We start from the raw sequence: 121,786 nt of genomic DNA on the forward strand, positions 1-121,786 counted from the left end.
ATTCTGAATCTGATAGACAAAGCCAGACAGAGGATGATGACAGGTGGGTGCCCTGTCTCCCTAACATAAATCCTGGCTATTGCCCATGGCTGTGCTCTTTAACCTGAATGGCAATTGAACCTGCTCTGCTTTATTTATAAAACTGCTTTTCAACAAAAATGGTGGCAGGGTTTAACAACAAAAAATTAAAAGGTAATGTAAATCATAATACAAAATAAGGAAAATGTTTTTTTAAAAAATTCTAGTAAAGTACATAAGTAACAGCAAAAATGACTTAATCCTTCAGACTCAAAGCTTGACAACAAAATGTGAGTTTTTACCTGACACCAAAGAGAATAAAAAGTTAGGTCAAAGACATTCTACAGATGACAGTCACCACCACAAATGCTCTTCCACAGGCCCGCACAGAACTCATCTCATTTAACACAGGGACCACCCAGAGACTGTCTTTCAGTGATCTTAACACACCAGGTTGATATGGGAAGTGTTAACACGACCCCAGGCTATTCAGGGCTTTAAATGCCAACATAAGCCCCATGAACTGAGTGTGGAACGTTGGATTATTGATCATTATGAAGTGGTCCAGCACTAAATGAGAGTGTAGTGAATTAGCAAAGAAGAGCCTTTCAAAAAGGTCTCAAGACCCCTTCCCATGCTGAGTGGCGCATCCTTCTTTCAGGGGACCCACTGTGCATGTGGTAAAGAGTGACATCATAAGTGCTCACAAGTAGGGCTTTTAAGTCATGTGCATCAACCTACCTCCCCATAGTATGGGCATCCTGAACCTGCCGTCAAGTCTTCCTGTAATGTTTTGGCCGTGCATTGCTTGCAATAGAACACTGTGGCTGTGGAGATTCCTAAAAGTAAAGGTGAGGAAAGCTCTTTTAATTATGCCGAATGTATATGAAGGTAAAGATGCATACTTTATAAGGCAACAGAAAAGTAGCTAACTTCCTGCTATAAAGCACGTCGCCAGCACTGGTGCAATGGTACCTTTGAGGTCTTTTTTTTTTTTTAAACAAAAAGCTTTTGTACTGCTGAATTGATTATAATTGTTTCATCGTAGATGTTTTAGTTGTATTTTTTTATTTGTTATTATTTGATTGCTATATGCATACCTTCTGGGCTATACAACATCTCTAAATAAATAAATAACATTAAAAGGTTACAAGTTCATAATCTTGCAGATTAAAAACCGTTACCTGTTCCAGATGTTTATTTTCCTTACGTTATTGAGCTTCACTTCACATAAGGGGGCTTCTTAACGCATCGACATGGCCATGAAGAGGAAATGCATCACCAAAAGGTGCTGATTTGTATAACATTTGCATATGCTAATTTATATTCATAGATTTACATTTTAAAATAATTCATTTTGTTTAAATATAAACTTCTCCAACTTCGACTATGTAATAGCAAGGAGACAACACAAATCAGGAGTTGGGGGCTTCGTTTATGTAGCCAGTTTCACAAAAGATTTTCTCCCAAAGAATCCTGGGAATTGTAGTTTACCCCCTCAAAGAGCTATAATTCCCAGCACCGTTAACTACAGTTCCCAGGATCCTTTGTGGGGCAGTCATGAACTTTAAATGTTTGGCATGTGCGCAGCCTGTGTAATTTTATGCTTGACTATTTAAGAAGGAAGTCCTTACTGTGTCCTGTGTAGACTTACCCATGGGAAAGCATGCATAGGATCATAGCCTTACAGTGCAATCCTATTCCAGCCTATTCAAAAGTAAGTCCCTTTGGCTGCTGCCTAAATTAGATAAACATCAGGAGGCTTAGTTTGGTCAGTATTGAGTATACACTTCCAGAGCTAAAGCAAAATACATTACTTCTGGTGAATGAGTCACCATAGCTGCTAGTGGGCCGTGAAAATTTGTGCCCTGGTTTTTATTTTTGTTTTATATCTACCCATGTACTACCTGAAACCAGAGGGGCACATTGGTTGCCAGATGTGACATTTTTTCAGCTCCCCACCCCCACTATAAAGATTTTACCTGAAGGACATGAAGTTAATGAAGGCTGGCAGACAGGGGTCCTCTTCATCAGATGCACCGTTGTTATTGAATTACCAGTTTATCTGGGAAGGGCAGGGGATAAATGAAGAGGCCAGAAGGAAAGGATATAGAAAAGTACAGTCAGTGATAATTATTAAGAGCAGCCATTCAGGGAAAGCACACAAAACAATTGTGTTGAAACAGACATCCTGGTAACAGCAAGGCAATTAACAAATGTAGTGTGATAAAAATCCACAAGTGAAAGCATTGAACCTTAAGATTAATTTATGTATCAGATTGATATATAAAAACACAACCAAAACACTCAACATCTCTCCCTCTATATTATATATTATAGCAAAAAAGGACAAAAATTGACAGTTCAATTTCAGCCTGAGAAGTTTACAAAATAATCACAGTGACTCTTCACAAGGGCTGTGGTAGGTGAAAACCATGCAAAATACTGCTCTGGAATTTGTCTTCACATATTTCCTTGACAAAGAGAAATTAATGGTTGTTATCTTATGATAAATCTTTAATAAAAGTAAAGAGAAATTATCTAAACATGTTGGGAATCCACAGTGAACTTTGTTTCTATAACAACCCAAAGTTGAGCGGCACCATAAGCATTAGCGTTTGTGGACTTCATCAAAGCATGAATTGTTATCCTTAAGATTATCCGTGCAAATTGTTGCCAGCATAGGAGCCAACTCCTAGGGGCCAAGGTCTCTTTAGCCCTCCCAATAAAATATTTGATGGGACCGCACCCCCCCCCCCGCAAAAAAGTTGATGGGCATTGCCATTCAAACTGTGTGCATGCAACGTGTCTTCTGATTATGTGGGGCAAGGTTTACCTGCCCTCCCCCCAATAATTTATTCAAGATGCTGCTTTTTAAAGGGCTGTAAAGAGCTGTGTTATAATATGCATCATTCCTGGGGCATTTTAATGTTAGCTGTTATTAATAAGTGCAATAAATAGATCATCTGCTAATTAACACGTGATGTCATTGAAAAAAACTTTACCCATATTATTTATTTATATTTGTGTACGGCCCTCGGTAGATCTCAGGCAGTTCACACAACATAAAAATACAAGATAAAAACCACACAAAATACGTATTTATCTATGTATTCTGCATCATTATTGCATTCCGCACACGCCGCCCTTTACAACAACTGCAACGTTGTTGTTTTTAAGTAAGGGGGGGGAGTCTGTAACTCGTGATTGACAAGTTGCGGCGGCAAAATTTCACGTCTATAATTTATACAGTACTGTATTTATATATTCATTTAACGGCTACAAACTCCCGCCTTTCCCAGAGGCGCATGCGCCTTGCCTCAAAGTCCGCGCGCGGGCCAAGCGTCGCCGTACTGCCCCTCCCCCCCCCCCGGCCCACAGCGCTTATTAACGGCAGCGCGCAAGCCTCGCGCGCCTTAGTTGCGCGCGTGCGCCTCGCCTCGAGAGTCCGCGCGTGAGGGACAGAAAGCGCGAAAAGGGGGCGGAGTCGTTGGGGTTTTTTTTTAAAAAGAAAACCTCACACAACCCAAAAGAGCGTGTGCGAAGCGGAGGAGGGGGGTTTTAAAAAGCACGAATCCACGTTTTTTAACGGCGGCTCAGGAGCCTCAACTGCGCGCGCACCGAGTGTGGGCGGAGTTAGAGATGGGGAAGGGGGGGCGGAGAGGGCAAGGCAAATCACGAGTCTTTCGCGTCGAAGCGCGCGCGCTCGAGGGGGGGAGGAGCCAAAACGCGAGAGTTCTCTCCCCCCACCCCACTCCCGCTTCTAATAAATTAACGACACCGCGCGTGCGCCTTGGGCTGAAGTGCGCGCGAGCAGAGGGGGCGGAGAGAGAGGGGAAGAAAAAGCAGAAGAGTCCAAGCAAAACAAAAGCCAGGCGAGGGGGCGGGGCGGCGTTAAACCTGAGGGGGGTCGTGAAGGAGGAGAGAGCGGCGGCGGCGGCAACGGCGACCACGACGACCGAAGGACGAGCAGGATGACTTCTCGGTCGCTTCTGGGCCCTGAGGAGAGCGGGGGGGCCCGGCTCGGGAGCAGCAGCGGCGGCGGTTGGCGCTTTCTATGACCCCCCCTCTCCTCCCTCACAGGACACACAAGCCCACCCACCCCGCTGCCCGCCTCGCGTTGGGTCATGGTCGGCGGCGCTCGCTGAGGAGGCGGCGGTGGCGGCGCGACCCTGGCCCCCCACAGCAGGTAGCCACTCTCCACCTCCACGGCCGCTTGGTGTTCCCCTGCCCTTTTTCCCCGGCTGGGACGAGGAAAGAAAGAAAGAAGAAAGGGCGACTGGGCTGTGTGTGTGTGTGAGTTGGTGTTTGGCGGGGGGGGGGGGGACACATCTCGATAGGGTGGGGGATACGCTCCCCACACATTCCAGTCTCTTGTCTCCCTACCTCCCCCTTCTCTTTCATTCCCCCCCCCAAAAAAAAACCACCTGAGGATTGTGAGGAGTTCAGGTAGTCCTTCCTGGAAGGGTTGTCATTGATGGGGGGCAGGATCAGTTTATATTTGGGGTGGACTTATCCTTTTCTCCGCCCCAACATTTGTGATCCAAGAGGTATTTTTTTGGGGGGGTGAACTTTGGGGCTGATGACGATCCCTTTATCTGTATGGTTGCCTCTGTTGAAGGGAGGTAGGGTATTTATATTTTGTGTGTCCCCGGTCAACTTTTTTATTGACTATGTTTTCATATTTCCTGGAGGTTCAGAGGCGCTTAAAGCAGCTTCCCAAAATGATGTTTGTTGTTTGGGCGATGATATCCTGCCTCTACGTAAACCAGCCAAGGCTGCTTAAAAAAAAAAAAAGAGGATTTCGAAAATATGAACAGGCTACAATTCTACAGCTTATGTACTCAAAATCCACACTCAAGTTCAGTGGGACTTATTCCCAAGGTGTAAGTATGTAGGATTGCAGCCTAGGAAGACAGCAACAGTCATACAAAAGGACAGGGAAGCAAATTGCATTTAGATAATGAGCAGCTGACAAACAAAAGTGTTAGAAAAGTAATTCAGAAAAATATAAAAAAATTACTCTGGGACAGTGATGGCCTTGACTAATACTTATTAATTTGCTAATAACTGCAATGTTTATATTCAATTGCATCCTCTTGGCCGAGGCAACTTACAGCAATTTCAACATCATCTGATCTCTTGGAGCCTCTTAAGATGAGAACCTTAAGTAATATGGTCTGTTTGGCCTGAGGAGAAAGAATTATTTTATTTTTTAAAATTTCCTCAACTTAGTAAGTGATATTATGAGCCTCATTATGAGTCCTTGAGTGCTAGATTTATTTACTTGGGTTTTTTTGGTGTCCTGTTGTGACACTGAAAGTTTAGAATGGCTAAAACTAATTTTAGTGGCGTCTGTGGGCCCCATGTCTCTTCCAAGGGCTCACTGTTAAAAGATAAATAAATCCTGAGCAAAAGAAGAGAAACCTCCAACACATGGAGGAAAAGAATAGTTGTTTTTCTATTTGCTGTAGAAGGAAAAGAATTGTGCATCCTTGAGAAAGGTCTGATCAGAGCTGCTAGCCAGGGACTCCTGTTACCAGTTTGTCTCAAATGGAAGTCCAGTTTCTTAATAGAATTACTATAGGTGAGTGTGTATTGGAATGTACTCTGCACAGGCTCAGAAACCCAATAGCATGCAACTTAATGCTTTGTATGTTCTAGAGTTTTTTTCAGATTCAAATTTAAGCATCAGTTTGCATATACACAAAAGGCTCCCCTCTTCCTTCTCCCTTGTTTGAGCAGTCTGAGAAAGGAGTGCAGGGGGATTTGGCTTTTGCAGCCTGTGGAGGCAATAGGGGACACAATAGGATTTTTTGAGGGTTTTTTGTTTACTTGAAGGTTTAGAAAGAAATTGTTTTGCGAGGTGGGTGTTGTTGTTTTTAATTAGCGTGTTACCGAGAGGGGGACAAGAGCTTATCCTAGCCAATTCAGTTCTGTAATCTTCTGTATGCGTCGGTGATTTAATTTCCTTCTCACGCTCCGCACTCCCTTTGCCCCTCCATCTTTCAGGGCTGCGCACCACAAGGGCGGTATGTTTACCCCTGATCATAGCATCCGCAGAAATTCCCTGCAAGATGCAGGCGGTCCTTGAGCCTGTTATCTGGGGCAGTAGAACAGTAAACATCTCTGGGTCGGTTTTGTGTCACTCTGCCTCCGCAAGCTCTTTGTCGGTTTGGAGCTGGGATGCGGGGGGGGGGGGCGCGTTTTGTTTGCTGCTCGGATTCGCACATTTTTCTATGACGATCGTGCTGAGCAGCTGGGGGGGGGGGTCGTCTATACGTGCCGCCCCTTCTGCAGTTTCTTGTGGTTTCGGAGCCTGCTAGGCTGCTATTCAATGGCTCGAACCAGTAAGCCCCAGAGGTAAGGGGATTTTCGTTCAGCTTCAGCTGCAGAACCGGATCTGTTTTGCTTTGCTTTGTTTGTGACTGCATGCTGGCTTGCTCTTTTCCGTCAGCCCTCGAGGCTTTTTCCTCGCCAGATCTTTCGCTTTCATTGATTTAACCGCAGAAAAGAGAACTTGCCCTTTCTCCCCCTTCCCTTTCGGTTTCGTGGTGGTTGGAATTCGGGGCAGAGAGGAACTGGAATTCTGCCTCGAGCTGATCGCCCTGCGGCTGGACAAGAAAATGAAGCTGGAAAAACACCTTTCCTCCCCGACCTTGTGCCAGAACTGGACACCCCCCAGCCGGGGCAAGTCGAAGCCAGCGTGCTCCGCTGCGCTCTAGGTCGACCCCACCGGGGGCGCTCAGACACTGTTTGTAAACAGTGCCAGAAAGTGAGCCGTTTGCAGCCGCCGTTGGCCTTTTGTTTTGATCCACCGGGCGCTGTGGCAGGGGCTGGCTGCTGCTGTTGTTGTGGGTAGGCTGGCTGGGACTTTGCTGCTGCACGTCCGTTCATCTCCCCTCCCCTCCTCCGTGCTGTAATGTCCAAAGCAGACTGGAGGTGCATGTTTATTTTTAGAATGTTGCTTCTCGCAGTGCCCTTGCCTTTCTCCATGAAAAGTTGCCTTTTCCACAAGGCTCTGAACCCTTTGTTTCTACACTTCAGAGGAAGAACAGGCAAAAGAAAGGGTGGGAGGAGATAGATGTTTTGGTTAAAATCAGAGCAGGCAGTGATGTTTTGCTTTGTGGTCTGAGTGTGTAGTGAGGAGTTTTCAACTCCACTAACAACAGCCCTTGAAAGTGAAGATCAAATCTGCACAAGTCTTTTCTCTCTCTTTATTTTAGCATTGTTTGAAGTTTAGTAAGGGTGAGGTCTATTAAATGGTCTTATGGAAATGTGTTTTCACAGAAGGCACTTTAGCACTGTCTACAATGCAGCAACATCTATTTCTGTTGTATACATTTGATGCAGTCTGGATTGCTGGTGGATCAAAAAGGTTCTTCAGCGTTAACAGACTTCATGGGAAAGTCCAAGACAGGAAAACAAGGTTGATCTTTCTGAGTTCTTGGTTACTGTTAATGGGGGTGGGAAGCAACTTAGCTTCAGTTAAATGAACAATTATCCAGCCACATTTTATGTGTCTTACATAACAAATCTTAGGGGTTTTAAACTTAGCAAAAACCAACTGTGCATGTTTCTTCAGAAATAAATACTTCTCTGCTTATTGCAGCTTACTCTCAGATAAGTATGGATAAGGGTATAACCCCGATTTTTGTAGTTCATATTTAATAGAAGCCCTTTTAGTAGCTTGGTAAAAACATGAATGAAATTAAGGCTTTTTATAGTACAAAACCTCTATAAATATAATGTATGAAATAGCAGTGGGACATGCTGTATAATAGAATCAAATGACCTGTTGCTTGTGTTCCTGATAAAAGCTATTTAATGGTTTGAGAATATCTTAATATTCTGTAGATCTGTTGTATGCTGATAACGTTCTGTTGCAGCTAACATGCTTAAATATTTGTTTATACATCCGGGTGCAGAATTAGGACAGCCCACTATGCTTAAGATTGGCTGCTGCTTGCCTACTAAGATTACGCTTTCCTTCAAATGACATCATGCTGGTAGACAGAAGAGCTAACATTGTATTCATTCAGTGTATGAATTGTAATATCACATGAAAATAACACTTATCCATCTAATAAAATGGGTAGCATGTTCAATTGGGAGTAGCAAGGGCATGATGAAAATGAAAATTGTGTCTTAATTGCGTCTAGAATGAATGTTTGAAAAAACATATGTTTTTGAGAAAACATATGAAAAAACATATGTTCCAATGCTTGAACCTGTTTTCACATGGGGCTTGGCAGAGAATATCAGATTTGTACAGCATGCCCTTGTGTATAGTTAGTATTTTAGGAGACAAACATTTTGATGGATTCTAAAACTCCTTTAGTGTTGTGAAATGGAATGGGGGGGGGCTTGGGTAGTTGTTATTACAATCTCAGTCAGTTTTGCTGACACATTTAAAAGGGTAGTCTTTTCATAGTTCAGTAAATTTGAGCTCTACTGTATTTTCATCTCTCTCTTTTTGGTACTTCTGTAAACCTCAGGATTCACCCACACCTGTAGTGTGTGGATGGTGCTGTTTTGGTTGCAGTAGGTATGACAATTCATGTAGGTCTGTTTCAAGGAAACTACTGTTGTTTGTTTGTTCCTTTCTATACCACAAAACTGAAAGCTATGCAGTGTACAATATGACTTCGGTTTAAAACCAAAGCAACATAACAAATACAATTGAACCAAACTACTTTAAAAGAACAAACAAACAGAAGCACAGAATGGGTCATCTAACAAGAAGGTTCTAAAAAACAAGTTAATCCTTTTCATCAGAATGCTCCCTGAAATAATTAAGTATTGGTGCCTAAAACTCATTATAGTTGGTGCCAGCTTGATTTAATTAGGTAGACTGCCTATAAACCGGGTGCCACCACACTAAATGCACAATCTGTCACTGCCAGGCAGATTGCAGATATCAGGGAAAGGTATATGAATAGTACTTAATCAAGGGTTCAGAAATCCTTGGCTTAACTTGTTAGGCAGTTATTATCCTAGAGCCCTCCGTTCCCCTATATCTTCTGTCTGTGCCTGTGGCGGTGGAGTTTGGGAGGAAAAAACTTTGTCTTGAAGATTTGACAGATGGTTCAGTCTTATGCAACAGCCCAGTCAAAAATACAGAAAGACCCAACCCTTGATTCCAGTGCTTTATAAATGCTTCCAGAGACTGTGGGAAAGCACTGAGAAGGTCCCATTGCTTTTTCTGAATATCTGTAAAGGATGAAACAAGACCTCCCCCCCCCCCCGCCCCGAAGTTATCTGTGCATGCCAAAGAATATGGGAGGGGTCTATTCATGTTTCGTTTCTCACAGGATTTTTGCAGAACGCAAAACTTCTCCACAAAGGAAGTGCAAAGGGAAGCATGTTCCTCCATGTTATCTGCAGTTCCTCAAGAACTCAGGGAAAGGACTAGTCAGCAGAGGGAGGATAGGGGTTATTGCACTTCCTTGCACCACTGGGGGGATCTGTGCATCCCTGGTCTTAATTAACAAGAAACATAATTGTGAAGTTCATGAGCACACTCTGCACATAAACTTTAAAGTAGAATAGTTGAAAACTGATGAGTTTACAAATTTAAACCAACTTTAAACAAAAGTTAAAATGAAGCCAGATTAAAATATCTGAATGTAAAACAAAAAACATTATGTCCACACAAATAATCCTTTAAAACTGAATCTGTGACATCATCACATGCATTGATGCATGTAAACCATATTTATTGATTTTCAACTTACAAAACACAATTAATAAACTTTAAATGTGCTGCTATTGGCAATACAGTATTAAAATTCCTTTACTTTAGAATTCCCTTGTCTCTCTCAAGAACTGGATTAATTACTGCCATTGATTTTAATAAATTTAATTTTGAGATTTGATTTTAGGTGACTCCCTTGCCTCATGTTGCCTACCTTAGTTCTGCAAGGCACAGGCTCATTAATTTTAAGAAGGTTTGTGAATCCAACATTATATCTAATTATACATTTATATTGTCCAAAGACTGAATTACTGCTTTCTCCTCTTGCCCACTCCCCCATTTATCTTGTTACAGGAATTATTCAGCCACCACTATGACTGAATAATTAACCAGAGGCTCAGATCAGTCACTGTAACTAACCATAGTTTAGGACCTAAACTATGATTTGAGCTTCCAAATATTAAACAAGCACTTTTATGGTTTAGAACTGTTTGCTATGGCCCTCCTTTCTCCCAGCATACAAGTTAACAATTTCATTTCCCATCTCTTTGTTGAAGCAGCCTCTGTAGTGACACCCATATAACACCAGTTTTTAGAATTCAGACATTGCACCAAACCATGGTTTGCAAACCCCATATTACCTTAATGGTTGTCTCCTGTTCTTATTTGCTGTTTCTGGCTGCATAATATATGGTACTGTATTGCCAACAGTCCTTTTGGGGGGGGCATTATTGTTTACACTTGTTATTGCTACCACACCATAATCTTTGTGCCTTTCTAATTTTTACTACCAATGGAAAATCCCAGGTTTCTTGACTGTCCTTGATGAAATTGATAAAGAAATGGTTAAAATGTTGATAGTGTTTTCCCACCTCTATGTTCACTCAGATTGATTTATTATGGGATACAGCATTGGCACTCTAGATGTCTGTGGTCTCCAGACCCTAAGTTCATTATTACATATTAGAATCAAATGAGACCACTCTGAAGCTCGAGGATCTGAAGAGAATGTGTCTCTTAATTCAACTGGCTGATAATGAACAGAGGTTTATGAGTGTCCGGCATTCATGGAGTGATACCATCTGCCAAGCTTCTGGAAATTATCTTTTTTTGAGCAGAAGTATTTCTTATAGAAAGCTGTTTGAAGAGGCTACACTACGAAGTTTTTGAATCCACATAGTTCAGTATTTATTTGGGCTTTGGCTGTGTTTAAACATCCTTATAAACTATGGCTTATTGTGGTGGAAATGAGCCAAGGTGAGCCTTGGACTCATATGCTCCCTGTCTTTCCCCTCCTTCTCCCGTGTGGCTGCAAGTTGCTTGTTTCATTCAAACCTGACAACCTGTGGTTAACTGTGATTTGATTTAAACAAACAGACTTCAGAATGCACTTACTTTGTGGGGAACCTATGGGCAGAAAGTTTCATAGCTGGCCTACCCAGCAACTATTTTGTGTTGGCTGAGTGGAATGTTAGTTACGCTTGCCTTTTTTTTCACCCAGCTGTTTTACCACCCTTGAGTTTCCAGTGCTTGTGTTTGCATACTGCCCTCTGTTGCAGTGTTCCCATCTCCCTTTTGGATGGGAGGTTGGGAGCACCTCAGTATTACAGTTCAAGAGTAGGGCCCCTCCTCTCCTCTCTCATGTAGGACTCTGTGGCATATACATGCAGGCATGATATTTTAACAGGGAGCAACACTGCATGTAACTTAAGGTACCCATTTTATTTTAAACTTACACTAATGATGAAATGGAGAAGTTAAATGTTTAATTAGAAATATGTAGTATTAAAAGACTTGAAGTGGCTTATATGCTTCTTTCTTCCGTTGCAGGTTTTGATTGTTTCTTCTGTGGCGTTTGTGTGGAAGCTGCCACACACACTTCAGAACAACAACGGCTTTTGCTTGCATTTTCCAGTGTTTCTTTTGTCAGCAAGTTCAGCAAAGTTGTAATTCTTCAAGTGCCAGCCCTGATCAGAGTGAAGAACTGGCAACGGAGATGGTAAAAATGACAAAATCCAAAACGTTCCAGGCTTACCTACCAAACTGTCATCGGACCTACAGTTGTATCCACTGCAGAGCCCATCTAGCCAATCATGATGAACTAATTTCCAAGGCAAGTGGCCTGTCTCTAGACCTCATGAATGCATGATCTGGTGCCTGTTTGTAACTGCCATAATGAGACAAAAAGATACACCAAAAGCTGTGTTTCAGGGTCTATAGAAATACACTGCATAAGAATTTACATAATGTATTTCCTGATTACATTCTGTTTGTGTTCAGGTGCTACTTCTTGAGGTGTGTTTGGTCTCTTCTCAGGCCGGAATGATGTGTAATTGATATTTTAAAAGAAGTGCTCTTAATGTGAAGCACATTGATCAGGGTTGTGGTCACTTGAGGTAATGTGACTAACCTGCTTGTTTTAGTTTGGTAGCATGATTCTTCTAAAGAGAATCAGTGTGTTCAAATGTTAATGGGTTCTTAATATTCAAGTACAGAAGATCTAGTATGCAGACATGAAATCTAAACCAACTAGCCATCCATGTGAAGAAAATAGTCAATGGATTGAAGTATGCAGAGATGTATATCTGGTCAGCTGGAAAAGAAGGGTGGGTGGGTTTCTTATTCTGTGTATGTTCTGCAGCTAGACCTGTCCAGTGAGAGCATTCCTGAAGTGAGGAAGTATGCTTTTCAAAACTACAGTGGTACCTCGGGTTATATACGCTTCAGGTTACATACGCTTCAGGTTACAGACTCCGCTAACCCAGAAATAGTGCTTCAGGTTAAGAACTTTGCTTCAGGGTGAGAACAGAAATTGTGCTCCGGTGGCACGGTGGCAGCAGGAGGCCCCATTAGCTAAAGTGGTGCTTCAGGTTAAGAACAGTTTCAGGTTAAGAACGGACCTCCAGAATGAATTAAGTACTTAACCCGAGGTACCACTGTACTTTCTTTTGTTCCTTGTTTCCCCCCCTTTATGCATTCTTTTGAAGGACTTTTGGTAACAACTGTGAATCAAGGCTGCTCTTTGAGATCTGTATATATGAAGAAACCTCTCACCAGGCAGTTTTCCCAAGTCCTATGCAAAGATTTGGGAGTTTCTATGTTTCTAAAATGAGAGACTGTATTCTTCCAAGCATATATTCATATTCACCTGCTCTGTATCCACTCTTCATGTGCATTGGGGAGGAATTTGGACCCCAGGAAGACCATCTAATATTCAGATTTTCCTTCACAGCAATGAGGTCTCTCATGATTGCTATATGCTGTGATCTACATGCATATATTCTGAAGACTATGCATTTGTTAGCAGTTGCTACAGCACTGGTTTGTGCTGCAGATTTAAGCTTACCACACAGAAACACAATAAAGGAAAAATGACAAGAGAAATGCTCCCTCCACTGATGTTTGTTTCTCCCCCTCACCCCCAGCCAATATTGCACCAAAATTAAGGGAATAATTTTTTTAAACTAAGTATATTCTGTAAAGAAACCTCACATAATTTTGTACTTCCTGTGTGTTAAAAATAGTATTGTATTCTCAGGTAAAAGCATAATAAACAATCTACCAAACATTAAAAATGGTTTCAGACTGACAATTTGTCTAACACCCATCTTCTTTAATTGTTACAAGTTTAGTATACTGTGACTAATAAGTTGGTGGGACAGGGTCATGTAACTGTAAAATATGCCTGGTAATTAAACGTTGTACTTAATTAGGTTAATTGGTATAGTTTTTAGATGACAAGAGAGAGGTGAGGGTTTCCGCTACAGTTATGGATTTTTTCAGTGCCTGGTTTTCCTAATTAGGTATGTTCACAAGACTGTGATGGGATGAAAATTAAATACATAGCAGTAATTTAAAGGTGTAAATGACTGCGTATGCTTGTTTTAAAAACAAACACTACAGTGCAATTAGTTGACTCACTGTTGACCTTAAAATAAATCCAAACACTCCCTGGTTTGCAAACTACGTGGCGTGGTGATATGTGAATCACTCACACTGCTGAAAAAATGGGAGGAAGATTGCTTTCCAGTGTATCTTGCAACCCATCAATTCTGGTGCTCATCTGGAATTCCTTTTTTTTTTTTTTTAAATAATTTTTATTAATTTTCCAAGCATATAATAAAAACAAACAATCAAACAAAACATACAAACATATAAACATGTATACTTTCGTAATCTTATCTTCCTACACCTTGCTTCCCGGACTTCCCCATACCTCCCCTTTTCTGCATCCTTGTTTTTGCCTTTCTTCAGCAACCCTCCAACTGATTAATTAATTCACTTTCATTCTAATTTCCTTAACTTATTGTTTACAGCTGCAATTCTCTATTTCTTAACACCTTAACATCTCATTACACTTCAATTTTACAAAAAATTTTAAGGTAAATTTTAAATTTCTTCCAGTCTTCTTCCACTGTCTCTTTCCCCTGGTCACGGATTCTGCCGGTCATCTCTGCCAATCCCATGTAGTCGATCACCTTCGCTTGCCATTTTTCCAGAGTGGGTAACTCTTGTGTCTTCCAATACTTTGCCAAAAGAATTCTTGCTGCTGCAGTGGCATACATAAAAAACGTCCTAGCCTTCCTTGTCACCAATTGGCCAACCATGCCCAGGAGAAAAGCCTCAGGCTTTTTAGAGAAGGTCCATTTAAGAACCTTCTTAATTTCATTATAGATCATTTCCCAAAAGGCTTTAATCTTCGGGCATGTCCACCAAAGGTGATAAAAGGTACCTTCAGTCTCATTACATTTCCAGCATTTGTTGTTGGGCAAATGATAAATTTTTGCAAGCTTGACTGGGGTCATGTACCACCTGTAAATCATTTTCATAATGTTTTCTCTTAATGCATTACATGCCGTAAACTTAACACCAGTATTCCATAACTGTTCCCAGTCAGCAAACATAATATCATGACCAATGTCTTGTGCCCATTTAATCATAGCTGATTTGACCGTTTCATCCTGTGTATTCCATTTCAACAGCAAATTATACATTCTTGACAAGTTCTTAGTATTGGATTCTAACAGTTCTGTTTCTAATTTTGACCTCTCCATCTGGAAACCTATTTTCCTGTCCTGTTTAAATACCTCGTTTATCTGGAGGTAATGCAACCAGTCTCTTACCTTAGATTTTAATTTCTCATAACTCTGTAGTTTAACTCTTTCTCCGTCTTGTTCTAAGATTTCACAGTATTTTGGCCATTTCGACTCCATATTAAGTTTTTTAGTCTCTTTAGCTTCCATTGGTGATAACCACCTGGGAGTTTTACTTTCCAATAGGTCTTTGTATCTTATCCAAACATTGTATAGTGCTTTCCTAACAATATGGTTTTTAAAGCCTTTATGCGATTTTACCTTGTCATACCATATATATGCATGCCAACCAAATCTATTGTCATACCCTTCCAGATCCAAAATGTCTGTATTCTCAAGAAGCAGCCATTGTTTCAACCAGCAGAAAGCTGCCGATTCATAGTAGAGTCTTAGGTCCGGCAGGGCAAACCCCCCTCTATCTTTTGCGTCAGTTAAAATCTTAAATTTTATTCTGGGCTTTTTGCCCTGCCAGACAAATTTGGATATGTCTTTCTGCCATTTCTTGAAACAGTCCATCTTATCCATGATCTGGAGTGTCTGAAATAAAAACAGCATTCTAGGCAATACATTCATCTTAATGACAGCAATTCGGCCTAACAAGGAAAGTCTCAATCTTGACCATATTTCTAGATCTTTCTTTACTTCTGTCCAACATTTGTCATAGTTGTCCTTAAATAAGTTTACATTCTTAGAAGTCAGATTTACCCCCAGGTACTTCACTTTTTTTGTGATCTCTAAACCTGTTTCACTCTGAAACTTCTCTTTTTCAGCCATTGTTAGATTTTTCTCCAACACTTTTGTTTTCTGTTTGTTCAGTTTAAATCCTGCTACTTGACCAAATATCTCAATTAGTTCTAATACTCTTTTGGTACTAGTATCTGGCTGTTGCAAAGTCAATACTAGGTCATCTGCAAATGCCCTTAGTTTGTAATGTCTGGCTCCGACCTGAACTCCTTTAACCAACTGGTCCTTTCTAATCATATTTAACAAGACCTCCAGGACTGATATAAAAAGTAAAGGGGATATTGGGCATCCCTGTCGTGTACCTTTTTCTATAGGTATTTCTTCCGTAACCACATTATTTACAATTAACTTTGCTTTTTGTTTAGAATATATAGCACCTATACCATTTTCAAAACCTTGGCCTACCCCCATCCCTTGGAGATTCTTCTTCATAAAACTCCAGCAAATGTTATCAAAGGCTTTCTCCGCATCCACAAAAATTAAAACAGCTTTCCTATTAATGTCCACTTCTAACAATTCCAAAATGTCTATAATGTTCCTCACATTATCTGACATATGTCTCCCTGGAAGAAAGCCAGTTTGGTCCTTGTGAATCTCCCCTACCAACACTCTCTTCAGTCTTTTTGCCAAAATATCTGCAAAAATTTTGTAGCTCATCTGGAATTCCTGTTTCTTCCAGCAATGAATATTGGAGGGCAGATTTCCTAGGAATTCCCACTATTGCAGTAACATACTGGGTAACCTTCCAAAGAGAGCTGTTAGCAGCTTAGCTTCAATCATCCTCATGCACTAACATTGAAACAAATATTACTAATTGCCGAGGTGAGTGTGTACACTTTGTACACAAATGGCAATGGCTAGTGGATGGTACAGATATGTGTGATACAGTGATTGTGTTGCATACAAATTCTGTAAAGAAGGGGTGTAGCACCTTGTGAATCTGATCTTACTGGCCTAGCTTCATTTCCCTCCCTCTAGCCCTCCCACAGGCTATTTATTTGCCTGAATAGCGGTTCCTCAGGTTACAAACACTTCGGGTCACAAACTCCGCTAACCTGGAAGTAGTACCTCGGGTTAAGAACTTTGCCCCAGAATGAGCACAGAAAACGCGCACAGGCCCCATTAGCTAAAGTGGTACCTCGGGTTAAGAATGGTTTCAGGTTAAGGATGGAGGTCCGGAACGAATTAAGTTCGTAACCTGAGGTACCACTGCAATTTTTAATCTTATTTTTTTTATTCAACTGCAAGACCATTTTACCCTGCTTGATGTATATTGGACATGGGACTTGTTAATAGCTCTTGAAGAATTAAATAATATGAATCACAGGAGCCAATACTTGGAAAGGCAACTAAGTTGTAATAAAAGAGGCACTAATAAAATTCTTAACCCTGAGTATTGTAAGTAACAATAACAACTTGTGGCTATAAGCCATAAATTTGTGACTCACAATTTTGCTGTTTGCTGCACATCAGTATTTTGGCACATGTTTTCTCAGGCACACCATATGTGAAAATATATGGTGTAACTTTCTCTGATCTCTTCTGACAGGGTGGTAATGAAAACCAAATGAAGTAATCTTGGAAATTTTGCTGGTTTATGGAATAGACATCATTTTACAGCCATTTTTATGTATTCAAATTCCTGTTTGAGATCTGTATTCCCCTTTGACCTATTAGGTAGCAATGATGATGAATTCAAGAGGTTCATTTCAAGTACTGTATATATCTAGGGAGCCTAGGAAGGTGCTTTGATACAATTGCATTCCATATGAAAACAATGTGGTTTCTAGGTGGTGCACAATCCCATCTCCTGTACAAATTTGCATATTTGCATGTAGTGCGAAAGGGGCTGTCACCTCCTGTTTTTTTCTGCTCAGCATCTGGTACTCTGAGGAGAACTATTAATACAGTGGTACCTCTGGATGCGAACGGGATCCATTCCAGAGCCCCGTTCGCATCCTGAAGTGAACGCAACCCGCGTCTGCGCGAGCGGTGAAACCCGCAAGTAACGCGTTCCATTACTTCTGGGTCACCGCGGAGTGCAACCCGAAAATGCTCAACCCGTACCACTGTGTAGCTGGAGGTTCCTAAGGGTTGGTGGCATCTGTTTCAGTGAAACTTGTGAATGCTCTAGCTCATGATAATGTTAGCATGTTTATGTGTTACTCTATCCTTTATCAATTCTCCCATTTAACTGTAAATGGAGACAGACATTCCTTCAGGAATTCTGAAGCTTCCCTATGTGATACTTTTTAGCATCATGGACTCTAAGAGTCTTTGTGTCTCTGCCATCTACACACTGCAACATTTTCTGCCACTTAGTTAACAATGTTTCAAGGACTGACAGTGTTTGAAATAAAAAGAATTATTTAGGAATGATATACATCTTGTATTAAATTTCTGACCTATGTGAACTTTTACGTGCTCTGTAATGACAATCCTGCTGAATCTGGGCATTCACTAGGTCATAAGTAACTGCATAGAGCTCATTTGTAAGAGGTTGCTAGATAACTGATAGGAGCAGTTGTACTGAATACAATGGAACCTCTGGTTGTGAATGTGATCCGTGCAGGAGGCATGTTTGCAACCTGCAGCGTTCGCAGCCTGCAGCGCTGCATCTGCGAACACGTAGATCGCAATTTGGTGCTTCTGTGCATGCGCAAAGCGCCAAAACCTATAATCAACCCATTCCGGTACTTTCGGGTTTGGCGCGGTGTGCAACCTGAAAATGCGTAACCTGAAACGTCTCAAACCCGAGGTACCGCTGTATTACCATTTTGTCTCAGATTGGTTCCTTCTGACTTTGTTCACTAAGAACATTCTCAGATTCATATTATCTCCTTGATGGCCTGATAGCTTAGCACAAGAATTAAAGTCTAGCTTTAGTTGGTTATTTGTGGGGAGGGGGTTCTGTTTTTTTAACCAAAAAAGGGAGCCCACCAGATTGGTAAAAGGGGGAGATGGGGACCTAAGACTTGCTGCTTGTTCTGCTGGGTTGATTCTAATTTGTTTCCTTCATCATCTCCCCTTCAGACAGTGCTTGACCCAGGGGTGCCAACTTGAATAATATATGGGGGGGCAGGTGAGCACCCCCCCACACACACATAATCGATCACATGACATGGTGCGCACACACCATTTGAATGGCAATTCCTACCAACTTTTTGGGGGGCGGCCCCCTCAAGTATTTTATTGGGGGCCAAAGACCCTAGGAGTTGGCTCGCCAGACTCATTTTTTAAAGCTCCAGTTATAACTAAGTCTCCAGTTTTAATTGTGTCCCTTCTCCTAACACATTACAACCCTTTGGTGGGGTGGGGAGCCCTTCAACAGCTTCACACACACCCCCAACTTGAAACTCTGATAACTCAAGAACTGAATGGCGAATGCCCAGTGAACTCATATGTTTTCTAGTTATCCAATTTTAATTTTCTGTAATCCTATACAATTACACCTGTATCATTTTTTGGCTTAGTTTAGGAAATAATGACCAAAGTTAATTAAAAGCAAAATTTATTTAAAACTTATTTAGCTTACTAAATAAGCAACACAGAAAAGTAGAGGGCAAATTGAGTGCAATAAATTATTGAGAGGCAAATCCATGTATTTTTCACATGTTTTATTTCAATAATGTTTCAATAATATAAGGTAGACTGTTACTGCCCCCATATTACTGATGGGGAAGGAAGAGAGAGTGGATTGCCTTAAAACAGTGTGTGTTAATGGTAGAGTGGAGCTACAGACTTCTATAGCTAAGGTTTTGAACTGTGCCAGATCTTTCTTTGCTGTACTACATTATGTTAATTACCATCCCTTTTCTTGTGTCTATTGCAGCAGTGTCAGACACTGTTGGCTTAAAGAAAGCACTATACCTAGCAGTAGTTGCACAAACACTTGGGGAAAGATTTGGTTTTGAGATTAAAGCTTAGACAATGAGTTTCCAGACCCATGTGGCAGATCTGAAGAATAATTACTTGGAACAATACATGCAGCTGAATTTGCACTTAACATACAATGTACTAGTTTCAAAGTTCAGGTAGAATGCTTTGATTTGCCTCTTCATTGAGACAATGTTTTAGTGTTTTTTAAAAAAATATTTTTATATATATGTATATATCTTCTTTTTCTTTTGCAGTCCTTTCAGGGAAGCCAGGGGCGAGCCTACCTCTTTAATTCAGTGTAAGTGCAATTATTATTTTCTATGGAATTCAGAGGACTATTTTACAACAATAGCGTGTGAGTGGATTGGCTTTTTGTCATGGTTTATGCAAGGACCCAAGTTGATCCCTGTGGGATCAACCCAGCGGTCCATCTAGTCTAGCAGTCTGCTTCCCACAGTGGCTAGCAGACGTCTTGGAAGCCATAAACATGGCTGAAATATGGTAGCCTTTCTTTGCTGTTGCTCCCTAGCATCTGGTATTTTGTGGTTTTCAAATACTTTGAATGGAGTGAGAGAAGGGTTTTGCTCTGCCTTCAGTCAGGCACATGTGGAAGGCTTCTGAGGGCTGAATGACTATGACTCAGTAATAGAGTGCATGCTTTGCATGCAAAAGAGCCACAGTTCAATCAAGTCTAGGTTCCTGGAGAGATGCTGCCAACCAGTGTAAACAAAACTGAGCTAGGTGAACTAGTGGGCTGACTTGATATAAGACAGCTTTCTATGTTCCTCTTAATTAGCATTGCCAAAAAAGTTATGTTTGGAACCAGCCCATATGGAAATATAATTCTAACTAACTATAGACTTTACAGTGCAACTTTTTTCTTCTTTAGAGTATCTATTAAAATCCTTTCAAGGTAGGTAATAACTTCTGTTGGTGGCATAGTTAAAAGAAACATGGGATGCTGATAGTGCTGTGGTCCAAACTGAGCCTCTTGGGCTTCCTGATCAGAAGGTTGGTGGTTCGAATTCCTGCGACGGGGTGAGCTCCCATTGCTCTGTCCCAGCTCCTGCCAACTTAGCAGTTCAAAAGCACGCCAGTGCAAGTAGATAAATAGGTACTGCTGCGGCGGGAAGGTAAATGGCGTTTCTGTGCTCTCTGGTTTCCGTCACGGTGTTCCGTTGTGCCAGAAGCGGTTTAGTCCTGCTGGCCACATGCCCCAGAAAGCTGTCTGTGGACAAACGCCGGCTCCCTCAGCCTGAAAGCGATATGAGCGCCGTAACTCCATAGTCGCCTTTGACTGGACTTCATTGTCCAAGGGTCCTTTACCTTTAAAAGAAACACAGAAACAAAGCCATAGTTAAAACCAGGGCTTTTCCCCCCAGCTGGAGCTCACAAGAGCTCAGCTCCAGCACCTCTCAGGTGGGCACCATTGCCATTCTAAGAGAACAAGGGAGAACTTCATAATGAGGTCCGGCAGCTCTTTTTCTAGAAAAATGGCACTGGTTAAAACAATTTCTGGTAATTAATACTAGGTCGGAAATCACACAGATGTTTAATTTGGTTTGTGTTCAAAAGCTTGGTTTATGTAAGGAGGAACAAGCAAAGCATCTTGGCTTTAAAATAGCTTCTTTGTGTGACGTTGGAAATATTTGTCAAAAATCCTGGTGTGAATGATCTTGAGATTTTGCATCTAGCATTTGCATATATCTTTATATTAATGGGAGGGGAAGGAAGATTCTTATAAAATGACTTATGCTTTTCCCACTCTCTCTCTTGCAGGGTGAATGTGGGCTGTGGTCCTGCAGAAGAGAGAGTTCTTCTGACAGGCTTGCATGCAGTAGCAGATATTTATTGTGAAAACTGCAAAACCACTCTTGGATGGAAATACGTAAGCATTTGCCCATTTTTGGACATGCAACTGCTTGGTTTTGTCTGGTCATTGAAAATAGACTATGTGCAAATGTGGGAGTATCTGGGTTGTCGCCAACTAAGTACTACTCTGAGCAGACTCACTAAAGTTGAGTCTACTCTACACTAAAGTTCAGTGGGTCTAGTCTGAGTACCCCAACATTGATACCCTCTGGATCTTGTCAGTCCCTTTTTGATGCCTTGTCAGACTGGTGGCATTATAAGAAGCCTGAGGATAAATTGACCAATTCTGGCTACAATTCAGATCCATGGGTAAAAGTTATCCACATCTTAAAGAGGCAACCCGATCTTCCATCACCAGTTGGCCTTCCTGTAGTAGTAGTAGTAGTAGTAGTAGTAGTAGTAGTTGTTGTTATTACCACCCACCCACCCTGAGAAAGGCACAGGGCAGGCTACAGCAACGTAAAAAGCAACAGTTTAAAGCAAATTGCATTCAGACCTGGAGTGGACCCTAGAAATATGAATTTCAGTTCATATTTGCTGCTTTGAAGTGTGGCAGGAGCCTGACACAGACCCTGCTTTCATGTGGTGAGGGGCTCATAACAAGCAGTTTTCAGAGCCACTGAATTTGCAAGGGAATCTTTTATTCCACCTGCCAGGGAGTCTGCTTTTGTTACTGATGCATGAGGACCTGTCCTTCTGCCATCCCTCTTCCTTATTTGAGTGCAGGACTACTGCCACTGCGGATGGGGGTGCTCTTAGGGAGAGCCTGGGTTCCTTCCTAGAATTTTCAGTTTTCATAGTACGTAGTCTTTTCTTTGCAAAATGTAATGAAAAGTATACTGGTAAAAGTCTTCCCAAGTAAGAAGTAAATCTCCCATTTCCCAGGAGCATAAAGGCACTTGAATGAAAATTTATTTTATTAACATTACCTGTATTTTAAATTCAAAGGGTTGTATCCAACTAAGGTTCCGTTCACACTATACAATTAAAACACCATGCTGCCACTTTAAACAGCCAAGGCTCCCCCCCCCAAGAATTCTGGGGGCTGTAGATTGCTAGGAGGCCCCTATTCTCCTTCCAGCACTATAATTCCCAGAGCAGTTTAACAGTTGTTCTCTCTTCCCAGGGTGATGTGGCCAAAGCCCTGCTTTCAGTGGACGCATTGAAATTAATGGTCCACCATTAGTCACATCCATTACTTTCAATGGGTCTACTAATTTTAGTATGACTGACTTTGCGTTGCTCTGCCCTGATACTTCCCCCACCCCTTTCTCTGCAGTATGCTTAGGCTTCCATCATTGCCATATGTCTGGCCCCACACCTCAAACTGCATCAACGGATGACATTGTTAGGGCTCCCCCATACATTTACTCCTTTTTCACTGGGGCAGGATTGCCTGGGTAGAGCTTACCTGCCAGCACCCCGGGGACTTTGTGATGCACCCAGTATTTTATAAAGCATAGGGTATTGGTTCTGACACTGGGCGGGAACCAGCCTCAAGGTCATCTCTGCTGTGACTGTACCTAAAGGAAGTTAATTACAGTGGTGCCTTGCAAGACAAAATTAATTCGTTCTGCGAGTTTTGTCGCCTTGCGATTTTTTTCGTCTTGCGAAGCACGGTGTCGGGAAAGTTTTGGAAAAGCTTCAAAAACCACCAAAGTCTTTAAAAACCTCAAAAAAGGCTACCACACTGCGTTCTATGAGTTGCCCCTCGAAGTCAAGTTGCAACTGTATTAACGGTGTTAAGAAAAAGGAAACAAACTTGCAAGACGTTTCTGTCTTGCGAAGCAAGCCCATAGGGAAAATCGTCTTGCGAAGCAGCTCAAAAAACAAAAAGCCCTTTCGTCTAGCGAGTTTTTTGTCTTGCGAGGCATTCGTCTTGCGAGGTACCACTGTATCATAGGATTTGCATTCTTCAAAGTCTGATACTGTAGATGATAGGAATAAAACAAACCCAAAAGTAATCTTCATTAAATTCTGGTTGTTGGTATTTAATAGTTTCTCAGTGGCAAAGAAGCATGGGATAGCTTTAAACCAGGCATGCCCAACTCCCAAGAGACTGTGATCTACTCCCATTATAAAAAAACTGGCAGTGATCTATCCATTGTCATTGGAGGAAGGAGGAGCGTGCATGGGGTGGGTGGATTGCCCAGAGTTGTTGAGCTGTTTGGGTGGAGGATTGCACAGAGTTTTTTTAGCTTTCCCCCCATAACTTTTTTTGTACATGATAAGGATCCCATGATCTACCAGGATCAGCTGGGGATCTACCGGTAGATCGCAAACTACTGGTTGGACACCCCTGCTTTAAACCAACTGGGAGGGACCTCTGGCCCTTGAGCCTAACTAGACCTTTTAGGCTTTCCAGTGAGGCTGTTCTGGGCTGGCCACGCCCATCTACCATTTACCTGACACCAGGAGCTGGTTAGATAAAGCTGTGGCTGCAAAGGAGCAATCAGGAGCCTTTGAGTTCTCCTGCTTTTGGCGCTGCTTAAATATGGCGCCAAATACAAGCCCTGTGGCTTTTGCTCAGGTCACTCTACTGATCATATGGAATCAGGTGACTGGTAGGTGAGCAGCTGTGCCCACCTGACAAATATGCCCATGGAGGGTTGGCCACTGATTGATCTAGTCCTCTGGTTGAAAGTGGTTTCCACTCTTGCTTTAAATCAACACTCATCTGCTAATAATTGAATCCATTGCTCACCTGTGCAAAGTATTGACCTGTTGAGGTTTGAACCAGGTCATCCCTCTTTCGTTCATACAGTGCTGCCAAAGTGCATAAAGTACAACAGTTAAGCTGAGCAATACTCTTGCCTTGCCCCTAACGGATACGTTAAGAAGCGTTCATATTTGAAGCGGCGGATAACGGAATCTAATATTTTATTTTCTTGCCTAGGAACATGCGTTTGAAAGCAGTCAGAAATACAAAGAAGGAAAATTCATCATTGAACTTGCCCACATGATCAAAGACAATGGCTGGGAGTAAATGGGAACACTTCTCTCTCTCTCTCTCTCTCTCTCTTTGGACAATTAACCTGGGGAACATGCTTTATAAAGACTAATGCAAAAAGGATTTTGGTTCGGCTGGCTGAGAAAATCGCTGCGTTTTTGAAACCTCCAAACTGAGTAGTGTAATTTTGTGCCCCCCCCTTTCCCCAAAAGGCCATCTTTTGCCTTTTCCTCTTTGTGTAAGTTTCCCTCTTTTTGTATATGTATTCCTGTGTGAACAGTTGTTTTGGATCGACTTTTTCTACAAACTCTAGAGGAATAATTCCCTAATTTCACATTACTTTTAATAGCTAGCGCTCTCTTTTGAACTGTGCTTTTTAAATGCTCCTTCCTTCTGTGCATGCTTTTTGCCCATCACCTGCCCCGAAATTTTGTTGAAGGCCTGCGTGAACAGTCCTAGAGAGAATGTAAGGCATGTTCCTTCCCCATGACCCCGGACATAGCAATTTCTGTGCTCTCTTTGCAGTGAGAAGGACATAACATTGTAGTAACCATTAGTTCTTTTCTTTTTCTTTTTTAAAGTACTGCAGCTTGTGTGTATCTTTGGGCAGGTTGGTTAAAGGTTTAGTCATTTGTACTCGCTGAGGTTTATAAATCCTTGCTTTTATTTAAAGAAAATGAGAAGCGAGGGTGGAATAATAATTTACAAGGTCAACTAACTTATAAGGTCTGACCGAAATCAAAACATTCCTAATAAAGTCAAACTTTGCTCTTTTAAGAAAGAATGTCTTAGCAAAGTTTTCAAGATCAAAGGATGCAACTATATGCAGCTCTTATTTTTAATGTCATGTAAAATGTCTCGGTACTGTACCTTTAACAGGGACTTGTACATCCACTGAAGTTTTTATGGCTGGTTCCATGTAGCTACGTAGTTTTTAATGCACTGGATAAAGAGGTTGATATCGGTGAAGTGATTTGCTCTTGCAGTCCTTAAACACACAGGATTATTTTTGTGTGTGAAAGTGGCCAGAGCCTCTAGCTGTTACCTGTGGGAGGTTGGAAGTTGGGGAGCAGGTAAAAAGAAAAAAGCAAATTGACTTCTTCATGCTAGGTTTTTTAAGGGGCGTTTGATTTGCTGGCTGAATCATCCCTGAGCACATTTTGTAATAAACAGTTATGTGAAATAAGCATCAACTTGTAATTTCCCCCAGCTGCTGCTTTTTGTGGGGTGACTCAGTCAGACACTTCCACTATGTGTGTGTGTATGTGTGTGTATGTAAAGTTCACTGATGGGAACTTTTCTGCACACTGTTTCAAGAGATTTGAATAATTTTTATGTCATGATTTTTGCATTAATATTCTAAAATTTATGAGAGGAGGAACGGATTGGAGGATATTTTACACTAACACCACATAGCTGCTGATAGCATGAATAATATGGAAAGCCTTACATTGGGAAATCTGCTCCTTTCTGATACAATGTCTTTCACATGGCGTAAGAAAAACTTTGCATTGTTCCTCTCTGCTGGCTGCTGCTATCCTCGTCTGATGGGCTTTCTAGTCTCTACTGCACTTTAGCTATATCTTTCATGTTAAAAGTAAGAGTAATCTTTCCCTAAAGAGGAATTGTCCCTTCCCTCTTCTGTTTGAAGAATTATTTCCCAAGCAAACCATCTGGGAAGTAGTATGGTTACACTGTGATGCAAAAAAAGGATATTGAATATATCTGTTTAAATGTGTGTGTACATAGTTACCTCTTAGGCATTCAAATCCAAAGAGCTGTACTAGTGACAGCTAGATTCAAATTTTGTTTTGCTGAATGACCTTTTATTCTGGTGCTTAATTTAATATGAATGAGGGTTTGTGTGTTTTTTTTATCCATTAATCTTCAGTACAGTACTTGATCTAAATGTACACTAGAACCAGGAGTTATCTTGACTCATGCCTAGACAGCAGCAGCTTCAGCCGCCCTCATCGACCACAAGCCGCTGAAGTTTCTCTTAAGAGGAGCTATTTCCTCGTGAGAAGACTTGGCTCTCTGGTATCCTCCTTAGTGCTGCCATCACAGATCCTTCCAGTCCCCTTGGACTAGGAGTAATCAGCATGGGAACCTAGAATAGGCAGGCACTGTGTGTCTTGTGGGTTAGTGACTTGTGCAAACATCTGTCTGGTGTGCCTCGCTAAATATCAGTAAACTGACTTTATTTATTTTGTATCGCTTTCAAATCGCTTTATCCGAAAGGTCTGGTTTTCCTATCTTCCCTCCACTGCTTATGGCTGAAACAGTAAATAACTTGAACTATATTCTAACTGGTACAGTATCCACTGCCAACCATGTAAGTACTGAAATCGTAAGCAGATGGGCACTGTTGTTGGCTCACGATGCTGGCTGTAAGCCGTACCAGCTATGAAACTGTCGCTAGAAGCATATCTTTTTCAATAGCATGGTTCCTCCTTGGTTTAAATGTCTCTCACCTAGTACTTACAGGAATTAGAGGACAAATTTCAGCCAGGTCTTTTGGGCAGGAGTTTGAGGCTCAAAAGAGTTTGAGAGACAAAATCCAGCCTCTTTTTATCAGTGCATTATTCATATTCTAAACCTAAATCACTTAGGTCTAAACTACATGTTGGAGGCAAGCATGTAACTGTAGCCTTCCTCAAAAGTTGAAAATTCACTTTGGGATGAAAAGAGTAGAGACGGGAGATGCTTAGACTTTTCCCTGCTCCAAATCATTTCCCCAAGTATTCTCCCTCTGCCCCCAAGGTTCCAATTGTATGTTTGTATTTTGGGGGCAAGCCGTGGGTAGGGCATGAAGAGGGGCTGGAGTGGAGCTCCTCTTCACTCTCTTGCTTTTCCATTCTTACTAATTCTCCCAAATGTTTTATGGTAAAAAAAAAAGAGGGGCTTTTAAGAAAACACACTTGCACATATTGTGTAGTTTGGCCTTCTGGGTACAAGGTTTCACCTAAACCGTTTGTTAAACCTGGATGCCAAAAACTTGAGATTTTTATTTTTTAGTTGGCACCTGGAGTCTCAAATTGCGGGTAAAAATCTAATGCAAGTCATTTGTAGTGATAAGGCATTTAAGAATACCAAATAGAGCAATATTTTTATGGATTTTGAAAAGGGGATGGGAAGGGTGGTAGAGAACTCTAAATCTAAAAATGATACTGTAGGTATCAAGTAGCATTGCATATTAGATCCTTTGGGGGAAATGAATGATTTTACTTGGCATTGTAGGAAGGTCTTTAAAACTGGGTGCTTCAATTTTACAGGTTGGGTGTCAGTAGGATCCAGATACTGCTGGATGTTGGTTGATGTATAAAAGGTCAGTCTGGTTACTGAACTTTCCAGCATTACATAAGCGTAATACTTGAATATTTTTCAAAACATTTACCCTCTTAACCATTTTGAGTGTGTGTAATGTATTCTATTTAAGGTTTTGTGTGTTCTTTCTGGGTAAGTTTACGCTATCCCTTCAACTTGAGCACTTTTGTTACCTGTTATTTTTATTACTGTTGGTCTTAACATTTATTATACATATATATATATATTTTATAAATTGTAACAAGGATTTTTTGTGAACTTCTGTGTGCTACCTACTAGCTCCCCCCCCCCCTTCTTTGGACTAGATGAACTGACTACAAGCTGGTTCTTGGGAAGAATGTTCATTCGCACATACAGAAAATGTGCTCGCAAAGTGTACATGTATTGAGGTGTTTTTCCCTTCGAACTCAATAGCCACGGTTAGCATAAACTAACCAAACAGTATGGCATGACTGAGGGCCAGATCAGGCAATTTAAAAATCTCCTTGTGGAAGAAGGAATGTCTAATCTTGCAGAACCACATTGGCAGGCTCCCAGCAAAGTAAACGCTAGGAAACATTGCCATGACGTGGTCATGCTAGATCAGATGCTAACTTCCTCCATGCAGATGTATCTATAAGGATGCTGATGTGAAGCTTTTTTTGTGCATCTGAACACTGTGCAACTCCCCCCCCCCTCTTCCATTTTTTCTAGCTCCTTTGCTGTGAGCGTTACGGTAGTATGAACCAATTTCATGTGGCAGTTATTTCTCTTAACAGCTGTGGACGGCTTTTAACCACTGGAAGAAAACACCAGGCTTCCAGATTATTAAGTTGCATTATTTCACCACTTGTCCCAATAAAAGCTTGCTTCTCGGCCTAATCAGTCTTGTTATACATATGGATTTGACTTGCTGTGCTATTGCCATGAATCCTATTATGTAACAACCCAGAACAACTTGAACTCGCCTCGGCCCGTTTGTTAAACAAGGCTAGAGAGCATTGCTTTACTCATGGCCCAAGTTTAACTATATTATGTTGTGAAGTTGAAATTACCAATGTCTCTCTAAATTGCTTTATTACCTGTATGATGAACCTTATGTCACAGGACTGTGTTATGCATAACCGTTACTGAAAGCTCCCTTGGTGTCGGGTGAAATTAAGACTTCAGAGAAGCAGTGTTTCCCTTTTGAGGGAAAGGGACAATGCACTTTGGTCATTAATATGAATGTCAGCATTAATTGGGCTGTACCATTTTGATTTCTAATAAATCTGAAATGTGAGATTTACAAAAATATGCTGTTTTTTTCAGAGAAGATTATGGTCTGCTATGATAACCTGTTTTATGACAACTCAACCCAGATAGCCACAGTTTATTATCCAGCTTTGTATAATGGTGAAAGGAATGACAGCAAATGTTCAAGTTAATGGTACACCATTTGTGTAGAGGCAACCACCAGTAATCTTATGCTACCATGAACAGGGATTTCACAGAAGCAAGGTAGGGTCAAAAACACAGGAGTCATAGCAGGTGCCCATTGACTTGTGCCTCATTGCTGGAACGCTTTTGGAAAAACGCTTACTTTTTGCGCAGCTGATGTGGCTTCTTTCTGGTTTTTGTCTTGGCAATACTGTACACAAGCTGTTGTTTCCCTTTATTGTATCTACTTGAGGTATCACAATAAACGTTTTCAGTTTTGTTGAATTTTGTGCTTCCCCCGCATCTCCCCCTTTAAGAGGATGGAGAAGAGTCACATTTTAACGAGAAAGCAATTCTTACACAAAACCTGAAATTTTTCTTGCAAACCTTTAAAGCTACACTTTATGAAAGATTCTAGTTCCACTTTCCCTGGACCGCTATTAGGGTGTAAAGGGCAATTGGTGCTGGCTGCTACTGATGTGGGAGAATGATTTGCTGGTCACGGTATAAAATCCAAAAATGAAAAAGAAGCAGTAGGGCCAGCACATGAATGTTCACGCTTCTAGTCAGCCATGCCTTCCCCCACAATTGTCTCTTCTATCCTTTCCAGCAGTCAATTCTTAGTCCATGGCAACTGAGCATGCTTGGCGTTCGCTGAGCTATTTCCCTGTAAATAATTATGTTTGTCCTACTTCCTTGCAAGCTTGGGATTCCCTTGAGTTTGCTGGTATGGTTTTGGCTGCATAAGGCTCAAAAACCTGGAAAGCTGAAATCCTCATCAGTATATCCTGTTCTCAATCAGTCTGTAAATTCATTGCCCACCACTGATACCTTATGTATTCCATATGCCAATAAAAAAAAGAAACAAGTTGAATAAGAAAATTTACCATACTTTAAGTATAGAGGTAGGAAGGAGATAGTGGCGGACCAGCTACCCCAGACTAATATTGAAATGCTAAGAAGTGTTGGATTAAAGCAGAAACGCAAATTCGTAGGCAAAAGGAAATTAGGAGTCTTAATTTTCCTCCATTCTTGGATTGACCAATCATGATTCCAGAATTAGGTATCACTGCCTGCCTGCAGATGGTCCTTTCACAGGGAAGGAGGCAAAAGTTAAAGAGAGCCTATTTTTTCCACCCCATATAAGGCAGAGGATCGCATGTCTGAAGACTGCCCATGGGTTTGCAGAAGGAGGGAAGGAATCCAACCAGAGTCAATAGAGGATAAATTTTCAAGATGCATAAAATGATGTCAAGCCCACGGTGTTCAAAATAAAACCTTCCCCAGGGGCTCCGTAAAAACGAGTGTTTGCTTCTCAAATACTAGAAAAACTGGAGCATAGGCAGGGCAGAGAGAAAGGGGTGCCCTGACCCCACCAGTTTTGGCTCCATTCACTACCAGCATGCAGCCCTTTGACATATTAAGCAGCCTTCAACTGCTGGAAAAAGTCCCTCCACTTCTTCTATAGAGGCTTCTGTTGGGGAAATAACACCAGAAGGAGCAAAGGTGTTCACTCAGAGCCATATCCTCGGAGGCCTTGGGAAAGGGTTCACCAGTACAACCTCCTTCCAAGGACAGCTGCAGCATTGCTTGCTGTCAGGAAAACCAGTGGCGTAGCGTGGGGGGGTGCAGGGGGGCCGGCTGCACCATCTGGGGGGGGGGGCACGCTCGCGCTCGCAGCTCTCTGCCCCTACCTGGCTCACTCTAGGGGGTGCAAATTACTTTCCTTGCCCCGGGTGCTGACAACCCACAATACGCCACTGAGGAAAACACATGACTCATAAATTTTACGGCTAAGCAGGAGACCAGTATTGGTCACTGTAATTTTCCACCCACACTCCTCAAGTTTGTATTGTCTTTCTTTCTTTCTTTCTTTCTTTCTTTCTTTCTTTCTTTCTTTCTTTCTTTCTTTCTTTCTTTCTTTCTTTCTTTCTTTCTTCCCTCTCTTCTCTTCTCTTCTCTTCTCTTCTCTTCTCTTCTCTTCTCTTCTCTTCTCTTCTCTTCTCTTCTCTTCTCTCTCTACACTAAAGCCAAAACATAATTACAAAAGATAATGGCAATTGGACACTTTTGGACCTTGACACAACATGGATGCTGTGTAAAAGCTGTTAGCAGCTCAACGTTTAAGTTACCTAGAGAGATTAGACAAATGCAAGGAGGATGAAGCTGTGTTCCATTTCCACTGTTGGGAGGGAGGCAACATGCGTCTGAATGCCAGATGCTGGGAAATCACAAGGGGGACAAACAAAGTTGCGCTCAATTCGTGCTTGCACACTGGCCACACTGAGGACAGAATGCTGGACTGGATGGGCTATTGGCCTGATCCCAGGTGCCCCAATGGGAAACCTGCAAGCAGGACTTGAGCTCAATAGTGCTCTCCCCTATTGTGGTTTCCAGCAACTGGCTTTCAGAAACATTACTGCCTCCCCAAAGGCCAAATGTGGAGAAAGAGAATACCTCCATAATGGCTAGTAACCATTGATTGCCTGATCCTCCAGGAACTTGTCCAATCTTCTTTTAAAGCCATCCAGGTTGGTGGCCATCACTGCCACCTGTGTGAGAGAGAGTTCCTTACTTTATGTGCTGTGTACTTACTTAATTTTAGGGACGCGGGTTGGCGCTGTGGTCTAAACCACAGAGCCTAGGGCTTGCCAATTGGAAGGTCGGCAGTTTGAATCCCCGCGACGGGGTGAGCTCCCATTGTTTGGTCTCAGCTCCTGCCAACCTAGCAGTTCAAAAGCACATCGAAGTACAAGTAGATAAATGGGTACCACTCCGGCAGGAAGGTAAATGGTGTTGCTCTGGTTTCGCCAGAAGTGGCTTAGTCATGCTGGCCACATGACCCGGAAAAACTGACTGTGGACAAACGTTGGCTCCTTCGGCCCGTAAAGTGAGATAAGCGCCGCAACCCCAGAGCCGTTCGCATCTGGACTTAACTGTCAGGGGTCCTCTCTCTCTCTACTTGATTTTATCCTGAACCTTCAAACAACCAGCTTCATTGAACCTCCATGAGTTCTAGTAGGATGGGAGTTCATGAATTGTTGGCAGCGACAACTGGAAGATTGAGCCAGTGTCTACTCAAGGGCTTCCCAGAGGCATCAGTCGGCTACTGTGGAAGCCAGATGCCGCACTAGATTCCAAAAGAGCTCTTCAACATTGCTCTGATCCTATAGGGTTCTTCCTACATTTTTAGGATTTAAACTGCTGTGACCCTCTTGAGTAACCCGTTCATGTTAAGTATCTCTTGCTGTGATTTGGTTGGCTCTTGATCACATAAACTATTGCCTTTTGGGACAAGGAGGTCTTTGGCATGATTAAAATTTGCCGGAACTGAGCTCTCACAAAAATAGCTAAAAGCATTAGGGAAGAGATTTTAAAATAAAGCCGCTGATATGTTTATAACACCCTTATACAAATCTACGATGCAGCTATACTTAGAATATTATAAACGGCTCTGGGTTGCACCATTTAAAAATAAAATAAATCTGTTTCACTGGAAAAGGGAGCAGAAACGATCAAGGAATCAGAGTGCCTGCCCTATCAGAAAAGGCAACAATATTTGGGGCTTTATTTGCTTAGAAAGAAAGATAGCCGCAATAGGAAGTTTATAAAACATGCAGCGGATGGAGAAATGGCCTTCTGGACAACAGCTTCCATCACCCCCCTGGTCATTTTCCATGTTTGTTGAAGCTAATAGGAGTTGTAAGTCACCAACATCTGGAGGGCCAGAGGTTCCCCACCTCCACCAACCTATCCTTATTTTGAAAGAGGAGCCAAGAAATTAATGGAGAAAAAGCTGCTGGCGATTAGCCAGGTTTGCCAAAGGGCACTTCCAGATTCAACAGCCTCATGCTCCTGAATGCCAATGGCTGGGGAGGCGGCAAGAGATGGAAAGAGCTGTCCTCTTGGCTGCCCTGCTGATGTGCTCACCAAAGCCATCCGACTGGCCCCTGTGGGAAGCAGGAAGCTAAATTAGGAGGCCTCTTGGGTCTGATTCAGCCGAGTAGCTCTTATCTTAGTTCTGTATCCCTGTGGTTGGAATGTACGTAGGTGGCCACCCAGACAGCTGGCTGTGGACAGAAGCAGCACAGATTGCCCTGTATGGAACCTTGGCCTCCGTAACAATTTGTGGTGTGGGAGGTGCGCATGTTGGTGTGAAAACAGCTTAGGCTCTTGTGAAATCCAAGGCACCTCTCTGCTTGTTTGCTTTTTCTTCTGTAATCTTAGTGGATGCTATCGGCTTTCAGGAGGCATCTCTTCCCCCTTGGGGAAAAAATTCACCTGGAGTCCCATCTGCTGCATCCATCACATTGTCAATATAGCGGCCAGCTTGCTTTGCACTTCAGTCTTTTATCAATAATTCCAATGGATTTTTATGCAAACCCCTTTGAGGTTTCGACAATTGTAAAAGGTAAAGGGTCCCCTGACCTTTAGGTCCAGTCGTGGCCAACTCTGGGGTTGCGGCGCTCATCTCGCTTTACTAGCCGAGGGAGCCGGCGTACGCTTCCGGGTCATGTGGCCAGCATGACTAAGCTGCTTCTGGCGAACCAGAGCAGCGCACGGAAATGCCATTTACCTTCCCGCTGGAGGGGTACCTATTCATCTACTTGCACTTTAACGTACTTTCGAACTGCTAGGTTGGCAGGAGCAGGGACCGTGCAACGGGAGATCACCCTGTCATGGGGATTCAAACCGCCGACCTTCTGATCGACAAGCCCTAGGCTCTGTGGTTTAACCCACAGCGCCATCCGCGTCCCTTTTCGACAATTGAGCACCCTACAAAATTCTGTAAAATAAATGAAATGAAGAGACAGCACCACCCCTGTGTGCAAACGCTCATGTACGAACGAATTTGCTGTTATCAAAGCTCTCTTTGTATTTATCGAAGAGATGATTGAATTGGGTGTCCAGTTCTAGGCTCAGGAAGCATGGTGGCGAAGGCCTTGGCCAGCAAACCCATCTCAGTAGATGCATGACATAAAATTATTTTTTTGCCGTCTTTCTTGTTATTTAACGTGAGCATGCACTGGAGAATGAGAGAGGGAGTGCACATCATTTTAAAACCACATCTTATGTTTCAGCCAATTTAGGCTTTTATGTTTGAATGGCGTATACACTGGGTCATAATGTCTCAGAGAAATCACCCTGATCTCCCTCCCTCTTTGTTTTCTATTTCCAGCAGAGTTGTTATCATCCTCATCTTTGGGGAGGGGGAATATTTGGGGGGGGGGGGGAGCGCAGCAAAACAATACTTCCTTTGGCGCCTGTTCCCAGAGGAGTGAGGTCATCCTCAAAGGCAGCAGTTTTTCAGCTTGGTGGAAGATGACAGAGATTGGATTGATTCATGCCACATGCTAGGCTGAAACAGTGAGCAAGACATATACACTGGACTGCAACAGTGGCTTATTATGACCTGATGAACCAGAGGCTATAAGCAAATAGCCTGGGCAGAAACCAAACGAGGCCTTTGCGGACAAAAGCTTTTGGTCCTTGCACATGGCAGATGATGGCCATTGACCATCAAGTGAAGCCAAAGAGGCCAAAAAAACCACACTATTGCATTTGCTCCTTTTTCTGTAATCGCTTGTCCCAATCTCCTCAAAGGCTTCCCTCGCAGCTTCAGGAAGACAGGGGGTTGCAGCACGGCCCTTAGTCCTGTGAAGTGCCAGTTGTGAGGAACAAGCAAAGTAAGCAGTGGCGCAGTTTGATTAATTTGGGACCATAGATTTTGAATGGTCTTGTGTGGGACCAGGGTGGGTTGTGGGAGAGTCTTTAGGTAGTCAGGCAGGAACAGTCCTGGTTGAAGAGGGGAGCAGAAGTTCTTCTAAGTAAATACCATATTTTTCACTCCATAAGGTGCACCAGACCATAAGGTGCACCTAGTTTTTAGAGGGGGAAATAATAATAATAAAAATTCCCTCTCCCCCCCAGCCGGCAATTCCCCCACCTCCCGCAAAAGCCCACAGGAGCCGCGCACCCTTTAAGGAGAGCGCGGCTCCTGCGGGCTTTTCTACGAGGAGGGAGAAGGGACTGTCTGGCCGCGTCAGTCCCTTCTCCCTCCTGGGGAAAGGCCGGCAAGAGCCATGCGGAGCTTGTGTGCGGCTCTTGGGGGCTTTCCCTGCCTGCCTCCCCCCTGCACTTACTCCATAAGACGCACACACATTTCCCCTTACTTTTTAGGAGGGAAAAAGTGTGTCTTATGGAGTGAAAAATACAGTAATTTTAAAATGTGGTCATCTATTGCGCCTATCTTTGAGGACCCCGTTCATTATCGGTTCTTTGTCCCTTCCCCCCATCCCCACAGCACAACTGAAAACAAACCATTGGCATCTTCATCATCCAGATTCAGTTTGATAAACCAGACCTTAGTACTTTCCACTCTACAGTCAGTGAGTGAGTGAGTGTTGAGAAAGTTAGAAAGTTTCATAGCTCAGTGGAAGAGCATTTGCCCTCATGCAGAGGGTCCCTGGTTCAATCCCCAGCATCTCTAGGCAGGGCAAGAAGAGACCTTGCCTGAGAACCTGAAAAGCCGCTACCAGACTGTGCAGATAATACAGTGGTACCTTGGAAGTTGGACAGAATCCGTTCCGGAAGTCCGTTTGAATTCCAAAACGTTCGGAAACCAAAGTGCAGCTCCGATAGGCTGCAGGAAGCTTCTGCAGCCAATTGGAAGCACCGTCAGATGTTCAGCTTCCAAAAATAGTTCACAAACCAGAACACTCACTTCCGGGTTTGCGGTGTTCAGGAGCCAAAACGTTCAAGAACTAAGCTGTTCTTAGAAAACCAAGATGTGACTTTACTGTTAGAAAGGCCAATGCTCTGACTCAGTGCAAGGCAGCTTCCTATGTTATAGGGATATTTAAGTAATTGGTTTCCCCATGACATCTATGATTTGATCAACGGGGGGAGGGAAAGCACAGCAAAGTTTCAAGAGTGCCATAGTTGGGTATATAATTCTGTAAGGGAAACAGGAATATTTGCCTTTTCTTTCTTTTTACTTTGCCCTACTTCCATAACCCAGTAACATTACTGTCTGTACTTCACTTCCCTCTGATCTCAGAGTTTGCAGAACCCTGTACTGTATATACATAACCTGCAAACTGAGGATGACGCTCCATGCATCTGATTCTAGTCCACGGAAACCTATGCTACAATAAACTTATTATTCAGAGTTTTATGTTGTGAACCGCCTTAAGATCTACGGGTATAAGGCAGTATACAAATTTTCTAATAACGATGATGATGATGATGATGATGATAGCAGCCACTATTAGGAGTCTTATGGGGAAGAATACAGCTTTTATGAAACTATGGTTGGTCATCTTGAGCCCCCCCCCAAAACTATCAGACATAAATGACTATGCTGAACAGATAATTAAGATCTTTTCAGAAGCCTTTTCAGTGGTGGTACCCAAATTCCTTCCTATACATATTTTGTTCTCTTCTGACAAATGGCATGGAGCAGCTTAAGGTGTCAAGAGCCATAACCAATGTTCTGTCTGCTAGCGCAAGAGTCCTAGTGTCAGGGGAAGACAAGGTTTAAAGGTGGCCCACTAAAGGAATCCAACTCAGCTTTTGAACTACAGTGGTGCCTCGCAAGACGAAAATAATCCGTTCCGCGAGTCTCTTCGTCTAGCGGTTTTTTTTTGTCTTGCGAAGCAACCCTATTAGCGGCTTAGCGGATTAGCGCTATTAGCGGTTTAGCGGCTATTAAAGGCTTAGCGGTTTAGCGGCTATTAGCGGCTTAGAAAAGGGGGGGGGGAGCGAAAAAAAATCGCACGACTCGCAAGACGTTTCCGTCTTGCGAAGCAAGCCCATAGGGAAAATCGTCTTGCGAAGCGCATCGAAAAACAGAAAATCCTTTCGTCTAGCGGGTTTTTCGTCTTGCGAGGTATTCGTCTTGCGGGGCACCACTGTACCCAAAGTTTGCAACAGCGGATTCTTGTGCAATCTGTTGCACACTATTTTGATGGTGTACCTGCTTTTTCCCTTGCATAACAACATTCCACCAGAGCAACAACTATACCAACAGGCGACTTTAACATAATGCTGCACTGGATACAACGCACAGGGATAGTTGGCCCAGTGGCAGGGCTAACTTCAGCTACTTTTCTTTCCACAGATTGAGGAGGAGGGCCCAACAAGCAATGAAGCAAGCATGTAAAGGCACCATGCATATTGATGGTGCTTATATAAACAAAGGGAACAGTGTTCTCCTGTGATCTGTGAACAGGGCATAAGATAGACATGACCTGCTGAATAATGATCCCCTGTAGCGTTACTCCACTGCTCACTTGAATGTTGTTGCTTTAAAATATAGAGCCAATTTTGGAGACTACAGTGCCAGCGACTGTATCTCACTGGAGCCCCAGCCCCACCCTCCAGCCATGTTTTGTTGAAGTACTTTTAAACAGGAACTTCTGATGCACAAGTTAAGCAGGCAAATTTTTCCCTGGCACAGCGGTAGTAATAAACACCTGCTATGCCAGCATTTCCCAAACTCGGGTCACCAGCTGTTGTTGGACTACAATACCCATCATCCTTGACCACTGGTCCTGTTACCTATGGATGATGGGAGTTGTAGTCCAAAATCAGCTGGAGACCCAAGTTTGGGGAACCCTGAGCTAAGCTCAGGCTGCAGTTAAGCCCTGGAATATGAGGCCATCTGAAGTAGAATTTATGGCTTTCAAAAGAAAGACAGTCACATGTGTTGTCACGTAAGCAAGTGACTCATGAACAAGTCCTCAGTTACATAGTGCCTGAAAGTGTCACCAATTAGGGTAAGAAATGGTTTCTCTGCCAGCTTTCATCCCTTCCCAACCCTCTTTTGTTTAGCTGATCAATGATTTTGAGCGAGAGATTCTAAAGTCACAGGGAAAGAGGCACTGCCTGTCTTCTTCAAGATAACTATTTCCTCTTGCATGTCCAGCCACAAATTGAAAACCAATCTGCAGCAAACAGAATTAATTGCTTTTCTTTATAAACACACTCTCTCTCGTCTTTTGCTTCATACATCTGGGTGATTCTGTATTCAGTTCCAGGCAGCAAGCCCCTTGTCTCAGAAGCACTTTTGATGTAGACAGTTTTGATTTCCTTTTGCTCATCAGACTTTTGCTCCTGCTAAAACCTGCTTTTTCCTTTGTAATAGTTCTGTCCGTTTTTAAAGCACCGGTTTGGCTTATATACTGTAATTACTGCATCTTCTGTTCAACCCTGATATATTCTACCCCCTGCTCCCAGGAAGCCACCTTCTGTGAGGACAAAGGAGAACAGAAAAAAAGTGTGCTGGTTACAGCTTTTGGGAGGTATTTGATGTGAGGCTCTCCAAAGCAGTAACTTTCACAAACAACGACACACATCTCTAGAGTGATGACAGATGACCAAGCAGTGATTCCTTCTCTTTGGGGTTGGGATCAGTCTGGACAGAGGACAGGTGAGCAACTAGGCATCTTGGGTCCAGGATACCTCTAACCTCTTATATCCCTGAGGTCTACAGGGGAGTCACTGTTTGTGGTCCCTCATAGCTCCGATGAATGACTCGTACGTACCAGGAGCCATACTTTTAGAAATGTAGGCTCCATTTTATGGAACTCCCCACCGGCTGAAGTCAAGCAGGCTCCCACTCTGTTGTTATTTCCAGGCATTTAATCAGAATTCATTTTAAACCATCTTTTCCCTTTTCCAAGTACTGCATCCCCTGCACACAATTTGGATGCAGTACAGGCAATTCCCAATTTAAGCGGGGGTTACGTTCCAAGGCACCACACGTTTAGGTGAAATTGCGTATATTTGAAAAGATTCCATCAACAGTATCTCCGAAAAATTTTACACGTCACTTGGGAAGACAGGTAAACTAATGCCAGTGCCGAAGCAATGATTCTTCAACATCAACTTCGTTGGACTGGTGATGTTGTGTGGATGCCTGATTATTGTATTCCAAAGCAACTACTCTACAGCGGAACCTTGTGTTACGGATGGGATCCGTTCCGGAGGCCCATCCATAACCCAGAACTGACCAAGCTGAACCAAGTCTGTGCGCTGTGCGAGCGGCAAAACCTGGAAGTAACCCATTCCGGTACTTCCGGGATGCCGCGGGACACAACACGAAAACATGTAACCTGAAGCAGACGCAACATGAAGTATGACTGTATTCCAAACTTAAAAATGCAAAGTGTAATGCTGGTGGTCAACAAAAGAGGTTTAAAGACTCTCTCAAGGCAAATCTTACAAAATCTAGTATAGACACCAACAACTGGGAAACACTGGCCTGCGAGCACTCCAATTGGAGAACAGCCTTGACCAAAGGTGCCATGGGCTTTGAAGATGCTTGAACTCAGGACAAAAGGGAGAAATGTGCTAAGAGGAAGGTACGCTTGGCAAACTCTCACCGTGATCAATTCCCGCCCGGAAACCTATGTCCCCACTGTGGAAGGATGTGTGGATCCAGAATTGGCCTCCACAGTCCCTCACGGTTTCACTGTTAAAACTGTGTTCATGGAAGACAATCTTACTTGGCTACGAGTGATCACTAAAGAAGAAGATAGCTTTTAAGTAAACAGTAGCAACAAGCTTGGACTAAAGGCAGTGGACTTTTCTGGTGTACTAGGCTCCTCACACCAGCCACCCAGAAGGCCAGCTGTTGACACTTCTTGTCTCTGCTTTGAACACACACACAGCAAATAAACTGAAGGCTCCATGTTCATCTTTTCAAACAAGGCTGAATTCCTTATAGAGCTGCAAACCATTTCCTCAAAAGAAATCAAGGCTCCAGTAAGAATCTTAGAAAATATAGGTGACTCATTTCCTGGCAAGCCAAACAAAAGAGTTTTGGCAGGGTTCCGGAAAAACTGAACGGGAAAGCAGGAAGCAAATGAAAATTTAAATCTTTAATGGGGAAAAAAACCCGTATCACAGAAATTGTCCTGCTACAATTTTGTGTCAAGGGGACTTGAGGTTTTCTTTCTTCATAAACAAGGTGGTACTGCGATATAAAAAGTTATTTTCTCAAGCAAGAGGTCCTCACTTCTTGCCAAGGGATGTCAGCTGATCAGTCCAAGCGGCAGAAGTAAATACTCCAATGTGTCTGGCCAGGGTGCTGCTATTATGATGGTCTGTAGGTGGGTGGAATTTGGAGCCAGTCTTTTAGCAGCAATCCGTTGCTCAGTCTGCAAAGATCATTTAAATATTCTAGGCTGGCTCCCAGGGAGGGTGTGGTCTGTACATCGGAAGTGGAGGACTGGCCACTTTATTTGGGCAACTTTTGCCAAGAGCTGGTTTCACTGCTTTTGGATACCGGCCCAGGTAGCACATAACAGTAACCCATCATTAGTAACTTCTGGTGCCCAAAAACCAGTTCATTCCTTTTGCTCCACCCTGCCAGTCTGGGGGAGAAACGAACCACAAAGATTGATTCAGTATTATGTTAGAATCAGCACTCAGTTTGTTTCTCCCAGAGGGACAAGGCAGAACAGAGAGAAAGTGACTAAGCAGCGCACTGCTTGTTCAGAGTAAGCCATGGTTTATTACTGACTACGGTTTACTGTTACATGTGAACAAGACCAATGAGTAAAAACAAATGTAATCAATGACTCTCTAGCTAGCATCTTTCTTTTATTACAACTTCCTGCTAACAGCGAGCCCTTTTGATTGATTTCCTGCAATACCGACAGCTAGAAAAGTCGCACATATTTGTGCCAGTGGTGGTGGGGATACTTCTTTTATTTACCTATAAATATAATTTTTGAATTATATGAAAATAGAAATACATATATACATAAGCAAACTTGTCTCCATTGGACTATAAACTGGCATTTGGCGTTCACTCAGCCAACGCTTCTAAGCAATGTGGGGCTCCAGACACACCTCAACTCTGCCCATATTTAGCAGAAAGGGCAGAATGCGCATTGCACAGAAATGCACACGGTGACTGGTGGGCAGCCATTTTTGTTCATGGGGATAGTAGGTTTAGGAGGGGCTAGCTTCAAGCAGAGAGAAGGCTCAAACTGCTCCTTGCTGACCGATTCCTCTCCAAATGGCATCTTCTAGCTGATTCTCCTCCTAAGGGTCACCCCAAAGGGTCAAAAGCACTTGGAGGGAACTTGCAAATGATTAAAATTGTGGGCAAAGGAGTGAGCAAACCCTCGAGTCTGGTCCCTGTGCTTCTTAAAGTGAGAGGTCGTTTTTCTGTGTCCTAACTGGGCTGCAACCTCTTCATGCTGCACATCAAAAACGAGGGGGGGCATTGGAGCTTCGATTTGTGCCTGCAAGCAGAAGTTCTGAACCGAACTGATGAAGATCCCTCCCTCAAACCTGGTAGCTCGGAACTGTATTCCTAAGAGAGAGGACGCTGGACAGCTGCAGCTCTGTTACGATCCCAGAGCCCACAGAGAGAAGGGGTGGATGCTTCTAAGCAGCAGTAAGGTTGCTCTCATACAGTGCAGTGGGTGGTGTGAAATGGAGGGCGGGTGCTCAGGCGGTGTTTACAAATTAAAACTGGGAAGGCGTAAAGGGTTATGTGTCTCCTGCAACAAGGGTACAGCTCTAATGCTCTCGCCGCCTCCTCTGAAATCTGGCAATTACCCATTTAAGCCGGGAATAGAACCTCACTCATTCATCTGTTTTTAGCATCCTCTCGTGTTCTGCTGATAAATCTGCTGAGAAACAATGCATTAAGAGTCCTCCTTGAATTAGGGAGCACAGCAGCTCACGGAAAAAGCAAAGCGGTTCTTCCTGAGAAGGGCGAGAGAGAGAGAGAGAAAGGCCAACGAAATCTGACTTAAACCATGTTAGGGAATTGTCTTGAAGTGGTTGGGTTCCTTTGCCTGCTGCAGGGAAGATGTACAACTTGGGCTTTCTCTGTCCAGAGTCCAGGCTTGGTTACGGTTGGGTTTTTGGTCCCTACCAGGAGCTGAAGTCCCCAAAGCCTGCGCTCTTCTTCTCTTTCTTGGCAGCTGTGCTGGTGGACGGCCCATCATCTTCAGCCACTCGCTTCCTGTAACAGAAACCACACTGGTCAGGGCTCAGGCTGTGAGCCTAGCCCCACCCGCCTGGGGAAATGAACCCCAATGAGTTCAACTTCCTTCTGAGTGCATGCAACCAGGATGGAGGGCAGCCCTTTTTATTTACATCTTCTGCCCCACCCATGAATCCAAAGAGCAGCACCCCTCCCTCCTCTTGACCCGCACAACCATCTTGTGAAGCAGGTTAGGCTGAAAAAGGGTGGCTGGTCACTCGGTACTGTTCTGTTACTGAATAGGGTGTGTGAATCTGGGCCTCCCCAATGAAACCACGGTGTGGGTGTGGCTTTACACATAAAGCTTCTGTATAGTAAGACAACTTGTTCACCCAGTCTCGTACTGTCCAGTGGAGCATCTGAACACCTGTGAGTCCTCCAGACATTTTGGGCTACACCTCCCATCAGCCACAGCAGTTGTGCTGTGTGGCTGATGAGAGTGGAAGCCTAAAACATCTGGAGGGCACCAAGTTGGCAAACGCTGGTCTACTCCGATCAGCAGCACACTCTCTGGAGTCCCCCACAAAAAGTCCACCTGAGATTCATTTTTTAGTGAGATGCTGAGGATTGAACCTGCCGCCTTCAACACAGAAAGCTTGGGCTCTAACCCTGAGTCTCAGTCCCCATTGCCATCTGCTCAACAGCAGAGTACTGAGCTCTTCTCTTGCTCAAAAACATGAAGAACCTGAGGTACTGTTTGCTTTTTTAAAATTATTCATTTTGTAGATTTATATCCTGCTTTTCGACTAATAGTAACAATAAATTTTTTTATTATTTGTACCTATCTGACTGGGTTGCTTCAGCCGCTCTGGGAGGCTTCCAACAAATATAAAAGCATCCAATATTAAAAACTTCCTGATACAGGGCTGCCTTCAGTTGCCTTCTACAAGTTGTACAGTCATTTATCTCCTTGACATCTGATGGGAGGGTATTCCACAGGGATGCGACTCCTGCGAAGGCCCTCGGAGCTGGACCTCAGTGTGGCTAGCAAGTCTGGGTGGGTGTTGGCCTTGAGCTGACCAAGACCCCCCCCCCCGTCAAGGAACACCAACTGGCCTTGGAAGCCCCAATGTATTGCAAAGCTGAGGCTGCTCCGTCCTGCTCTTAGTGCCTTTGCTCAGGGAGCAAGCAGTTCTGGGTTACCCAATGGGCAGACAAGGTAGATGCTTAGGGCACCAGCGAAGCAGGAACACACATACACAAATTGAGAAGTTTTTGAAAGGATTTAGTATATATATTTTTTAAAAAGCAGCAATGTGGATATCATGGGGAAAACCAGAACTTTGTTAGACTTCCTTATACTCCATTGCGCCGTCTTTCCCCATTTCCCCCTGTTCTCTTTTTATCATTATGTATCCCCACCGATACCAAACCAAAAGGGAAACCAAGGGGCCACCCTACCAACGTAGATTTAAAGACCGTGAGGAAATTGGTACAGCACAAGACTCTTAATCTCAGGGTCATGGGTTCGAGCCCCACCACACTGGGCAAAATATTCCTGCATTGCAGGGGTTGGACTAGATGACCCTCAGGACCCTTCCAATTCTACAAACTATTCTATGAATAATAATAATAAAATAATAAAATTTTATTTATATCCCGCCCTCCCCAGCCGAAGCCGGGCTCAGAGCGGCTAACAACAGTAAAAGTAACACGGTTTACATAAAATCACAATCAATTAATTAAAATACATTCTAAAATCAGTTCATTCTAAAGTCAATTCTGAATCAACTTAATGGCAACCATTGTGCTAGAGTTCTGTGAGGATTGCCGAAGGAGGAGGTCAGACTGTGCCCTGGCCAAAGGCCTGGCGGAACAGCTCCGTCTTGCAGGCCCTGCAGAAAGATGTCAAGTCCCGCAGAGCCTTAGTCTCTTGTGACAAGAGGGTTCCACCAGATCGGGGCCACGGCTGAAAAAGCCCTGGCTCTGGTTGAGGCCAGCCTAACCTCCCTGTGGCCTGGGATCTCCAATATGTTTTTCTTTGAAGACTGTAAGGTCCTCCGTGGGGCATACCAGGAAAGGCGGTCCCATAGGTACGAGGGTCCTAGGCCGTATAGGGCTTTAAAGGTTAAAACCAGCACCTTGAAATCAGATCCCACCACGGGTTGCGTATAACACAAATGCATGTGCATTTTGGCACACGCGTCAAGTCTCGTGTCGTTTCAAAAAAGCATAAAGTTGTCTTTCCGTTTCTCATTGGGTTCACTTTGAATTACAAATGGGGTATCGTAATCTTTTCAGTGCTTAGGAACTCTTTATCTGTGTGCAACGCTGACTTTCCTAGAAAAGGCAGCGGCTAAACCCTTCAGCTCCCACCACCACCCACCCCTGCTATTCCTGACTCCTCCTGCTCACACTCACAGTCGTCTAATGACTAAGTGCTCAAAGGAGTCCATGGACTCCGAATGATCCTCTTCCCTTTTAAAAAACGGAACTTAAGACTGGAAGGCAGGAGTGAAAGAGAAGAACGCCAGAGGAGCCAGACTCCCTGCGAACAGGCATCAATTATTTTCCCTCCGCATCTTCATGGCAAACCAAGACTGGAGGAGAAAAAGCAATTTTAAACTCAATGGGCTCCTGGCATGGCTTCGTATCAGAGGCAAGAAGCAACATCGGTCAGCGAAACATCACACCTTCGCCTCAGGCTGTTTGTCTTCAACTGGTGGGCCCTAGTCTAATCTAAAGTGGATCACATCAGGGTAACTGCCATCAATTCTCTCTCGTTCACTCGCTCAAGTTTTCCCCCTCTCTCATCGCTTTTTATTTTCTAAGGGAAGGAGAAAGAGACAGGAGGAACTTTGGTGAAAATGGGCTCTCTTCTGCAAACCTCCCCAAGCGTTCCAGGCATTTTAATACTTTGTAGTGATTTACTGGGATGAACCCTTGAGCCAACACTATCATGAGGAAAAGGGGAGACAGGGAGGCCCAGCCCTTCAGCTCCACTCAGCTGCCATTCGCCTCCTTCCATCCAGAGATGGGCATCTACAGCGATGGAGGAACCATAAGTCCTAGATTCCCAGCTTGCCTTCTTTTAAAAGTATGTTTCTAGGACCCTTGTACCTACGGGACCGCCTCTCCTGGTATGCCCCACGGAGGACCTTAAAGTCCATAAATAGCAACACCCTAGAGGTCCTGGGCCCTAAGGAAGTCAGATTCTGCTCTGGTCAGACCTCACCTGGAGTACTGTGTCCAGTTCTGGGCACCACAGTTCAAGAAGGACACTGACAAACTGGAACGTGTCCAGAGGAGGGCAACCAAAATGGTCAAAGGCCTGGAAACGATGCCTTATGAGGAACGGCTAAGGGAGCTGGGCATGTTTAGCCTGGATCCAAACTACAAGAAAGAAGATTCCACCTAAACATTAGGAAGAACTTCCTGACAGTAAGAGCTGTTCGACAGTGGAATTTGCTGCCAAGGTGTGTGGTGGAGTCTCCTTCTTTGGAGGTCTTTAAGCAGAGGCTTGACAACCATATGTCAGGAGTGCTCTGATGGTGTTTCCTGCTTGGCAGGGGGTTGGACTCGATGGCCCTTGTGGTCTATTCCAACTCTATGATTCTAGCCTCAACCAGAGCCAGGGCCTTTTCAACACTGGCTCCGGTCTGGTGGAACGCTCTGCCTCATGAGACCAGGGCCCTGCAGGATCTGATTTCTTTCCGCAGGGCCTGTAAGACAGAGTTGTTCCGCCTGGCTTGGAGCCAATGTGATTCCCTCCCCCTCTTTCTTTTTCCTTTCTCCTCCTGTGATGAGGCTGCATTTTAATGTTTTAATGTTGTATTTTAATCTTGTTTTTAAATTGTATTCATTCAACTTGTTTTTATTATTGCTTGTTAGCCACCCTGAGCTGGCCTTGGCTGGGGAGGGCGGAGTATAAGTAAAATGTATTATTATTATTATTATTATTATTATTAGTAGTAGTAGTAGTAGTAGTAAAGCTTGTGATACGAGACAGGCAATGTTCTTATTTTGTGTGCTTGAGAGAGAGAAAATAACCTGCTGATGTCAGGGACTGTGCTGAGGAGGGCGGCAATGAGGAGGAACGGTGGGAGCCTCCCTCTGCTCCTGATCAGGATCCTGAATCTTCCCAGAAACAGTGGGACAGTACAGATTTGGAACAGTGGTTTGCAGAGGGTCATAGTTCAGAAGACCAAAGAACTGGGTGGTGAACAGCTAGGATATGAGTAGGCAACCTAAGGCCTGTGGACCGGATGCGGCCCAATTGCCTTTTCAATCCGGCCCGCAGAAGGTCCGGGAATCAGCGTGTTCTTACATGAGTAGAATGTGTGCTTTTATTTAAAATGCATCTCTGGGTTATTTGCGGGGCATAGGAATTCGTTCATTTCCCCCCCTTCAAAATATAGTCCGGCCCAACAAATGGTCTGAGGGACGGTGGATCAGCCCATGGCTAAAAAGGGCTGCTGACCCCTAAGCTAGGAGAAGAACTGGACAAGAGAGTGAGTTAACAGATTCACTTTTGCTGGAAAGCGTCCATCCGCTCAGCCCAAGGTCAAGGAGAGCAGATAAGGCGGCAGCTCAGAAAAAGCACAGTGCTTTTGAGATCAGGTTGCAAGATGCAGAAGTGACAGGGGTGACTAGGGGGGAAGTGGGTGGCACCCTTAATTGGGAGCCCCTTCATCCTAGGAATGGATTCTCTGTTCTCTCGCTGTGCTCGGTAAACTTTCTAACTGGTAAGAGACTCCTATCACTTTGTTCTGCTTATCTACTGCCGGGGTGGGGTGGGGGAGCCGCGTCCCTGAAGCCTGACAGCTACTCACTTTCACTGTTTTACTCAAACACTACTGATATAAATCTAATAATAATAATAATAATAATAATAATAATAATAATAACTCTTGTCCCACCCACCGCCTCCTGAAAACATTCCCATCTCCAACACCTTCAGCTTTTGAAGGTTGCACATGACATCCTGATATCCTGGAGAGTGTGCTGCCAAAGTTGACAATAGTAAAGGTAAAGGGACCCCTGACCATTAGGTCCAGTCGTGGCTTGACTCTGGCATTGTGGCGCTCATCTCGCTCTATAGGCCGAGGGAACCGGCGTACAGCTTCCGGGTCATGTGGCCAGCAGGACTAAGCCGCTTCTGGCAAACCAGAGCAGCGCACGGAAACGCCGTTTACCTTCCCGCTGGAGGGGTACCTACAGTGGTGCCTCGCAAGACGAAATTAATTCGTTCCGCAAGTTTTTTCTTCTTGCGAGTTTTTCGTCTTGCGAAGCACGGTTTCCCATAGGAATGCATTGAAAATCAATTAATGCGTTCCTAGGGAAACCGCTTGCCAGGCTGGCGGTGCGGAGAAGGGCTTTTCTCCCCACCGCAAGCCTTCAGGACAGGTATGGGAACAGAGGGGAAGGCGCGCAGCGCTTTCCCTCTGTTCCCGGGGCTTGCGTGGGAGGAGGGTATTTCCTCCCCACCGCCAACATTCAGAACAGCATTCTGAATGTTGGCGGTGGGAAGGAAAACCCTCCTCCCACCCCAAGTCTTCAGGAAAGCCATCCGAAGCCGGGCGGCGGGAGGAGGAGTTCGTGCCCCGCCGCCCGGCTTCGGAGCTTCGTTCCGAAGCCGGGCATCGGGAGGAGGCGTTCCCGCCCCGCCGCCCGGCTTCGGAGCTTCGTTCCGAAGCCGGGCGGCGGGAGGAGGCGGGTTTTCCGTCTTGCGAGGCGTTCGTCTTGCGGGGTACCACTGCATTTATCTACTTGCACTGGCCTGCTTTCGAACTGCTAGGTTGGCAGGAGCAGGGACCGAGCAACGGGAGCTCACCCCGTCACGGGGATTCGAACCTCCGACCTTCTGATCGGCAAGTCCTAGGCTCTGTGGTTTAACCCACAGCGCCACCCGTGTTGACAATACTGGGGGCCAAAAGGCAAACAGTCTGGTCTTGCCTACGTAATAAAGATGCGGAGCAGTTTCACTTCTCAAGTTCAGTCGCGCAACTCACGCTGCAGCTATGTTGATGTACTTCCCGACACCCTCCCGGTACGTCTTCGGAATGTGCTGCTCCTTCTTTGGGACGACGACTTTGGTCTTCTCCTTGGCTGCTTCCTCTTCTTGCTGGGCCTTCTCTCTCTCTTTGGCAACCTTTGAAGATTAGGTGAAAAAAGACACAAGAGCAGGTTAAGGTCCCAGAAGGCATGATATCAAACAGACCAGACAGAGGGTCATCTATCTAGATATCGAGAGCCAACGTGGCGAAGCGGTGAGTGTGCTGCACTAGGACCTGGGAGAGCAGGGTTCAAATTCTCCCACTCAGCCATGAAGCTCACTTGAGTGGCCTTTGGCCAGTCACTGCCTCCCATCTTGACCCCCCTTCACAGGGTTTGCTGCGGGGGAATTAAATGAGGAGTGGGAGAACCACGCCTTGAGCTCCTCGCAGAAGGTGGGATATAAATGCAGAAAATCAACAACTAAAATAGTCAAAAGATGGGATCGTCTGCACTTTTTAGGAGGATAAAATGGAACAGATGGGGCAGAACTATGGTATGCCACCTTGAGCTCATTGGGGGGGGGGAAAGGCAGGTAAGAGAGAAAGGTAATCAGAAAGAAGCAAGTAAACTGTAAAACAATCTTGCCTAAAGGGCATGTCACGCCCAAATGTTGTAAATAAATAAAATCCGATTAAGTCAGGTTTTCTTCAAATTCAAAAGCGCGGACACAACAAACACACACACACAGAACTAAGGGCTGCCTAGGGAGGTATTAAATTAATTTCCTGCTTGAGTGGCTCTCTGTGCTAGCCTGCTTATATGTCCAAGTTTCCATCATCACCTGAGCATCTGCTTCTTCGTATGGATCAACGAAAACAGTCGTCGACGTGATTTTTATTTCTTCCTGGGGACAAAAGGAGACGAGAGGGTGGGTTAAGTATATGGTGCGCTCCACAGATCAGTGCCACTGCTCCTGAACTTTGGGCTTAAAGTGTGCTCAGGCACAGGAGTGGCGGAGGACAAAGTTCAGGCGAGTAACCTGTTGCTGCAGGTGATGCTACCTTGGGACGGTCCGTTTTGGGGTCACTCTCCACGTTCTCCATTGCTGTCAGCGTCTCGAAGCCACCGACCACTCTGTAAAAGAAAAATGGACAATCTGAGTGGAGGGATAAAACAAAGGGGGGAGAAAGAGGGGGGGGTGGAACGCATGGTTCCAAAAGCATTTGCGACATTTCGGTCACCTTCATAAAGCTAGCATTTATTTTTAAAAATTTTCACCTATGATCCTTTCCTTTTACTTCTTTATTTTCTCTTTGTTCTTTTTTTCTGATATCTTATCTTTCATTTCACTCCTTTATTGTGAATAGCATTTTATAGGGGTATAAATAAATGTAAATATGAAAAGAGGCAAAGTATTCTCTAATTTCTTTCCTTGGTTATATGTATTTTCTTTTTCCTTTGTATTTTCTTTTGTTGTAAATATGTATGTTTTCTAATTTGTATTTAATAAAAATTATTAAAAATTAAAAAAAGGGGGGGGGGAGCTATCACCTTAATGTGGACTTTGTGATTTTTTGTTGTAGGCCGACACAACTACTTTAGCTTTTCCATTACAGTGGTACCTCGCAAGACGAATGCCTCGCAAGACAAAAAACTCGCTAGACAAAAGGGTTTTTTGTTTTTTGAGCTGCTTCGCAAGACGATTTTCCCTATGGGCTTGCTTCGCAAGACGGAAACGTCTTGCAAGTTTGTTTCCTTTTTCTTAACACCGTTAATACAGTTGCGACTTGACTTCGAGGAGCAACTCATAGAACGCGGTGTGGTAGCCTTTTTTGAGGTTTTTGAAGACTTTGGTGATTTTTGAAGCTTTTCCAAAACTTTCCCGACACCGTGCTTCGCAAGACGAAAAAAATCGCAAGACGAAAAAAATCGCGGAACGAATTAATTTCGTCTTGCGAGGCACCACTGTATTTTAGATTTTCATGATGTTGCATGTATTTTAGTCGCTATCTGGAAGAGGATTTGAACACTGGAAAAGCAATGCAAAGGCGCTCTAAATAAAATTTATAAAAAAGACCCCCAGGAAGCAGCAACTACCGCAAACTTTGGTCTCCCAGTGGAAGGAAATAATCCTGCTCAAGTTTCTGTTTGAATGATACATGGTTCAGTCCTCTGCAAGGCAGCATGAAAACACAAAGATCAGTCGATAGGGTCCTAATCTCTTCTTGACCAGGCAAGGGAGAAGACTTAGGGGTGTGAGCCTTTCCACCAAGCTGTTTCACAAATGGTTTCTATGTGCTTTAGAAAGTTCACAGCAGCAGCTCCTTTTAATGACGGCGCTTCAGGCCGACAGCAACAGAAGAAGCCTTTACACGACGCTGAAGACACAAAGCTCATCCAACAGATGTGCTCTACATTTTTAATTGCCCCCGATTTAAGTCATGAAGCCTTCTCTCACAAATAAACTCAAGCTTTCTTATTGGGGATCTTTATTTTAATTGGGCTTTAATAATCCAAAAAATCCAGAATATCACATGCTGGCTGCCTCCAAAAAAAAGGGGGAGGGGGGAACCCTTTTTAGGGTTCATATTCATATTCAATGGTATTAATAATATTATTATGATTCATATTATTACTAATTACCAATTCTGAATGCTGTTATTTGTACAGCTGCCAAAAGGAAACGCACCACTAAAGGTCAGGCCTTGTCAAGGCACCAAAGTCTCTACGCTTATCCCTACATTCAGGGAGAGACCTTCGTCTGCTCTGCTGACATCTGTGCCTGAGACGTTTTCCTTTCCACTTGTGTGTTTTTCTCTCTTGCTCCTAAATTACATCAATTAAGCAGCTTGCCATATTGTGCTGGCCGGGGCCCAAGGCAAAACACAGTTTCCTGCTCAGGAGACAATGCAAAATAAAATAAATAAAGTATCTGGAATGCTTTAGGGAGAGAAACGAAAACACGGAGCAGAAGGAAGGGGGGAAGGGGACTTGCCTGAGCAAGAAAAATCTACATGTCCGCTTGGCAAATCTGTGTTTACCGGGGGGGGGGGGGGGGAGTATTTTAAGATGTTGATCGGAAGTATGGCACCCTTTATAGCTGGAGGAGCCAAATTCTGAAGGTTGATATTAGGGCTGCCTAGAACTCAAAAGATTCATTTGCAAATTTCCAGTGCGTGCAGCAAAATACATAATGCACTGCATTCGTTACGCAATGACTTGAAGTGACTCCCATTAGCCTCAACCACCATGGCTAGTGGCCCAGGATGATGGGAGTTGTAGTCCAGCTATGTCTGCAGGGCCACCATTGACCCATCCCTGGTTTACATGCCCATGAAGAACACTGGGCGAACTTGGACCAGGCATGGTCTCTCAACCTGACCTACGTCACAGGTTGTGTATTGGCAGCCAGGGCAGCTCCCTCAGCAGAGGTGCTATCTGTTGTCTGTCATTGAATTCTGCTCAAGAGTGATCCAGAGCAGATTCCAATGTACAGTGGTGCCTTGCAAGACGAAATTAATTCGTTCCGCGAGTTTTGTCGTCTTGCGATTTTTTTCGTCTTGCGAAGCATGGTGTCGGGAAAGTTTTGGAAAAGCTTCAAAGATCACCAAAGTCTTTAAAAACCTCAAAAAAGGCTACCACACCGCGTTCTATGAGTTGCTCCTCGAAGTCAAGTCGCAACTGTATTAACGGTGTTAAGAAAAAGGAAACAAACTTGCAAGACGTTTCCATCTTGCGAAGCAAGCCCATAGGGAAAATCGTCTTGCGAAGCAGCTCAAAAAACAAAAAACCCTTTCGTCTAGCGAGTTTTTTGTCTTGCGAGGCATTCGTCTTGCGAGGTACCACTGTATAGTAAGCAGAGTAAAAACTTAAATCACGTTGCAGGATTCCCCAAAAATAGATCGGAGGCAATTGTATTTCATCCAGCAGAGCTTTACTGCTACTGAAGGCAAATGAGCATAACGGCCACAAATCCAACACATTCAGGACTGGCACTGTCCGTAAGAAATCCAGTTGCAGCAGACTTAACTTAAACTTACGATAACTTATAACAAACCTTAACACTATAGCATGCTGTGTACAGAACACCACACCAGAAGGAAAAGTGATAGAAAGAGGAAAGTGAAACCCAGGCACCTTCTGGCCTTATTATTATAGTCAGTGTGACCTTGACAGAAGAGATAACGGAACCAGTTTAAGCCAGCTGCACTCAGCTTCTCTGAAGGAATAACCCAAACATCATGAAGTTTCTGCTTGTTTCCAGAACCCTCTTGAATGAATTAGAATAGGAAAGATCTCTACACATCACAGATCAATACTTTCTGCACTAAGAAATGGAAACTGACAGTGTTGACAGGGGAGAACCAGCCAGTCAGTTAATTGCTGCATTCTGGTCTGGCTGCAGCTTCCGAGCCAAGGGCCGACAGAAGCCCCAGCGATGCTCCAGTGATATTTTTTATGATGGACAAGGACCTGGCAGACCAGGGTTCAAATTCCCTGAGGCCCACGGGGTGACTTGGGGCCAGTCACTGTCTCTCAGCCTAACCTACCCTTGCAGGGTTGGTTTGGCATCAAAATGGAGAGCAAGAGAAGTTTGCACGTCACCTTGAGCTCTTTGTTGAAAAAATGGGGTATAAATGCAATAAATAAATGAACGCGACATCATTTAGACTGGTGCTCTGTTTTGTTTTCCATGGGAACCGCTTTGAGCGAGGGATGCATTTTCAGAAAACGTGGCACATACCGTATTTTTCGCTCTATAAGACGCACCTAGTTTTTGGAGAAGGAAAACAAGAAAAAAAATATTCTGAATCTCAGAAGCCAGAACAGCAAGAGGGATCGCTAGGCAGTGAAAGCAGCAATCCCTCTTGCTGTTCTGGATTCTGGGATAGCTGCGCAGCCTGCATTCACTCCATAGAACGCACACACATTTCCCCGTACTTTTTAGGAGGGGAAAAGTGAGTCTTATAGAGCAAAAAATATGGTAAATAAAAATTGGAAGGACTCTTGCTCAAGTATCCCCTTCCCCAAAATCCGAAGCCAGCATCTGCTGATTCACTGGCCTGTTTTCTTCAAGCAAAAGGCAACGCTACCTCACCATCTGAAATATTATGCCAGGCTTATCAAAATGCAGAGGACCAATCAGCGTGCCAAATAAAAGCACTTTAATATAGAAGTGGAAAAATCAATTGATGCACAAAGAGGAGATACTGCAACCATCAGAATGGAAACCATTTTTCAAGATTTTCACTTGAACTCAGCTGGGTGGGATGCCAGGGACCATATATCTGTTCATTCCCACTGCATCTGAATAGCGCCCTTTTTCTAAGAGTACTGACACCCCCACCACCCCCACTCCCGTACGCAGGGGCTGAATGAAGACCTAGGGGTGGAAATGGGGTCAGAAAGGGCCTGGAGCTGGAAAACAGGTTTACAAGGTACAGCGTGAAAAAAGCTACTTAGGAACTACAAGCTGCAGAAATAGAGTGCATGGGCATATACAGAGTGCCCCTTCCTTGCTGATGGGAAACCTTTGCATTTAATCAGTGTGGGATACAGCAGTATTCTCAGAAAATGCTGCTTCATTGCTTTTGGGGAAAAAGGGCATACAGCCGCTATTTACTTTTTTGTGCTAGTTTTAATGCATATATGCGTCTGGTTTTTTGGTTTAAAATATTGCAAGTCACTTTGAGTTGCCATGGCAAAAAAAGCAATGGACAAAATTAATCATCACCATCATTATTAATTGTATTTATTTTTGTTGTTTGTTTCAAATTTGTTATGTTCTTCAGAATTTGGGCTGGGTTCAAAGATGACTTTGTAAGCTCCTCAGGGGGTCAATGAATGCAGAAGTTTGGCAAGCCCTGATCTAAGGAGCGTATGTCGGTTGGTGCCCTTTTATGTTCATAATAATAATAATAATAATAATAATAATAATAATAATAATAATTTATTATTTATACCCCGCCCATCTGGCTGAGTTTCCCCAGCCACCCTGGGCGGCTCCCAATCAAGTGTTAAAAACAGTACAGCGTTACATATTAAAAACTTCCCTGAACAGGGCTGTCTTAAGATGTCTTCTGAATGTCAGGTAATTGTTTATCTCTTTGACATCTGATGGGAGGGCGTTCCACAGGGCGGGCGCCACTACCGAGAAGGCCCTCTGTCTGGTTCCCTGTAGCCTCACTTATCGCAATGAGGGAACCGCCAGAAGGCCCTCGGCGCTGGATCTCAGTGTCCGGGCTGAACGATGGGGGTGGAGATGCTCCTTCAGGTATACAAGACCGAGGCCGTTTAGGGCTTTAAAGGTCAGCACCAACACTTTGAATTGTGCTCGGAAACGTACTGGGAGCCAATGCAGATCTCTCAGAACTGGTGTTATGTGGTCCCGGCGGCCACTCCCAGTCACCAGTCTAGCTGCCGCATTCTGGATTAATTGCAGTTTCCAGGTCACCTTCAAAGGTAGCCCCACGTAGAGCGCATTGCAGTAGTCCAAGCGTGAGATAACTAGAGCATGCACCACTCTGGCGAGACAGTTCGCGGGCAGGTAGGGTCTCATCCTGCGTACCAGGTGGAGCTGTTGGACAGCTGCCCTGGATACGGAGTTAACCTGCGCCTCCATGGACAGTTGTGAGTCCAAAATGACTCCCAGGCTGCGCCCCTGGTCCTTCAGGGGCACAGTTACCCCATTCAAGACCAGGGAATCCCCCACACCAACCCGCTCCCTGTCCCCCAAAAACAGTACTTCTGTCTTGTCAGGATTCAACCTCAATCTGTTAGCCGCCATCCATCCTCCAACCTTGCAAGGCGGGTTAGAAAGGCAGGGAATGAGCCCAAGGCTCTCCAGTGGAGCTATTGTGGCATAGCTGGAGATCAAACGCAGGTCTCCCCAGTCCTAACCACTCTAACTACACCAGCTATTTATCTGCTGCCCAAGTACATAGGAAAACACGGTGTATGTTGCAATAAACTTGTTTCTTTTACCTTCCAAACACTGTGTGTTTCCTGTCCAGGTATGCACAGGATCGGAATGTGATGAAGCTGGAGAGAGGGGAAAACAGACAGACCTTACAAACCTGCCACAGAACACACCAATATTTCATATATATATATACTCTCATGTTTGGTTACGCTGCCATTTCTACGGGGATATTTATCACTCCTGTTATACAAAAATCTCCAAATGGGTCCGAACTTCAATGTCTAAAACTCCTGGCAGAGGACAAGGATCGATCACGCTAAGGGTGGCCAAATTCCGTGCGACTGCCATAAAACTTAGGGAACAAGCTGTACTACCAAAATGATTAAGGTTTTAAATGACAATTTTAGGTTATAGTTTAGTGAACAAGATTTTTATATACAGTGGCGCCTCGCAAGACGAAATTAATTCGTTCCGCAAGTTTTTTCTTTTTGCGAGTTTTTCGTCTTGCGAAGCACGGTTTCCCATAGGAATGCATTGAAAATCAATTAATGCGTTCCTAGGGAAACCGCTTGCCAGGCTGGCGGTGCGGAGAAGGGCTTTTCTCCCCACCGCAAGCCTTCAGGACAGGTACGGGAACAGAGGGGAAGGCGCGCAGCGCTTTCCCTCTGTTCCCGGGGCTTGCGTGGGAGGAGGGTTTTTCCTCCCCACCGCCAACATTCAGAACAGCATTCTGAATGTTGGCGGTGGGAAGGAAAACCCTCCTCCCACCCCAAGTCTTCAGGAAAGCCACCCGAAGCCGGGCGGCGGGAGAAGGTGTCCCCGCCCGCCGCCCGGCTTTGGAGCATCGTTCCAAAGCCGGGTGCCGGGAGGAGGAGTTCCCGCCCCGGCGCCCGGCTTTGGAACGATGCTCCGAACCGGCTTCGGAGCTTCGTTCCAAAGCCGGGCGGCGGGAGGAGGCGTTCCCGCCCCGCCGCCCGGCTTCGGAGCTTCGTTCCAAAGCCGGGCGGCGGGAGGAGGTCCGAGGACAGTGGGGAAGACGCGCTGCGCTTCCCCGCTGTCCCGGAGATTTCCCTATGGGCTTTCGTCTTGCGAAGCAAGCCCATAGGGAAATTCGTTTTGCGAAGCGCCTCCAAAACGGAAAACCCTTTCGTCTAGCGGGTTTTCCGTCTTGCGAGGCGTTCGTCTTGCGGGGTACCACTGTATATAACTGCCGCTATATCTGTATTGTCTCTGTTATACCCAATTTCAATTCAATGTATTCCTGTTTTGTTTTATGATTTTCCTGATATTGTAAGTGAGCCGGAACTGGTCTATGACGGTAATAATAAAATTCATATATACACACCCACACCCACACCCCCACACACCCCCTGGAGAATTTCAAAGACAGAAGCCAGAAGGCAAAAAATTAGGGGAGGGTTTCCCCATCCTGGTGGTGTTGGACTACAACTACCATCAGCCCTACGAAGTGTGGTTAATGGGTCGTGGATGATGGGACTTGTAGTCCAACAACCCACGGTAAAACGACAGATTCCTCACAAGGATTCTACCTTTCCATTAACAGCCTTTCAGGTTGCTTGCAGAAAAATTAGAATTGTGCAAAGGGCAAACAAGAGGATTAAAAGCAGTAACAGGATCGCGTAAGCCTTAAAAACAGGTAAGAGAGGCTGTGAAGGGTGAAACTGTTAGACCCAGCCCCAAGCTTTTCACAGAATTCTGCATGCTCCTTAAATGGGTTTGAGATAGAGGAGAGCCAAGCGACTACTCACAACTGGGACTTGTTATTGTTGGGTCCGGTATTTGCCATGCTGAGGACGCCCCGTCCTGTGTGGGACAGGTTGGGCTTGAACTCATCTTTGAAAGGCTTCCCCCAATATGACTCTCCCCCTGAAAGAAACATTATTATTATTACTGTAAGTCCACACCTGGTCACGCCAAGTCCCAAACACACAGGCACAAGGTATGTCAAAATGCCACAAGGAAAGGTTGTGCCATACCGAGACAAGCCGCTGGTCCATTTAGCTCAGCACTGACTCTCCCCAGCAAAACCCGCCTGGCAGTTTGCTGACACCAGGTTAGAGACTTATGTTTTTTTCTCCCTGGGCTTTTGCTATTGCTGTGTTACAAGCAATCCCAGAAGCTGCTATGAGGGACTGTTTTGTAAGACGGGCGGCTGTCCCGAGCACACCCAGGCCAACGAGGAAAAGCTTTTTGGAAGTATATTTCTTTATTGGCAAAGCACCACCTGCCTAGGTGATCTACTTCTGCAGTCCCGCACTCCAATCCAGACAGTTGATTCCCCCCCCCCCAATTTTTTTATTCATTTTATAACACAACTAAACAACACAAACGGAAAAACAAACAATACAAACAAATTCTTGCCTTATTTTTTCTAAACATTGTTAGGTGGGCTTCCCCAAGTCCCCCCTATCTGATTTTCATTTTACCTCATCTTTAGCAGTTTACATAGATCATAATTTTTAACCATTTTTTTTAATCACACTTACTTTTACCATTAAAAATCTTCACATTTTATCACTTACAAATAATACTATTTTAAAATACACTATCTTCTACTTCTAACCCTACGGCCTATACCTACTTCCGAAGCTATTCTAAGATTTAAATATTAACATATTTTTTTCAAATATTCTTTAAATGTCTTCCAATCTTCTTCCACCGTCTCTTCTCTCTGGTCTTCAGTCCAGACAGTTGAAGCAACAGCGCGACCAGGCCCCTTTCAGCTTACCAAAAACCCCTTGTCTAAGGCGGTCTGCGCAAACTCTCAGCGATTCCAGCTAGTCCCGTCACTTCAAGCCCTGCCTTGTGCTTAGAGACCGTGGAGGGGAGGACAGGAGACATTCCAAAGGCTTGGCTCTCCCGGAGACCACGGCAGCCTCTTCCGCCTCTGAGATTCCCTGCAACTCTTCTCCCGCCTCCCTTCTGTCCCGCCTGTCTCAGGCTGCCTGGTCTCTTCCCCTTGGGTCCCCACTTCCACAGCACCTGCCTCATGGGTGGCACAGACCCCCACCAATTGTGGGCCCCTTCCCCATGATTGTCCTCGTATTTGCCTGCTTGCACATCCTCTCCCCTGCCTGCACATTCCCCGACCACTTTGAACTCCTGTCCAGCCCAGACATCTGTGCCATTCTGATAACGTAAAGATCGGCCAGAGCCGGCCCAGTCATTAGGCAAGGTGAAGCTGCCGCTTCAGGAAGAAGAAGTCTCATAGGTGGCACACCCACAGGTATCCGTCCGTCCCCCACACCTCTTCCAGTGGCAAGAGAAATGCCGGCAATTTTGGGCAAGATTCAGTCCATTTTGGATGCGGCGAAGCAGGACACACCACCTGTGGGATAGGTTTCTTGGAGGGCAAGCTCATTTTTTAATGCATACAAGTGGGAGCGGTGATCCAGTGCTGCAGCACTGAGTGCTTTCGGCTCAACATCCCATCCAGCCATGCCCTCTTCCAGGACACTCCATTCCTCCTCCCACCAGTTCAAACTAAGTGCTGGCATTCCATGGCCAGTGAGGATGTTCAGTAGTCAATGAGCAGTTTGTGTGCCCTTCTACCGATTATAAATGAGAACTTCTGCAAACCTTCCCCATGCCTGCAAATGCCTCTCTCGTTTGTAGATGGTGGCTGTCTGGGCTATATAAAGCAGAACAGGCTAGACTGCTACCCTCTGTGTTACATTGCTGGACCAAATCTCAGCAGCTCTGCAAAACCAGTAGTCTGGGATGATCGGAGCTGCAGTCCCACAACATCCAGAGAGTCACAGGGTAGCTAGTCCTAAAACAACAGACAGGCCCCTGGGAGAATGAGCTTGCTATCTGCCTTGTTGGATTCCACTGGGATCACTGAAGCTTCTGCTCAAAAGGTGGCCATTATCCATCTCACAGAACCCTCATGGGGCATATGCAGCTGCCCCCAAAATCTCCAACCTCCCTCCGATTCATGTGGGACTTGCAATGCTGCAGCATTTGAGCCCTCTAAGGAGCTGGTCCCCACCTTGAGCAGAGACAAAAGGGAACCTCAGGTTGAGTGCATGCAGCTCATCTCATCTGCTTTGGGCTCCTCACTTTCATGTTATTTATGACAGATGTGACATTTTCATTTTCCTCCAGGACTATTCCTAATCAGGAGAGAACATTCTGAGATGAGTCATTCCCAGAGTTATACAGTTGATTTCTCTCCCCCCTCCCCACACTTTGCATCATTACCAGAAACAAAACACCAGAAAACGCATCTGCAACAAGCAGAGAAGGTAGCTTGGCTTGCAGAACAACCTTAATGATCCTCTGGAGGAATCGCATCACTGGCGGAACAGCCGCTTCCAAAAGCCTCTGCTGTACTCAGGAGGCTTTCAGAACACGTAGGCTGCAAAGTGAGCAGGGGAGAGGAATCCAAGGGAAGGGATAAGGAGAGGCAGAGCAGAAGCTACTGGCAATGGAGTCTGCTCTATTGGGGAAACGGGGCTCAGCCCCGTCCACCTTTGTCTCGATCCCTTCCAATCCTTCTTTTACTTAGGGGGTGGCAGAGGCTGCCTGCTTCCTCTTTAGCCTCAGTATTGCTTTTGCACAATACAGTGGTACCTCGGGTTAAGTACTTAATTCGTTCCGGAGGTACGTTCTTAACCTGAAACTGTTCTTAACCTGAAGCACCGCTTTAGCTAATGGGGCTTCCCGCTGCCGCACGATTTCTGTTCTCATCCTGAAGCAAAGTTCTTAACCTGAGGTACTATTTCTGGGTTAGCTGAGTCTGTAACCTGAAGCGTATGTATCCCGAGGTACCACTGTACTTTCTTTCCAGGGAAAATAGTGCCGGTACTCATCAGCAAGCAGGGGGCATGGGCAGTGCATGGGGAGGGGCATGGCCTGATGCCAAGGCTGGGCGACGAGGGCAGGTCTGCTCCCTGATGCTCCCTCGCCTACCTACCAGGACACTGCTGCCCCCCTTCCTCGGCTTTGGGAAGGAGGCAGCAGGGCTCCAGGATCCTGTCAGAGCATCCCTAAGCTGGGCAAATGCTTCCTGGGCTTGGGGAAAGAGGCACAATGCTCTGAAGGGGTCCCAGAGCCTTCCCTCCTCCACCCCTTCGAAAAGGTGGTGGTACTGCGTACTGTTGCATGCCGCGGGAAAACATTGCAACTTCTGCAGGACTTAACAAAGGGGAGGAGGAGGAGGAGGAGATGGATGGAGACAAGACTGGAGTTAGCTGGCCTTGCCTATCGCCGGCTCTGACTCTCATCTACTGTTGGGTTCCCTATCTTCCCCCCCAGCAGTGCCAATAGACACCAGCCACCGCTTGCTCTGCTCCCCACACAACCCAGGTTATCAGCTTCATACACACTTACAAATCATGCATACAAATCCAATACAGATTCAGATTAGGATAAAGATCTCCACTTAAAAGGGTTGCTGAGAAAAGAAAGTCTTCAGTTAAGTGCCAAAAGACAATAGAGACGGTGCCTATAGTACCACAGGGCAGGTGCCACCACACTTGGACTCCTATATTGTATGGAACAGACCTACTGGTAAGACGGAATTTATCCATTTAACAAAATTTATACTCCGCTTGACTGCAGAAAACCTCAAAGCGGTTTACGAAGCCGGTAAAGAGCAAAATGAAAATCACAACCCTACTTTAAAATATAAGGAAGCCAAAATGCTAAAACGGATTAAAATTACCCCCGTTTCCTAAGCTTAAAGGTAAAGGTAAAGGGACCCCTGACCATTAGGTCCAGTCGTGACCGACTCTGGGGTTGTGGCGCTCATCTCGCTTTATTGGCTGAGGGAGCCGGCGTACAGCTTCCAGGTCATGTGGCCAGCATGACTAAGCCGCTTCTGGCGAACCAGAGCAGCGCACGGAAACGCCGTTTACCTTCCTGCCAGAGCGGTACCTATTTATCTACTTGCACTTTGACGTGCTTTCAAACTGTGAGGTTGGCAGGAGCAGGGACCAAGCAACGGGAGCTCACTCCGTCGCGGGGATTCGAACCACCGACCTTCTGATCGGCAAGTCCTAGGCTCTGTGATTTAACCCACAGCGCTGCTTAGGCTTGTTTAAACAAGGAGGTTTTTAGCAGGAGCTGGAAAGAATAAAGTGAAGGCGCCTGCGTGATCTCAACAGGCAGCGCTGCCACACTAAACGATCCGAGTTCTTACAAATGCAGGACGGGTGTTAAGGCATGGCACTTGGGAGTAGTGGCAGCTCTGCCGATCAAAGCGGTCAAATGGGCGCATTTGTGGTAGGGCCGATCTTGTAGGAGGCATGGTATACAGTGAAACCTCTACCTACAACCATAATCCGTTCTGGAGGTCTGGTCATGACTAGAAACGTACATAAGTAGAGGCACACTTTTCCATAGAAAGTAATGGAAAAGTGAACTGATCCGTTCTAGACAATGAATCCGTTCTAAACACCCCCCTAATACAGCAATTTAACATGGATTTTACTGTCTAACGAGCCCATAGAACCATAAAATGAAGGCAATAATCAATGTACTGTACTATAAAATAAATAAGACAGTATTGTAGATAAAAAAATAACATTTTTTTCTCCTTACATGCACTGAGGGTGGGTGGGCTTACCTGGCTACAAGCTGGGGGTGGGGCAAGGGTCAGGAAAGAACTGATTCACTTTGGCCAGGGTCACTTTTTTTCTTTTTCTTTTTTCTTCTCTGGACTTCCTCAGGTTAGTTCCTTGGTTAGTTCCTTGGCGGGGTTTGGGGCTGCAGTGTGCCCTGCTGTGCCTCTGGCAGGCGGCACCTCTTCCACAGCTTAGGAGTGAGATGGGGGCCCTCTCCCAGCGGCAGAGGCCTCAGCACTGCTCCACAGCCGGCCGGGTGAGCTCCGGGCTGCTGGCAAGGCCTCTGTTCATATCTGGAGGAAAGCTCATAATTTGAAGCACCTACCTAAGGTTGTAACTGGAATCGTATGTAAGTAGAGCCATATGTAAGTTGAGGTTCCACTGTATAAGGCAGCATTTCTCAACCTGTGGGTCCCCAGATGTTGCTGAACTACAACTCCCATCACCCCTAGCTAGCAAGGCCTGAGCTCAGGGATGATGGGAGTTGTAGTCCAATAACATCTGGGGACCCACAGGTTGAGAACCGCTGGTATAAGGAGTGAAGTATCTTTTCTGGTATCCTGCTCACAAGGTAGGTGGCGTTATGCAACCAACTCCTTCAACTTTTCCAGTTAGCGAGCTGACGGCCAGGGCAATTCTTCAAGCAGCAGTCTAGCACTATAGCCATAGTCTGCCCCATAGAGCAGCCGAGCGGCTGCATTCTGCACCAGCTGCAGCTTCCAGTCCAACCTCAAGGGCAGCCCCACATAAAGCACACTGCAGGAATCTAACTGGGAGAAGACCTCCAGTGCCTGGAGGGCAGTAGCCTGGCTATTCTGGGCTAGGAATGGCCCTCTCTTACAGAGCACAGTGATTGGCTGGCCACATAAGAGATAAGATACCAATCTTTTAGGTATCCTAAAATGTTGTTGTTGTTGTTTAGTCATTTAGTCGTGTCCAACTCTTCGTGACCCCATGGACCAGAGCACACCAGGCACTTCTGTCCTCCACTGCCTCCCACAGTTTAGTCAAACTCATGCTCGTAGCTTCGAAAACACCATCCAACCATCTCATCCTCTGTTGTCACCTTCTCCTTGTGCCCTCCATCTTTCCCAACACCAGGGTCTTTTCCAGGGAGTCTTCTCTTCTCATGAGGTGGCCAAAGTATTGGAGCCTCAGCTTCAGGATCTGTCCTTCCAGTGAGCACTCAGGGCCCATTTCCTTCAGAATGGAGAGGTTTGATCTTCTTGCAGTCCATGGGACTCTCAAGAGTCTCCTCGAGCACCATAATTCAAAAGCATCAATTCTTTGGCGATCAGCCTTCTTTATGGTCCAGCTCTCACTTCCATACATCACTACTGGGAAAACCATGGCTTTTACTATACGGACCTTTGTTGGCAAGGTGATGTCTCTGCTTTTTAAGATGTTGTCTAGGTTTGCCATCGCCTTTCTCCCAAGGAGCAGGCGTCTTTTAATTTCGTGACTGCTGTCCTAAAATAGTGACTTTTAAATAGAAGGAGCGGGTGAGGAACACAAAAATAAATTATGTGTTTGTGTGTGCGCAGGGTGGGAGTACTGGGGTGGGGGGAAGAGACAGGCGTTTGCAATGCTTCCTCCCCAGAGATATTGAAGCGGCCATGCATTCTCCAGACTGCTTCTCAAAACCATAGCAACTCAGCTCTGTTGCCACGGAAAAGATGTGCTCTCCCTTGCGAGCTTGATGCTTGCCACACACAGGTGCCGGTTTAAACCAGGGGCCTGTTAAAATTAGAAAACCTGCAATATTCCAAACAAAAGGTGTAGGTGGGAAACGCATCATGCATGGCAATTTCAAAATGAATTGCCACTTTACTTAGTTGGGTGGAAGGGGAGGCGGATGTGAAGGAAGGGGATTGGGCGAATGAAGTGGGAGGGCTTCTTGTTCAACCAACCGACAGCTTGCTTTCGTTCTCCCTTGTGACACTGGGGTTAACCCACATTGTAGGTGTCTGTAACAATCCCCCAGACGGCCTCTTTGTTAAAAGAAAGGTGGCTTCAGTGGGGCTGGGGTGGCTTTTGAGCTGAAAAACAGCAATCTGCTTTTCTCCTCCAAATTGGCCTCCCAAGTGTTCCAGCCACTGGCGGAGGAAGAGGAGTGCGGGGGGAGCGCACTGCCCCAGGCAGCACGATCCCAATGGGGTGCCATCGTGGCTGCCCCCCTGCGCTGGGCGCCACACCCCCGCAGGTGGCGTGCTATGCCCCCAGGACCCATGCCAGCCCCACCCCTGCCTGCTCTCTGCCCCCCCCCCCCCAGTGCTGGAGCATGAAGCTCCGCCACTGGTTCCAGCGGCATGTTTTTTTCTTAGCAGAAAGGGAGGGGTCCCCCAAATGGGAATCCCAAGGGGGCTTGGAAGTTCCCCCAGATGTTAATGAAAGGTTTCAAACTTATGAATGCTGCCACTAAACTAGCCTTGAGTTAATTTATTCTATCTCCACTTCAGTGCACCTCACCTGTAAAATGGGAATATTCACTGAATGCTTTTGACGATCTCTTGGTGAATTTTTAATGTTTGGTGTGGATTTGTTCCTGTATACACAGGTCACCTAGGAATATGGTGCTTGGGGTGCAGCGTGTAATTCTGACCCCCTGTGCTGCCATTTTGAGACTGTCCTTAGCTGGCGAACGATGGGGTGCTAGTAAAAACTAAAAATCCAAGGTACAGTAGTTGTTGTGTTGGTCTACAGGGGATTGGGGGGAATCAAAAATCCACTTAAGGCCACCACTGCCACCTTTATTTGGACGACAACAACAACAATAATAATAATCACAAAGAGCAAGGGTTTCATGTTCTCCCTTGGAAAGTGGGCTGCAGAATAAGGAAGGAGACAAAACCAGCTGCTGGCTACCTCAGCCCATGGTAGAATACCCAACTCACTGCTTTTGTGTACCCAGTGAATTTAAAATGTAAGAGGTGGTGATGGCCAATGGGCATCATTAAGTGAGTTGGGAGTTGATCTGAAGGGTGATGCGTTTGAAGAGGAGCTGCCCTGGAGAAGAGCCATAACTCAGAGGTAGAGCATCTCTAAGTAGGAATGTCCCCTGCCCAATAACCTGGCAAACCACAGTCAGCCGGTGCCTACAACAGGGGTCTGCAAACGTTTTCAGCAGGGGGCCGGTCCACTGTCCCTCAGACCTTGTGGGGGGCCGGACTATATTTTGGAAAAGGGGGGAAAAAACGAATTCCTATGCCGCACAAATAACCCAGAGATGCATTTTAAATAAAAGGACACATTCTACTCATGTAAAAACACGCTGATTCCCGAACCATCCGCGGGCCGGATTTAATAATAATAATAATAATAATACATTTTATTTATACCCCACCCTCCCCGGCCAGAGCCAGGCTCAGGGCGGCTAACACCAACAAAATTTCAGTAAAAATATAATAAGAAAAAAGAAAAAGAACAATTTAAAATACAGGTTAAAATGCAATTTAGAAGGCGATTGGGCCGGATCCTGCCCCGGGCACTTAGTTTGCCTACCCATGGCCTACAATATGGAACTAGATGAACTGATGGTTTGACTCAGTACAAGGTAGTTTCCTGTGTTGATTTGGGTAGTAAATAATTTATTTGGAAGGTATTTGGATGGGGAGTCTATTGGCTTGTGTTTTGTGTAATTTAAATTCTAGACACATTTTCTGAATTTTAATCTATACTTACAAATTAGCAAATGCATCATCACCATTATTATTAAGAAAACACAAATTCATACAAGCTTGTGTCCTCTTTCTCAATGGCACACATCCTCTGCTTCGGTGCGATGCCTAAGTGGGCACCTGAGATCGCCTGGTCGCCACACAGTGGCCCTTCCCAGCCTTGCTTGTGGATTGGCATGGCAGTTGAACCCATTTAATACAATGCAGAGGGAGCCTCGGGGCAAATTCTCCCTAGTTTCTGGAAATGGAAGTCTCTGAGCTTTTATCTCTCTCCCTCTCCCTCTCTGTGAAACAGGGAGCACAGCGCACATTACAGCAAATCCTTAAGACCGATTACCACAAGGAATTTCAAATGCCACATGACTTGTTAAGATAAAGGAATATTTCTAGTCTGGCTGCAATGTAAATCAGGCTTGCCTCGGGACTGAAATACTGAATTAGATTAAGAGGAAGGTAACATTCTGATTGCTTCTTCTAAGCACGCATCTGAAGCTTCCCTCTTAAGCAGCTGCATAGAGTAAGTGGAATCTTAAATAGCTACATACCGTTAAGAGAACCAAAAACAGTATATTGAGCCAGAATGCCACTTATTCCGCAATTGGCAATGTAACCACTCCAGTTCTTTAATACTCTTGGTTGTTAATTTTAAATATTCCATGTACTGCACTCCAAAGGCTTAGAATGCGTAACATCTGCTTTAACACACCCTCCCCAAACATATTGTTGGCCTCCATCTGTCCTGAGAGACAATGTCGTGGGCCTGGGGTGGGGTGTGAAGTCAAACTGCTAAGTGATTTCCCTGGGATGCAAGGCTGGGCGGTGTGTATGGAGGTCCTGGGCTGCCCAGACAACAAGAGCCCACTCTCAGCCTCGCTGATGTGGGCCAAAGGAAAGCAGAGCAATACATTTGGCACCAGTTTGGCTGCAGGAGTTGCTGGAAGGATGCAGACAAGGTGCCATCCAACCGTCTTAGGTACTCCATTCCGGATTTGTGTTGAGATTTACTCCTTATACAGTCATACCTCGGGATGAATACGCTTCAGCTTAAAAATTTTCGGGTTGCGCTCTGCGGTGACCCGGAAGTAACAGAGCATGTTATGTCTGGGTTTCACTGCTTGCGCATGCGCAGGCGCTCAAAATGACGTTGCGCGCATGCGCGGAAGCTGTGAAATGCGACCCGTGAACATGCAGACGCACAGTCGCGTCTTACATTCGCTTCAGGATGAGAACGGGGCTCCGTTCACGTCCAGAGGCCTCCGGTTACGAACTTAATCTGTTCCGGAGGTCCGTTTGTAACCTGAAACCGCTCGTAACACAAAGCGCACTTTCGCTAATGGCGCCTCCCGCTGCTGCCTCGCGACTTCCACTTGCATCCCAGGGCAAAGTTCGCAACAAGGGGCATCTACTTCCAGGTTAGCGGAGCTCATAACCTGCAGAGTTCACAAGGAGGACGGTACGTAACATGAGGTTCTACTGTATATATTTAATCCGCAACTGAAAGCACACTAAAGTTGTAAGTTCTTTAAACTGTAAAAGAGAGTGTCTTGCATAGTTTTTAAAGGGGGAGCAGGGAGAGAACGAAAGGGTCAAATGACCCAGGGCTGTCTTCCGCATACTCTGCAAATTATACTCTACAGTCTAATTTCCCACACTTTCCACAAGTCTCTCGGTCTCTGCTTCTGCCATCTGATAACCGCAGCAATAACTGAAACCCGACCCCTCAGGGATATTGTAGGGGGGGCGGGTAGGGAGGCTGGTAATCTGTGCGCAATCACAGGAACAGGATCCGTGGCAGCACAGAGCAGCCTTCCCTGTATCGGTTGAGAGAGAGTTTGCTCTCTTTGTGTCTGTGATTTAGCCACACGGCTCTGAAGCATGCAATAAGAGTGACTCCCCCTAATTCACTCTGAATGATGGTGGCTGCTGGGAAGAGCTCCTTTCCAGAATCGCTTAAGCGGCGGCTTTGCAAAAGTTGCTACGAGCTCTGAGGGTGGGAACTCTGAGGCCCGCTGAGCCAGCAGGCATACTCAAGTCGAATTCAAGGGAAGCGAGCGGAGATGGAAGCAAGATGGAAACGTTGCCCTCAGTGTGAAGATAACTTATCTTCTTCTTTTTAAACAAAAGAAGAAGAATGAATCAAGTCAAGTCCCCTTCTGGGCGTTTTATTGGCACTTGCAGTTCAGTCCCTCGCAATTCCTACTACGAGGATTTACAGTTTCCCCCTCAGATGGTACTTGTGTCACGGCCCCAAACCAGGGGCCAAACATTTAAAGCACACCACTTCAAAAAGTCATGGCTTCCCCCCAGAGAATTCTGGGGGCTATAATTGGTTAAGGCTGCCATACCAGAGGTACAATTCCCATAGTGGAATTCAACCCCTTTTTACAGAGAACTATGAAGCCACAACTGTTTAAAGTGGTGCCGCAGTGCTTTGCGTGTGCAGTGTGAATGAGGCCCAGGAATCACAGAATCACAGGCTTGAACAGCTGGAAGGGGCCACAAGGGTCATCCAGTCCAACCCCTGCAATGCAGGAAACTTTCATCCAACATGGGGCTCGAACCCACAAGCCTGGGATTAAGAGTCTCATGCTCTACCGACTGAGCTACCCAGCCTTATATGCAGTGTGCTACTCCAAAAGTAAGGGACGCGTGTGGCGCTGTGGGTTAAACCACAGAGCCTAGGGCTTGCCGATCAGAAGGTCAGCGGTTCGAACGGGTGAGCTCCCGTTGTTCAGTCCCAGCTCCTGCCAACCTAGCAGTTTGAAAGCACATCCAAGTGCAAGTAGATAAATAGGTACCGCTCTGGCGGGAAGGTAAACACCATTTCCCTGCGCTGCTCTGGTTTGCCAGAAGCGGCTTAGTCATGCTGGCCACATGACCCGGAAGCTGTACACTGGCTCCCTCAGCCAATAAAGCGAGATGAGCACCACAACCCCAGAGTCATCCACGACTGGACCTAATGGTCAGGGGTCCCTTTACCTTTTACTCTAAAAGTAGCCTCAGACTGGAGACTGATCTACCACCCGCTCCTTCCCACATGGATCTGTTGGCACCAGAGCCTGCATCTGAATCCCTAGGAGACATTTCAGCCAGCAGACTCCGACTGGACCGCAGACCCTTTGGGGGGAAAAGGACTGAGCGCTTGATCACATGATGGGCTTTAAAAGACACATCAGAAAGCACCTGGTCCAAAGAGGTGAGTGGGGAGGCTGAATTTCACCCACAGGACCCCCAAGCCAGTGAACTAATCAGACAAGTCTTCAGCTTGCTTTATTACTTGCCCTGCAAATGTTTGGGTTGGACTAGATGGCCCTTGGGGGTCCCTTCCAACCCTATAGTTCTCTGATCTGCTATCTGCGAAAGAACTGTGGGCGACCTGAAAGCATGCAAAGCATCTAGCAAGTCTAACGAGACAGATATTTGATGGCTCTTGCTTGGATGCCTCCGGAGTCACTGATACTAAGAGATAGGACGGGTCAGCTGGGTTCAGGAGAGTACCCTTGAGAACAGTTCCCCACTTCGTTCACGGGGCATCTGGCTTTGTCTATGCTGTTCTTGACCGCCTTTCAAGGTGTCCACACCAGCAAAGAAAGCAAGGGCAGATCTGGGGGGTGGGCAGGAAGATGCGGGGGGAGTATATGAGGAACAAGAAAACTTTTGTTCTTAACTTCACGAAGCGATTGAGGGACTAATAGCCAGATTGAACTTGGATGGAACCGGCCATTCTTGAGCCAGGAGCAATTCCACAAACATCTCTTTCATTCTGAACATAACGAAGCCAAAGCATCTCTCTCCGCCCCCCGCCCCCCTTCTGCAGTTCTCAAAATGACTTACTCTGGAGTGGGTTGTGGGGAGGCAATGCAGCTAATGAACAGCAAACAATTTAAGAACTGCAGGCAATTTGGGTAAGGTCTGTGGCTCAGAGAGCTGCTGCCAGTCAGTGTTGGGAGTGCTGAGCTAGAAAGACCAATGATGTGTCTCGGTATTTCGTTTAACAATTAATTCAAGGCATGTGAATCATTACAATTAACCTGAAAACAAATCACATTTCCATTTCCTAAAATCCCAGAGGAAACAAGCTTTAACATTCTATAATGTAACCACTTGGGTTGTCAATAAAGCAAAGGGCCATGAAGGAATTCCAATTAGTCCCGTTCAGCTTAATGCTTCCGTTCCAATAACCGAAAAATTCACCAAGCACACTTATCCTGCCAATTTGCTTTACCTAAAATAGTCTATCCCCTCCCCTTTCATAAATGGTGGGCATAAAAATATAAACAGTACGCTGAGCCTTGCACCCTGAAGTGTTGACTGTAAACAGAAGGGATAAGCAGGCAGCCTGTTGCAACCACTGGCTTAAGGGGTTTCCAGCTTTAAAAGATGGGATTTATTTCAAATCATGAGCGACCCAACTGCAGGTAAGGAATCGACCCACTTTGCTTACCTGTTCCTGTTCCTGTTGGATCCCCTCCTTGGATCTGTGGAATCAAAAGATACAGAAGTTTTAGGGTGGGAAGAGGTGGGGAGAAAGGATGCAGATGGAATAATTGGGTGCCAAGAAGGCAGAGGCTCTGCTGATGGGCAGACCCCGAGTCAAGGAGCTAGATTACTTGCTGTGGATAGGGTGGTACTCCCCCCTATCAAGCGTGCAGTCTGGGGGTACCCTGTATTCAGCTCTGTCATTGGTTGGCCACCATGAGAACAGGATCCTGAGCTAGGTGGGCCACTGGCCTGATCCAGCAGGTTCTTCTTATGTTCTAATGCAGCTGACTTTTGGAAGACATCTGAAGGCAGTCCTGTTTAGGGGAGTTTTTAATGTCTGGTGTTTTATCGTGTTTTTAATACAGTGGTACCTCGGAAGTCGAACGTAATCTCTTCTGGAAGGACGTTCGACCTTCAAAACATCCCATTACCAAGGTGCGGCTTCTGATTGGCTCTTGCAAATAGGAAGAGCCAATCGGAAGCCGCTTGTCTGCCACGTCGGATGTTCGGCTTCCAAAAAATGTTTGAAAACTGGAACACTTACTTCCGGGTTTTTGATGTTCGGGAGCCAAAACGTTCAGCAACAGAGATGATTGAAAACTGAGGTTTGACTGTGTTCTATTGGGAGCCGTCCAGAGTGGCTGGGGAAGCCCAGCCAGATGGGCAGGGTTTAAATAATAAATATGTTGTTGTTGTTTGTTGTTTGTTGTTGTTGTTATTATACTATCAAGGAAATGGGACCCTTGTTTCCTCTCTTGTCTTCGCTCTAGTTATCCCCACAACAGAACCGATGGACAATGTGTGGGTTGTGTGGAACTGATGAATATGCAGTGGCAATTTCATGTGCTAAAAGGTAATTACTGCTACAGTGGTGCCTCGCAAGACTAAATTAATTCGTTCCGCGAGTTTTGTCATCTTGCGATTTTTTTCGTCTTGCGAAGCACGGTGTCGGGAAAGTTTTTGAAAAGCTTCAAAAATCACCAAAGTCTTTAAAAACCTCAAAAAAGGCTACCGCACCGCGTTCCATGAGTTGCTCCTTGAAGTCAAGTCGCAACTGTATTAACGGTGTTAAGAAAAAGGAAACAAACTTGCAAGACGTTTCCGTTTTGCGAAGCAAGCCCATAGGGAAAATCGTCTTGCGAAGCAGCTCAAAAAACAAAAAACCCTTTCGTCTTGCGAGTTTTCCGTCTTGTGAGGCATTCGTCTTGCGAGGTACCACTGTATATCTATATCCCTCCATTCCTCCAAGGAGCTCAAGGTGGCAGACATTGCTCTCCCCTTCTCCATTTCTCTTCTCCTCGCAGAAACCCTGTGAGGTAGGTTAGGCTGAGAGACAGAGACTGGCCCGAGGTGAGCCCAGCGAGTGGAGATTTGAAACCTGGTCTTTGGGGTCCTGGTCTGGCACTCTAAGCACCAAGCCCCTTAGAGTAATGCAGTTCAGAGTCTGGCCTTTCATAGCGCCCAGTGAACCCAAGTTTCAAATGTCACAAGCCATGGAGTCTGAATGAAAACTGAGCGATGACAACATTCTTCCTTTCTGAGTGCTTGGAAACGGCTGATGACAGCCTGACTTATTCAACGCAGGTTGCTAGGCAATCAGATGTTGCTCTTACTCCAGAAAAGCGATCTTGTTCTCAAGGAATATTCTCTTTCTATTAACGTCAGCCTTATTTTTTTGTCTGTGGCAAATTCTAGTCCAGAAGGAGATTTGAAAAGAACACAAAACACATAGAAAACCCCCACAAAGAGTGAAAATTAATACCTCTTGACATAACTATAGTTCTTTGCTCTGGTCATAAAACACTGGAGATAAAAAAGCTTTCTCCCCCACTCCCAATACTCACCACAAAATTACGAATTGATCTGTGAAAAATAGTCCCGTCGTAGTAATTTTTCTTGCACAGTTTAATGAAGTTTTCACAGGTTTTAGGAGTCTGGAGAATAATAAAAAAGCATTAGGCAATTGTAATTAAAGAATGTCTTTCACACAGTCAAAACAATGATTATGTGTTTCCATTCTTCTTTTTAACACCCATTGTATCATGACACATTACCTGGCTGGAATTGTTCCGGTCTAATTTACCAAGCGAAACCATATTTCTACGCAGGTCTCAACGTATTCCTCCCCCACCCCCCCAACAATATTGTAGACTATTTCCCATCAAACTAGCGCTAACATGTCCCTGTTCTTTATTCCCTCCTGCCAGCTTTTACCATTTCAACAGCAATTTCTTTTCGGACGAAGTTGTACTAAACCTAGGCAAACTGCAATTCAGATGAAATCGTGAACTTTCCCCTCCTGGAACTTTTAGAACCAAAGACAAGTCCTGCCGGGTCAGACCAAAGGCCCATCTTGTACAGTAATCTGTTCTCAAAGTAGTCTCTACTAGATACCTCTGGGAATCCCCAAAGCAAGACGTTGAGTGCAATAGCACCCTACTTCCTGATCTTCCACAGCAATAGAATTCAGAGGCATAGTGTCAGGGCTGCCTCAGGTCCCAGCTCACAAGAGACCAACGCCAAGTCCAGTTTATATACAAAGATGTTTATTGAAGTGTATTGTACGCTCCACAGCCGAGGCGCGCAGCCCCACGTCCGTTACGCTCAGACCGCTGAAGTCCCCTCTGAGTCAGTCCCGCCTTTAAGAGGCTTGTGCTGCTCCACCTCTTCCTTTCTTTCCTTTTCCGCAGGGTCTTCCTGCCCCCTGGGGTTTCGCCCCTCCTGGACTCCCCTGACGCGGAATCCCCAGACAGCTCTTCCCCCCTCCTGCGTGCTTTGGGACCTGGCTCCTCCTCCGGGCTCCCTGTACTTCCGCGCGCCTCCACATTTGAACTTGGCGCGCGTTCGCAACCTCTAACCTTCCTCTTGACAGTTACACTACTCCCTGCACTACTCCCCTCCCCTTCCGGGAGGATGTCTTGCTCCGATCTCCCCTCCCTCTCTGCTTTCGGACCTGCTTCCCCTGTCACTCTGGAATCTCCACCCCCTTCACTGCGCTCTGGCGGAGAAGCCGGTCCCGACTCCCAGCTCCCACTCTGGGTTCCCCCGCTGGTCCCCTGCTCCTGACGAGTCCCCCCTGTGACTCCCCTTGGCCTGACCACAGACGCCCCCTTCTGGGAATCCTCCGACTCACTTGAAAGACTCATGGAATCCCTCAAGTCATTGTCATCCTCTTCCTCGCTGCCCTGGGATTCTTCCCCCTCGCTCTCCGCCTCCTCCCTCACCTGTGCCTCTGTCCCTGAACCCCTGACATATAGTACCTCTGATCTTGCTAAATTCAATAGGCCTGTAGGAAAAGAGGCAATCTTTCAGATATTTGTATGGCGGTAGATTCAAGCACCAGCACACAACTACGTAATTCTCTACCACAAGATGTAGTGATGGCCAACCGCTTGGGTGGCTTTAAAAAAATTACAGAAGTTCATAGAGGCTATCAATGGCTGCTAGTCTTTATGGCTGTATTATTTCCTCCAGGATCAGAGCTGCCATGTCTCTGAATACAAGTCACTGGGGAACAACAGCAGAAGATGGGCAATTGGGCTTCCTGGAGGCATCCAACTGGCGACAGTGGAAAAAGCATCTCTGGATCCGACAGGCCTCTGGTCTGATCCAGCAGGGGATTCTTTGTACATTCTTACGAGCACAACTAACTGTCTAACTGGATGACCCTGTTTTTAAGTGGTGAAAGATGGCATAGTTGAAAGGGCAGATAAAGCAAGTATGTTCATTTTTGTCTGTGAATCAAAAAGAAAATAGGCAGCTTTTAGCAATAGCTGGTGCAAAGCCTGTGTTGTTTTTTTAAAAAGGAGCAACACAGTTGGGGCAATAAACACATTTTGCGATGACTCTCTTAAAAGGCAAGGAGGGGAGGAATGAAATTAGCTGGAAGCCGAAGTGCCTGTGAGAATACAAAGTCCCACTTCAGCATTCTAGAAACCAATAACAAAACCTACCAGAGGTTGATAAGAGACAAATTGCTTCTTTACTTTGGAACTATTTTGTGGGCTGCAGCTTGGTAAATGAGGACAACCACTTCCCTGCAACTTCCCCCCTTCCTCCTGTAAAAAGCTATCAGTGCGTTCCCATGGCCACTGCGTGCATCGCGCAAGGCAGACAATGCTCCGGCAAGCAAGTGGTTTCTTAGCAACCTTATCAGAACGAAGCGCGGTTAGAAACCAGCCCAGGTTTCTTTTCCCTGTCGGAAAGAGAAGCCAATTTCATCCTTCCAGCGGGTACAGAAGTGAGACCTTCATTCCTCAATTACGTAACCATCTTATGCTCTGAATCTTTCCTTTACTTTCTTTCAAAGCAACAATAACAACAACAACTCAGCTGTCACTATATAATTGGACCCCACCTGAGAGGGTCCATAAGGAAGGAGGCAGTTTTCGGGGGGGGGGGGTCCTGAGTCATTTAAAGGTGCTACAACAAGCACCTTGAATGAGACCCACAAATGAACTGAGAGCTGCTTTAAAACGGGGTTGCATGAGATCTAAACGGGACCCCAGCCAGTAATCTGGTTGCTGCCTTTTGAACCAAATGAAGTTTTTGAAGTCGCCTTCAAGGGCACCCCATAAAAAAAGTGCATTGCAATAATCCAGTCTGGGAATTAGCAGAGCATGGAGGACTGTGGTCAAATCATCTCTGTCCAAGAGGGGTCATAACTGGTTGAATTCAGGAGCACTCCTAAGCTGTGAAGCTGCTCCTTTCGGTGAAACCCCACCCAGTGGCTCCTAGTGATGGTGTCTATGTCACTCGCTGGAAATCACATGTGAGGAGAGCGCTGCTGCACTCAAGACCTGTCTACAGGCTTCCAGTAGGCATCTGGTTGGCCACTGTGAGAACAGAACGCTGGGCTAGATGGGCCTTTGGCTTGAGCCTGTTGCATGGGTTTTCTTATGTTCTTGTATACAGTAGCATCTTTCTAAACCCCTAACTATTGATATCCTAGCTATTTCTCACTTATACAGTCATGCTCGAGCAATGACATCTGAATCTTTAGGTATGAATCAAGACAAGCACATGTACCTTACTGATGTGCCAACCAGGGATATCTCGTTCTTATATCAATGGCATTTATTTTCCACATTTTATTAATAAAGTAGTATCTTAGCTTCTAATACCAACAGATGCCGATATTAAGCCATGATCATCAGCCCACCTGTCAGTCCCTATTCCTGCTACCTTTAATCAACCAACCAACTAATAAACTAATTATAGCCTGTGGCCTCATAAAAATACAGCCGTGTGGCCTGCAACATGATAAACAGCAACACTGCAATAAAATCAACAAAAGCATCAATCAATAAAGATTGGTTGGCAATAATGAAACCCGCATTTCAAAGTCCTGTTTGAATACAGTTTTCAGAAGGGGTCCAGAAACAGGCAGGGATAATTCCTGCTAAAACTCTACTGGCAGGGACTTCCACATGGCAGGCTTGCCACGCTACAGAGGAAGGGTCTGGAACATGGAGTTTAGGTTCCATCTAGGTCTACTCTACTGTGTGTGCTATAATCTTCAGTGTTCCCCTATGTTTGTTGTTTTAATTTTAAAAACTCAGTGCAAGAAAGAAGACTAGAGCAAAACATCTCCCTGATGTGCTGGTTTTTTTTGTGTGCAAAGGTTTCTTTTTTGAAAAAGTAAATGGGAGCGTTAAAAAAAAAAGACCCCCCCCACCCACCGGTTGAAGTGGTACAGTCAATTCTTGCCACCCTGGTCTACTACTATCATTCTACTGCGCATGTGCAGGCCAGGAGTGCTTCATCAACTCTCAGGGGTCAAAAGAGAGTGCTATGCTCACACCTGTGTTATCACATCGCCACCATCATCAACACTGCAATGGATTTTTACATCTGTTGGATTTCAAATGGCTTTAAGCTGCTTTGGGAGCCAATCTTAACAGAAAAGCATGTGCCAATTAAACAGGCAAGCCTCGCTTGCAGCCAGGAGGCCGCGGCTCGAGCCAGACAAAATCCATGTATTCGCAGACATGCCAAGTCTACTGATTTTAGCATTTTCGCAAGCCGACTACTGACGTGCCTGCCTCTCTGCAGCCCCGCTGCTTTTTTATCGGTTGCCGGGGCTTTCAAAGGCAGAATGTGCCAGCAGTTCAGTCATTAGGCCAAGAGCTTTGTTATCGCTGTGCGCCTGGGGGGCCCTCTCCCCACCCCCTCACTTGCTCCAAGGGGATATTTTCAATCAATTCTGCCCAGCCGGCTGTCAGATACTGTGAGATACTGCAAAACCTTTGGACGTCAAAGATGGGGGAGTTCTGCTTCAGGACGGGGGGGGGGGGGCGCCTTTCGGCACTACCCAGTCACTGCTCTTCTTCTGTTAGTAACAAGCAGAATTGGAACTGACACTTGGCTGACACGGCTCGTATTCTGCCCGGTCAGGGTTTCCCAAACTTCTGAGTTCGTTGACCCCTTGATGAGCTTATAAAAGTTACCATCAACCCCAACCTGAATTTTTAGGATGCTGTTGGACTCCAGTTCCCAACAGTACCAGTCAGCATGGCCAGTGGAGGGCAATGCCTGGAGGGCCACAGGCTCTGCTTCCCTGACATTAAGGGCTCACACTTGCTTTACAAGTAGGGGCCAGAAACCTCCTCCATCCTGAGCGCCACATTCCCTTCTGGGTATAACCTTCTGGGAGAGCAGGAACATGCCAGTGTGGACGGGGCCAGAAACAAAAGAGGGCAGAGCCATGGATGCAAATTTTGACTCGAGTTTCTACATACAATACTCTCACACAGTGTTAGACACTCAAGAAATATAAACTAGGAGACAAATGACTCTTTAAGCCAAGGCTACAGTCCCCAGACCCCTTCACGGCCTTGCCGTGGCGAAGGGGCTTGAATAACTCAGAGAAGCTATGAACTATGCCATGCAGGGCACCCAAGATGAACAGGTCATAGTGGAGAGTTTTGACCAAACGTGATCCACCTGGAGGAGGAACCGGCAAGCCACTCCAGTATCCCTGCCAAGAAAACTCCATGGACAAAGACAACAGGCATAAAAAGCAATGACAAACCTAGACAGCATCTTAAAAAGTAGAGACATCACCTTGCCAACAAAGGTCCGTATAGTAAAAGCTATGGTTTTCCCAGTAGTGATGTATGGAAGTGAGAGCTGGACCATAAAGAAGGCTGATTGCCAAAGAATTGATGCTTTTGAATTATGGTGCTGGAGGAGACTCTTGAGAGTCCCATGGACTGCAAGAAGATCAAACCTATCCATTCTGAAGGAAATCAGCCCTGAGTGCTCACTGGAAGGACAGATCCTGAAGCTGAGGTTCCAATACTTTGGCCACCTCATGAGAAGAGAAGACTCCCTGGAAAAGACCCTGATGTTGGGAAAGATGGAGGCACAAGGAGAAGGGGACGAAAGAGGACGAGATGATTGGATGGTGTTCTTGAAGCTTCCAGCATGAGTTTGACCAAACTGCGGGAGGCAGTGGAAGACAGGAGTGCCTGGCGTGCTCTGGTCCAGGGGGTCACGAAGAGTCAGACATGACTAAACAACTAAACAACAACAACAACACAGTCACCAAAACGGTAATATCCAGTTGCCAGTTTGGGGGCAAGGCAGGTAAAATACAGCTGATAGAATTCTACAGGATGTGGCATTAGCGTGTCAAAACAGTCAAGACCCAACGATCTCCAGATGGTTGCAAGTGGTCAAAAGCCAGGTGCATAATGTGCCTGGCACCTGACTAATTTTGAACACTGCTCACACACCCCTCTTGATCCTCCATCTAGGCAAACAAGAGGCATGGTCAGAGTTGAAGGACCCATTCCAGCCAAGAAAATATATTCCAGGGGGGCATGAAGTGGAGCCAGAAGGGAGTGTGTAGCCTGGGAAAGCCCTAAGGGCCACACAGGGAGACTTGGAGGGCCACATTTGACCTTCAGGTCTGAGATTTGCCACCCCTCTTTTGAGTGCTCACTGTAAAACAGAACATTTTTTCCACACCCACGAGCCGTGTCTGCTTCTCTCAACTGTCCTAGTTTCTCCTCCCCTCGAGATGCTCCATTGGCCCCAAAAAGACATCCTTCAGCAACACCTAACACTTCTTGGCTCATGAATACTTCACAAGTACAGGCCAGGCTCTTCTGTGTAGGCAAAAGGCTGTTTAAAATCTGGCCAGATTTCAACACTATAAAGGCGTGATAACAAGGCCAATAAAAGCTCTCAAGAATGCCATCCTGGAGTACTTTCTGTACAATGACAGCATGGGGATGGACTTGCTTCCCAGGAAATTTAGACCACCACCTGTCCTGCCAAGAACAGAAGCAACAGCGGCCAGAGAACCAGTACAGCAACCCCTCAACTTACGTGCATTTGACTCGCACGATTTAAGCGTAACCCTTGAAACCAACCCCCTGTATAAGATGACAGATGACTGTACGACTGTACAGTACCTTGGAAGTCAAACGGAATCTGTTCTGGAAGTCCGTTCGACTTCCAAAACATTCAGAAACCAAGGTGCGGCTTCCGATTGGCTGCAGGAAGCTCCTGCGGCCAATCGGAAGCCGCATCAGAGGTTCAGGTTCCAAAGAACGTTCGAAAACCAGAACACTCACTTCCGGGTTTGCGGCGTTCGGGAGCCAAAACGTTCGAGTCGCAAGGCGTTCATCAACCAAGGTACAACTGTATCTGCATTGTGAAGCCAAGCTAAATAAATGAGGCCCCATCCACGCTACACATTTAAAGCAGTATTAAACCACTTTAAACATTCATGGCTTCCGCCAAAGAATCCTGTGAAACATAGTTTGTTACGGGTGCTGAGAGTCATGAGGAGGTTCCTGCTACTGCCAGCTCACATAGTTATCCTTCCCAGAGCGGTTTAACAGCCAGCCCCTCTTCTCAGGGAACTCTGGGAACTGTAGATCCGAGAGGGGAATGGCGGCCTCCCGACACCTCTCAGGACCCTTAACGAACGACACTATTTGAGTGGGAAGCCATGTCTTTTCAAAGCAGTATAATGCTGCCTTAAATGCATAGTGCAGATGGTGCCTTACTCAAAACATAGACTGTTCATTCTGGTGCTGTTCCAAATAACTAATACCCTAGTATCCTTTGGCTTTCATCCTCTGCTTTCAATGTGACTCAGCGAATAAAGAGAAAAACTGGTCAGCATTAAAAACACTTGATGAAGGCTCCTGAGAACCACCCCAGCACAATGTGGTTCCAAAATGTTTGCATCACCCTGCCACACAGCTGACGACTCATCACGTGCTGAGTCGATACCACACAGGCCACCTGCCGCTTGCATCCATCTGGGAGAAAAGCGCAAAGATGGGTGGCTGGAGAAAAAACTGTCCCCAAACCTCATTGCTGCTCCCACCCATTTCTCCCTGGGGAGGCCCTGCTAGAAACTCATGGAATATTACCACTCTCCCCACTGCTGTTTTACAGTGGTTCTACTGTATTATATTTGCATCGGCCTTTTAAATATTTCTTTTGTTTTTTTGGACTACTTAAATTATACTGAGTTTTTTCAGTGTAAATAATGGCAGGCAGATTCCCCCATTAGACCCACTTCCATTCCCTTTTTAAAGTCTCCCTGGGTTCTCACTGCAGGTAAGGCAGCCAGTAAATGGTAAAAAAAATTGTTCTAGAGCACATCCAGATGATTCATCTTTAATTTGTATTTTATTTTTATGCATAAACTAAAAAAAAAAAGCGGAAATTAACACCCCTGCAAGAAAACCTGTGTGTGTGTGTGTGTTTATGTGAGACACACACACACACACACAGAGAGAGAGAGAGATACATTTATGTATGTATACATGGATATGTATGTATATATAAATATACAAATACTGTATACACAATTATATCTCCAACAGTACATAATCATAATTCACGCATTCCAAATTTCCAAGCAAACTTCAGGAAGCTGTCAAAGAAGGCCTACACTGGTAGCCTATATAATAAAATCCCACCATGTAGCCTGAAAAAGTTACCCATTAGCATGAATTGCTATCAGCATACGGTAATTTGGATAGCAAACCCTATAGATGAGAGGGGAACCTTTTCACCTCAGCAGGTCAGATCTGCCTTGCAGGCCAAATTTAACAGGTGGGTGGTGTTGGAATGATGCCAGGTGACTGAGTGCTCTGAAGTTCTGGAGGACTTATAAAGATCCTGGAGCAAAGTCCCAAAACGGCTGAGGCTTTGTCTCTAATGTCCAACAGCTGATGGGCAGCAGAGTCTCAGACGGCTTTCCCTTCCCAATTCACAGTTGGGAGTGCACTTTAAGGCTCTCAATTGTGCACTGGCAGGCATGTCTCTCTACCCGCCCAACACTGGATGAGCCTCTGGCCTGATCCAGCAGGCTTTTCTCATGTTCTTATGACACCACATATGACGTAGGGCAGGTGGGTGAGGTTTGGGAGTAATGTCCTCACGGGCTAAATTTGTCTCACAGGCCAAAACCTCCCCAACTATGCTGTAGATCAGTGTTTCCCAAACTTGGGTCTCCAGCGGCTTACGGGCTACAATTCCCATCATCCCTGACTACGGGTCTTGTTAGCTATGGATGATGGGAGTTGTAGTCCAAAAAACAAACAAAAACAAAACAAACCACAGATGGGAGATCCAAGTTTGGCAAACAGTGCTGTAAGTCTGGCATCCTTCTCTGTTCATTCACAAATGCAAAACCTTGATAACGCAGGAATGAAAAGCAATGGCACGGCCCATTTTATTATTAGTCATTTTTACCAGTCTGTGACAGTGTAATAATAGCATTTGTGATGGCATAATCAAACAGCCACGTACCATGTCGCAGTGCAATTCCAGGTTGAGATCCCCTTTGTTGGTGTGAAGTCGCACGTAGCCCTTCTTCTTCTTCAAGTACTGGTATCGCACCGTGTCGTCATCAATGGCAGCTGTTCGACGAAGCAAAGGGTGAAATTATTAGCACTTGTTAAATGGGTCTCAGTCATCGGTGACGATAACAATGAGTAAGAGACAACCTGCTACAGGGAACATCTTCACCCTCCACCTTTCAAAGGTCACTTGAAATTAGTCCTGCTCCCCTGTGCTTCTGGAGGCCAAGCAATGTGACTTGAGCTCAGAAGGGTCAGATAACCTTCCACGCGAAACGTCACTGTCGCCCGCTAAAATTAAGGGAATTAAGCCGCAGCTTGCCGTGCATATTAAACGGCAGGCTTAACAGTGTTTTCAGAACAACTCGTCCTTTTATCATCTCTCCAATGACCTATGAAACCTTCCCCCCAGGCAGTAATACATTAAAAAAAAGTGTAGGTCATAGAATCATAGATTTGTGGAGCTGGAAGGGACCCCAAGGGTCATCCATCCCAACCCCTGCAATGCAGGAATCTCGACTAAAGCATCCGTGACAGATGGCCATCCAGCCTCTGCTTAGAAACCTCCAGAGTCCACAGCCTCCCAAGGGGGACCATTCCGCTGTCGAACAGCTCTTACTGTCAGAAAGTTCTTCCTGAAGTTTAGTCAGAATCTCCTTCCTAGGAACTTGAAGCCATTGGTTTGAGTCCTACCCTCCAGAGCAGGTGAAAACAAGCTTGTTCTCTCTTCCACGTGACAGCCCTTGAGATATTTGAAGATAGCTATCATATCTCCCTCTCAGTCTCCTGAGCCAGTGTGGTGTAGTGGTTAAGAGCGGTAGCCTCGTAATCTGGTGAACTGGGTTCGATTCCCCGCTCCTCCACATGCAGCTGCTGGGTGACCTTGGGCTAGTCTCACTTCTCTGATGTCTCTCAGCCCCATTCACCTCACGGAGTGTTTGTTGTGGGGGAGGAAGGGAAAGGAGATTAGCCGCTTTGAGGCACCTTAGGGTAGTGATAAAGCGGGATATCAAATCCAAACTCCTCCTCTTCTTCTTCTTCCTCTTTTCCAAGCTAAACATACCCAGCTCCTTCAACCTTTCCTCATAAGTCTCGGTTTCTAGGTCATCTGAGGAACTTTTAGAACAGGAAGGGGCAGCCCTAAAATGTACCTTCTGCCTGGTGATATTATTTTTAAAGTGGCAACCGAACCTGGGATTTTCTACATACAAAGCATGTGATTTGCTTTGGCACTAACGTGCCTTCATTTGCAACTGCTTGTAGGGTTTTTTTTACAAGAGGTGCAGGTTGTGTAGAGGGATGCCTCCCTGCCCCCTCCCCCGCTACCTTGCCACAATGGGAAAAGGGTGTGAGAGAGAAGAGGACGAGCCTCGCCACCCTGCATGATGCTACCTGCTTCGTGCATCGTTTCAGGTGCCATGGCGGTGGATGTGAACGAGGCACTCACTCTGCCTGTGGAATAGTGAGCCTGTTGAAACAAACAAAATTACGTAATTCAAGATGCTTCTGTCTGGCCTTCCTTTTCAAAACAAAGACAGCTAACCATCACATGTGCAGTGATACAAAATCTTCCCACCTGCCCACACAGAATAATAATTTAAAAATGGCAAATGTTTAGCATATACAGTGGTACCTCGGGTTACATACGCTTCAGGTTACATACGCTTCAGGTTACAGACTCTGCTAACCCAGAAATAGTGCTTCAGGTTAAGAACTTTGCTTCAGGATAAGAACAGAAATTGTGCTCCGGCGGTGTGGCGGCAGCGGGAGGCCCCATTAGCTAAAGTAGTGCTTCAGGTTAAGAACAGTTTCAGGTTAAGTACGGACCTCCGGAACAAATTAAGTACTTAACCCGAGGTACCACTGTACAGTGATACCTTGGTTCTCAAATGCCTTGATACTCAAACAACTTGGAACCCAAACACTGCAAATCCGGAAGTAAGTGTTCTGGTTTGTGAACTTTTTTTGGAAGCCAAATGTGCTCCATTTTGAGTGTTACGCTTCCAATTTGAGTGCCACACTTCCGTTTTGAGTGTTACACTGGGGTCTGTCTGTTTTCGCTATTTATTTTGGGGTTTTGTTTTGGTGCCTCTTTTTTTGGGGGGGGGGGGGTTGTGACTGTGTGGAACCCAGTTCAGCTACTGATTGATTGACTGTGTGACTGCAGTACATTGTTTATTGCTTTCATTTTATGGATCAATGGTCTCCTTAGATAGTAAAATTCATGTTAAATTGCTGTTTTAGGGGTTGGTTTTAAAAGTCTGGAACGGCTTAATCCATATTGCATTACTTTCTATGGGAAAGTGCACCTTGGTTTTGGAACGCTTTGGTTTTGGAACAGACTTCCGGAACGGATTAAGTTTGAGAACCAAGGCACTTCTGCTAAGTTGGGCAAAAGGAACAGGATGTTGCAGTGTCAGATGGTTAGTCAAATCTACTACAGGCAGCGACCGATTTGCACAGGGGTTACCTTGCACATCAGTGGAGCCCCTTTTTGTGATGTTTTCAGGTTTGGCATGATGCTCGTCTGCGCAGTTGTACACATATCGGACACACTTAAAACAGCTGCTGCCTGTACTTGCATCTTTGGGTTATATACAGCAGTGTTTCCCAACCTTTTTTGGGCAAAGGCACACTTGTTTCATGAAAAAAATCTCGAGGCACACCACCATTAGAAAATGTTTAAAAAATTAACTCTGTGCCTATATTGACTATATATAAAGTAACTCTCTTTAATAGGAATCAAATAAACACAAAGAAAGTATTTTATAATTACTTTATTATGAAATAGTAAGTAAACAGAAATATGAAAAATTATAAAATACTTTATTCAGTGCGCAACCTGGGCCTGTTTGGCTGAACACAAAGCTGATATTCTGGCTGGAATCGAAGAAAGACACACACGTAGCTCTTCGTCAACAGCTCTCAGTCTCTCTCTGTATTTAGTTTTTATAGCAAATGAAGGAAGAGTAAGCAGGCTGGGGTGGGTTAAGTAAGGGCTGAAAGTGCCTAGATGAAGTGGGGGAAGCTAGAGAGGAGGTACATTCTGACGTTTGAGGATAGACTAGCTTCTTTATGTGAATGATAGGTGAGTTATTTGACAGATCGAACTGAGAGCAAGGTGTGGCTTGTGTAGCTGGGGTGGACATGAATGTTTGGGGTGCAAACCCCAGGCCGGCCAGGTCCGAGGGGGGGCAGGGAGAGACGGGCCTGCCTGCCTCTGCCTGCGCTGTGGTGTGTTTTGCCCCGACCGACGGACGGACCGACCTGCCAGCTGTCTCCGCAGTAGCAGCGCGGACTGGAGCTCCGTCATTCTCCCCGCCGGTGCCCGGGGAGGGGAGTGTGGGGCGGCCGCTGTGGAAGCGACGGCGTGCTCCTCCTCCTCCTCCTCCTCTTGCCGGGCTAGAGCCAGCCGGCTAGCGCTTGCCCCTCCTTGCTCGAGCCGACCCCGCCGCCGGGGGCCTTCCCGTCCTCTCAGCGGCGCCGCCTCGCGTCCCTCGTCCGGGGGTTGGGAGGGGGCTGGGGGGGAGGAAGGGGGCGAGGGGGAGCAGCCGCCGCCGCTCCTGAGGAGATTCTGAGGCGGTGGCGGGCGACGCGTGGCAGAAGAGGAGGGGTCCCGCCAGCCCCGCGTTTCTCTCTCTCTCTCTCCCTCACGGAAACCTTCCCCTCAGCTTCTGCCGCTTTTTCTCTTCTTTCCCTCTTCCTTTTTTTTTTTAAAAAAAAATGAAAAATCTTTCCTTTCTCTCTTTTCCAGCCCCCCCTCCCCTCTTCACGGAATTTCACTGCACTCGGGCGCCGCGGCGCGCAGCCACACTGCTCGCTCCTCTTTCCGCGCAGGCGCCTTCTCTCGCTCTTTCGCCTCCTTTTCTTTCTCTCTCGATGGTCCGCCTACAAAGGAGCGAGGGAGGCGCCCGCCATGTTTGGATTTGCATCCAGCAGGAGATGCCGCCGCCGCCCCGCCTCTCGCCGCCCGACTCGCCCGCCTCCCTCCCACGGCACACCAGGCAACGTCTCGCGGCACACTAGTGTGCCGCGGAACACCGGTTGGGAAACACTGATATACAGCGTTGCTCATGCAGCACACCTCGGCTTGTGCGACAAAGCTCCCTCCTCCTTTTCCCTGCATACCCTCAAAATCTGCTCCAGAGGGTTGGGAGACCGTCCAGAGCAGACTTTTTTTTTGGGGGGGGTGCAGGGGAGAGGAGAGGAAGGTGACATCCCATTGGGCACAATCCAATGTGTGTGATCCTACACAAGATGTACTGCTGACCGGCACTATTTCTTTTCAGGCCGCAATAATACAATCAGCAACACTCAGATGCACCATCAAGCCATGGAATCTGCATTCCAGACTGGCAGAAAAACCAGGACCCCATCACTGTGAAACAATGACATACGGCAATCCTGCGCCACAACACTTCCCACCGTAAACCAGGAACCGTTGGATCCTCCAGATGTCTTTTGAGTTGCAGTTGTGTAACTGAGCTGAAATTCTAATTATTTTTACAGGCAATTCTCATGACTGTATAAAGCAGCCCTTTGGATCACTCTTGCGCATGGGAGGAATAGTGACGTTAAATCAGGCATAGGCAAACTCCGGCCCTCCAGATGTTTGGGACTACAATTCCCATCATCCCTAGCTAACAGGACCAGTGGTCAGGGATGATGGGAATTGTAGTCCCAAACATTTGGAGGGCCGGAGTTTGCCTATGCCTGTGTTAAATTCTCGAGAATAATCTTTTCGAGAATATACTCAAGGAATATGCTCAATTAATGAGGTGTGTACATTTAAAGCAGCTGTGTAGATGACAGTTTGTGGAGAATATTCTCTGGAGAATTTTCTAGCAGAGAATATTCTCACCTCACATCACTAGGGAGGAAGGAGGAAGGTTATGAAACCTCAGGATAGATCCCTTAAATTATGGGTTTTCAGAAGTAGCCAAGTGTTAGGAATGAAGGTTGGGTCAGTGCTCATTTCCTTAAAACTGGGATGGGAAATCTGGGCCACAAGGTGCTGTTGGATCAGCCCTAGAGAGCACGGCCAATGGTAAGTGATGGTGCGCTACAGGCTCACCACCTCTGCCTTAAAGCATACCCATCAGAGCATAAGGCCACACCTGCACTGCATCATAAAACTCTGAGCTGTCATAGCAAAGAATCTTGGGAACTGTAGTTTGTCAAGGGTGCTGTTATGAGCCTCCTATTCCCCACCTATAATTACAGTTGCTCGAGTTGTTTAACAATCACTCTTCCCAGGGAACTCTGGGAACTGTAGTTCCCTGAGGGGAACGAGGGCTTCCTAACAACTCTCAGTGCCCTCAAGAAGCAGGGCTGGAGGACGCAGGGAAGGGAGGGGAAGCCACAGCTTCTGACAAGAGTCTTGCATAATGTACAGTTTGATGGCACAACTACCAACACAGAGGCCACGGTCCCAGCCAATCAACAGCTATTGGGGAGAAGTGAATCTGCGGCTGATTAGCTGGGCTGCTTCCCTGCTGCTGATGCATCCAGCCTCTCTCTTTTATACCGAAGATGCCTCCTGCCTTCCCGCTAGCCATTCAGAAGTGGCCATTTACAAATCAGCAAACGCAACTCACCGCATTCAGCTTATCGACTTTCTTCTTCTCTGGACCCCTCATTGTTGCCGCCAAAACTTCATCCCCTTTGAATTCTTTGTAAAGCTCCGACAGCGTCTCCCGGGTCTCGACGTTTGCATTTTTCAGGTAGTAGGACGGGTCTGACCTTGCTTTTTCATCATCTGCAAAACAACATCAACAGGTAAGCAGCTTCTTGGCATTCGCGGTTTTGCTGGTGTTTCGTATCTGACAATCTCTGGCACCCACAGCGGGTGCCTTAAGGCCAGGGTAACGGAATGGCCTCCCTAGTGAAGTGGCTCTGTCTGCCTCATTAAATTGCTCCCAAAAGTTAATAAGGAAGCAAGAAAGCCCAGCTCACTAGGGATGCCATTCCGTTACCCTGGCCTTAAGACACCTGAGGTATGTGTTTTGAGGATCCACCCTACTCCTCTGACAGTAATTGGTTTCAACTATTTTCAAAACTGAACTTCAAATTGTTGTGACCTTCTCTGGAACCCGATGGTGAAGGATGGGTAAGAAATTTAAATAATAATTCAACGTTACTAAGGAAGCCCTGTCATGAGTTACCTCTCCCTGCAATCAGGAGGTGCCATCAACAGGCCCTGCTGATTGTAGGGCCCGAGGGGGTTGATCTTGGGGAAAGTGCAGTGGGTTTTTTAAGACACTTGGGTGTGAAGATTCTTGTGGCTTTGTACACCAGTACAGTGGTACCTCGGGTTACATATGCTTCAGGTTACAGACTCCACTAACCCAGAAATAGTGCTTCAGGTTAAGAACTTTGCTTCAGGATGAGAACAGAAATCATGCTCCGGTGGTGCGGTGGCAGCAGGAGGCCCCATTAGCTAAAGTTGTGCTTCAGGTTAAGAACAGTTTCAGGTTAAGAACAGACCTCCGGAACGAATTAAATCCTTAACCTGAGGTACCACTCGAGGTACTCGGGGTACCATTTGAGGTACTCAAATGGCTTGGCTCTCAAACAAATCAGCTCCCAAATGCCGCAAACCCGGAAGTAAGTGCTCCGTTTTGCGGAAGCCAATTGTCCGACGCAGCTTCCGATTGACTGCAGGAAGCTGCACCTTGGTATTTGATCAGTTTTGAAAGTCAAACGGACTCCAGGAACGGATTAAGTTCAAGAACCAAGGTACCACTGTATTAACAGCTGGAACTGGGCCTGTTAGCTCATTGGCTGCCAGCACTGCACTTTCAGGACAAGTGATCCCATTGGGCTGTCCCACTGCATTTTGATGTGACAATGGCTCAGTCTGCTTTCTATTGGCTGTTCGGCTTTGCTTCTTTCGTGGCCTCCAGGCCTCCTGACAACCGTTCTTACCTGGATCGGTCACTTTCAAGTTGTTCTTCACATGGAAAAAGCCGGAGACGTTAAATTTGTCCAAATTGGTTGGATCCTGAAAACAAAAAGGAAACACAATGCAAAAAGATGTGAAGGCCAAGCCATCTTGAAACGTCAAGCCAGGAAGCTGATAATCCAACTATATTTATGCCATTGCAGGGGGAGGGTGTTGCATTTTCTCCAGCAACAGCTTTAAATGAAACTCTTCATGCTAGGGTGCTCTATCTGAGTGCGATGAAACTTGAAGCCAAGGGGGGGGGGGGTGTTCCAAAATGATTTGATGATTTTCTAGAGGCATATATCTTAACAGGGTAGTAAGGAGGACAGAGTGTGGCCTCAAGCCCCAAAGCAACGCTGGGAGAACTGTCTGTCGATATGAATGCAAATGGGGAAAGTCAAGATGAATGCAGCATTGTGACTTTAGATAAGAAACCATCCAATATTCCATCACCACTAACTCACCAGAGAGCGCCAACTGCTCTGCCTCTCATTAAATAACATAATTATGTCTTTCATTCATCCCTGAAATTGTTTGCTTTCACTGGTGAATAAATCTTTAGTTTTACGGCTGGCAGTAAAACCAAAAGACATTTTCGAAGTCAAGCAGTGCGGGCCGGCACCCAACCGGCAGCCCACTGACTTCCTTTCTCTCCCCTTTCTGCACGCTTGTGAATTATTTCCCTTTGTTTTCTCCTTTAAGAGCTGGGCGGCAGCTGAAGAAAATGGAATTTCATTGCACAGAACACAGACGGGCATAGAAGCTGCATGCAAAAGATTATTCTGCAGCTTTCTCTTTTCCAAATCACATTTTATTACTTCCAGAGTTTTTGAAAAGAGATGTAGAAGATCAGGAATGGTGGACCTCAGCCCCAGGGCCCGTATGTGGCCCCCCATGACTCTTTATGTGGCCCTTGAAACTCTCCCCGGGCCACAACCCCTCCCCAGCCACACTCTTCACAGGCCTTGCTTCACACCCTCTTTGAGTGCTTTTGCCTTGACGGAATGTGCCTCAAACTCAGATTTTGCATCTAGGTTGCCTAGGCAGTTAGTTACATTAGCTAATTGTTGTTGATCAATTAATTCATATACCACTTTTTTGCCAAATCTGCTTCCAAGCAGTTTAGAACTATTAACATCAGTACATAATTAAAATACATAATAACAAATCCATTAGGGCAATCAAACATCCTTAGCAGGTTGGCACCCATCTGTCTCAAAAGACAATGGGATTGTGCCTCGGGGGTGAAGTCAAACCGCTGCCTTGGCAGCGCCAAAGTGACCTCTGTGGGGTGCAAGTCTGGGCAGTGTGTATGGGGGTCCTGGGCTGTCCAGAGGACAAGACCCCCCCCCCCCACTCTCAGCCTTGCTGATCTGGACCAAAGGAAAGCGGAGCAATATGCTTGGCTGCAGGTGTTGCCGGAAGAAGGATACAAGATGCCATTCAAACATCTTAGGGCCCCCACTCTGGATCTGCGTAGAGTTTACTCCTTAGCCTTTCCTTCTCCCGAAGATAACCAGCAAGACAGCGGAGGTGTAGGATCAGAGCTTTCCTTTCCCTAGATGGGGTACTTTCCCAGGTGGAGGAGCCCCATCTGCCCCTCACGTCACTCTACCGCACATGCTGAAACTGCCTTCTGGACGGTTGGACCCACTATTGGTCCTGTCTGCTCAATCTGTCAGAGCCTGCCTTCCCATACAGGGGAAGTCTCACTGAGGGTTTGAGACCCATCGAATACCCTCACCTGGTTTAGCTGGCCAGTCAAAATCATTCCTTGAGTGTAGCAGCTGACAGCTTCTTCGAGCCACAGGTGAGAGCTGAGTGCAGGGTGGGGGCCAAAGGTGGGCAAACTACCCCCAAAGGATGATGATATCCCCCTCCCCTAATACCCCATACATCCCTTATTTAAACATCCTTAATTAATTAAAACAGTGATAACAGTATCTTACCTGTAGTGTGATAATATCTTGCCTAGTAAAGGGCTCGTCACTTAAGAGATCTTTGTAGGTTTTTGTTTTTATGTTCAGCTGTTCAACTGCCTTAAAAAGTGAGAAAGAGAAAAAGACATATTAAGTCAGAAAAGATGTCCCAAAAGCTCAATGCAATATTTTACCTTTTGCAATCCTATAAGGCAAGAGAAGAAGAAGAAGAAGAAGAAGAAGAGTTTGGATTTGATATCCCGCCTTTCACTCCCCTTCAGGAGTCTCAAAGCGGCTAACAATCTCCTTTCCCTTCCTCCCCCACAACAAACACTCTGTGAGGTGAGTGGGGCTGAGAGACTTCAAAGAAGTGTGACTGGCCCAAGGTCACCCAGCAGCTGCATGTGGAGGAGTGGGGAAGCGAACCCGGTTCCCCAGATTACGTGACTACCGCTCTTAACCACTACACCACACTGGCTCTGTGGGAACCTGTGGCTCTGTGGGTGTTGTTGGACACTAACTCCCATCAGCTTCAGCCAGAAAGGCCATTCAATGGACAGGGGTTGTAGGAGCTGTAGCCTAGCTATAACAGCAGTTCTTCTGGATCAGGCCAGTGGCCCACCTAGTCCAGCATCCTGTTCTCACAGTAGCCAAGCAGATGCCTATGGGAAGCCAACAAGCAGGACCTGAACACAGAAGCACTCTCCCACCCTCTGTTTTCGTTCAACTGGGATTCAGGAGCACTACTGCCTCCAACCAAGGAGAAGAAAAGTGTTTCTTCTGGTTCTTTTGGGTGCAGGGGGGTAATGAAAACACAAACTTCTAAAGTGCTGTGTTTGAGAGTTCAATTAATCCATGCACTAAGAATACTGTAACCACAAGCATTAAGAACGCTGTAGGTGCAGACCCAACTGCCAAGTTTTAACAATATTTTTGTAGGACTCAAAAACTCATGAACCTTAAGCGGATTACAGTGGAACCTCAGTTTTCGAATGGTTCCAGAAGACCATTCGACTGCTGAAACGTTCAAAACCCAAAAACTCAATACGGAAACCTCAATACAATAGGGAAACTCAAATTGGAAGCCATGTAACACGTTCGGCTTCCGAAAATCATTCGAAAACCGGAGCAGGTCCTTCTGGGTTTTCAGCATTCGAAAGCCGAAACGTTCAACAACCGAGGTTCCACTGTACAACTCAAATAAATTCCTAGTTGCACGTTAGCCACACAAAGGGAGGGGCCAACACACTGATGGGGAGCAGTGACACAAAAGTTTTCCCTGCCTCTGTCATTGCATGTGACACCAGTTCTGCCCCCAACTTCCACGCAATGAGCTGCATGCTGCAAAGAGGCGCCCAAGAAGCACTCAGCACGATGGACAGATCCCGTGCGGAGCCTGCACGCCCTGGGCTACTCAAGGGTAGGCGCCCTTCTGCAGATGAAGGGCTACCACATGAAAGATGACGTGTGCTCGTTTTCTGCCGCTCCAGAGGTTAGCACCTGAACCCATGGATTCAAATTAAAAGGCAATTCCAATGAAACATAGCTTTCTGGCAGTAAGAGCTGTTCCACAGTGGAGTGGGCTACATTGGCATGTGTTGGACTCTCCTTCATTGGAGGTTTCCAAACAGAGGTTGGATGGCCATCTGTCATGGATTCCTCAGCACTGCAAGGGGTTGGACTAGATGACCCTTGGGGATCCCTTTCCAACTCCAAATTCTATGATTCTATGTCCGTGTGTTGAGTGTGAGGCCAGCAGTGTATGTTGACCATACCTGGTTGCATTTCCCTTTCCTATTTCTTCCAATTTTGTAAACAGGTTTCGTTCTATACTGCTATTTTTAACTGTTACTTGCCTTTCCCTTTCAGTGAGCTTATTTGGGCTATGCCTTGGTTCTAAACCAGTGTTTTGGACGTCTTTAGCCAGATCTGCTACAGTGTCATCTGGCTTCTTTCGCCTGAGGCCCCAGAAGCAGAGCGTGGTACTTTAGATTTTCTCTTTGGGATCTTGGGGACACCCAGAGCACAGCTTGAGATCTCCTGGCTCCAGCTGGGTGGACAACTGCCCTACCCAATAGGGATGGTTTTTACACCCTGGGTGTTGGCACCATCTGAACCACTGAGAACCAAGGACTTGAATTTTGGGCAAGGTTTTCTTGACAGCATGAATCAGGATTGGGAAATGCCTTGGACAGCAAAGTACGTTAATGATCGGGTGATATCAAGGAGAGGTCCCCTGACATCAAGGATCAGCATGACGAAGGAGCAAGACACCAGTCCAAGTCATGGCTGGAATATTGCTAGGTGATGCTGCTGGGTATTTTTTAAGCCTGGGCATTCTTTGCCTCCATTGTGCTCTGGAATGTGCACTGTTCCGTTTTCAGAATCAACACAGAGCATTTAAACAAAAGGGGTCAGGAGGTGACTGCGTAGCAAGAATTCGCGTCAAAGGAGCAGAAATCTCAGCACCCAAAAGCTCCCGACAGGAAAAAGGGCAGCTGCAAGCAGAAGTACAAGCGCTTGTCATTTATAGCTTATCGTGGTTTTGAATAAGGAACAGGTATATATGCAAGCACGGCAGAACCAAAGCACGATTCAAAAAATATAACCAAGCAGAAAGGATTTAAGGGTAATATTCAATTAACATTTATCATTCAGAAGTGGCTTGTTTGTTTTTAAGCCACCCTTTGTCTCCCTCCCAGTGTAGTTCAGCAAGCTGGTACTGCCCAACTTGCCCACCCCTCTGTAGCTCCTAGACACATATCCCAGGGCCTTTTTGGGGTCCTCCCCCCATGAGATGCTTCTGGGGCAGAAGAACTCTCTGCTGCTGGGAATACCCCTTTTATGTGGAGCCAGCTGTAGAGCAGGTGTGAGGAACCTTTTGCTCTCCAGATGCTGATGAACATCATCCCTGGCCTTGCTGGGGCTGATGGGAGTTGTAGCTCAGCAACATCTAGAGGGCCCGAGGTTCCTCACTCCTGCTCTGCAGCTGGCTCTGTGTAAAAGCATGTGAGATGCAACCTGCTTCACAGAGTGGAGGGAGTCGGGCGGAGAGAAGGTTGTATACTGCCTTGCAATATTTCATAAGAAAGCATCATTAAATATACAAACAAACCAAGGATCCAGACACCAATATTTTCTAACAGGGTAACTTCATAACCTGGTTCAGTAGAGAACTCACCTCATAAGCAAACACATTTCCAGTTGTCTTGATAGCCACTATGTGAGAATTATTGGTGAACACAGTGAAGAGAACTGGGCAGTGGTATTTACCTGATTTGGAGAAGGAAGAGGGTTCAGAAATGAGCGGCATTTATTACATGCATTGTGCAATGAGCAGCAGATGCTACAAGCAACTTTCTGAATAATATCCAGAATTATATATGTGTGTTTGTCGTTAGATACAGATATTGTCAAGGGCTGGATTGAGGAGAAATGGTGAGGACTGTCCCTCCTGATAACAGGAGGATAGATTTACAACAGTGGTTTGCAGAAGGTCATAGTTCAGAGGCTGCAGAAGGGAGAAGCTGGGAAATATTGGGAGAGGAACAGCAGGAAGAAGCAGCACCAGGGGAGAGACAGCTGACAGATTCAGTGTCTTTGGAAAGCATTCCTGATCTCCCCTCTCCCAGGACCAGGCAGGCACTGAGAGCAGTAGAACAGAAAGCTCAGAGGCAGAAAGCTCAGATCAGCCAACACAGGGATGACAAAGAATAGGACAGACAGAGAGGGGTGGGACTTTACTCGGAGCAATGCCATTATCTAAGAGAGAGACTGCATTTCTTTGTCTCTCTGTGTGAATACTGAATAAAGTAAAGGTAAAGGGACCCCTGACCATTAGGTTCAGTTGTGACTGACTCTGGGGCTGTGGCGCTCATCTCACTTTATTGGCCGAGGGAGCCGGCGTACAGCTTCCGGGTCATGTGGCCAGCACGACTAAGCTGCTTCTGGCAAACCAGAGCAGCACATGGAAACGCCGTTTACCTTCCCGCAGGAGCGGTACCTATTTATCTACTTGAACTTTGACATGCTTTTGAACTGCTAGGTTGGCAGGAGCAGGGACCGAGCAACAGGAGCTCACCCCGTCGCGGGGATTAAAACCGCCGACCTTCTCGGCAAGTCCTAGGCTCTGTGGTTTAACTCACAGCGCCACCTGCGTCCCACTGAATAAAGTACTTGGTAAGAACTCTTCTTGTTTATCTGCTTCTTGGCTGCCACCATGGAGGGATCAGATTCCCCGAAGCCTGACAGATGTATAGATAAACAGATATAGATATATAAGAACACCTTCCAGCAGAAGTGGCTGATGGCTAACAAATTCAACGGTTGCTCCTCCATTCCTTTCTTCCTCAGAACAACCCTGTGAAGCTGAGAGTTACTGGCTTTTATGGGTGAGTGGAGATCTGAACTCAGATCTCTCTGGTCCTAGTCTGGGACTCTAACCACTGCACTGCACTGGCTCATCACACAGCATTCTAAAAAATTATGGCCTTTTCAAGTGCAACAGCTGCAACCTAATGGTACGTGTGCACCACAAAGCAGAAATACATTCACATATCAATCCATGTTGTTTTGCAGTTCTTGGAGTGGTCTAACAATCAATCCCTATCCCCAGGGAATTCTGGGAACTCCAGCTCTTCTGTGGGGGGGAATAGGAGGGTCTTCTAACAACTCTCAGCACATTGGACAAACTACACCTCCAGGATTCTTTGTGGGAAGTCATGACTGTTTAAAGTGCATAAGCAGATGGGGCCTATGCAAGAGAGAGAGAGAGAGAGAGAGAGAGAGAGAGAGAGAGAGAGAGAGTCAACTTCAGATTGCATAACCCATCTGGGCAATGGTCTGTGTCACTCTGCATTCTGTGCGGCATCTATTCACATTTCCAGCTCCTTTAAATAGAAGGGGGAGGGGGGAAGCTTTCAAAAGACTCAAGAGTGCCGACTCACCATTGCTGTTTTTAGCAAAGTTCAGTTTGATGAGAGATTTGGCCTCCAGCTTCTGCAGGGGGTAAACAAACATAGCGGTTAATCATCGTCCCTGGCACTGACCCCAAAGAGAAACGAAGAAAGTAACCATGGCATTAAGTGACTCAGAGCGCAGCGCAGATGCTCTCACCACCACACATATACAGAGAGAAAACCATCCGCCCAAGATGTGCTGCTGAATTGAAGAGGCATCCTGGACATGACACCATCCACACAATTACATGATATTTATTTATTTATTTAAAGTAAACCGGAAACAGCCCTCTCCAAATCCACATCAGGCCTCTGTAAGGGAATTTTTTTATTTTCTGCACCCAGCATAGCTGCGATGCACCTTTTACTTGGGTTCAAGATTAAAGTTGCAGTTGGCACCAACAGCACCCCCCACCACCAATGAATAGCAAATGGGGGCAAGCGTTCGAAATTTGAAATACGCCAGGCACATTTTGCTACTGGCGCTGGGTCCAACTGCAACCACATGGAGATTTCTGGGCGCCAGGTTGGCAGCCACAGTTTAAAAACCTCTGCTTTAGTCCATAGTTAATACCATTTCCATTTCTACTGTGTTTCTCTTTCTTGCATACCGAGACGAGTGAACTGTTGTAAGAGTAAACTACAATCAAGCGATGGAAGTTGAGATCATAGAATTGTAGCATTAAAGGACCCTGAGGGTCACCCTGGCGAAGAGACATTCTGCTGTGGCGACCATAGCCTAGAATTAAGATGCCATTTGACACCCAGTTTATATATCTGAGTTTCTAACACTGAATTGGTGTTAGAGCTGACTGCAGCCAGGCAGGTGGAGATGCCAGGTGTGGCTCCATCCATTAACAAAAGGCTGGCTGCCAGTCGCAAAATGTGCTCGGCGCCTGGCTAATTTTGAACACTGGTAAAAAGCAGCATTCCTATGTGTGGTGTAGTGGTTAAGAGCGGTAGTCTCGTAATCTGGGGAACCAGGTTCACGTCTCTGCTCCTCCACATGCAGCTGCTGGGTGACCTTGGGCTAGTCACACTTCTCTGAAGTCTCTCAGCCTCACTCACCTCACAGAGTGTTTGTTGTGGGGGAGGAAGGGAAAGGAGAATGTTAGCCGCTTTGAGACTCCTTAAAGGAAGTGAAAGGCGGGATATCAAATCCAAACTCTTCTTTGGGGAGGGTCATGGCTCAGTGGAAGAACAGCTGCTTTGTCAGCAGAAGGTTCAACCACTGACATTTCCAGATAGGGCTGGGAAAGACTCCCTGCCTGAAACCTTGGAGACCTGGTCTCAGGGAACGTGGGTAACAGTGAACTTGTTGGACCAATGGTCTGACTTGGTATAAGACAGTTCCATATGTTCCTATGCTAAATGGAATGTAGGACATTCACATCTAGCTTGGTCCTATATCAACTCTGTTATGAAGTGCAGTATGAGAGGACCCATCTAGGTACCTCCCAATTTCTGGAGGACAAGTATAGGGCTACTACAAAGAGCCTTTTCAGTGGTGGCACCTCTGCTATGGAACCTCCTTCCTTTAACAGTTCAGTTGGCATCAAATCAGATGTCCTTTAGGTGCCCAGTTAAAATGATCTTGATTTCATGGTCTTTATTTTCAGACTGCACAATGAGGACACTTCTTCAATGGATATAAACACACCAGACCAAGACAAACGCACCAAACCATTAGGAAGCATGCATCTCCAACCTTCCCCTTTGCACTCTAAATGATTAAGGCTAGCATATCAGTAAAAACTGAATGTAAGTGGTCCATACAAGGTGGAACACACCCAGTTCCAATATTTGACAGTACAAGAACAAGATTTTAAACTTCTTTCTCTTTTAATTCCATTAACATCTTATGTAACGGATGGGGAATGCGTTTCGGCCAGAGCGCCACATTCTCTCGCTTGAGGGATCATCTGGGGCCCGCATTCCATGGATGGGTGAGGCCAGAGGCAAAAGATGTGACTCTCACCTTTGCACGGAAGGCTGCGTTCCAAAATTCATTCATCCAGAGGATGCTACACACACATGCATACACTTTTCCATCCAGGCAAGCAAAAAGCATTATCTTAGGTCAAGGACACATTCCAAGACAGGCAAAAGTACTCAAGGAGGACATGGAGCAAGGCTGGTGAGGGCTGCAGCTTGTGAGAGTCCCAAGGGCCAGGAAAAGTCTTGGAGGGCCACATTTGGTTGCCTATCACTACTTCACATAACAATCTTAGAAAACAGTTTCTTATTTTACTTCTCCATTTCTTTCAGGGGAGACTATCATAACTCCTCCAGCATCACTCCACTTTTCCTTCCTTTTTCGTTTCTTTTTTTGGGGTTTCAGATTGTCAATAAAACCAAAGCAGAGTCTTAATCGCTGGCCGAAGATAAATGAAAGAACCCCCAGAGTGAAACTTTCATTTCCAGCTTGCTGCGGCCCAAATTAAAAGGACTTTGCACGAAAAGCAGAGCAGGGCAACCCTCGCAGCAAAGGCATTCGTATGAGAGCCAGCCAAGCTGATTGAAAGTGACAACTCCAAAAAGGATTTCCGCTGGAAGGTTATAGAGTGCGCTAGTTATTACTGCAATTAGTCTTATTAATTTGACCACTAAAATAACCACTGATATCATTTTGGGGGCTTAGAAAAACATAAGCGCTGGATCCAATGCCTATCTTACTCCATTGAAACGAATGGATATAACTAAGTCATCTCAAAGTGTCTACTTTCAGTAGAAGTAAGTGGGAGAAAACCCACAGACTGTGATTTCTCTCTTGGTTTTGCAAACGAGATTCAGTAACTGATGGATGGGCTCTTCATGTAATCCAGGTGTTGGGAGCCAGTCTTCCTCCAGATGTTGCTGGACCGCAGCTCCCATCAATCTTGACTATTGGCCATGCTGGTTTGATAGCTCATAGCAGCTGGAGACCAGCTGGAGGCCATATGTTTCTCATCCCTGACATAAATAGTAAGCTAGATGGACCAATGGTCTGATTCTGTGCAAGGCAGCTTCCCAGGTGTGGGTTGAAAACAGGGTGCTGCAAGGACACCCACTTTACTTTGATGAAACACAGACAGGCATACTGGACGTCTTTGCTAGAACACTGCAAAACACGTGTCAAAGGCTCGGCATCAAAAATCTGCCTACCTAAAATCTACCACTGCCCTAAAGGCTTTCCCCAAAAACAATCCCAAGACCTGCAGTTTGTTAAGGGTGCTGAGAGCTGTTAGAAGACCCCCTCACAGATTGATCATTCCCATCACCCATAATAAACCACAGATTCCAGTATTCTTTGGGGTGAAACCTTGACCGTTAAAAGTGGTATAAAAGTGCTTTAAATGTGATCTACCACTCCAAAGCACAAAGTCCCACAGATATTGAGGGCCAGCTCCAAGGGTCTTCTGGTGGTTCCCTCACTGCGAGAAGTGAAGCTACAGAGAACCAGGCAGAGAGTCTTCTCAGAACTGGCACCCTCCCTGTGGAACGCCCTCCCATCAGATGTCAAGGAGATAAATAGGTATGCAAGTTTTAGGAGACACCTGAAGGCAGCCCTGTATAGGGAAGTTTCTAATGTTTAATGTTTTATTATGTCTTTGTATGTGTTGGAAGCCACCCAGAGTGGCTGGGGCAACCCAGCCGGATGTAAATAATATTTTTATTTATTTATTATTAGATAATTATTTAGGGATGGGTTCTCAGGGTGAAGGTCTACTAGTATCACTCCCTAACAGAGGTAGCAGGTAGCTGGCCAGGGATTTTAAAGGCAGTGAATTATCACAGCTAGGTGATAATTGCATTGAACATAGGAATAGTTCCTTTGAAATGTAGCTATTAACAGCGCACTCAGATTCAAGCTTTGGCATTTGAAGAACTGTATTCTATCAGCTGGCGATGAGCTAGCTCATGGAATCCTTCTTTCAGCATGGCCTAGAGAGGTTGTCTCTTGGAGGGATTTCTCTGGGTCCCCCCCCCCAAATACTGTACCCTATTGTGTCAGCCAGTAAATTAGGTCCCATTAGTTTGTGATGCTGGCATTCAGTGAGAAAGGTCCTAGCTCAGTAGGAGAGCATCTGCTTTGCATGCAGAAGGTCCCAGATTCAATCCCTGGCATCTCCACGTAGGGCTGGGAGAAAAACCCCGTTTGAAATCCAGGAGGGCTGCTGCCAGCCAGTGTAGACAATAGTAAGGTGGATGGACCAGTAATCTGAGACTGGTTCCTACTGTGACAGAGATCAGAGTCTCACTACTGCAACCTTGGTAGTCTGTGAGGGAGAATAAAATATTGAGACTCTTCCTTGGGTCAAAGGGGCTCTAGGAGGAGAAGAAGAAGAAGAAGAAGAAGAAGAAGAAGAAGAAGAAGAAGAAGAAGAAGAAGAAGAAGAATAGTAGTAGCAGTAGTTTGGATTTGATATCCCGCTTTATCACTACCCGAAGGAGTCTCACAGCGGCTAACATTCTCCTTTCCCTTTCTCCCCCACAACAAACACTCTGTGAGGTGAGTGAGGCTGAGAGACTTCAGAGAAGTGTGACTAGCCCAAGGTCACCCAGCAGCTGCGTGTGGAGGAGCTGGGAAGCAAACCCGGTTCACCAGATTACGAGTCCACCGCTCTTAACCACTACAGCACACTGGCTCTGGTGAAAGAAGTTAGCCTAGAGACAAGCGAAGAAGATTCATGGTGATCTCTGGCATTAACACCAGTGAACTCTGGGATCAAGAGTTGTCCTGAAGGCGGCAGATGATGGACTACATGGAGTTGGAGGAAATAACTGGCAGAATCTGAGACCAGGGAGAAGAGTCGGTGGAAGAAGATTGGAAAAAATTTAAAGTATATTTACAGAAATATTGTAAAATTAATGAATGTTAGAAGGATGCTGGAAAGAAGTTATATGGCTTTAGCAGAAATGTTATAAAGAATTAAGTAAGAATAGATTGCTAACGGGTCAAGGTGTAAAATCTAAGGTTAAATTGCGTCAAGATAAATTATGGAACAAAATCTGAGAAAGAGGGAAAGGACTTGCTGAAACAACTAATTGAATTAGAATACAAAAAAGGGAGGTGTGAGGAAGTCAAGGAAATAAGTAAATGAAAGATAAAGACATGAAAATACTGGATGGGTTTTTCCCCTTTTTTAAATGTTTTTGTTTTTAAATGTTTTTGTTTTTTCTTTCTTATTGTTTTGTTGTATTGTTGTTTTTTATTGTATTTTTTATTTTTGAAGTATTGTAACTTTTTATTGTTTGCTTTTCTTTTTTCTGTAACTGTTAAACTTTAATAAATATCATTTTTTTTAAAAAAAGAGTTGTCCTGAAGGTGAAGGACTCCCTAGGCTTTGCCATAAGGAATAAGGGTTGCTGGGAAGGTGTTTGTTTGTTTGTTATTGGAATTTTTTGATCAAAAGGCACGGAATACTGTAAAGTACAAATGATATTCAAACCAGAATGAAGTCCTGCCTGGAGATCTTGAAGGGATTAACTTGAATATAGTCAGAGTGGAGGATGAAGGAGGAGGAGCTTGCTCAGTGTTCCTGTTTTCCGTCTCCAACAGGGGAAAAGGAAAGCAACTAGGTCATGTTGAACCCAAATGATTCTAAAGCTCTGGGAGCCAGGATATAATCAACAGATTGTTCCAAGCTCATAAAAGTAATGAAAAGATTGCAAAGAGGTTCTTGCAGTAAACAGCGATGATTCAGACAAGAACTTCCTTGCAACAGCGCGGTCCATATGGACTCATGCTACTCCCACACGATCCTGTGACTTGGAGCCATCTGTAAAAAAAAAAAAAATGCAACGTAATTTGTTGTTAGCAGCATGGATAATACAGCTGCCGGTAAAACTACAGGGGCATTGTGGCCCGTGGAAGCCAGCCAAATAAAATGCAAAGGTTTACAAAGCCTGACGGTCCAGGAAGTGCGTAAGAATATTAGTGAAACAATGCTGTCCAGTGATCATTTCCGTCTTTTTCCAGGAAATGGAAGGCAAGCCAATCATGCATGAAGCTGGCAGCACCGCTTCATGTTGCAGAATCCGGGTTATCATGACGCAGAATTTAAATTAATGTGCACAGACCCAGTTTGACATGCGTTTTTTCTTTTAAAAAATTCATTCTGAATGGGTTTGCCGCACCAATTATTTAGATAAAATGGAAATCAACATCACGGCACGTCATACGGCTGATGCTTGGGGTACGGGTGCTGCCTTTTATCCCCCCCCAAAAAAAAATACCAGCCAAGAGACTTTTGGCAAGGCAGCCTCCTTTCTGGCAATTAGGAGCAAGCCTAGGCACTGAGCTCTCTCTCTCTTCCCGTCTGCCAGCTGACACGGCTCACCCCTCCCAGGACTGAGGAGGGCAGCCTCTCCCGCCCCTCCCGGCTGCCGCCATCACACAAAAGCAGCAGCTCTATGACTGTGTAGGTTAGTGGGGCACCAGGGCAGACCGAAGATGAAACAAGCCGAACGGCTGAAATTGATTGCCCTTCTGCCACGGACAAGCGTGTGATGGATGAGCCAGCCGACAAATTCTCACACGGCCATTTGTCATGCACGTAGGGTGCCATGCTGCATTAAAAGGATTTGTAGCCAACGACATCAAAAGGCTGCGCCAGGCACTGAGAGAAAAGGAGGTCTCTTCCTTCCACCAGGCACCCCACACAGATAAGGGTGAAGCCCATGCATAACTGCTAAAGGAGGGTGGGGGGTACCTCTTGAAGGCAGCTTGGAAGCTGCAGCCGGCACAGAAGTCTCATCTCCTGCCTTTCAGGTAAAAGGTAAAGGGACCCCTGACCATTAGGTCCAGTTGTGACCAACTCCGGGGATGCGGCACTCATCTAGCTTTATTGGCAGAGGGAGCCGGCGTGCAGCTTCCGGGTCATGTGGCCAGCATGACTAAGCCGCTTCTGGCGAACCAGAGCAGTGCACGGAAACACCGTTTACCTTCCCGCCGGAGTGGTACCTAATTATCTACTTGCACTTTGAGGTGCTTTCAAACTGCTAGGTTGGCAGGAGCAGGGACCGAGCAACAGGAGCTCACCCCGTCGCAGGGATTCAAACCGCCGACCTGATCGGCAAGTCCTAGGCTCTGTGGTTTAACCCACAGAACTGCGTAATAACAAACCAACACAGGAAGTTGCCTGATATCAAGTCAGACTACTGAGCCACCTAGCTCAGTATTGTCTACACTGACTGGCAGCAGCTCCTAGGATTTCAGCTGGCAGTTCTTGCCCTGGAGATGCCACTGCCATGAATTGAATCTGAGACCTTTTGTGTGAAAAGCAGATGCTCTACCACTGAGCTGCAGCCCTTCCCACTGACTTGTGGGATATCTTCCGAGAGAAGAAAAGGCTAAGGAGCAAACCCTTACACTAATCTGGAGTGGAGTCTCATGCGCCTCCTTCTGTCAACTCCTGCAGCCAATCGGGTGCCAAATGTATTGCTCTGCTTTTCTTCGGTCCACATCAGCGAGACCAAGAGGGGAGCATTGTTGTCTGGGCAGCCCAGGACCTCCAGACACACTGCCCAGCCTTGCGCTCCAAAGAGGTCACTTCAGTGCTGCTAACACAGTGGTTTGACTTCACCCCTGGAGGCGGACTTCTATGTCTCTCGAGACAGATGGATGTGGCCGTCGCCACCAACAGAAACAACAAATTAAAGCCATACGAGGAAATACCCATTCCAAACCCAGTTGGAGTGGAGTTGGCTCACAGCAGTGTGCAAATTGTAGGAGAAACAGAAGATTTACAGGGCCCCTAAAGGCAAGCTGTGCTGCATCACAACTCCCATCAGTCCCATTAGAGCAGGCATAGGCAATCTTGGCCCTCCAGATGTTTTCGGACTACAATTCCCATCATCCTTGACCACTGGTCCTGTTAGCTAGGGGTGATGGGAGTTGTTGTCCTAAAACATCTGGAGGGCCGAGTTTGCCTATGCCTGCATTAGAGCATCCAATGGTCAGGGATGATGGGAGTTGGAGTCCAACAACATCAGCAGGACACAATGTTAGCTATGCCTGCTTTAATGAAATCCACAGATCCATTCCCAACTGCCACCAGCGACTTAAGCCAAAGCATGCCCACCTGCAAGTTATCTAAACACAGTAGCTAAAGGGGCCAAGCCAAAAGCCCAAGTCAGCCAGATCTACTGAGCTGTGCATGTTCTGCAGCTGGGCAAGAAAAACAGAGCAATCACAAGACACACCACAGTGTTAATTTCTCTTGAACTGTAACCATAGTGCCGGTATCAAAGCCCAACAATCCAGGTAAGGGTTATGACATTATCCCTTGGAACAACTCTGTGGAAGCCGGGGAGGATGTTGCAAAGGTCAGTTAATAATGTTTCTCCCCTAAATGGACAGCGGCAGCACCGCACACTCCCATCTGCAGGAGATGACAATGGGAAAAGCATAACAGAAAAACAAGTATGGGAGTGAGTGGGAAGGAAGGCATGAAAATAACTCTCTAATGCACTTGGGGAAGGTTTAGTCATCCTCAGGCTACATTTCAGGAAGAGTTATAAGCATATTATTCTTATTAACACTGCATTTGCCAACCTGGCCCCCTCCAGATGTTTCAGAGTACAACTTCAGCTTGCTGGGGCTGATGGGAGTTGTAGTCCAAAAGGGCGCCAGGTTGGCGGATGCTGGATTAACACATCATAGAAAAGGCGCATATTTTTCCCCTGCTCCTTCCAGAATAAAAAAGGTAAAGGTAAAGGTACCCCTGCCCGTACAGGCCAGTCTTGACAGACTCTAGGGTTGTGCACCCATCTCACTCAAGAGGCTGGGGGCCAGCGCTGTCCGGAGACACTTCCGGGTCACGTGGCCAGTGTGACATCGCTGCTCTGGCGAGCCAGAGCCGCACACGGAAACACCGTTTGCCTTCCCGCTAGTAAGCGGTCCCTATTTATTTACTTGCACCCGGGGGTGCTTTCGAACTGCTAGGTTGGCAGGCGCTGGGACCGAACAACGGGAGCGCACCCTGCCGCGGGGATTCGAACCGCCGACCATTCGATCGGCAAGCCCTAGGCGCTGAGGCTTTTACCCACAGCGCCACCCGCGTCCCCCTTCCAGAATACCCATCAGCTATTAAAGCCCCCGCAACTTCCATTGGAGGAGAAAAACAAGGCAGACAACAGGCATTCAGAACCTATCACCGGCTGGCTGCAGCGCATGCAAAATTTACTAAGAAGCCCCCTGCTAAAGTAACACTTCTCCTGTTTGATCATGGACAGTGTTGCAGTTCATAATCATGAAACAGTGGTTAATTAGAGGGATTCCTGGATTGTTAGTGCCACAAAGGGGCTATGTGCTCGGAGAAGAGGCTCATTATTACCTAGACTTATTGAGCTGAGTTGTGACTGTGAGAACACGGCAAGTGATTCATCTGCTGCCATGGAGCTGAAAATAATTCTCAATTTAAACTAAACATGGCATATTGTTGCAGCGCCACCTTGCACCCTTCAGCTCAGATTGCACTAAGGTGTTAAACTTTGCACCTAGGATGTATCACTTCAGACTGTACTTAGTGGCTCACTCTGACAGAACATTTTCCATACCAAAGGAACAAAACAAACCTGTGCAGACAAAGCTAGCACATCAGGAATAAGGCTCAGCAATTTGAATACTTCTTGTCACCAATGTACTATTTTCTCCATTGGGAGTGGGGGGTGGGGTCTGTATGGAGGAGCATTCAGCCATGGCCAACTTGCACCTCCCAGTACATTTCCGAGCACAATTCAAAGTGTTGGCACTGACCTTTAAAGCCCTAAATGGCCTCGGTCCAGTATACCTGAAGGAGCGTCTCCACTCCCATCGTTCTGCGGTCCAGTGCCGAGGGCCTTCTAGCAGTTCCCTCGCTGCGAGAAGCCAAGTTACAGGGAATCAGGCAGAGGGCCTTCTCGGTAGTGGCGCCTGCCCTGTGGAACGCCCTCCCATCAGATGTCAAGGAAATAAACAACGATCTGACTTTTAGAAGACATCTGAAGGTAGCCCTGTTTAGGGAAGCTTTTAATGTTTAATAGACTACAGTGGTACCTCAGGTTAAGTACTTAATTCGTTCCAGAGGTCCGTACTTAACCTGAAACTGTTCTTAACCTGAAGCACCACTTTAGCTAATGGGGCCTCCTGCTGTTGCCGTGCTGCCGGAGCACAATTTCTGTTCTCATCCTGAAGCAAAGTTCTTAACCTGAAGCACTATTTCTGGGTTAGCGGAGTCTGTAACCTGAAGCGTATGTAACCTGAAGCGTATGTAACCCGAGGTACCACTGTATTGTATTTTAATATTCTGTTGGAAGCTGCCCAGAGTGGCTGGGGAAACCCAGCCAGATGGGCAGGGTATAAATAATAAATAAACAACAACAACAACAACAACAACAACAGGCTGAAGATACAGGTTTACCACCTCAGTGGGAATTGCGCCTCACAGAAAACAAAACCAAATACATAAAAAAAAACCTTGTGTTTCTTTATGGGGAAGCTCTGGCCACAGGCCATACTAGGTCCCACAGCTGCAGAAGAACAACAGGCAGCCTTAAAGTCAGCAGTGAAGAACCTTATGCCTGACAAGGAGTCCCCTCCTGTGGTTTCTTGCAACTGGGATTCAGAAGCATTACTGCCCCTGGCAGTGGAGGTAAAACACGGCCATCGTGATTCATAGCAGCTGACAGCCTTTCTCCTCCATCAATTTGTCCGGTCCTCTTTTAAAGCCTTTCAAGTCAGTGGCCATCACTGCCTTCTTAGGGAGCGAGTGTCACAGTTTAACTCCACACTGTGCGAAGAAGCACTTTCTTTTGTCTACCCTGAATCCTCTTAACGTTCAGCTTCATCAGATGCTCACAAGATATAGCGTTATGGGGGGGGGGGGGACGACGACTTTTCTCTTTTCCACTTTCTCCACCCTGTGCAAAATTTCATACACGTCCATCTATCATGTCGTCACATTGCTACTCCAGAGTAGACCTGCTGAAGTGAACGGGGACGGCTAACTTAGGTTCATTAATTTCAATGGGTCTACTCTTGAGTAGAACTTCGTTGAGTCTAAGCATGCACAGGATCACACTCCTGCTCACAGATTGTTTCTCATACAGAATAATTCCAAAAGCACACTGGGGGTGGTAAAAGTTACAGAGAAGAGCGCCATGTGCACATCTCTACAAGAGACGAAAACCCTGGTACAAAAAGATTTTTGGGCCAAACCTTTCACACTCGTCTCACAGCTGCCACCTAGTGTTTAAAAGAAATCTCTGCAGATTCCAACAAGACAGCCTCATAATAAATGCCACGTATTTCTTTTTTTTTTTTTTTATAATAAATTTTTATTAGTTTTCCATAAATAAAGAATAAACAAAACAAAAACATAGACATAAACAAACAAAAACATGACTTCCCCATACCACCCCTTTCCTGCATTCTTGTTTCAAGATTTTTTAGCAACCCTCTGATCATAACTTAAGTATATTTCATGTATTTAACTTCAGTTAATTATTAATACCACTGTAGTTCTTTATCTCTTATAACTCTGAGCCCCTAATTTTCCAAATTACAACAGTTTTTAAGATAAACTTTGAATTTGTTCCAGTCTTCATCCACCGCCTCTTTCCCCCGGTCTCGAATTCTGCCAGTCATCTCTGCCAGTCCCATATAGTCAATCACCTTCGTCTGCCATTCTTCCAGCGTGGGTAAATCCTGCGTCTTCCAATACTTTGCTAGAAGAATTCTTGCTGCTGTGGTGGCGTACATAAAAAATGTCCTATCCTTCTTTGGCACCATTTGGCCCACCATACCCAAGAGAAAGGCCTCTGGTTTTTTAACAAACGTTCTCTTCAGAACTTTTTTTATTTCATTATAGATCATTTCCCAGAAAGCCTTAATCTTCGGGCAGGTCCACCAAAGGTGATAGAAGGTTCCCTCCGTTTCACTACACTTCCAACACTTGTTATTGGGCAAATGATAGATCTTTGCTAACTTAGCAGGAGTCATGTACCACCTGTAGATCATTTTCATAATGTTTTCTTTTAAGGCATTGCATGCCGTAAATTTAACACCAGTGGTCCATAACTGCTCCCAGTCTGCAAATTCAATGTCATGCCCAATGTCCTGTGCCCATTTAATCATATTAGATTTCACCATTTCATCTTGAGTATTCCATTTCAACAGCAAGTTGTACATTCTTGACAAATTTTTAGTATTGGGTTCTAACAGTTCTGTTTCTAATTTTGACTTCTCCACCTGGAAGCCTTTCTTTCTGTCCTGTTTAAATACTTCATTTATCTGTCGATAATGTAACCAATCTCTCACCTTAAATTTCAGTTTCTCAAAACTCTGCAATTTTACATTTTCACCATCTTGTTCTATAATTTCACAATATTTAGGCCAATTAGAACCCATATTCAATTTTTTCACCTCTTTTGCTTCCATTGGTGACAACCACCTGGGGGTTTTACTTTCAAACAGGTCTTTATACTTAATCCAAACATTATACAGAGCTTTCCTCACCATATGGTTCTTAAAACCTTTATGCAATTTTACCTTGTCATACCATATATATGCATGCCAACCAAATCTGTTATCAAATCCTTCAAGGTCCAAAATGTCTGTATTCTCGAGGAGCAGCCAATCTTTCAACCAGCAAAACGCTGCTGATTCATAGTAGAGTCTTAAGTCCGGCAGGGCAAAACCCCCTCTATCTTTCGCATCTGTTAATGTCTTAAATTTTATTCTTGGCTTTTTGCCCTGCCAAACAAATTTCGATATGTCTTTCTGCCACCTCTTGAAACAGTCCATCTTGTCTATTATTTGTAATGTCTGAAACAGAAATAACATTCTAGGCAATACATTCATTTTGATAACAGCAATTCTGCCTAACAAGGAAAGTTTCAGCCTTGACCATATGTCTAAATCTTTCTTAACTTCTGTCCAACATTTATCATAATTGTCTTTAAAAAGATTCACATTTTTCGATGTCAAATTCACCCCCAGGTACTTCACTTTTTTTGCTATCTCCAAACCTGTTTCATTCTGGAATGTCTCTTTTTCTTCATTTGTTAGGTTTTTTTCCAAAACTTTAGTTTTTTGTTTGTTCAGCTTAAATCCTGCAACTTGACCAAATATCTCGATCAGTTCTAAAACTCTTTTTGTGCTAGTGATTGGCTGTTGCAAAGTCAAAACTAGGTCATCTGCAAATGCCCTTAATTTATACTCTTTCACTCCGACCTGAATTCCTTTCTCGAAGAAAGTCTTTGGTAATCTTCCTTCTTTGGATATTGTCTGTCTTTGTGCCTTGTCCATATTTGTAGAAACCACTCCATTCATGTCCCCCATCATTATTATTTTGCAGTCGAGATAATCTAGTAAGGTCTCATGCAACTTCTTAAAAAATTCTGCCTTCCCATCATTTGGTGCATATACTCCAATTATCAAATATTTTTCCCCCTGGATCTGTACTTCAATTGCCAGGTATCTTCCTTCTTCATCCTTAAATTTTAGCTTCGGGTCCAATTTTTCCTTTGCATAAATCACTACTCCTCTCTTTTTTACTTTATCGGAAGATATAAATTCTTGTCCCAGTCTTTTGTTCACCAACAATTTCCTGTGTGCTCTAGTTATGTGAGTTTCCTGTAGACATATCAGATCCAGTTGTTCCCTTTTCAAAATGTGGAAAACCTGTCGTTTTTTTCTGGGATGGTTCAAACCGTTGCAATTCCAGCTTAGAAGTTGCAGAGACATTTTGTTTGTTAGATGTTTGATCCTCCGACTGCTCCAAGTTTTTCTTCCTCTTCAGTTGGCAGTTGTGGTAGTCCAAATGATAGATTTGCAATGTCCGTTAGCCCTCCTCCTTCTGGTGTTAATCCTTGTCCTTCTCTTGCCGGATCCACCGTACCTTTCTGTAGGTCCTCTAGGTTTCTCTCCAAAAAGTACTCTTTCTCCTGTACTGTTCTTATTCTTACTTTCTTCCCTTTGTAGTTAAAGGACAACCCCTGTGGGAATTCCCACCTGAAGGGTATGAAGTTCTTCCTCAGCAAATTGGCAAGATCTCTATAAAAAGTCCTCACTTCCAAGATGTATTTAGGGATGTCCTTAAAGATTTGGACTTGAATGTTTCCAATCACCAAAGCTTTTTGATAATGAAGGTTCAGTATCTTGTCTCTTTCCTCTTTGGTTCTAAAGGTGATCAGACAATCCCTTGACTTCTTGCTTTGCTTTCTACCAAGTCTGAAAGCAGTTGTTATTCCCACTTCATCTTCCTCCAGATCTCCTTGCCAATTTTCCAGAATTGCCTCTGTGAGAAATTCCGCCAGATTGTCCTCTTCTTTCTCTGGAACCTGTCTAAATTTCAGATTTCGTTCTTTCCGTTGTAATTCCAGTAAGGAGAGGGCCGCTTCATGCTCATTCACCTTTTTCTCAATCGGCACAAGTCTTTCCTGTGTCTCACCTGCGACAGATTTTGCACTCTCGGCAATTTTCCTTGTTTCTGAAGATTCCTGAATCAGTCTATTTATAGATTCTGTATTTGTTGCCACTGATGTGGTATTCAAATCCAGTCTTGCTGTAAGTTCTGTCAATTTCTTTGAATTTTCTGCTGATTGCTTTGTTAAGGCCTCAAGGGATTGATTTATTTTAAGCAGTGCCTGTGTCATAGGTTCCATTGATGCTGCTGTCACACTGTCTGGTGCAGGCACTGTGTTGCCAGAGATTGAGCCTCTTTTCTTTTGTGTTAGTTTAGCTTTAGATCTGGTTCTTATCTCCTCTGCCGTGCCACTCATATCCCAAGGCCGTTCTCACAGGAAAAACTTGCAATGGAAAATCCCAGTATTAGTCAGTTACTTTACAATTTTTCCCTCTTAGCCCTCAAGAGGGAGCAGTTAAAAGTTTCCAAGTTAGAAACAACAGAGAGACAGAAAGCCGGATGTAGAAAATCTCAAGTCCGCCATTAAAGTTGTAAAACTTTTTCTCCAATTTAAATTTGGTTAGTCCAATATCAATAACAAAGTCCCATTTAAATCTTAAATGTCTTAAAATTTTTCCACCATTTAAGGTATAGTCTATATCCACTTCAAAGTTGTTTTAAAGAACAGTTTTCCCGGTGTTAAGTCCTGGCAGGTCGTCCCGGGGATCAGAGCAGTGAAAAACTTTGTTTCCCTTTAAATTAAGAGTATCTTCACAAGACTGTCTTTTTTCCCCCTTCTCCTGCCAATCTGGAGGGGAGAGATACTTTTGACAGCTCAGGTTTGACAGTTCGCAACTAAGTTTCTAATAACTGCAGCGAGGTCTTTCGTTGCTTTAAATTCCTGCAGTCCGGGGGGGGCAGACTTCCTTATTTTTTGCCCTCCCGTTTTCAGCCAAATTTTCAATTTTTAAAGGTTCCTAATTTTTTTCCCTTCTTACTCACGGGAATCCAGTCCAGATTTTCTTTTCAGGAAGGAATCGGCGCTCTCCGCTAATGGCGACGCGGCTTCACTCCGCAGGCTGGGTAGCGACTCTCAGCACCGCGCTCACTCCCGATGCCGCTCCGGAGCCTTTAAAAAGGCTCTTTCACAGTACCGGGGGGCGCAAAGGTGCCCACCGAGTCTCCTTGCTCTCAGGCTTCCGCGCCTGAGATTTTAGGGGTCCCCCACTCGCCGTAGCGGGTAAGACCCGAACTTGCGGAGCAGTCCTTCTCCGGAGCTCGGAGGTAGGACCGCCATTAAGCGCTGGCACCGACCGGAAGTCTAAATGCCACGTATTTCTGGGCTGTCCTGAAAACAGGCGTAAAAGGTTGAGTTTGGGTTTGACTGTGAAGCACGGAATAATTGCAACCCACAGCAAATAAAAGTCCGTTCTGTTTAGATGCTATCGGCACTACTAGCCTCAATTTAGGCAAGAGATAACCGCTTTAATCCCAGGAGCGCATAAAGTTTTCCAGAAGGGTTAATTCAGGAAGTAGCAGAAGGAAGCAACCAAGGGGAGAAAGCAACAATCCACACAGGAATATAAATATGTGAAATAAGTTAAATTTAAAATGATGCTCAAGTTAACAAAGAAATCGAGGGTAAGACATTTGGGATGGCTTCATCAATAAACGGAAAGGAGGAAAAAGATCACACAGGCAGGGCTGGATTTAGGTTTGATGAGGCCCTAAGCTACTGAAGGTAATGGGGCCCTTTATATGTCCAGCTGTCCTTTGTCAACAACAAATTGTCGCTGTTTTTTGTATTGAATATCTGCTATATGGTAATTTATGGACCTAATAGGTATCTAAAGCCATTTGCACATAACAAAATATGTATTTTATCGATTTTATTTGGTTTTTTATCTTATATTTTGGAAATGTACATCCAGTTGTTTTTTTCCTTTAAATTTTAATTTTTTGGGGGGCCCCCAAGAGAGTGGGGCCCTAAGGTATAGCTTGTTTAGCTTATATGTAAATTCCGCACTGCACAGTGCACACATAGCAAGGATACCTTCTAGAGAAACTCAAGGAATGAATTAAGGTGCATATCAGTCAAATAGTCTTTCCCATATACAGAACCGTAGCTGACTGGCAAAAGCTTACTAGGGCTTTGGAAAGGAGACTTTCCCAGCCCTACCTGGAGATGCCGGGGAACAAACCTGGGGTTTCTGCATGCAAAGCAGATGCTTTGCATCTCTTTGTGCTTTTCTTTAAATCTAGGAGGACCATGTGGCCAATTTCAAACGGGCATGCAGGCCACAACTGAGAAGCATGGTGCATGCTCTCAGAAGTCAGGATAGCACATGCGCACATAACTTTCAAATCAGAATCAAGATAAAATGCAGAGTGAGCCGAATCTTGGGATTAATGCATGGGTAGGCAAACTAAGGCCGGGGGCCGGATCTGGCCCAATCGCCTTCTAAATCCGGCCCGCCGATGGTCCGTGAATCAGCGTGTTTTTACATGAGTAGACTGTGTGCTTTTTATTTAAAATGCATCTCTGGGTTATTTGTGGGGCATAGGAATTCATTCATTCCCCTCCCAAAAAAAATATAGTCCGGCCCCCCACAAGGTCTGAGGAACAGTGGACCAGCCCCCTGCTGAAAAAGTTTGCTGACCCCTGGATTAATGGGTGAACAAGAAAAGTGAATTTTGAGAGTCCTTATGGTGGCTAAGATATTTATACTTCAAGACTGGAGGGATAAATACCCATTGGGTATTACACAATGGTCTACGGCAGTGGTTTTCAATCAGTGTGCCGTGGCACCCTGGGGTGCCTTGAATGACAGTCAGGGATGCCATGGGCAACACTGACCTCTGTCCCCCTTCCTTCCTTCCTTCCTTCCTTCCTTCCTTCCTTCCTTCCTTCCTTCCTTCCTTCCCCTCCCTCCCTCCCTACCTCCCTACCTCCCAAGCCCTCTCATGTCTGCCCCTCCCAATGGCTTGCACAGCTGTTTATTGCAGCAGCCCTGGCTACAACCTCCATAGCCAAATGGTGCCTCTGGAAGGCACCTCTCTTTAGGGCAGGGTGGGGGCAGCTCAGAGACCAGGGGCAGCAGCAGCGGCTGCCCAGAAGACTCCCAAGCAGAGGGGTGGAGAGAGGAGACTGAGGGAAACACTCCGCAAGGGAGGGTGTTCGAAAAAGGGTGAGGGGCTGCCAGCTCTACAGGCAAGGGGTGGCATAACTGGGCTCCTGAGCCGCACAGGGGTGCCGCAGAAAGAATGTAGTTTGTTAAGGGAGCCATGTACTCAGAAAGGTTGAAAACCTCTGGTCCAAGGACCTCACAGCCCTGGCAATGTTTAAATGAATTTCATATATGCATAATTTACATGTGGATACCTATTTGAACATCTGCAGGGCCTACATGAATTTATTTATTTACTCGTGTACTGATGGTCACTGTATCCCCAAAGTGAACAGATTGTGGTCTACTGTTATACTAGAATTATATGTATATTATAATTTGCTTTTGTCTCTTTTATTTCTTCATTAATTTTATTTATTCTATTTCCCTTCCTCGCTAAATTGGCAAACAAAAAATTAATTTTAGAAAAAGCAGAGTACACCAAATCAAGAGTAAATGTGAAAGCTGGACGGAGGCTGGGCAGCAGTCCTGCTGATGGACTACAATCCCCTTCTTCCCCAGCTGCTTGCTACTTTGGCTGGGGCTCATGGGAGCTGGGCTGTCATCAGCTTCTAGAGGAACACAGCCCCCCCCCCCCCCGCCCCATCCAAGAAAACCTACCTCTCCTGTGCTTGGATTCGTCCCATACTTCTTTATCCAGGGAACGATATTCCTAAAACAAGAGCAAAAAAGATGCAGCGGATCAGATACAAAATCAGAAATGCCTGGTTCCTCCCGAAAAGTCACATGTGTTCTGGTAGAGCCTAGAGGCTTAGGAAAGTGAGCTGAGAAGCCCCCCACTTAAATAACACCTTGGATATGAACTCACTTTCCTAATAATAATAATAATAATAATATTTATACCCCAACCATCTGGCTGGGTTTCCCCAGCCACTCTGGGAAGCTCCCAATAGAATATTATTATTATTATTATTATTATTATTATTATTATTATTATTACTACCTACTAGCGATAAAACATCAAACATTAAAAACTTCCCTAAACAGGGCTGCCTTCAGATGTTTTCTAAAAGTCAGATAGTTGTTTATTTCCTTAACATCTGATGGGAGGGCATTCCATAGGGCAGGTGCCACTACCGAGAAGGCCCTCTGCCTGGTTCCCTGTAACCTCGCTCCTTGCAGTGAGGGAACTGACAAAAGGCCCTCGGTGCTGGACCTCAGTGTCCGGGCAGAACAATGAGGTTGGAGACGCTCCTTCAGGTATCCTGGGCTGAGGCCATTTAGGGCTTTAAAGGTCAGCACCAATACTTTGAATTGTGCTCGGAAACATACTGGGAGCCAATGTAGGTCTTTCAGGACATACATTATTCTCCCCACCTATTAGCAACTTGTGACGATAAGAGCTATGCATCCTAGATGGCAGATTTGCTCAATTTTCCTTCAAGGAGAGAAGAGCTATACTAATGGGAGGAAGGGGGGAAGAGAGGAAGACTACTGAAAAAGTAGCAACTTACAGCAAGTCAAAGATGGTGCCTTCCAGTGTGCATACAGGATATTCAAATGGCTGCAAAGATAAGCTAGGGGAGAGAAAAAAAGAAATGTGGCAATTAAGTAAATGTGAATTAAATATCAGCAGAAGAGCACAATAAGCCAGCAATGCAGTTTTACCGAAATCCTGGGATGGGGACCCCGTGGGCCATGCATGTTCTGTTGAACGACAATTCCCAACAACATGGAGTTCAACAACACGCCCCATTCCTGACCTAAGCAATGACCACAAAGAAATAGTTCTGGGTCGGATATTCTGCAATTGGAGCTCCACCACCCAAAAAAGAGCCCTGTTCATAGTAGATCCTCACTTAAAACTCTGGGAAAGCCAGTGTGGTATAGTGGTTAAAGCATCAGACTTGGAGCTGGGAAAATGGGGTTCAAATCCTCACTCGGGCCATAAAGCTCACTGGTGACCCTGGGCCAACCTCTGTATCTCCACCTATCCTACCTCACAGGGTTGTTGTCAGGGGGAAAAGGGAAGATGGATGATTTGGGCCACAAAGAAGGAAAGATGGAATATAAAAGCAATAATAATAATATAAAATAAACAAATAAAAATAAAGTTGGGTAAACTGGAGAAAAGTCTCAGATGAAAAAATGGGCATGTTCTGATGAGTGCTTATAAGCTTCCTCAAAAGGCAGTTAGAATCACAGAACTGTAGAGCTGGGAGGGACCAAGGTGGTCATCTAGTCTAACCCCCTGCAATGAAGGAATCTTTTGCCCAATGTAGGACTCAACCCTGGGGACGCAGGTGGCGCTGTGGGTTAAAGCCTCAGCACCTAGGACTTGCCGATCGAAAGGTCGGCGGTTCGAATCCCTGCGGCGGGGTGCGCTCCTGTCGTTCAGTCCCAGCGCCTGCCAACCTAGCAGTTCGAAAGCACTCCCGGGTGCAAGTAGATAAATAGGGACCGCTTACTGGCGGGAAGGTAAACGGTGTTCCGTGTGCGGCTCTGGCTTGCCAGAGCAGCGATGTCACGCTGGCCACGTGACCCGGAAGTGTCTGCGGACAGCACTGGCCCCCGGCCTCTTGAGTGAGATGGGCGCACAACCCTAGAGTCTGGCAAGACTGGCCCGTACGGGCAGGGGTACCTTTACCTTTACCTTAGGACTCAACCCATGACCCTTAGATTAAGAGTCTCATGCTCTACCAACTCATGTGCTATCCCAGTGCCAAAGGAATGCTAAAGATGGCACGAGGTTGATCTCACTAGGGAGCCACAAGTGATTAAGATGCAAAGGGGGCTATTACGAATGAACATATTAATACCGTGTACAGTTCTGGTCACCTCAACTAAAAAAGGAGAGCGATTCAAAAAGGAGAGTGATTCTAAATGATGAAGGTTCTAAATGAGTGATTCTAAATGATGAAGCTTCCAGGTTCAATCCCTGGTATCCCAGGCTGGAAGAGATTTCTGTCTGAAAAACTGGGGAGCAGCTGCCAGTGTACAGTATACAGTTCTGAGCTTCAGGGATCAAATGGTCTGACTCTGCGTAAGGGAGCTTCCTATTTTCCCATAAGAATTATAAAGGAATTACCGTATTTTTCGCTCTATTGGACGCAGTTTTTCCCCTCCAAAAATTGAGGGGAAATGTGTGTGCGTCCTATGGAGCGAATGCAGGCTTGTGCCATAGCCGCGCAACCCCTCCGGCAAGGAGAGGCTGCACGGGGCTAAAGGGGAAGCCAAAACAGCGAGCGGGATCCATCCCGCTCGCTGCCTTGCCTTCTTCCATAGCTGCGTGCAACCCCTCCAGCAAGGAGAGGCTGCACGGGGCTATGGATTCTTTAGCCCTGCGCAGCGTCTCCCGGCAAGGAGAGGCTGCACGGGGCTAAAGGGGAAGCCAAAACAGCGAGCAGGATCCATCCCGCTCGCTGCCTTGGCTTCTTCCATAGCTGCGCGCAACCCCTCCGGCAAGGAGAGGCTGCATGGGGCTATGGATTCCTTAGCCTCACGCAGCCTCTCCCAGGAGGTAGAGGCTGCACGGGGCTAAAGGGGAAGCCAAAACAGCGAGCAGGATCCATCCCGCTCGCTGCCTTGGCTTGTTCCATAGCTGTGTGCAACCCCTCCGGCAAGGAGAGGCTGCACGGGGCTATGGCTTCTTTAGCCCTGCGCAGCATCTCCTGGCAGGCTGCACGGGGCTAAAGGGGAAGCCAAAACAGCGAGCGGGATCCATCCCGCTCGCTGCCTTGGCTTGTTCCATAGCTGCGCGCAACCCCTCTGGCAGGGAGAGGTTGTGTGCAGCCTGTACGCTGCTCTTTGGGGCTGGGGGGGGGATATTTTTTTTCTTGATTTCCCCCCCTAAAAACTGGGTGCGCCCTATGGTCCGGTGCGCCCTATGGTGCGAAAAATACAGTAAATCAGAATTTAATATTTCTTCAGTGCTCACCTGCAGTGATCAAAAGGTAGACGTCTGAAGTTGGACTTTGGAATTTCTGTTCAATTAAAACAAAATAAAAACATTTCACACACACATCATGTTCAACCTGGGATAAACAGATTGTTTTCCTGATTATAATGCTAGAGCTTCTGTTTCAGTTTCTAACATTCCTTTTACAATGCATTAATGAACTGTGGATTTCCGATCGATACACCACATTACCCTAAATATCTTTTTTTTTTAAGAATAATTTTTTATTAACCGACCAATCACATCAAATCAAACCAAATTACATAAATTCCAAATTACACAGCCGAATTTTAAATTTTTGTTGGGGGTACCCATATTTCAAGTTCCGAAGGGATCCAATCAACTTCTTGCTTCTTACTGCTGTTTTAATGTCCACAAATCTAACCTTATGATGTTCACAGTACTATCCAGTCCTTTCTTATTGTTTTTCCACATCTCTTGTTGTTATTTTCATATATTTTTCCTTTCTCTTTGTGACCTCTGATAGTCTCCGCAAGCTGGTTAGATACCCTAAATATCATTCACACGAGTGGGCATGGAGCAGACGTCATTGGATAATGTCAACCCCCCCTTTATGCACATTTCTGATCCCAATGATGCGCCCATGAAAACAGTGGGGAAATAACTGTACGTCGGAATACTGCGAGTAAGAGGCAACATGATAGTTTCTCCACAGTGTGGAGAAACTGGACGCAGAAAAGTTTTTCCTCCTGTCTCACAGCACTAGAATTCACAGGCGTCCAATGAAGTTGAATGTTGGAATACTCAGGACAGAGAAAAGAAAATACTTCTCCACACAGCACACTGTTAAACTACTGAACTCGCTTCCACAGGAGGCAGTAGTAGCCACCAACTTAAGGTAAAGGGACCCCTGACTATTAGGTCCAGTTGTGACAGACTCTGGGGTTGCGGTGCTCATCTCGCTTTCTTGGCCGAGGGAGCCGGCGTACAGCTTCCGGGTCATGTGGCCAGCATGACTAAGCCACTTCTGGCAAACCAGAGCAGCACACGGAAACACCGTTTACATTCCCGCTGGAATGGTACCTATTTATCTACTTGCACTTTGACGTGCTTTCGAACTGCTAGGTTGGCAGGAGCAGGGACCGAGCAACGGGAGCTCACCCCGTCACAGGGATTCGAACCGCCAACCTTCTGATTGGCAAACCCTAGGCTCTGTGGTTTAACTCACAGCGCCACCCATGTCTCGCAGCCACCAACTTAGATGCCTTTAAAAGAGGATTGGACAAATTCATGCGGGACAGGATTATCAATGGCTACTAGCCATAATACCTATGCTCTGCCTCCACAGTTGGAGGCAGCAATGCTTCTAAATCAGGCATAGCTAAACTCCGGCCCTCCAGATGTTTGGGACTACAATTCCCATCATCCCTAGCTAAAAGGACCAGGGGCTAGGGATGATGGGAATTGTATTCCCAAACATCTGGAGGGCCGGAGTTTGCCTATGCCTGTTCTAAATACTAGTTGCTGGAAACCACAAGGGATTTTGAAGCTTATATGCTTGAATCCTGCTTGTGCGTTTCCCACACAGTGGTCGGCCACCGTGAGAACAGGATGCTGAGCTAGATGGGCCATTGATCCAGCGGGCTCTTCCCATGCTCTTAAAAGTGCTGTAAATCCAAGCCACATACCTGCTTTCTTTCCTCCATAAAAATGTGTGTATTCTGCACAAGTTATGTACCTAGAGAGAGAGAAAGACAGTTAGGGAGACAACAGTTATCGCCCCAAGTTTTGTTTCCAGAGCTTGGAACTGCTGCTGCAGTTATAGAACCTTCTGATACAGAAAAAAATGGGTGTGACATGCAAATTTGAAATGCCTTTTGCAACACAGCTGAATGGAAAAGCCATCTAATAAGAGCAAAGGAGAAGGAAGCTTGTAAATAGCCAAAAGATTTAGGCTACAATCCTAAAGGCACTTAAGAAGAAGCAAGCCCCAGTCAGGACCCAGACCCTGGTTCAAATATCACCTTGCCCACAAACTCACCAGGAGACTTGAAGGCAAATGGCTCTCTCTTGGTTCCCCATCACCATCTACAAGATAATAGTACTAGCCTTCCTTATAGGGTTGTTGTGTGTGTGCATGAAGCTCTCTGACCAGTAAAAAAAACCAAGCACCTGTTTTACAAATGTCAAGCCTTATTTATTTATGTCACTTTCTGAGCAGAGCTTTGAGTTGACTAAACCTATACCTGTACCAGTACAATTTTATATAGCTTTTAAAACGACCAATAAACAGCCAATACACATCCAGTGACATAGCTGGATGTAAAACAAATGCAACCAGTTGAAAACCAGCTGCACTATTCTTGGAACGCATGTGGCGAGAGGGCAACTTATGCAACCCACCTAAACCTCACAGCCTTTTAGACTAAGATACAGAACTATTATCTAAGCCTTGTGAACGATGCGGTTGGTGTGCTGCGCTGTTGCGAGCGCTCCAGTTGGAGAACAGCCTTTACCAAAGGCGTCATGGGCTTGAAGATGCTCGAACTCAGGACAAAAGGGAGAAACGTGCTAAGAGGAAGACACGCTTGGCAAACTCTCACCATGATAAACTCCCGCCCGAAAACATGTCCCCACTGTGGTAGGATGTGTGGATCCAGAATTGGCCTCCAGTGTCACTTATGGACTCACTGTTAAGACCGTGTTCATGGAAGACAATCTTACTCGGCTACAATTGATCGCCAAAGAAGAAGAAAGAAGGTGTAAAACTGGACAACCGATTTTAAAATGTTATTATTAAAAAACAAAACAAAAACAGCAGTCCAGCAAAACCTGGTGGATTTTTAGATATCGATAGATATATTTATATATGCGTGTGTGTATCTATATAAAGTAAAGGTAAAGGACCACTGGACAGTTAAATCCAGTCAAAGGTGACTATGGGGTTGTGGCACTCATCTCGCTTTCAGGCTGAGGGAGCCGGTGTTTGTCCACAGATAGCTTTCTGGGTCATGCGACCGCTTCTAGAGCAATGGAACACCGCGATGGAAACCAGAGCACACGGAAACACCGTATGTATGTATATATCCGTGTGTGTATCTATATACAGTCATAAAGGTAAAGGGACCCCTGACCGTTAGGTCCAGTTGTGGCTGGCTCTGGGGCTGCGGTGCTCATCTCGCTTTATTGGCCGAGGGAGCCGGCGTACAGCTTCTGGGTCATGTGGCCAGCATGACTAAGCCGCTTCTGGCGAACCAGAGCAGCACATGGAAACGCCGTTTACCTTCCCGCCGGAGCGGAACCTATTTATCTACTTGCACTTTGACATGCTTTCGAACTGCTAGGTTGGCAGGAGCAGGGACCGAGCAACGGGAGCTCACCCCGTCGCGGGGATTCGAACCACCAACCTTCTGATCAGCAAGTCCTAGGCTCTGTGGTTTAACCCACAGCACAGTGGTACCTCGGATTAAATACTTAATTCGTTCCGGAGGTCCGTTCTTAACCTGAAACTGTTCTTAACCTGAAGACCACTTTAGCTAATAGGGCCACCCACTGCCACCACGCGATTTCTGTTCTCATCCTGAAGCAAAGTTCTTAACCTGAGGTACTATTTCTGCGGAGTCTGTAACCTGAAGCGTCTGTAATCCGAGGTACCACTGTATATATCTAATGTATTAACTGAATCATGGGCACAGGCAGGATGTTTGTTAGGAGGTGGGCAGAACCTCAAATTTGTATCGATTTGCACTGATTTAGGCCTAAAACGCCCCCCCCCTTTGGCTACAGCCATGAACTGAATACAAAACCTAAAAAACTGACGTGACACAACAGCAGGCAGAGATTATTAAACAGATTTTGTTGTTGTTGTTGTCGTCCCCCGCCCCTGCATTTATATGCCGCCTTTTCTACCGAGGCACCCCAACAGCCGCCGCCCCCCCCCCCCGGTGTGGTAACAACCTGACAGGAGAGGCTCAGCGGCCCCCAGCCTGACCGTAACCGAACCAGGAGGGCCTTTCGCTTCGGGTGTGGGAAGGGAGAGGCGGAGATTTCCACTCACATCTTGTCCTTCTGGTGCTGCCTTTTCCCCATCCTGGCTGCCGAGCTTGGTCACCTCCACGGTGGCCTCGGCGAGGGAGGAAGAAAAAGCAACGCCACCCGGAGCCCAGCCGGTAATCCAAACGGAGGAGAAACAGTCTCCTGCAGAGAAAAGCGGAAGATCGGGCTACTTCCGGTGGAGCGGAGTGCGCCGCTCATAGGGGTCCCCTAACCGGAAGCACCGAGCCGGTACTTTAAAGGTTCCGCCCTTCTCCACGCTCCCTCTTCTCTCAACTTTAAAAAATAAAGTGCCGGATTTACGTATAAGCCGAACAACCTATAGCTTAGGACCCCACGCTCTTGAGGCCCCCCAAAAATTTAAAGGGAAAGAAACCTTAATAATTATTTCACTATTATTTCTTAATTGTATTTCACTATTAATATACTTCTTCTTAATTGTATTTCAGTTCAACAATTACTTTGATAAAATACATATTTTCTTAGGTGCAAATGGCTTTAGATATCTATTAGGTCCATAAATTACCATATAGCATATATTCAACACAAAAAACGACAATTTGTTATTGCCAAAGGACGGCTGGACGTATAAAGGGCCCCATTACCTTCAGTAGCTTAGGGCCTCATCACACCTAAATCCGGCCCTGGATAGATAGATAGATGATAGATGATAGATAGATAGATAGATAGATAGATAGATAGATAGATAGATAGATAGATAGATAGATAGATAAAGCAAGCAAGCAAGCAAGCTTGGGAATCACATTTCCTGGGCATATAAAATAAGCATAGGTGTCTCTTTCGGCTCCTCTTTCGGCCATCACTATTCTGCACAATGAATACTCAGCAATAATAGCCCTGTGTGAAAGTGAGTGGTTTACTCACAATTTTTTCTCCTTCGGGCCACCAGTTGGTGGTTTGGTGGTAGGACCACTTTCATGGTTTTTCTGCCTCTCGTGGCAATGGCAACATGCATAGTTTTCAATTGTATTTGTGTTGCTCCTTTTAGCGTATTTGCTGTTTGTACTCGCTAAAAGGAGCAACACAAATACAATTGAGCAATACAAATACAATTGAAAACTATTGAAAACCTTTTAGCGTATTTGCTGTTTGTACTCTTTCCTGGTCATTGACCGTATTAAAGATATTTGATTTTGCTGTTTGTACTCCAGAGAGTTCAGATTGCAATAAATAAATGAAGCTCTAAAAATACAATTAAAAACCAAACTGTGTGTTTAATGCAGACATGTGTCACACCAACTGAATGAAGCCCCTGGTAGTCCAGAGGCCACAGTTGGGAATTAATATATTGCAAGGGCTCCCAAAATCCGTTCTCTTGAGTATCCTTATATAGCCATTATCAAGAGAGACATATATGCCAACAGGCTTGGAGGAACCACAAGATTTGCAGAAGTATAAGTTTATACAAAATGTAGTAGGCTATTAGCATTTATATAAGCACTAGGACAATAACACTATACCAATTTATACAAGAATGTATGGGAATATCATATATTGCTTTTTTTTTTTTGCATATTTTCGCTTTTATACATGTCTTTGCTGTTGGTTTTTTCCTCTCTTTTCCTTCTTTTTTCTGTATCACTTTATTTATTTTAACTGAAATCACCTTAATAAAACATATTTAAAATATTACATTAAAAGAAAAAGATTTGGAGAAGTATTAAAGAAATAAACTCAACCTGCCACTGCCAATAGCCCAATCAGGAATGATCATGCTCTAGTGGCTAGAGAGGGTTATTATCTAAGGGCAAGAATTCATTGATGGGTGAATCCCCCCCCCCCATTTTGTAAGTTCATTAGTATCAATTAAAGGATAGGGGTGGAAATGAATATCTGGCAAGTGTGGTAGTTTCAACATTTCAGCTATGTTTACTAAATACTAGTAGAAATATTAGATCACTCTCTAAGGCAGATGATATTGAACTTTTTGTTGTTGTTGTTTAGTCGTGTCCGACTCTTCGTGACCCCATGGACCAGAGCGTGCCAGGCACTCCTGTCTTCCACTGCCTCCCACAGTTTGGTCAAACTCACGCTGGT

At 45.4% G+C, this 121,786-nt stretch overlaps 2 protein-coding genes across 4 annotated transcripts; one reads left to right on the forward strand and one right to left on the reverse strand.

The window, feature by feature from the left end:
• Nucleotides 1-3,825: 3,825 nt before the first annotated feature.
• On the forward strand, nt 3,826-29,263 carry YPEL1 (yippee like 1). Of its 3 annotated transcripts, none has more exons than XM_077920698.1 (5): nt 3,826-4,312; nt 11,546-11,828; nt 19,686-19,729; nt 21,211-21,319; nt 24,200-29,263. In XM_077920698.1, exons 2-5 carry the CDS (start codon nt 11,712-11,714, stop codon nt 24,287-24,289), a joined length of 360 nt encoding a protein of 119 aa, XP_077776824.1. In that variant the 5' UTR covers nt 3,826-4,312; nt 11,546-11,711; the 3' UTR covers nt 24,290-29,263. The 3 variants fall into 3 exon arrangements, with proteins under 3 accessions (XP_077776824.1, XP_028565458.1, XP_028565460.1); XM_028709625.2 differs by having other exon boundaries at nt 3,826-4,207; XM_028709627.2 differs by lacking the exon at nt 3,826-4,312 and adding an exon at nt 6,247-6,381.
• A 10,581-nt stretch (nt 29,264-39,844) lies between these two features.
• Nucleotides 39,845-119,915, reverse strand: PPIL2 (peptidylprolyl isomerase like 2). The gene is made up of 20 exons (XM_028709404.2): nt 119,733-119,915; nt 117,364-117,413; nt 115,694-115,739; nt 113,271-113,333; nt 112,417-112,468; nt 94,245-94,296; nt 92,480-92,571; nt 89,329-89,418; nt 87,361-87,436; nt 86,031-86,191; nt 81,826-81,901; nt 80,384-80,493; nt 71,443-71,532; nt 69,561-69,594; nt 56,619-56,736; nt 54,912-54,968; nt 48,989-49,061; nt 48,769-48,831; nt 47,942-48,081; nt 39,845-41,969 (listed from the first exon to the last, which is right to left on the reverse strand). The coding sequence occupies exons 1-20, from the start codon at nt 119,762-119,764 to the stop codon at nt 41,876-41,878; spliced, it is 1,569 nt and encodes a 522-aa protein (XP_028565237.2). The 5' UTR covers nt 119,765-119,915; the 3' UTR covers nt 39,845-41,875.
• Nucleotides 119,916-121,786: the final 1,871 nt, after the last annotated feature.

The sequence above is a fragment of the Podarcis muralis genome, chromosome 16 (genome assembly GCF_964188315.1).
Source record: "Podarcis muralis chromosome 16, rPodMur119.hap1.1, whole genome shotgun sequence".
Classification (NCBI taxonomy): domain Eukaryota; kingdom Metazoa; phylum Chordata; class Lepidosauria; order Squamata; family Lacertidae; genus Podarcis; species Podarcis muralis.

Coding starts and splice junctions, on each gene's coding strand:
- YPEL1 (XM_077920698.1), top strand. CDS start 11,712: ATGGTAAAAATGACAAAATCCAAAACGTTCCAGGCTTACCTACCAAAC. Junction 19,730..21,210: donor GCCTACCTCTTTAATTCAGT/GTAAGTGCAATT, acceptor TCTCTCTTGCAG/GGTGAATGTGGGCTGTGGTC. Junction 21,320..24,199: donor CCACTCTTGGATGGAAATAC/GTAAGCATTTGC, acceptor TTTCTTGCCTAG/GAACATGCGTTTGAAAGCAG.
- PPIL2 (XM_028709404.2), bottom strand. CDS start 119,764: ATGGGGAAAAGGCAGCACCAGAAGGACAAGAT. Junction 94,297..112,416: donor CGAATCCAAGCACAGGAGAG/GTAGGTTTTCTT, acceptor TACCCCCTGCAG/AAGCTGGAGGCCAAATCTCT. Junction 69,595..71,442: donor GATCAATTCGTAATTTTGTG/GTGAGTATTGGG, acceptor TTGATTCCACAG/ATCCAAGGAGGGGATCCAAC.